The sequence below is a fragment of the Lepisosteus platostomus genome, chromosome 15 (assembly GCF_059453375.1).
Source record: "Lepisosteus platostomus isolate fLepPlt1 chromosome 15, fLepPlt1.hap1, whole genome shotgun sequence".
Taxonomy (NCBI): domain Eukaryota; kingdom Metazoa; phylum Chordata; class Actinopteri; order Semionotiformes; family Lepisosteidae; genus Lepisosteus; species Lepisosteus platostomus.
In genome coordinates, this window is record NC_142625.1 from 2793635 (window position 1) to 2937813 (window position 144179).

At 46.7% G+C, this 144179-nt stretch overlaps 5 non-coding genes and 4 pseudogenes across 5 annotated transcripts; all 9 read left to right on the plus strand.

Annotated features, from left to right (window-relative positions):
- Positions 1–2796: 2796 nt before the first annotated feature.
- On the plus strand, positions 2797–3621 carry LOC148647664 (uncharacterized; annotated as a pseudogene).
- Positions 3622–27884: 24263 nt separating this feature from the next.
- Positions 27885–28067, plus strand: LOC148647665 (U2 spliceosomal RNA). Its single transcript, XR_015926911.1, has one exon. It is a non-coding gene; the product is annotated as a U2 spliceosomal RNA (small nuclear RNA).
- A 6411-nt stretch (positions 28068–34478) lies between these two features.
- Positions 34479–34666, plus strand: LOC148647666 (U2 spliceosomal RNA). The gene has a single exon (XR_015927149.1). It is a non-coding gene; the product is annotated as a U2 spliceosomal RNA (small nuclear RNA).
- A 3585-nt stretch (positions 34667–38251) lies between these two features.
- Positions 38252–38443, plus strand: LOC148647667 (U2 spliceosomal RNA). Its single transcript, XR_015927024.1, has one exon. It is a non-coding gene; the product is annotated as a U2 spliceosomal RNA (small nuclear RNA).
- Positions 38444–53515: 15072 nt separating this feature from the next.
- On the plus strand, positions 53516–53690 carry LOC148647668 (U2 spliceosomal RNA; annotated as a pseudogene).
- Positions 53691–75248: 21558 nt separating this feature from the next.
- trnak-cuu (transfer RNA lysine (anticodon CUU)) lies at positions 75249–75321 on the plus strand. The gene has a single exon. It is a non-coding gene; the product is annotated as a tRNA-Lys (tRNA).
- Positions 75322–82143: 6822 nt separating this feature from the next.
- On the plus strand, positions 82144–82282 carry LOC148647670 (U2 spliceosomal RNA; annotated as a pseudogene).
- An 11662-nt stretch (positions 82283–93944) lies between these two features.
- On the plus strand, positions 93945–94099 carry LOC148647671 (U2 spliceosomal RNA; annotated as a pseudogene).
- A 31155-nt stretch (positions 94100–125254) lies between these two features.
- LOC148647672 (U2 spliceosomal RNA) lies at positions 125255–125439 on the plus strand. The gene has a single exon (XR_015927156.1). It is a non-coding gene; the product is annotated as a U2 spliceosomal RNA (small nuclear RNA).
- Positions 125440–144179: the final 18740 nt, after the last annotated feature.

Genomic DNA, 144179 nt, shown 5'->3' on the forward strand with positions numbered 1-144179 from the left:
GGGATAATTATTCGTCCCACTGGCATCTTTGAGATGGAGTGTCCTGAGGCGGTGTGTGCTCTGTGGGGGTCAGAGCTTCCGCCAGGCATTGCAACCTGCGCGGCGGGGAGAGGCACTTATCGGGAGATGAAGGTCTGTTCGGAGACAGCTGCCCTAGCATTTGACTACCGGAACACACTGTCTCCTTCTTCTGCATCTTCAGGAGTGTCTCTTACCTCCCAATCCTCCCAAGGAATGCGTCGTACTGCTCCCGCTGCTGCTGAAAAGTCTCCATACAGGTGCTGCTTCTACAGGTTGGCACCCTGGCCAGTGGCCAAGAGCAGAGACCCACAGCCTGTAAGAAATAGTCACACAGTAGTATTCATCAGTTGCGGAACAGGCGTCAAAATAAACTTTTCTTTTTATCTGTCTTACCGCTTTCTTTTTTACTGTCCTGGTGGTAGATTTAGAAGATCGTTTCGCCCGTGCAGTGTTTTCCTGAAGAACAGGCTGCGAAGAAATATTTATAATTTAATGTATAATTCAAAACGGCAATGATACCTTGTAACATGCGCTATAATCGCGTATTTCAGATGAAGTCTGCTGTATTTGCTTACCCTTTGCTCTTTGCAAGCTGGGGCGGCAAAAGCATCTCGTCTCTTCCCATAAAAGGTCTTGGTCTCCATACTGTACTGTGGTCGCTGTAGTGCAGGCTCGCAGTTTTTTTTTTTGTGATGGGACCTCACCCATTCCCTTGGTGTATTTATGCTATATTCTCATGTACGGCTAGAATGTGTCCATTGTCTTCCAATGAAAGGCAGGTTCCTTTTGCCGAAGTCGGGAGACATTAGAAGCTTGCCACACCCGGACTGTTAAACCAACGCATTAGCACGTCAAAGCTATCCCATTGAGGAGCCGGGCACAATAATTGTTTTGTTCCTTGATTTTCTGATCTGTATTAATTACATCACCACCACTGGCCGTGGAGTCGTGGGGTGAGACAGGGCTGCAGCCTGAGCCCAACACAGTTTAATTTCTACAGTATATTAACGAATTACCAGGAATGTTGGAACAGTCTGCGGCTCCTGGTCTCACACTACACGACACAGAAATCAAGTTCCTGCTATATGCAGATGACCTGGTCCTGCTGTCGCCCACAGAACAGGGGCTGTGGCAGAACCTGGCACTGCTGGAGCAGCACTGTCAGACCTGGGCGCTGACAGTCAATCTGGACAAGACCAGAGTTATGTTTTTTTCAGAAAAAAAGCCAGACCTCAGGGAAACAGGTAGAAATTCACACTTAACAACAACACATTAACACCTAACAACGGGTCCAGGGCTGAATTAGGCCAGTACCCACTATTGTTAAACATACAGAAAAGAATATAAAAGTATTGGCTTTAATATTAGCCTTACAGAACATTAAAGTGCCCCTTTCCATTCAGCGGGTGTCTGAGCTGCTGTGTCCTATCTTCTGACAGGCACTGTTGTGAATGTCTGTAGAGTGTATCTTATTTTTAGTACTATATTTTTATATTTTATTCCCTATTAATCAAACTCTAAGAGTATGTATCGGCTTGTCCCCCCCTCCTGCCCCTCTCTGTGTACAGTAGAGCCTCCTGTCCTGGATGGTGGAGCCCATACAGCTGTGTCTGGAGAGAATCCAGGGTATCAGCTTCAACCACATGGCCGGGCTGCTTGTTCCCCCCTCCCGCCCCTCTCTGTGTACAGTAGAGCCTCCTGTCCAGCCAGTACAGGAGGCTCTACTGTACACAGAGAGGGGCGGGAGGGGGGAACAAGCTGTCCAGCCGTGTGGAATGCTACAGAACCCTAAACAGACCATACACACTAGCCGAATATTTGACCAAGATATCCAGACACAGCTGGATGAGCTCCACCAGCCAGGACAGACAAATAAGATACACTCCACAGACATTCACAACAGCGACATATCATAAAACATTTGCATATATTGTTAAATTATTACTTGTTTTTCAGGAAGTTAAAAAAAACACTTGAATTACTTATCAAGTCTCTCGAAATAAAATTATTTTTCAAGCAATGTAACTAACGTCGGGCAATGTGCTTTTTTTAAATCTAACATTGACAGCCACATCTTAAATCTTGTCAGTCACATTTCTTTTTCACATTATCTGGCGAGCCTTGTTTTGTCAAAGAACCAGAGATCATCTCGCTTTCAAAGGACAGCACATACTTTGAAGAGACCGGGCAGGAGTGGATCGCAGCAGGCATACTCAGCAAATAAGAAAGCAAAGAACAGGGCAGGTGAGACGAATAACCAGACAGTGAGTGATCAGAAAAAGGAAACAATTGTTACCCCCGTCTTTTCCGTCAATTTTTTTTAACTTGCTAATGCATCAGACACACTTCCTGGCGTATTGTGTTTTAAATAAAATAGGAGTGCTTTTCCCTGGTATTAGCTCATCGGTATGGTGGAAGTTTGATCTGTACCATACTGTATACAGGTACAGACTTCAAGCTGCACCACTGTATCGCTTTGGTAAGGAGACAGACTATGGCCAAAATCACTAAGACATTCTCACACCAAATAATGAAGATGAAAAGAAACGGGAAGTCAACACGAGACATTGTACAGCATTTGGCTTGGATGGACATCTTCGTTTGTGAAAGCACAGTGAGCCGACATTATAAAGGGGAGAGGAGGCAAAGAGAATCTAAACCAAGGACGATTCAAAGGTAAATAACTTTCTAAAAATATTTTTCTTGCATGTAAATACAATTCCGCACATTATTTTTATAACTAACTGTTGATCTCTTTTTTTTCCAAGTCCTATTGTGCGAGCCATCGACAGACTGACAGATGAAAATGATGAGCTACCGGCGATGCAAGTTCAAAGACAGCTGTGGGCTGACCTTGGTGCGAGCGTGAATCCGACATCGATTAGAAGAGTGCGCAGAAGGCTTGGATGGAGATACAAAAAAACCAACACATGCCCCATTATAAGGGTTTAAACAAAGGAAAGACTCAAACAAGTGCTCCAATGGATTGAACAGAGGGAGGCATTTCATGATGTACTTTTCACTGACTAAACTGTGGCTCTGGAACAGTTTTCAACAATGTCATTTTGTAAAAAGGGGTGATGTGTGGACAAGCCAAAGCCCAAACATCCACTGAAGGTTCACGTCTGGGGGGGTATATCTAGAAGAGGCCCGGGACCACTTCTTATTTTCTAAGGAATTAATTATTCGAGGAAATCGTGGTGAAACAGCATGCCGCCCCATATATCAGGGAGCACTTTGGATCAAGGCACGGTCTCTTTCAAGACAACGATCAGAAACACACAGCAGCAAGGGCGAGGCTTGTAGCAGAAGGAGTGAACTGGGTGAAAAGTCCGGCCGAATCCCCAGATTTAAATCTAATAGTGATGGTTTGGCATTCGCTGAAAGACTATGTTCGGAAAACTGCTGAACCCAGCACAAAGTCAGCACAAACTGATCGATGCGATCTATAAATTCTGGGAGGAAGAACTGACCGAACAAAGTTGCAACAATTTTATTAACAGGCTGTTTCGTGTTCTTCCTAGGATTTTTGACTGGAGCGGGGCACATTCAGGAATGTGAGTCTGATAAAGAATGAATAAAAGCATTTAATTAAAAATGCGTTTGCGTTTGTCTGGTTATTTACTTTGTAATTTGTGGTCCCTTTAACTGTTTTTACATCTACTGTATTGCTTTGAGATGCCACTTTTAAAGGTTATATATAAAATAAAGTTTTTTTTTATTGTTATAGAGAAACATGATCAGATTTTCCATGGTTCAGAAAAAAAAGATCTAAAGTATACTAGTTTGTCACTCTTCTCATTCCCTCTTTGTTAAATGGCTTTTCATACTTATCTGATCAATCTAACTGCCTATTTTCTGTGTTTTCTCTATCCTGCTAGATTTGCAATTATTCTGAACATTTTCTTTTTGAAATAACTCATTTCTAAATACCTTTTTTCACTGTTAACATCTTGCAGCAACTCTGCGACAAAATATACACTTAGCTCAACCTGCTACCAATATTGTCCTGCTACCAACATTGAAAAAAAAATCTTAAGATATCTATATTTATGTCTTTATTTAGTGGTTTCATTAGTGACCAAGGCTAAGCTTTCTTGGAAAAATGTATTTTATGTAAACCATGTTTGCTATTAATTCATTTAGGGCTCACTGACAGAATTGCTGTTTTTTATGCATGCCAAAAAAGTTTGGTGCCGTCGTCTCCACTTTAAAGGTACTGGAAGGTACCGTGCTGGAAGAGTTTTACCTCGGAACGTTTGCCCAGCGTACTAATATAGGCACATCCCGGAAGTTAGACTTCATTGTGTAATGAAGAAATGTTAAATACTACTTCTTAGCGTAGATAAAAAAGCTTGGATTCCCATGGACAGTATCTTATACACGTCTTTGTTGATCTCTTGAGGATCCTTGTGATATTTTGAGCTCTCATTGAATGATAAAAGTGTCGCAGTTTAAATTATTGTTAGAAATTATTAAATGCTCTGTTAAAAGCAAGGAAGTTTTTATATCTGTTATAGTAAAAGAAAATGGCAGACGAACTAGGGATTGAACAGTTTTTCAGTGCTTGTACAATCAATGGAAATGTTCAAATAAATGTGACAAAGAAATAAACAAAAAAGTAAGTTATTCCTTTATCCTATTGGCTAGCTAATGTCCCATCCTTGTTAGTTAGATCAACGAAATGCTGTGGTGGGTGTTACCTTTTGTCGAAAAAATAAAGTCTTTTCATTTAAAATGACAGTTGAAATAGTGTGGACCAGCGTAATACTTTTTACAGATACATACAAATACAGAGTTTTACTGGTGGAGTTCATACAGCTGTGTCTGGATATCTTGGTCAAATATTCGGCTAGTGTGTATGGTCTGTTTAGGGTTCTGTAGCATTCCACACGGCTGGGCAGCTTGTTCCTCCCTCACGCTGAAGACTCAACCACTTGAAAATACCTGTGAAACCGGTTTAATTCGTCACAGCCAGCACTCCTGCAGAGAGTGATGAAAACCACATGTAAGACTTTGGTGCTTAAAATGTTTAGGGAGAAATGGAGATTGGAGTTTGACTTGCGGAGTTAAGAGCTGCCTTTATTTTCTTCTCCATTACCACCTGCCAGCAAGCTCTACCGCGCCCATACCAGAGAGAGACACACAACTTGCTAATAAAGCACCTTGAATTGAGAGAGAGAGAGAAACACCCAGGGGTACAGAACCAGGGAACTATTTACATATTAAAACTATTTCCCAAATTTAATATGTGCTTTTCTGTATTTATTGTCCATAATATTGCTATTCTACTTTTTCAAAGAAATGTTTGTTAAAAGAAAAGTCACAGCACCAGTTGAATTTGAACACACAGACACTGGTTTACAAGTCGGGAACATAGACCACAGTACCACCAGCAAGGTCACGTGAAGAGAGGTGAAACAGCCCTACACATACAGAATCAACAGACATTGTACATTGTACTACTGTGTTGCAGTACATGAATATAATTATATCGATATTAATTTCTTTAGATAAGCGATTCCATATTATATTCCCTATTAATCAAATTATTTTTATAACCACTTTTTATACACGCTATTTCACATGATAGTTAAAGACTTTGATGCTTAAACTGTTTAGGGAGAAATGGAATACTGGTGTGTACTTTTTTCTTTAAAGTACCGATTCCTGGAATCGGACTGGCTGACACCCTTCTGAAGTGGTACCATAATCTGTGTTATATGGAAAAGAAAGCGTAGATAAAAAGCTTGGATTCTCATGTATCTGATACAAGCATCTTTTAATACAGTCTCTGTTGTGCTCTTGAGAATCCTTCTGATATGTTGAGCTCTGGTTGAATGATAAGTGTCGCAATTTAAATAATTTCCATTGTTAGAAATTATGAAACGCTCTGTTAAAAGCAAGGGAGTTTTTATGTCCGTCACAGTAAAAGAAAATGCCTGACTAAGTAGGGCTTGGACAGATTCCAAGTGCTTGTACAAATGTGCTTAAGAAATTAGCAAAAAAAGAAATTCCTTTATCGTATTGGCTAGCTAATGTCCTGTCCTCGTTAATTAGATCAACGAAATGCTGTGGTGTTTGTCAAAGAAAAAAAAAGTATTTTAGTTTAAAATGACGGTTAGAAAGAATGTGGACCAGCGTAATACTTGTCCAAAGTCATTCATTATTAATACTATTAGTAATATCTTCGGTAAAAGCTTTGATGCATAAAATATTTATGATAAAGGTAGGTTGTGTACTTTTGCCCAACTGAGCAATCTTGCTTTCATAAAATATACCAACTTTTTAATGACTGATGATTAACATGCTGTAATACACAGTTTAAATAAAGCTCAAATGCTGTACATGAGAGGTTAAGCTTTATTGGCTCCTCCTGGCGGTTTTACAAGATGATTCCGGATACTTTCCGGTATGACGTCAAATGACACGTTACACCGTGTAATACTGTGTTTTGATGCGACACGCGGTATGTGTACCGCGAAATACCCCACGCATTTTGAATGGCTGCATCTGTATGTGTGGACTGTGATGGTCCTCTGGTTCATCTTCCTCATCGGCTCCGGCCTGAAATCAGAGAAGCCAAGGTGCTTACCTTTCTCTCTGATCAGCTTTGTTGCCTTCTCGTATGAGGAGTCTGTGGCCATGTAGGCCTCCATGTATCTCTCTGCCTTGTTGTCTTGAAGGCAGTAGAGATCTCCAGCCACAAATTGCAGGATCCCTCTCAGGAAGGTCACAAAGAAGGTCTTTGCAGTTGGCATCGTCTCTCCTTTTCTGGTCCAGTGGAAACGGATTAGTTTCCTCTTGTCTGCCATCTTCTCTTTTTCCTGGAACAAAGAAAAAAGGAAAAATGGAGAGAAAGAGAGAAAGAAAAGACCCTATGGGGAGGATGATTTAGCTGCTAAAGGAGCAGCAAGGGATCCCTGGCCTTTGTCCTTGTGGGCAAAGCCCAGCTTGGTGCAGGCGCAGGACGAGGCCTTCGCTGGTCTTGAGGAGGGAGACAGGTGCTTGTGGTGAGCCACACGCACTCGGTCCCGGCTGAGAGGCAGGAGAGGCAGAGAGAGAGAAGAAAGCGGAAAGTGCTTCCGGGTCTCGAGGAGAGACTGAGTGCCATGGGCAGGCCACGTACACCCACTCAGCCAAGAGGCCAAGGAGGCAGAGAGAGAGAGAGGGAGCGGACAGCGCTTCCGAGTCTCGAGGAGGAAGCAAGCGCTGCGGGCAGGCCACGGGCACCTACTCCCAGCCAAGAGGCCAAGGAGGCAGAGAGAGAGAGGAGAGGAAAGCACTGGTTCCCACCGAGCTCAGCTGCTGCTTGGCCTTAACCCCCTGGGCTCAACGCAGAGTGATATCAGCTCAAACACTCTTTGGGGTTCTGGAGGGAGAGCAAGAGAAAAGGGGAGGGGAGAGGAGAGGAGAGAGCAGAGAGAGAATGTTGCTGCTGGATCCCACCCAGCTCAGCTGCTGCTTGGCCTTAACCCATGTTAATGATTAACATCACTGAAAGTCTAACGAGTTTATGATTTAAATTCTTAACTGGAAAAAGATTGTCCCTCAGCAGTGATCAGGATTTTTAACCAGGCATTTTCTGGCGACAGCTCAAATGCTGTACATGAGAGGTTAAGCTCCGTTTGCTCCACCTGGCAGTTTTACAAGATGATTCCAGATACTATTATCATAACCCGCATTGTGATGAGCCATGCCTACCACGTTTTAATGCAGCATACTACACATTTTGAATGACTGGATCTGTACTTTAATATTTGTGTGGGGAAATCTCTTGTCAAATATCTACCTTATCTTGAAGGCGTTGGATACACAGCAATCAAATAAACTGAAGAAAGATGTGAAGACGGGGGTTTGAATTTAATCCTTTCTGTAGGGGGTTTAGACTTCTAAGTCACAAGCTGGGGTTTATGGCAGGAAAGGGGGTTAACTGATAAGGATTGCAGATGCAAGCTAGGAACCCCCCTGGGTGTAATGTTAAACTGACCATTTGCCCAGAACATCGTAAACTGGCCAAATACCATGAACCCCCCTCTTTACCATCAGACCGAGTGACGTCAGAAACGGAGAAGAAAACACTATATAACCCAAAAGTTTGTAACAGTACGTTGAACAATACTTCGGTTTTGTTGTTTCTTGCGGGAAACAAGACTTCGGCTTTATTGTTCCTTGCATGCAATAAACTCATCTGTTTTACTTCATCTCGGGATCAAGAACCTTATTTCTTCTGTTACAACAAATTTGGCGTAGTCGGCGGATGCTCCAGAAGGCGCAGAACTTCCCATCGGCAGGAGAGACGGTCAGCGCGCACATAACTAAGAGGTAAGGACTCCTCTTTTATTTAAAAGTCCCGACTCTCTCTGACCGATTGGGAAATCTCTGCTCCCTGCGAGAATCGCCCGAGATGACGGAGTAAACGTGAGTTTCTGAATTCCTCTGGCCCGGGGAAGGCACCGGTGTATGTAATGGGTTGGTTGCTGTAAGCCCAGAATTTAGTCTGGCAGGGGTTCCGCGGTATTGTGTACAGGCGTTCGAAGCTGGTGTATGCCTTAATTGCGCGTGGAGTTTTGAACGGGTTTTGGACCCTTACCGTGAAGTTCAGGACTGGTGTGGGTCTTAATTGCACCCGGAGTTCTGAAGGTCAGAACTGGTTTGGGTCTTAATTGCACCCGGAGTTCTGAGGCTCAGAATCGGTGTGGGCCTTAATTGCGCCCGGGGTTCTAGAGCAAGTGGTGCATTAAATGCACGTAGTTCAGGACTGGTGTGGGTCTTAATTGCACCCGGAGTTCTGTGGCTCGGGATCGGTGTGGGCCTTAATTGCGCCCGGGGTTCTGGAGCTGAGTGGTGCATTAAATGCACGTATAATCCAGGATTGGTGTGGGCTTTAATTACGCCCGGGGTCCTGAGATTAGCTACGCCTTGATCGTGCACAGATTGGAGTGGCGTGGTTTCTGGCGTGGCGTGGTTTTTTTTTTGTTTTAAAGGAAACAGGAGTAGAAGAGATATATGTATGTATGTTTTTGGTGTTTTCCTTGTTTGTGAAATACATATACACACGCACGACACTAACATAAACACACCTCATAATAAAAGAGCAAAGCATTAAGTAGCAGGATTTAAAGGACGTTGAGACCCGAGAATCGCCCTGATTGAGCTCAGTGCGTAAGTCCACCCCGGGGCAAAAGCAGCGATGCTGGCGTTCTGGGGATGGTGAATTACTGATCAAGAAAGGGGGTTTTCGAGGTCTCGTTTCTTACCTGTGAACAGTGCGGTGTAAGTTACCTCACACACGACAAAAGTAAATCTTAAAGAGACCGAACATGTGCGCTAACTGATGGTTTGAGAAAGTGGTGGAAGGGTCCGTTTAAATATCGGAAAAGTGTAAGTAGATCTGGCCCAACACATTTACAATGAGGGACAGAAATATCAGGACTATTATACTGAAAATTGGGGAATTGGATCTTGGGTAAAGTCTGTGTTTGGGGCCTGGGGCGGAACTTTTTTACAGTGTTTATTTGTAGGAATAGTATTGTTTATATGTATAATTGTAATCATCACGTGCACAAAAACATGTATCACATCTTGCCATAACCGTGGAACGTACAATGTCATGGCAATACATACCTGTTCGCCAAGAAAGGAAAGATCTGCCCTGACATTGTATGTATAAAAATAGGCTACACTGACATATGCCATATTTTATAAGGGGGGAATGAAGAAAGATGTGAAGACGGGGGTTTGAATTTAATCCTTTCTGTAGGGGGTTTAGACTTCTAAGTCACAAGCTGGGGTTTATGGCAGGAAAGGGGGTTAACTGATAAGGATTGCAGATGCAAGCTAGGAACCCCCCTGGGTGTAATGTTAAACTGACCATTTGCCCAGAACATCGTAAACTGGCCAAATACCATGAACCCCCCTCTTTACCATCAGACCGAGTGACGTCAGAAACGGAGAAGAAAACACTATATAACCCAAAAGTTTGTAACAGTACGTTGAACAATACTTCGGTTTTGTTGTTTCTTGCGGGAAACAAGACTTCGGCTTTATTGTTCCTTGCATGCAATAAACTCATCTGTTTTACTTCATCTCGGGATCAAGAACCTTATTTCTTCTGTTACAACAAAACCAACACCAGTAGGATATCCACCTTTAATATGAAAACCTTCCCAACATAGGACAAGTGTTTATTCTTCCATAACCATACATTTTCTAATCTCTGTAACCAATTATGTTGAGCTGCTCCTTGTCCCTTAAAAAAACACCCAAAATCCATATTGATCCTTCACAGTTCTCCAGTCTCAATAGTGCATCTGTCCGTCCTCTCCATAACCCAGAGAACTTCACCATACTTATTATACTTACATACTCCCAAAAATAATTATCTTATAATCTGTACAAAGCATTGTCAAAGGTCTCCAGTTTCTCAAATCAGTTGTCTATCCTTTTTTAAATGCAAGGTTAATACACCTTCACACATGGTCCCCCATTTGTCTTTTACGAAGAATATGCCCCCATATTTTGCAACAACATCAGTCCCAATACAACCCAGAAAACCTGAAAACTCTGTAGGCAGCCCATCAATACCCAACACTTTACCTGAATTTATTCCTAATAGAGCCGCTCTCAGCTTCTATAAATGAAAAGGTTTCTCAAGTCTCTTTTGTGCTCCTCTGGGATCTGCGTCTTGTTTTCCAGAAAACTCCCTCAGTTCCTCATCTACTTTTTTGCTAGAAAGAAGGTTCTGGTAGAAAACAGTCTCTGCTTCCAACATTCCTTTGTTCTCCATGACCACAACACCGTCCTTATTCTGAACTCCCTCCATCATCCTTCTCCTTTGTTTTTGCTTTATTTGACTGAAAAGAAGGCGGAGCAAGTTATTGAAATAGCTATTAGAGCTTTTTATTATTTTTCAATACTTTTTACAAAATTTCCAGGTATGTGAGCAATACCATTCCAGGTCCTGTCTTGTTGTTGCATATAAAATGTTGTCTTTTATATATTTGTCTCAATTTTGTATCCAGGCTGGGAGACACACGGGGCAAAATCTACAAGAATTTTCATCTTTTTTGTCAGGACCACAACATGAAAAATTGATCTTTGAAGAAGAAAAAAAAATCTGTTTCTTGTTGTTTTGTCTTTTTCTTCTGCATATTTCTGTCTGGTGAGTGGAAACAGTAAGACATGTTAGAAACGTGGTTTACATTTACTGCCCAAGGGGTTAGCTTCAATTTAAGCCCTAGACTAGATCTCTACTATCTATACTTCCAGCTATATTACAAAATGTTTGATGGAATTCATTACAGATGGAAATTGCCTCTGTGACACTAACAGGTACTAGAAATGCAGTCTGTCAGTTAGTAACAGGTAATGCAGTGAGAGTATTAGTGATGCCATGTTCATTTATATCTTTGGTTTCATTTTCTAGTCTGTAACTTTGCAGCTTTTTTATTAATCCTGGATGTGGGTGTTTAAGAGTCAAGAGACACTTGTCCAGCCTTCCTCTTGCCCCTGCTTCTCATCTTCCTCACTGGCACATCAGCCTATTAGGAAACATTTCTACAGAACTCACACACAATTTTAATGAAACAATTCATTTGCATAAATTAAGGAATGTGAATACAAATGAGCTCTGACTGTTTCACAGTGTTAGAAAGCATAATAAGAAATTTCTATGATGTATGAAATTAAAGTGTGCAGCTGCAATCAAAGAGCTACAGTATTAATAGGGATCAGAGTGGTGCAGCCAACTTTGAGCACTGAAACAGATGTATAAAATGTATCTATGAGGGAAAAACCTTTACACATTAGAATATTTTCTAGAGTTGTGAAAGGTTAGTTCTATTTAATGTTCACATTCCTGTAATTAATTTTAACTTCTCCTCAATGTTAAAGACGTGGCTACATCCTTTTCTAAGAATACATACTAAAAACTTATTTTTGTAAAAAAATGTGTAATACTGATTTGATATCAAATGATAAGGAATATTAACATTGAACCACGCAACTAAAGAATTTTGGCAGTTAAAAATATCAGCAACACTTTATAATAACTTTCATTAATGAGTCAATAACAAACATTATATAATGATTAACAGATCGTTAGTTCATGTACATTCACAATTATAAATGCCATTAAATGATAATTCATGTTTTAGATAATGCATTTTCAAATAATAATAGTTTGTTGTTCATGATTTGTAGTCTGTAAAACTGTCTATTTCATGTTTCTGCCTGCTTTGTAACATGTAAAGTGTAAAAACCTGCGTACATTCTTTCAATCTTTACATATAATGTATTCAAAGTTGTAGATCTTTTGCAGTACCTTAAGTTGAAAAAGATCACTGAATGAGGGACATCATGGATGTAGCTTTCATTTAGGAGAATTTTGCTGGTCTACAGCGATCTGCATGGAGTACTGATATACAGAAGACATGATGGATGGATTAATACCCCCATTCATTTCTTTTCTTTGTATAATTCAATTCAACTTTCAATTCAACTTTATTGTCATTAAACTTACACAGGTGCATAGTATAATGAATGTTTCTCATTAGTCACTCAGGTGCAGTATATAATAGGACAGAAGATAAGACAATAGACAGTAACACAATAGCAATAACAGTAACATGTAATAACATAACATAAATAACATGTAATCAAGTAATCAAAACTGTGCAAAATTCGACAAACAGAGAAAATATAACAGGACAAAAACAGTGCAAGGTAATTCTTGGAACCATGCAAATAGTATGGTTAATTAATAAATATTAATTATTATTACGACCGGTACAGTTTTACTGGGCTATTGAGGGGAAAGTACAATTTCGGCTTACGTGTGTGTAGTGGTGTAGGAGTACAGTCATTGTGGGTACAGGAAGATGTTAGGAGAGATCATAATATGGTGGGAGGGAGTGGGGGCCTCACCAACTTGACAGCTCTGGGGAAGAAGCTATTTTGGAGTCTAGTTGTGTGCGACTGGAGTGACCGGAACCTTCTGCCAGATGGTAGGGGAACAAACAAGTGACTGGGGTGAATGGGGTCAGATATAATTTTGGTGGCTTTTTTCAGACTCCTGGTGTTGTATATTTCCTGGATGGATGGTAAGGCACTGCCGATGATGTGTTGGGAAGTTTTGACCACCCGCTGTAGTGCCTTACGGTCGGATGCGGTGCAGTTGCTGTACCAGACTGTGATGCAGCTGGTCAGTATGCTCTCCACCGTACATCTGTAGAAGTTGGTGAGGATCTGTGGATGTAGGTGTATTTTCTTCAGCCTTCTCAGGAAGTACAGCCGCTGTTGTGCCTTATTGATGAGACTGGAGGTGCTCAGTGTCCATGTAAGGTCCTTAGAGATGTGAAGACCTAGGAATCTGAAGTTATTCACCATCTCCACCGAAGACCCTTCAATGTAGATGGGGGAGTGAACTTTTCCTTGTCTCCTGAAGTCAACGATCCGCTCTTTGGTTTTGCTGATGTTGAGACATAGGTTGTTGGTTCGGCACCAGTCTGCAAGTTGTTTTATCTCCTCCCTGTAGGCAGTCTCATCATTGTCAGTGATCAGGCCCATGACTCTGGTATTGTCAGCATACTTGATGATGGTGTTTGTACTGAACTTGGCAGTACAGTCATGGGTGAACAGGGAGTAAAGCAGTGGGCTGAGCACACAGCCTTGAGGGGCACCAGTGTTAAGGGTGAGTGTGTTGGAGGTGAGGTTGCCAATCCTGACAGGCTGGGGTCTGCTGGTGAGGAAGTCTGGGATCCAGCTGCAGAGGGTTGTATCTAAACCTAGAGCCCTGAGTTTCGTAGAAAGTTTTATGGGTATGATGGTGTTAAATGCTGAGCTAAAGTCAATGAACAGCATTCTTGTATAGGTGTTCCTTTTATCTAGGTGGGTTAGTGTGGTGAGTAAAGCTATAGAGATTGCATCCTCTGTGGAGCGGTTTGTGCGATAGGCAAACTGTGGAGGATCCAGTGTTTTTGGAATGCTGGCTTTAATATGTGGAATAAGTAGTTTTTCAAAGCACTTCATTATGATGGGGGTGAGCGCAATAGGGCGGTAGTCGTTCAGGCATCTGGGGGCTGATTTTTTCGGTACTGGCACGATGGTGGTCATCTTGAAGCAGCTAGGTACAGTGGCCTGAGCCAAGGACAGGTTGAAGATGTCGTGCAGACATCAGCTATCTGCCAGGCACATGTTCTGAGTACCAGGCCAGGGATACCATCAGGTCCAGCAGTTTTAGGTGTGTTCACTCTACTTAGTGATTTCCACACATCTAGCTTGGATAGTGTGGGGGGTGGGGTGGCAGGGGAGTCAGTGGTCCAGGTGGTTGGTTCAGGGTTTTGAGCTTCAAGGCGTGTGTAGAAGGTGTTAAGCTTGTTTGGAAGGGAGGGGTCAGTAGCGCTTACAGGGCTTGTTTTGCTCTTGTAGCTTTTGATTGTATTTACGTCTTGCCACATGTGTCGTGGGTTGCATCTTTGAACACACTCCAGTCTGTGCACTCAAAACAGTCCTGAAGCATTGATTCTGCCTCTTTGGTCCATGTTTTTACAGTTATAACTGGAGCCTTGGTGCGTTTGAGAAGTAGGCTGTAGGCTGGGAGTAGGAACAGGGAGATGTGGTCAGATTGTCCAAGAGGGGGGTGAGGTACTGCTTAGTAAGCACCGTGTACAGTAGTATAAACAAGGTTAAGTGTGTTGTTTGCCCTGGTGGGGCGGTCAATGTGTTGGTTGTAGCTAGGCAGGACTGATTTCAGATTTGTATAATGTTAGTATGCCCAGAGGGGTTGGGCAGCCAGTTGACCTTGGACTCCTAGAGGTTTATTCATCTCCTTACTAAGGAGTTTTTGGTTACTCTCCTCCACTGTCTTCTGGCCTTTCTTTGATTGCATTTTTTTTTGTGTTTTACAGAGTGTGAGTATAACAGTGCTGCTGAAAAATAGATGGAATAAATCTAGGGGGCTGTAGTTTTGGGAAGTGTCCAGCTGACCACCTGGTGTCCGTGCTGGACTGAAATGAAACTTTTCAGGTCTCATCACATCCTGTTCAGCTTCCGTCTTCCACCTGTCCTCTGTCTCTTCAGCTGGGGGTGTTTTACTCTTTCTGCACTGAACAGGTCTTGTGGGCTGGTGTGTGGTGCTTCTGGAAGGAGGTGTGGGAATCTTTCGCCCTCTCTTTGGCTGAGAAACCTCAGCACTTGTTGCAGTGTTGGGTGGTTCTTCAGTGTCCTCACTGAAAAAAAATGGAAACAAATAGTGAAACTAGGAATGAGTTTCATTATTTTATTACTGACCAACAGCCTTTGTTGCTAGGTGACAAAGTTAGGGCAATAGGATCGCACTCCACATGTGTAATGATTGAGCTCCAGACCAAGGCCTTGGAGAATGAGCAAACTTTGCCTGGCTGTAATTGCAGACGAGTCTGTTTATTCACACTTTAGTGCCAGGTGACCAAAAACCTCATAAAAATGCATAGAAATATGAAAAGTCACAAGCAATGGTGATTTCTAAAATCATACATCTAAGACCTTTATGAAGACTGTGAAACGCAAAAAAACAGGAATTTCGGTTGTTTGCAAATAGCCACCAAGGAAACATAAAAGCTTTTAACTCAAAACTATAATAGCCAAACTTTATTCCTGTGGAATTTGACTTATCTCTGAAACTTCAAATAGTATGACTTACAGACCCAATATCATGGTTGGAGGACTGTGGGGTTTCATTTTTATTGGTTAATACTGAACAGGAAAAACTGAATCATATGAATCAGTTTCTGCTTGTATTGTCTTGTATGGGTTTAGGTGGATTTTGTATAGAAGTGGTTGAAATTGTTGTACACGGGTTGAGCAATCATGAGCAAGCTTGGTGTCCTTTGTTGCCTTTATTGTATATTACATGAGGACGGAAGTGATGTATAAGGCTGTTAGGGATGGGGGTAGGGGTGTGCCTGACATTCCCTGAAACTGGATTGCCTGCTCTTTACTGTATTATGTAGGACTTTGGATAGTAGTTGTTGTGTGAGGTTTGTATTTTCTCATTTATAGTTTAGGGCATAGATGAGGGGAGACTGAGTGGTCCAATTTAATGTTGCATGCTGAGAAAGCCCTGGTGCATTATTTTGGGCTTGAACTTGAGGAAGAAGTGTTCGACATGTACGAATAAGGCTGTATGTGGCGATCACAGGGAATTGTATGACTTGTATGTCTTGGCAGAGCATGGTGGCTTGATTGTGGAGGTGGAATATAATGCGGGATTGTGCATATTAAGTTTTTGGATAACAGTTTGAAGGATCTCATTAAGTGGATGGTAGCCTGTGCTGGAGGTTTTATATACAGATGCAGCCATTCAAAATGGGTGAGGTATTTCGCGGCATACCCCGGTGGGCGTGTCGCGGTATCACGCGGTATCACGCGGTATCACGCGTCATTTGACTCTCTGCCGGAAACTATCCGGCGTCACCTTGTAAAACCGCCAGGGGGATTTATAACTAAGTTATAAATGCAGACGCTCCCTCAGTGCGCTGCTCTGGTACGCCGGCTCTTTCACAGTGCCTGTCAGCCGTAAGCGTTACAATATACATACCCAACACTGCTTGTACTTATCTGTCATGCAAATAAAACACCTTGAATTGAATTGAACTGAGGGGAGAGGGGGGGAATACTAAAGCCAATACTGGCTCAATACCCTCAATGGGCTTTGACGTGCTAATGTGTTGGTTTAACAGTCCGGGTGTGGCAAGCTTCCAATGTCAACTCGACTCTATTGGAAGACAATGAACGTATTTTAGCCCTAAATGAATTAATAGCAAACATGGTTTACATAAAATACATTTTTCCAAGAAAGTTTATAATAATACGATCTATAGTTGAAATCTGAGCCTAAATATAAAGGAAAAGCATTTTCAGAGAGCAATCACGCTGTGTTTATGTAGAAAAAGCGATTAGGTTTATGAGCAATCTAATTACCTATTCGCTTAAAACGCTATATAAAATAAAGTTTATTTAGAGATGAATGATCAGTGTCGCAGTTTAAATAATTTTTGTAGGAGGGCTTGGACAGATTCCAAGTGCATTTTTGCAATTTACGTTGCATTGTCCAATGTTCTGTTGTAAAACAGGCTAGAATACAGTTAGTCTAAACTTTATCAGCTTATTTAAAATAAATTTTTTGAATCCCCGGCGGAACACACTCCATAGGAATCAGCGCTCTTATACAGTATATCGCCTTTAAACACATATATTTAAATACGCGTTTACTATTTAAATCAAAACGCGATTCAAATCAATATAAATGTATATTTTGTAACGCATTGGTGACTATTCATTGTTATTAAAAAGACTTAAATTCGATCATGTCGTGATATTTAGAAATATAAATTTGTTTGGTGCGAGTGAGGTTTTATTTAATCTCTGACCAAGGGAAACGTTTCATTTTTTCAAAGAAATGTTTGTTAAAAAATAAAGTCATAGTTCCATGGGATTCAATCACAGACCATGTGACATGAGAGTCACGAAACTAACACACAGCGCCACCGGATTTAATAACGCAATAAAAACGCTATAAAATAATGTGACTAGGCACAGAAAAAGTTTACAGCACAGTACAATAATAAATGCTGACCGTGACTTTAGAAGCATAAATTACCTTACACTCAATTTAAACACAAGCTGTCTTTCTGTATGAACCTCTAAGCTGGTTCATACAGAAAATGTAGAAATGCATTAGCCTGATTATGATTAAAAAACATATAATTAAACACGCGTTTACGATTTAAATCAGAACACGATTTAAATCAATATAAATGTTTATATTGTAACACATACTGTCCAGCCTCCATTTCTCTATAAAAAATTACTCTGTTGCACACACACACACAATAGAAGCAGGAACCGCTGTCAGAAGGGAAGAAGGTGACTATTCATTGTTATCAAAAATGACTTAGAATCGATCATGTTGTGATATTTTGAAATATAAAAGTCAATTGATATTCCATAATATCGCTATTCTATTTTTTCAAAGAAATGTTTGTTAAAAGAAAAGTCCAGCACCAGCTGGATTCGAACACACAACCTGTGCGTTGTTAGTCACACACGTAGACCAGTAGGCTACAAGACAACTCGCATGAACAGGGAGGCGAAACAGCCCTACACAGCCCTGTCACAGTACACTAATATAATCGTACCGTTATTAAATTCTTTAGATCCGCGATTCCATATTATATTCCCTTTTAATCAAATTCTAAAAGTATGCTTGTTGACTCCAGTATCACGTTAGTTAAAGACTTCGAAGCTGTTGTAACAGAAGAAATAAGGTTCTTGATCCCGAGATGAAGTAAAACAGATGAGTTTATTGCATGCAAGGAACAATAAAGCCGAAGTCTTGTTTCCCGCAAGAAACAACAAAACCGAAGTATTGTTCAACGTACTGTTACAAACTTTTGGGTTATATAGTGTTTTCTTCTCCGTTTCTGACGTCACTCGGTCTGATGGTAAAGAGGGGGGTTCATGGTATTTGGCCAGTTTACGAAGTTCTGGGCAAATGGTCAGTTTAACATTACACCCAGGGGGGTTCCTAGCTTGCATCTGCAATCCTTATCAGTTAACCCCCTTTCCTGCCATAAACCCCAGCTTGTGACTTAGAAGTCTAAACCCCCTACAGAAAGGATTAAATTCAAACCCCCGTCTTCACATCTTTCTTCATTCCCCCCTTATAAAATATGGCATACGTCACTGTAGCCTATTTTTATACATACAATGTCAGGGCAGATCTTTCCTTTCTTGGCGAACAGGTATGTATTGCCATGTCATTGTATGTTCCACGGTTATAGCAAGATGTGATACATGTTTTTGTGAATGTGATGATTACAATTATACATATAAACAATACTACTCCTACAGATAAACACTATAAAAAGGTTCCACCCCAGGCCCCAAACACAGACTTTACCCAAGACCCAATTCCCCAATTTTCAGTATAATAGTCCTGATATTTCTGTCCCTCATTGTAAATGTGTTGGGCCAGATCTGAGATGTGCTCAGAATTATCAGGAATATATGTGCAGCATTCAGTGCCAATTACTGCACAAGTTCCTCCTTGGGCCGCCAGTACATAATCTAAAGCTAGTCGGTTCTGCATGGCCACTGTTCTGAGGGCTACCATCTCATCATTAACAGCCTTCAGACTAGATGAGGTAGAATTTGCTAATTCTTCTAAAGTCGAGGCCATTTGAATTAACTCTCGACTCAGAAAGTTCATGCCGGCTTGTGGAAATATTATACCTAAATAATATTCCCAATCAGCCAATATTCTTTGTGGTCTGTGGTTAGGTCCGAAGGGGCTGTGGATTTGAACACGGATATGAGGAACCACATATCCTAAATAACATGAGCCAGACCACTGGGCTGGCAACCATGGGTAGGCTCGTTTTCCACAAATGAAATATGTTCCGTTTGGCGCTCCCCATGCCTCTGAAAATAAGAAACTTATACCGAATTGTGGGGTGTGCCGATCCCATCCTGGAATTTGGAAGGTAGAGGTGGATATATTTGCAGCGATGGTAAGGTTGCAACGACTCCATCCAACCAAGTGCAGACCAATTAGTGTGCTGAAAACATATGTTTCCCTCACGTTCCTTATTGAGAGTCAGGTATGGTGGTGTATGGCTTCTGTTATATTTAGGAGCGTAAGAGCCTGTGAAACTCGTGGGCTCTAAGCCTCGCTCCTGTAGATATGATAATGTTGTGCAGGTTAAAGTCGTGTTATGGCAACCCCCCATAGTTTGTCATATTAAAATCTCCTAAATTATCCCTTCAAATGATCATGCCTATGACTTCCTCGCGACGCCAAGGAATGGCTCCCATAGGAAGTCCTCCCTGTACATATTTGGGTAATGCGGCACACACCCAGCAGGCACTTTGGTTGGTTTTCTTAGCTGTCAGATAGGAGAGGCCTAAAAAGGAATTAATTCCATGTTCTCCTTTGTGGGAGAGATGATCATTAATTCCTGCGGAACATAGTCCTACAGCAACAATTATTGTTATAAACAGAAATGATTTCATTCCGAGTCTGTAAATGGGGATGAGGCTCGTCGGCAGTGTGGCGCGTGGATCCAGCGATCTTTTCCTTCCACTCGAACCGCAGACTCGGTTGTCAACAGGATCTGGTAGGGTCCGTCCCACCTGGGCTGGAGAACCTGTGAAGGAAATTTCCTGATCCACACCCACTCTCCTGGGATGAGGTTGTGCCCTCCTTCAGGTGGTGGTCCCCACGCCTCCAGGACCTGCTCGCGGGCTCCTTGGGTGGCCTCTGTCAGCTACTTGCAATAATACAAAGGAATGGTTGATCCATCTGAGGAAATCCCAGTCTCAGCACCTGTAAGAGAACTTGTTTCAAATTATTAAAGGCGGCTTTTGCTGCGGGAACCAAAGCAATCTTGTCCTTGTACTGCACTCCCCCCTTAAGCAGATCTGTTAAGAGTTGTGCTCACCCTGTAAAAAACATTGCACCCAGGCCCTGTTAAAATTTCACAATGCTAGACACAAAAGGGCCTTATCATAACTGCTTCTATTAGACACTCTAAAGCTGAAGCAACTCAGACTTGTGGGTTTCCTCGTCAGGGGAAGCGCTCAGAATACCTTCAACATACTGAGTGATCACAGCCAGTTGAAGCCACGTGATACCCTGTTCTGCATAGTCATTCTTTGTAATGCATAATATTCCAACCCAATAGATCTGGAATAAAACCACCCATTAAAATCTGGTACTCGGCAAGTAAAACTTGCTGCCCCAATACTCCTGTGGCCTCCTGCCGTCTTCCTATATGCATTACTCTATAGCACACTGTTGAACAGAGGAGTGAAACAAGCATGACAGTAGTGCTCCAGTATCCCCTAACAGAGAAACCACCACTCCATTAACAGTACATTTTTAACCACTGGACTGGGACAGACTTAGGGAGGCTACAAGGGATTTACAGGATCTAATCGTTAGGTAAACAGATTTTCTCACAAGACGTTATTCTCCCCAGTCTCGATTCTAAACCTACAGCGTTTCAGCATGTCTGGTTTCGAGACATTCGAATAAAACCAAATTGTTTCCATTATTGCAACTAATTGTATAAAAATACAAAAACTCTTTAACTACTTTTACGTCCACCTGTACTGTACTTATACGTTTCAGACGCTCTTATATTTTCCAATCTCCTTAAGTTGATTTTCGTCAAGTCTCTTTAGTTACGTCTCTAGCCAGTCCCGCTGGCTAAACACACTCACACCGTCATTTAGTAGACCAAAACTGTATGTGCTGTATTCTTGTTTTACTTCTACATGAATCCTTTTAATTCCTGAAGCGCACTCCAGGTTCGCTGCATTTCTAATTTCGGGTGCGGTACTTTAGCCCACCGGTCAATATCTTACGGTTTTGGATTTGATCGTATGGGGGAAATCAGGGAAGGTAGGTGCGATTGCAGACCTCCTCGACGGGGTGCGAGACAGTGTAAGAGTGGCGCTGTCATCAACGGCGCCAGCCCCTGCTACATCAAGTCCTTTCCCACTTCGAGTGAGAGTACAGATCTGCGGGCACCCTCCCTCTAACAGGGGAGACCCTGATCCGTCTTTATCACACTCATACCAAGTGTTATCCCAATCAGACCCCCCTTCTCCATATGGCCACTGAGGGAATTGATCCCAATTATTTTCGTTTCCTGCCTGTTTGTTCCCCTGTGGGAGAGCAGGATATAACTTAGTCGCTGGCTGCAGCACATTAACCAGTGCAGCGTGACCAGGAGTTAATTCCTTCTTTAGTTTCTCATTCTCCTCATTTTTCTATACTCTTTCGTAGCGAGTAAAGTATCTTTTCTTCCGTTCACATCTTTCTTCAAAGCTTAAAATGTTTAGGGAGAAATGGAATACTGGTGTGTGTTTTTTTCTTTAAAGTACCAAGACCAGCTATATACTGTATGTTTATGTTCCAAAATTAATATCGTTTATGGCCTTCACACGCGTTACAGTATGCTCCTATTCTTTTTATGCTCAGCTACTAAGATTTCCCTTCAGTGGTAAAATTCAATATCTACAACGGGCACAGTAAAGACGTTTACAGTAAGTCTTTCTACGACAGACCAACGGACCACGAGTGCCCCTGTCGGTCAACCAATCACGTACCGTGGTACCCCGCGTCATCTTGCGTCATGATACGCGACACCGCAGCCAATTACCTGCGGTACGTGTCTGTAACGCGCACTTTGAATGGCTGCATCTGTAGGCATAAGTTATCTCAGCCTAGTTTTTGTTAGAGGAAGTCTATGCTGTGGAGACTTTGAGGCATGCATTTTAGGATTGTGTTTTTGTCCATCTGTTGTTTTATGTGAGTTGGTGAGGTGTAGGATTAAGGAGGGGGGTCAGCCAATGTTAATTGAAGCAGGCTTTGTGGGATGCTAGGCCCAATATGGCTTCTTGGCCGTTTGGCCAAGATAAAATTCATGTGGCTTGAACACAATTCTCTTTCCTGAGGTCTGGAATGCGATTGAAGAGTGCCTGAGCTGAGAGTGCCTGAGCTGGTCTCAATTTGGGTTGAGCCCATCAGGTTAAGACCAAGCAGCAGCAGCAGCTGAGCTGGGTGGGAACCAGCAATTTCTTCCTTCGTTGAGGCATGCTTTTAGGGATTTATCTATTGAATTGGTGGGGTGTTTTAGCTTTGTGGGAAGCTAGGATGACTTGGTGAAGCAGTGGGTTGGGTGTAGGGGGAGGTGCAGTGTAGGGTGTAACAGGATGTACATTAGGTTGTAGGGTTGTTTTGTGGTTGGATGGTTTTATTTTTGTTCTGTTAATTGATTGTTTGGAATAAATGTTTTTTTTAATCTGTTCACAGTATTCCTCCTCTGCCTTTTGGCCAAGATCCTGAGAGTACGTAGCTTGACCGCGGCTCGACGGCTTACCTGGGGTCGTGAAAGGCGTGGAGGGAGAGTCGGTGGAAGACTACGGGAGAAGACTTTTGCAACATCGAAGAAGGCACTACCAAGAAGTCGGATTTCTGGACATCGGAGGGAGCAGCGGCAGGAAGAAGACCAGAGCCACTGGAATCTCCCTGGGTTGAGCCCAGGGGGTGAAGGTGGGGCTCCCCGATGACGACGACGAGGGGTGAGATGCCTTCTATTGCGGCGGCCGTGCGCCCGATGTCCCGTGAGGGGCAAATGAGGGAAATGGTGCGCTTTGTTCTTAAAAATCGAGACGAGAGAGGGACGTGGTTGATTCGAGGAAGGTTTGAGAAGGAAATTGTGGACAAGGTTTTGGAAGTTAAGAAGATTGATGTTTTGGCTATTCAGGATTTCCCAGGGAAGTGTATTTTTGATCTGACAGTTACATCAGGGGAAGAATGTACTAGAGTATGGTGTAAGGTGCAACTATTGAAGGAACAGGAGCCATTGTGTCATTTCTACGTGGAACCTTTGTTTGCGCGAGAATTACGACCGTTGGTGGTCCACATGTTCAACCCCCACGTGCCGGAAGCGGACATTGTCACCTTTTTACAAAGGTACATGGATATTCTTGGGGCGGGACAGAAGATTATAGATGAAAAAGGTTATTGGACTTTCAAGCGTCGGTATATGGTGCGTTTCCATGCAAGCGATGTGGAGGTGGGCTGCGTTATGAGCCCCCCGGCTAATTTTAACATTAGGCCAAATAGAGGCTACGTGCTTTACCCCGGGCAGCCAAGAACTTGCCGCAGGTGTGGACAACTAGGGCATATCTCAGTAGACTGCACTTCTGAGATGTGCAGAGGATGTGGGAGAGCAGGGCATGTGGCAGCAGGTTGCAAGAATCCTTTAGTCTGCAATCTGTGTGGAGAACAAGGCCACAGCTACAGAATGTGTCCTAAGAAGGCTAGGAGTTTTGCTTCTGTTGTTTCTGAAAAGGAATTTACGAGTGCAGTTTCAGTACATCAGTAGTCAAGGGAGGTGAGACAGGAATAGGAGACGATACTCACCGGGAGGATCCTCGGAAGGCAACTGACCAAGATCCTGGGGAGGGCCCATCTAAACAGAGGGAAGCGTGAGAACAGCAGGCCCCGGACGGAAGATTGAGCCACGAACATCAAGAACTTTTTACGGCTCTTTTGCCTCCTGTTGCAGCTGTTGCGGATTCGGAAGAGGAGGGACCTTCGACATCCGGATGGACGACCATGGAAAAAAAGAGGAAACGTAAAAGAAAGGGGAGGCATGCACCAGGAGAGGACAGTCCCGGGAATGAGGAGAAGAGGTCTAAGGAAACCTTCTCAATGTCAGGAGAGGAAGGGCAATTATTGTCAGATATGGAGTATGAAGATCCTAAAATATTGAATGTAGAGGAGGTGGAGTCCGGCTCAGAAGAGGCGCCAGATGGAGAGAAGGGCCTGAGGAGGAAAGGGGAAGAGTCTGAGGGGATTGTGGGAACTGAGTTCAGTCAAGAGATGGAAGACTTGCACGCAGGGGTGGCTGTGATTCAGGAAGGAGTTTTAGAGAGGGATGAAGCAGCAGAACCCGATCCTCCACAAGAGGCAGAAGGGAAACCGCCGGATCCATCTTTAGAGGATCATGAAGGAGTACCACCCCAGGAAGAAAGTCAGGGAGACCCTGAAGGACCCAGTGATTCAGACGAGAGTGGGACTCTACCGCTTAGTGGTGTTCCTGGAGAGAGTGACGCCTACCCTCTCAGCCTGGACTTACCCTTGACCCCTGGAGGGTATTTTTCATCTGCCGAAGGGAGTGGGGTGGAGAGTCCAGCCTTTCGGGAGTTCCTAGATGCTGGACTTGATTTCTGATTCTTACAGTTATGAACACTTGTAAGATTGTCACCAGTAATACACAGGGACTGAGAAATGATGTAAAAATACTGGCTGTGTTTACGTATTTATCAGATCTTAACCCTAGCCTTTGCTTTGTACAGGAAGCACACTTGGGGGGTCCCGCTGATGTTCATAAATTTTACCAGGAGTGGAAGAAAGGTCCGTCCTGGTGGAGTGTGGGTGGAGTACACTCATCAGGGTTAGGTATTTTATGCGGGGACCCTAGTTTTCAAGCCACTGAGGTAGCTTCTGTCGTGCCCGGTCGCCTTTTAGTGGTTGATGGGTGCTGGAGGAAAGCCAGGATGAGGGTTGTCGGGGTTTACGCGCCGGCCGAGAGGGCTTTACAGTCCGTCTTTTTGAAAGAACTTGAGCCATGGTTGTATACTAACAGGAGGATTTTATTGGGAGGGGATTTTAATTTAGACATTTCTGACCTACAAGGGGGGGGTGCATGTCGCTTGAGGTAGTGTATACGGCAGTTTAAATTAAAGGATTGTTTTACTGATTTCAAACAGGGTCCTAGTAATTTTACTTCTTGGGAAAACAGCAGGGGCCACAGACGTCGTTTAGACTACATTTTTACCTCTCTGGACTTTAAAATTCGGGACCTGCAAACCACACCAGTATGGTTTTCAGACCATTTGGTTTTAACTGTGTCTTTTGAACCAGTGGGTTTTAATTGCAGGGCCAGTTAAAGGAAATTGAATGTGTCCGTCTTAGACGACGCTGCTTATCGCCTTTTAATTTCAGATTTTATTGACAGTTTTAAGAACAAGGTTTTAGATTATACATCTAAAACCGTTTGGTGGGAAGCGTGTAAGCACATCATGACCCAACTCACGATTGACTTCTGTAGGAGAAAGAGATACGAGGAAGGCAAGGTGCTTGTCACATTGCAAAAAGAACTAGAGGCCCTGTATATTGAATACAACTCCGGAGGCACCTTTCAGGCGGATAAGGCCGCCAGTTTAAAAACAAGGCTAAGAGAGGCTTGGATTAGAAAGGCCAAAGACTTTCTTTTTAGGGTAAAAGGTACATTTCTTGAAACGGATGAGGCATGCACGGCGCAGTTTTTTGGCTCTGTAAGGCAGGAGAAGGTCCTCTTTAGTGAGATCAGGACAGAGGAAGGGTGCCTCACAGATGATATAAAGGAGATAGAGGTTTCTGTCACCAATTATTATAAGAAGTTATTTGGGGAGGAAACAGTAAGTCGAGAGGGGTGGGACGATCTGTTGGATGGTGTTGAGTGTCTGTCGGAGTTATCCAAGCTAGAGGAGAGTCTTACGATTGTTGAATTGAAAGAAGCAATGCACGGCTTAAAAAGGGGTAGTGCCCCTGGGGTTGATGGCTTGCCTATTGAGTTTTACTTTACCTTTTGGGAGCAGTTGGAACCCCTGTTACTGGAAGTTTTCCATGAAATTCTTGCTGGAAACGGGTTGGGTAGCACTATGAAGAGAGGCATCATCACTTTGATTTGCAAAAAAGAGGATAGAAGGGACTTAGACCAATGGCTTTTTGGGGCCCAGCTTCGCGGTCCAGCGCGGAGTGAGGCAGGGTTGCCCCCTGTCTCCTCTGCTATGTCTTATACATTGAGCCACTTCTAAGGAAAATACGGTATGACAGACTGATTGAGGGCGTTCTAGTGCAGGGGAGTAGTGGTTTGGTAGTTAAAGTCGACGCTTATGCAGATGACATATCTTTGTTTTTAAGCTCGGATTTTAGTCTACACAGAGTCTTATCCATTTTCCATGATTTTACGGTGGGGACAGGTGGCTTTTTAAACATCAACAAATGCACCATTAAATATTTTGGGGTATGGAAGGGCCGGAAGGACGGATTTGGTGGGATCCCAGTTGTAGCAGGACCTGTTAAGGTACTGGGGATCCATTTCCAATCGACAAATTCTGCAGCAATAAATTGGGAAATCCGCCTTCGTAAGATGCATCAGAAGCTGGGCCTGTGGAGACAAAGAAGAAGGGGGCAGGGGGGACCCGGATATCCCCCTAAAACTAGACTGCCTTTTTGTTGCCCGATTGGGCATTTTATTGCACACCCCTGTGTCCCACCCTTGTCAGTATTTTGTATTGCTTTGGTTGTCCCAGACTTAGTGCCTTGGTCCAATACAACCCCAAAGGCAGAACAACTGCCTTGGCATTACAAGCACGCTGTGGATTGGATTAAGAAGCATCCGGAGGCCAGAGTTGGGAAAATAGTTCTGGACCATAGGCGTATGTATAGAACATTTAGAAAAGATGAGGGTTATGCCGTGCTGGGTGTAACAACTGAGATATGGATGCGAATTCAATCCAAGGGATAAGACAATCGACACAAGGACTTAAATTGGTTGGGAGTTTGGAGCAGGCTGCCAGTTAGAGAGACTATGTGCAAGCATGGTCTGTCGCAGCAGCCTTTGTGCCCCAGACAAGGCTGTAAGGGGGTTGAATCGATTAAGCACGCCTTTTGGGAGTGCTGGTTTCCAACAGAGGTGTGGTCAGTGCGCCCCCTTGTGTTTTTTGACCACCCAAGAGTTTGTCCTTACCTTTGGTTTAATTTTGAAGGGACTGCCACAAATTAAGAGGTGGAACGCTAACTTCTTGTTTTGGTTTATGATTAGTTTAATTAAGTATCATATTTGGTCATCCAGGGAAGAGGCAGCTAAGCACAGCGTTTTTGTTACAAGTAGGGTGGTGGTAGAGAAGATCAGAGCGGATATACGCAGGCGGCTTAAAATGGATGTGGTTCGCTGGGGTTTTTCGGCAGCGAAAGAACGATGGAAGGGGTTGTTTTCTGTGTATTAAGGGCCTATTGCTGAAGGATTGACCTTGGGATTTGCATTGGTTGGTTTAAAAAAGGAATTCAATATGTTTATATATGTATCCAATCTATATTTTCAATGTCGAATTGTTTGCAGAAGGGTGAACTTGTGATGGGGGCGGGTTATGTTTGCATATGGGGTGGGCTTATGCTAAGAAGGTGACACTGGGATGAGAAAGTGTTGATTAAGCCAAGAAAGAGATTGGTTTTGTTTCTGTTTTTAAATTTGAGAATTTATTTTGCATTTTTGTAATAAAAAAAATCTGTTCTTATCAGTTTAATATCTGATACGTCCCCCATCGGGGGACCACATATTAAACGGATTTTTGGAACAGGGAGCTGGATCAGGAGCTTGCTCCGTCCTCTCCACGCATCGGCCCGGTATTGCAGCGCCTCTGGGAACGGTGCACGGTGTAGCTAGCGAGCAAGCAAGCAAGCGAGGTGGACTGGAGCTCCTTCTTCTCGGGTCTCGTCTCTCGTCCATCTGTGTCTCTGTGTCTCTCTCTCTCTCCCCCTCCCCGTCTCCGTCTCCGTTCCCGTGCTCCCTCTGTGCACTTTCCCGCGTCTCGACTCTCTGGGTAAGCAGGCCGGCCCCCTTTTCGGCTCCCGTGCGTTTTCCCTCCAAAAAACTTAGTTTTTTCATCCTGTTTCCAGGGAGGCGTGCGTGCGTGCGTGCCGGCGTCCATCCTTGCAGACGGGCCCTTTCGACAGCCGGGCATTTTCCCTCCAAAAACCTTAGTATATCAAACTTTTCTTTCTTTTTTTTTGGGAGGAAGGCAGGCAGGCGTGTGTGTGTGTCCCCGTCCCTCCTGAGAGAGAGAGCTGCCCCTTGCCTCTGCCCGCAGGTGCTGGCGGTCCGCTTTCGCTTGCAGCTGGTTGGGCACAGCTGCTGCCGGTGGCAGGGGCCTAAGCTAAGGAGGCTGGGCGGCTGGCGCCCCCTGCGGCTGCGGTCGTTGTCGGGCCGTTGCCAGAAGATCAAAGAGCCCGGCCGGGACTGGCAGGAAGGCAGGAAGGCAGGCAGGCAGGCAAGAGAGAGGGGGAGCAGAGTCCGGCGGCAGGCCTCTGGCTGCAGGGAGGCCGGCAGCTGCGCGGGTCCCGAGCTCCAGAGGAGTCGGCCTGCGCCACTGTGCACCAGCGGAACGCCCGCGCGTCGGTCCACGCCTTTAGGGGGCATCGCTTCTCGGCCTTTTGGCTAAGATCAAGGTTCAAGTGGCAGACCGCAGTTCCGAGATCTTAGTTCAAGGGGTCAGGCTAGTGACGAAGACGACGACCACGAAAAGGAGGAAGAACCGAATACAAAGAAACAGCCACTGGTGGAATCGCTCCAGGTGAAGCCAAGGCTGCCGAGAAGGAAGACGTCGGGCGGTGAGGAGCCTCCTTCGGGAGTGTTTTCCTTATTTTTTTCGGCGTCAGGATGGACTATTTTTGGAGGTTTACTCAGTCGGCCAATTTGACCGGGCTGCCAGATACGATTAGGTTTACGTTGAGGGAGGATTTGAATTTGGAGTTTCCCCGATAGGATTTCTTTCATCGAGTCAGTGTTGTGCAAGGGACTTGATCTTTCAGTTAAGGACTTACTTTGTGTTCAAGGATATACCGCTTCTAAATCGGTGGATGTTACTTTTGCAGAGGAATCCTTTTATTTTTCAGTTTTGCAGCGTTGCAGAGAGAGGGAGAAAGTTGTTCCCCTCATACATTATGACATTGAAGGTATCTTGGCTAAAGCACGTCAGGTGATCACGGTGCATGTTTATAACCCTTTTGTGAGGAATGATGATATTTTTTTGTTTCTGAGCCGCGATGTGGACGTTGTTTCTGACTGCACCAGGGTTGTGGACAGGTTGGGAGTGTTGAAGAAAGATGTGAAGACGGGGGTTTGAATTTAATCCTCTCTGTATGAGGTTTAGACTTCTAAGTCACAAGCTGGGGTTTATGGCAGGAAAGGGGGTTAACTGATAAGGATTGCAGATGCAAGCTAGGAACCCCCCTGGGTGTAATCTTAAACTGACCATTTGGCCAGGACATCGTAAACTGGCCAAATACCATTAACCCCCCTCTTTACCATCAGACCGAGTGACGTCAGAAACGGAGAAGAAGACACTATATAACCTAAAAGTTTGTACCAGCACATCAAACAATACTTCGGTTTTGTTGTTTCTTGCGGGAAACAAGACTTCGGCTTTATTGTTCCTTGCATGCAATAAACTCATCTGTTTTACTTCATCTCGGGATCAAGAACCTTATTCCTTCTGTTACAACAGTGTGGACAGGTCAAAGGCAGTTCGCCATGATTCTTCGGCCTGATCCCACCTCCTTGGATGGCTTCAAGCACCCTCCTGCGTCTTTTGCCCTTGGGTCTGATCGGGGCTACCTCTTTTACGCGGGCCAGCCCAAAACCTGCAGAAGGTGTCTAGAGACTGGCCACACACCAGACACATGTTCGCAGGTAAGATGCCGTAATTGCAATGAACTTGGGCATCTAATGAGAGACTGCAAAAAAGGGGTTATGTGCACTTTTTGTGGCGAAGAGGGCCATGTGTGGAAGAACTGTTACACCCGGACCTTTGACAGAGTCCAGGCAATGAAGACCAACTATGCGAACATAATCATCAACGGGGAGGTGGAAGACAGTTCTGAGGCCGTGGAGGACGCTGTCAAAGAGACGACCGGCATGGCCGATGAAGGGACTTCATTGCAGGAGCTTGGAGGATCTGAGGACGTCAGTCCGGCGCCATCTGGAGGCATGGGAGAGGATCTCCCGGTTGCCTCCGGGCCTGTGGCTGATGGACCTCGGGGCCAAGTGCAAGGTAAGAGGCCGGTTCTCACAGACTCTGCTGCAGACCAGGCTCCCACTGAGGGCAGTGGGGGCGAGCAGCTGGACTCTAGAAAGAGAAAGAAAAAGGAGAAGGAGAAGGAGAGAAGGAGGAGAAAGGGAAGAGGGCAGCAAGAAAAGTCAGGAGCAGGAGGTAATCTTTCGGCGGATGAGGATGAATCTAAGAGAGCTGGTATCGCTCTCGAAATGGAAACTGAGCAGGGAGGGCCTGATGGGTCTGATGCTGACACGCCTCCTGGCACCAGCTACCAGTGGTCAGAGTGCAGTGGAGGCCCGGTGCTGTCTCCAGGACTGCTGCCGGACTCCCTCACCGTTGCAGAGTCCTGACTATTACGGCTCGGACTTCTTAATGGACAAGCTTCAGAATGAGGTGCCTTTTGCAGGATCCCCGGGTGCTGACAACACTAACATGGACACATGACTCTCACCGTCTGCTCGGTGAATGTCAGGGGCTTGAGAAACCGCGTTAAGAGATTGGCAATCTTTCAATCTTTACGCAGCCTTCGGTGTTCTGTTTTTTTCCTACAGGAAGCTCATGTGCGGGACAGTGTGGACTCAAAATAAATTTTCCAATGACTGGCATTGTGGTCAGTCAGTATGGGGAATTGGGAGTGCGCATTCGGCAGGGGTGGGTATCTTACTTAATGACAACAGTCTGTGTGTGGTGAATAGTTTTGTTGGGGTTCCGGGGAGGGTGTTGGTGCTAGATGCTGATAGGTATGACAAGAAATATAGGTTCATATGTATCTATGCTCCCTCGCAGAGAGTAGAGAGGAAAGATTTCCTTGCCTCTCTCGAACCTTTGTGTATTACTAACAGTTTTGTTTTTCTTTGTAGTGATTGTAATGTTGACTTGGACACTGACACTGATTTCGGCACCACCACCTTGCGGGATTTGGTGAAGCACTTTTGTTTGGCAGATGGCTTCAGATCCCGTTTTCCCAGGGTTTCTGGGGCAACATGGAGGAATAGCCGAGGGTGTGCGAGACGGCTGGATTATGTGTTTTTGGAGAGCTCTCTAGATGGTGGTAGATGCAGGTATTGTCCCCTCTTTCCTTACTGATCATGATATGCTTTGGGTAAAGGTAAATGATGGTAACCCTTCCTTCGGGCCTGGGTATTGGAAACTAAACGTGTCCATACTGGGAGATGCTAAGTTTTGCTCTGCAGTAAGAGCCCTGATCCAAAGTTAGTTTGATCTGAAACCATTCTATCCGAGTCTGAGAGCATGGTGGGATGACCTCAAGGTAAAGATCAAGACCTTCACCATAGCTTATTGTAAACATAAAAGCAGTCTGAGGAAGAGAGAGCACCGCAGACTGCAGTGTAATTTAGAAGAGTATTATGTTCAGTTTAACAAGGGGAAGGATTTGATGTAGAGGGTGCGGCTCAGGCAAGAGCCAGGCTGAAAGATTTTTACATTGAAGAAGCAAGGAAGTACCTGATCCGCCTCCAAGATAGGTATAGAGAAAAGGCGGAGACATGTTCTGCTTATTTCTTTAGCCCGGTGAAGCAGCAGCAGAAAAAGAGGGAAATCTCCGAGTTATATGCGCCTGATGGAAAGCTGGTGAGATCACCCCAAGGTTTAATTGACACGGTTGAGTCTTTTTATACTCTGCTGTTTCAGAAGCGTGAGACGAGGTCGGCACCTTCAGCCTTCTGTAGTGGTCTTCCCAAGGTGCCAGAGGCTGGAGACTTGTCCGGTCCAGTCTCTTTATCAGAGATGGAGGTAGCCCTTAAAGGTATGAAAAGTGGGAAAGTGCCAGGGATTGATGGATTGTCTAAAGAATTTTATGTTACCTTTTGGGACCTTTTAGGTCCAGCTTTGTTAGACGTTTATAATGAGGCCTTTTGTTCGGGTGAGCTGAGTGAGTCAATGAGGACGGGAGTGTTAGTGCTCCTGTACAAGAAAGGGGATTTAGCAAATTGGAGACCCCTCACAATGCTTACAGTCGACTATAAGATACTGGCTAAATGCCTAGCTAATAGGGTACAAAAGGTCCTAGCTGACATAGTAGGTCGGGAGCAGGCCTGTAGCATCCCCGGCCGCAGTTGTATGAAAAATTTGCAATTGGTTAGGGATGTAATAGCGTGGTCAGAAGATAGGGGAATCCCCCTGCTGGTCGTAGCGTTAGACCAAGAAAAAGCGTTCGACCGGGTTGACCACCAATTTTTATTTTCTGTGTTATCCAGCTTTGGTTTTGACCCCATGCTCATCTCCCTTATTCGGTTGTTATATTTCAAGGTACAGAGCAGAGCTTGTGTTAATGGGTACTTAGGGAAGGGTGTGAAGCAGGAAGCAGGGGTGCGACAAGGCTGCCCCCTATCTCCTTTACTGTATGTCCTCTACATCGAGCCCCTTGCAGCCGCATTCAGAGGTGACCCAAGGATAGATGGGATTCTCATCCCCGGGAGCGGTGGTAGATATCTGAAAGTCTTGTTATATGCTGATGATATCACCCTTTTTCTTAGCAAAACTTACAGCCTAGCTGCCGCCTTGGAGGTTGTCGATTCTTTCTCCAAGGTTTCTGGGTCTAAGATAAATAAAGAAGTCCTCTGTTAAATTTTTCGGGGAATGGAGGGTGCAGGATAAAACTTCCTGTGGCTTGGTGGTATGTGATGGACCTTTGAAGATCCTAGGTGTCCTATTTGAAGCCAGGATGCCTGCCAGCACGAACTGGGTTAAAAAGCTGAGTTCGGTACGTCAGCAACTGGGCTTATGGAAACTGCGATGACTTTCCTTCATAGGGAAAGTCTTGGTGTTAAAAATAGACATTCTGCCTCGTTTATTGTACCTTGCTTTTGTTTACCCATTACCTGCAAGATTGAGAAGAGATTTTGTAAGGGAGGTTTTTTCCTTCATGTGGGGAGGGAGATATGAATATATAAAATGGCTTGACATGTATCGGGGAGTTGATGCGGGGGGGGAGAGGGGTTCCTCATATTCCCCTCAAGCTCGACTGCCTATTTGTATCTCAACTTGACTTAGCTATTTCCAGTCCCATAGCACATGACAGTCAGTATTTTGTGCGTTTTTGGTTTTCTTTTACAATGAGGCATTTGGTGACCTGGGATAATTCTGTACCACGGGGTGAAAATCTGCCTTGGCATTACAGACACGCAGTACATTGGGTTAAGCTGCATCCTGAAGGTAAGGATGGTGCCGTTGCAATTAGTCACAAGCAGCTGTATAGCACTGTTATTGAAAAAGGTTTCACTAGTCCTGCGGTGTGCAGGGTTAGTGCGGACATCTGGCTGGGCATCCAGCCTAAGGGCCTAGAGAACCGGCTGGCTGACCTGAACTGGTTGTGCGTCTGGGGAAGACTTCCTGTCCGGTCCGTGCTCCACAGTCATCGGTTGGCTCTATCCGCGGTGTGTCCTGTGGCAGATTGTGGGAAAGGAGAAACCATTCGACACACCTTTTGGGACTGTTAACTTGCTAAGTCTGTATGGGTTTTATGTTCATGTTTATTTGACAGAGTCACCTCGGGTTTTGTTCTGGATTGTAATACGGTGCTCCTGGGTTTTAAGTGCAAAAATCTGAAGACTGGTAATCTTTTCCTACTATGGTATATTATCAGTATGTGTAAGTTCTGTTTATGAAATGAGGGAAATGAAATGAGGGAAATGAGGCAAGGACTGTGGCAAGGACTGTGTAAGACTGGTGTGCAGCCTACTGCTAAGGGTGTTTATGGAAGACTAGTTGCCTCATTACGTCAAAAGATGTCAGGTAAGACACAAAGATGGGTTTTACACGCTGCTAGAGAGAAATGGAAAAGTCTTGTTGATCTTTAACTTCTGTTTGACTTTCAGGTTTTTTTGTTGTATGGGCTGCAATATGTTAAAAGAAAAGAGAGTGTTTGGTTGAAACTTTGGTGAGGGTGGGAAGGTCCTATTTTGAATAAGGGGAGGAGTTATGTATTGTATTTTGTACCTGATGAATTACGGGTTATTGATTGTGTTTTTTCAATGTATTTGGAAAGTGTTTGATTTTTGTCTTGTACTGATTTATATTTGTAATAAAAAAATCTGTTCTTATCAGTTTAATATCTGATACGTCCCCCATCGGGGGACCACATATTAAACGGATTTTAGGAACAGGGAGCTGAATCAGGAGCTTGCTCAGTCCTCTCCATGCATCTGCCCGGTATTGCAGCACCTCTGGGAACGGTGCACCACCTTCTCTCAGCGGTGAAAAGACAGACGTAGCTAGCTAGCTAGCTAGCAAGCAAGCGAGGTGGACTGGAGCTCCTTCTTCTCCGGTCTCGTCTCTCATCCATCTGTGTGTTTCTGTGTCTCTCTCTCTCTCTCTCCCCCTCCCCGTCTCCATTCCCGTTCCCGTGTTCCTCTGTGCACTTTCCTGCGTCTCGACTCTCTCGGCAAGCAGGCCGGCCCCCTTTTCGGCTTTGTGTGTGTCCCCATCCTTGCAGGCTGGCCCTTTCGACAGCCGGGCATTTTCCCTCCAAAAAACTTAGTATATCCACCTTTTCTTTCTTTTTTTTCGGCAGGCAGGCAGGCAGGCAGGCAGGCAGGCGTGTGTGCGTGCGCGCGCGTGTCCCTGTCCCTCCCGAGAGAGAGCTGCCCCAGGTGCTGGCAGTCCTTCGTGGTGGAGCGTCGGAGGGGTGAAATCCATCGGCTTTGGCATCCTGTGTGGCTTGCCAGGTGTCGTCGTCCAGTCGGTCAGCTCAGCGATCCCCGGACGTCTGCTGGTGGTGGATGGGATTTGGAAGAAAACCAAGATCAGATTAAACAGCACGTACGCCCCAGCAGACAGACACCAGCAGGGCTCCTTCCTGAAAGACCTGGAGCCCTTGCTGTATACCAACAGGGAGCTGATCGTGGGCGGCGATTTTAACATCGACCTGGGAGATCCACATGGCCAGGGAGTTCATCTTTTGAGGTCCTTGATTGCAGACTTCAGCCTTTGAGACAGGTTTCGGAATGTCGCACACCACACGTGGGACAACGGAAGAGGGATCTTCCGGCGACTTGACTCTTTACTGTGAAGTGGAAAGTCCTGAGCAGGCAAGTGACTTTCACCAGGCTCACCAGGTTCTCGGACCATCGGCTGCTGTCGGTCTCTTTTGGTGTTGACCCGGGCTACCAGGCTGGGTACTGGAAGCTGAACAGGCAAGTCCTGCAGGAGGCGAGATACCGAAAGAAGATCGAGTCAGTGCTGAGGGACTTTGAGAAGAGGAGGGAGCTTTTCAGCTCCTCGGTGCACTGGTGGGAATCGTGCAAGATGACTCTCGTGATGGTCACCAAGCGTTATTGCTGGATCCGGCGGAGTGTGGAGGAACGCCAGTGTACCCGACTTCAAGAAGAACTCAAGGCACTGTACGAGCAGCTGAACCAGGGGGGCGCCTTTGATGGCAAAAGGATCGCAAATGTCAGGAGCCTGCTCAGAGACCAGTGGCTGCAGAGAGCGAAGGACTTCCTTTTCAGGCTGCGGGGGGTGTGGAGAGAAGGGGAAGAATGATGCTCGCCCCAGTTCTTCAGCGCTGTGAGGAGACGGCGAGAGCGGAGTCTCTTCCATCCAGCGTGAAGACGGGACTGCAGCCATGGACATACCCGGGATGTTGGAGTGCGCCACAGGTTTCTACACTACCTTGTTTCAGGAGAAGGAGATCAACTCCAGCATCAGGGAGAAGCTCTTGGAAGGTGTGGAGAGGGTGGTGGATGACACCTCCACCCTGGTCGGGCCAGTGTCAGGGGCAGAACTGAAAAAAGCAATGCTCGGATTGAAGAAGGGCACTGTCCCTGGCATTGATGGACTACCAACGGAGTTTTACTGCACCTTCTGGAGTCAACTGGAGCCCTTCTTGGTGCAGGTCTTGAATGAGGCCCTGAACAGTGATGGTCTGGGCCTCTCCATGAGGACCGGGGTCACAAAGGTGGAGACAAGGCGGACCTGGGCAACTGGAGGCCGATCCAGCTCCTGTGCACTGACTATAGGATCTTGGCCATGGTGCGGGACGGCCGCCTGAGAATGGTGATGCCGGAGCTGGTTGGGGAGGACCAGACATGTGGCGTGGCAGGCCGGAAGATCAGCTGGACCCTGCAGCTGATACGGGACACCATCGCCTGGGTAGAGGATAGAGGCCTGCCGCTCATGCTGGTGAGCCTAGACCAGGCAAAGGCATTCAACCGGGTCCACCACGGGATCCTGTGGGCACTCCTGCGGAGGAAGGGTCTGCCTGACAGCTTTGTCGGGTGGATCAAGGCTCTATACAACGGCGCGAAATCCCGGGTATGTGTTAACGGAGCAGTAGGGAGGAGTATCCCAGTAAGATGTGGTGTGCGACAAGGCTGTCCTCTGACACCCCTGCTGTACGTGACTTACCTCGAACTCCTGCTGGACCAGCTGCGGATGGACCCTGCAGTAACAGGAATACGGTGGAGGTGGGCAGGAGGCCAAGATCGCCGCCTAAGCGGACGACATCACGCTCTTCCTGAGCTCTGAAAGAAGCTTGGGGAGAGTGCTGGAGATCGTGGAGGCATATTCCAGAGGCACCGGCGCCCAACTGAATCGCGCCAAGAGCCTGGTGAAACTGTTTGGAACCTGGCCATACGAGCCGGAGATCGTCGGGGGACTGACAAGGACGACGGACCCGGTGAAAGTCTTGGGAGTCCTTTTTCACACCTCCGACCCCTCGGGCTTGAACTGGGAGGCCAGGTTCCGAAAAGTCTACCAGAAGCTGGGCCTTTGGCAGCGACGATCATTAACATGGATCGGAAAGGCGCTGGTGCTGAAGGTGGAAATCCTGCCCCTTCTGCTCCACCTGGCAGTAGTATACCCCCTACCTGCGAGGAAGAGGAAGGAGCTCACACGAGCTGTTTTCACCTTCGTGTGGGGGCACTCGAATGAGCGCATCAGAAGAAAAGACATGTACAGGCCCGTCGAAGACGGTGGCAGTGGGATTCTGGACCTCCCAACAAAGCTGGACTGCGCCTTCGTGGCAAGTCTGTGCGTCATCTTGCACAGCAACCCGTCTCACCTGTGCAGCCGTTTCGTGAGCCTCTGGCTCTCGGCGCACATGTGACACCTGGCCGTCTGGACAGACACGACCTCGAAGGCCGAGCGACTCCCGGTGCACTACCACCACGCAGTGCAGTGGCTGCGGACACACCCGGAGGTACGGGACGGTACAACATCGCTGAGCCACAGAGAACTGTACAAAACCGTCATGGAGGAGGACAGGCCAGTGATCCTGGGTGTGTCCAGGACACCTGGCAGCAGGCCCAACCTAAGGGGCTGGACAGCAAATTAAAGGACGTGAACTGGCTTGGTATATGGGGTCGGATGGCGGTCAGGGCAGTCATGCATTCGCATGGTCTGTCCAGGCAGAGCCAGTGCCCAAGACAAGGCTGCACAGAGGAAGAAACAGTACATCATGTCTTCTGGGAGTGCGGGTTCACACAGAAGGTGTGGAGGTCCAGCCGACACCTCTTCGCGCAGGTGGGTCTAGAGTTCCCCTTGTCACTAGCACTTGTGATGAAAGGAGTGCCCAGTTCCAGAAGATGGAACACACGCTTCCTCCTGTGGTTGCTAATCAGCCTAATCAAGCTCTGCATGTGGGAAGCATGGACAGAGCTGATTAGGCATAACATCGAAAGACCAGTCCCAGGCAACCTCCAGAAGGTCAAAAGAGACATCGCCAGAAGAATCTGGTGGGACATTACACGCTGGGGATTCGCAGCAGCAGAACGATGGAAGGACTTGATCACGTGGTGTTAAAGGTGGTGGGTAGAATAAAAAATTAAGCACTGTTCTGTACTGTTTTCTAATAAAAACATTAAAAAAATATGTTCTTATCAGTTTAATATCTGATACGTCCCCCATCGGGGGACCACATATTAAACGGATTTTTGGAATAGGGAGCTGGATCAGGAGCTTGCTCCGTCCTCTCCACGCATCGGCCCGGTATTGCAGCGCCTCCGGGAGCGGTGCACCACCTTTTCTCAGCGGTGAAAAGACAGACGTAGCTAGCTAGCTAGCAAGCAAGCAAACGAGGTGGACTGGAGCTCCTTCTTCTCCGGTCTCGTCTCTCATCCATCTGTGTGTTTCTGTGTCTCTCTCTCTCTCTCCCCCTCCCCGTCCGCGCGTCGGTCCACGCCTTTAGGGGCATCGCTTCTCGGCCTTTTGGCTCAGTTCTGAAAGTACGTGGCTTGACCGCAGCTTGAAGACTGGGCTGGGGGACGAGAAGGGCGACAGAGGAGAAGAGGAAGAGGAGAGAAGGCGCGGCGGAACCTACTTTGAAGTTCGAGATACAGGCGAGCCAGGAGGAGGATCGGAATCGTTTCTTTTTGGAGGGATTGGACGTTTCCAAGGACTGGTGAGAGACGATCGTCGCTTTGCAGCGTGGCCTGGGTTCTCCTCAGCTCAGGGGTTAACCTAAGCTGGGGAGCCAGGAGATCTCCCGGGGCTTTGTGACTTTTTTTCTATCGGCGACATGGAGGCTAGGAACTGGAGGGGTCAACCAGCAGCAGGGCCTGGATTGAAGAACACCATCTAGTTCCGGTGGTTGGGAGATGTTGGCTTGATGCCAGGGAAGGGAGGATTTCTCCCGGTATGTGTTGATGCGAGTCTTGAGTGTGGATTTGAAGGATGTGTTTTGCATGCAGAGTTATGTATCTTTGAGATTTTTCAACGTGACTTTTGAATCTGCAACAATGTACTGGAGTGTACTTTGGGTGGCCAGAGAAAATAAGGATGCCGGACAACTGGAGAACTTCGAAGTGGTGGGACTTTGGGCACAAGAGGACAGAGTGGTGACAGTTCACATGCATAACCCTTTTGTGTTGGAAACTAACATTTATGCTTTTCTGTGGAAATTTTGAATGATGGGTGGAGGGTGAGGGATGGTAAGGGTTTGGACAGGTCGTTGGCAGTACAGAGCCTGGTTTGGGCCGGACAGTGCGTCGAAAGATGGCTTCAGGCATCCACCGGCAAATTTCTTCCTGGGATCCAACCAGGGATATTTGTTTTATGCAGGGCAACCGAAACTGTGTCGGAGATGTGGGGGGGAGGGCCACTTGGTGGTGAATTGTATTAAGATGATTTGTCGGAGGTGTGGGAGGGAGGGACACGAGGTAAGGGATTGCGAGGAGAGGCCAAGGTGCTCTTTGTGTAATGAAGTGGGACACCTGTTTAAAGATTGTTTTGAACGGCAACCGGAACGGGCAATAGCTCTTCGCACTGGATTAGCAGAGCTTCAGGAAGATGAAGGGACGAGCGAGGAGGAGGAAGGAGTGCAGGAAGGTGGGGATATGGAAATGGGTGGTGTAGTTGAGGAAGTTAGGAAGGCAGGGGGAGTGGGGGGGGGGTAAGAAAAAGAAAAAGGTTAGGAGGAGGGCGAGGGAAGAGGGGGATGGGTCTAGAAAGGGCAAGGAAGGGGATATAGAAGGGGAGGATAGAGATAAGGGAGCTGGGATACCAGTGGAGGGGGGAGAGAGGAGTGAGGTTGAGAGAGATGTAGCTGTAGATAAGGGGGATGGGGCGGGGGTTAGTGGATTAGTGAGGGATAGGGTAGAGGACACTGAGGAATCTGGTGAAAGGGGAGATTTGGGAGAAGTGGAGGGGGGGAGGAAATGGGGATCAGCAGGATATGAAGATGAGTGATGGTAACAGTACAGCAGAAGAGGAAAGCGGGGGAGATGAGTTTGAAATAGTGGTGGGGGAAAAAGAAAAAAAGGAAGCGGAAACAAAAGGACAAGCCTGGAGGGGAGTCGCTCTCACCTCCCAGGTCAATAACAAGTGACAACAGACATCACTTAACTCTGTTTTTGTTTTGAAGGCAACAACGCCTCAGGACCTCGTGACCTTCAAAAGGGGGGGATATGTAGCGGCAATGCTTGTTAATAAGACAGAATTAAGCGTTGGTATGCTCTCCTAAAGGAGGCTCCATCTCACCCTCCATCTATGTGGTGCAGCCACAGAGAAAGTATTCATGCAGGCTGATTTAAGATGTTTTCTCCTGATAAGGACAGCTCCCAAAGGGGGATGCACTTAGCTAAGCCTGGCTATCATGATCAATGGTCATCCATTGGCGCCTATCTGTCTAGGGAGTGCCAGTTGGACATCTGGATTGCATTCCTAAGTGTCAGGAGTAAGTGACTCATATCTCACCTTGATCAACCAATCAGGGACTGGTAGGGCTGAGTAACCCACGTGGGACTCTGATGCCCATGGAACTTTCAGCCAATCAACGAGCTGAAGTTCCTCCATTTAAAAACAGGCAACACAGAGAGCCTGGAAGATTCAGAGTAAGATCCAGGAGAATTCTGTGAACTTTTCTAAAGGGAATTCAAAGGAGAATTCCAGGGCAGGATGGCCCAGGAGCAGAAGGCTCCCAAGGGCAGGACATTCTCACAGCGCGCCTCCTGACCATCCTGAGACTCAGCCCGGACAACCACGGAACGGCCAGTGTGTCCGAGTGCCAGAACTTTCCTTTGTTCTAAGAGTCTAGAGTGGAGGTTGCCAGAGAGTAACCAGCAGCAGGCCTCGTGAACAGGACAGCTGAATCACTATTCAGAACTAGCTCTTCATCAGGAACGAACCGGTCCTCCTCCTGACTTGCTGGGACCCACAGTCATCTTTTCTCCTGTGCACAAACTTTGCTAGTTAAAGCAAACAGTGAGCATCAGCAGCGCACCGTCGCAAGCCACACAGCACAGCCTGGCACCGAGCCAGAGAGCGCGGATTGGACAGCAACAGCCTGCAACTGTTTCTTTGTGCCCGCAGGAGATCTGAATCCCCAGAAATTGGATGAGTATTCAACTTCAATGCATTACAGCTCGAGAATTCAATTGTTATCCCAACCAGTTGATATCAGTTTAATTCCTAAGAGTTATGTACTTGTTTTGAGTATCTGATGTAGAAGTTATAACCAAGTGCATTTACGAAACGGTCATAATGAATGATATACTGAACGTATGTCCTCTTGATATATGTAACTCTTTGTAACTGACCGAATATACCTTTTGTATTCTGATAACCCTCTCGATAAGATCTGTTAGGTTTACATGCATATTCTATGTATTAATAAATGTATCCTCGTGTATCAGTACCTGTGTGTGTGCGTTGTTTGAGTTATATCGCATGGTTGGATTCTAAAGCCATCAAAAGAATCAACTTTGTGATTTACTGCTACAATTAATAATTGTCTCAGTAAATGCCCAAACCCTACAGAACTGGTGCCTTCAGAGAGCCACTATGATTACATATTTGGCGTCCCTGAGCCGGTTTTCCTACACACATAAGCATAGTCCCACTGTAACACGTCGACAATCCTGCCCACGGTGTGGAGGGTGTTATTTAACACTGCTGCATGAAGGTTTACTGCTAAAATTGTGCCCTGTAAGGTTTTCCCTAGGCTTTCCAGCCGCTGCTGCTGTTGATACAGCCTGCCATAAATTTTTGGCATTTCCTTACGTAACCCAGACACCTGCCTTCTCAGGGTGGTCAGGGTGACAGTGTTAGCAGCAAACAGACCAGCTGAAAATAGCGAACCCACGGCGGAGGCCGCAGCAATCAGACCCCCCAAGAACCTTTTGGGGCGGCTGAGGCCTGTCATCTCCTCCTGGGTGACTGTTGCTTTCCTCAGCTGGCGGAGCATGTGTATAGTGTCTAGCTGGGCATGCCATATAGTATCCCCAGCCCACTGCCTACCATGATAGGACACCCTACTGTTCATGTTGATGTGCTTCCGAAACACATCATGTGGGTCCAGCCGTACATACACTCGCTGAGTATATGTTCTGCAATTTGTTAACAACAATCCGGGAGCATCCTGCAGGACTATGCCGGTAAGAGGACAGTGTTCCACAACTTCAAGGGGCTGTGTCGAGGCGATCCACAGTACTGTCAGGACCAGCCGTGGCAGTTTTAGGATTCCCATTCTGGAACACAGATGAGGCACATGGTACAGTTCCACTATAATTTTGAATATATTTTCCTAGCAGGACCTACATTACAGTACCTAACTACCTGCAGCTACAAAGGGGCACCCCCCTCTTTGATCGGGTTTAGACTTTTAACCCTATTCTGTGTCCTCCGGCGCCATTTGAGGTGGGCGATACAACCAGAGGTGGTTGCGATGCACCCACTTGTAGACCAGAGATTGCCTTCCCTTTTCAATCCGAATTCGATAAGCTACCGGTGATACCTTATCGACAATCTCGTGGGGTCCTGTCCAACTGGGTAAGAACTTCCGGGCCACCCCCGTGGGTTTGGCAAATTGGAAGTACAGGACCTTGTCTCCTACTTGGAGTTCCTGGTTAACTGCCTTTCGGTCATAGTATGCTTTCCTACACTCTGCACTCCTTCCCAGATTGTTCTGGGCAAAAGCAAAGGTTGCCTGCAGATGTGCTCGCAGATCTGACACATACTGATGGGCCGTAGCAGCCCCTGTCGTGCTCAGGTCCTCCACCCCATAAAGACAGTGTAGAGAAAGAGTCATCTTCCGACCTGTCATCATCTCAAAAGGTGGGGCCCCCGTAGAGCAATGGGGCGTAGCTCGGATGGCCATCAGAACCAGGGGCAGCTTAATGTCCCAGTCCCTACTGCTGGTGGAGACAAACTTTTTGAGCATACTAACCACCGTTCGGTTTGCCCTTTCTGCCTGGCCCGAGGATTGAGGGTGGTAGGAGATATGCAACTGGGCCTTGACCCCAAGCATATTCCACAGGGTTGCCATTACTGTAGCTGTGAAATGGGTTCCCCGATCCGAGTCCACGGTCAGGGGGAGTCCCCATCGACTGAACACATGGTTCACCAACAGCACTGCAGTTGTCTCTGCCGTGTCGTTGGGTGCTGGGAGGCACTCAATCCATTTTGTGAATGCACACGTAACAGTGAGGAAATATTTGTTCCCTCTGGATGACCTCACCAGCGGCCCCACCCAATCCATTTGTAGATTGGACCAGGGGAATGTCATGTCCTTTTTCTGGAGTGGTGCGCGGTGCAAGGGCCGTGATGGTTGGAACTGGCTACACGTCAGACACCCCTTTACATACGCGGCGATGTCTCGGCCCATGTGAGGTCAGAATGCCACCTGCTGGATAGTGTCGTACATAGCCTTGATTCCCCGGTGACCCCCACAGGGTTCGTCATGAGCGTGTTGGATCATGACCCCCCGATGACAGCGGGGAACTACCCACTTTGGGACACCTTGTGCAACTGGTACACAAACCAACAACCCCTTTATAATTTTTAGGTTGTCTTTCACCTCTGCCAGCTCCTTCAGCTCCGGAGACTGGCTCAGCACCTGCTCCGAAAGAGGTTGACGCACTGGGTCAGCGATATGCTGATACATTTGCCCAATTGCTGGGTCCTGTTTCTGCATTTCCGCAAGATCGGTGTTAAAACCCTGTGACCCAAGCACTACAGATTGAGGGTCAGCTCCGACATCCTGTCTAGCCCTGCTTCGGGTGACCGCCTTGACCTCAGCCACGAATTCTGGGGGTAGCCATTCCTGCTGGAACTGCCAGGGTTCACCCTCTAAGGCGCCAGATTTGGCCAGCCGGTCGGCCTCATCATTCCCGTCTTTGTCGGGTCCCTTCACCTGGGAGTGTCCCTTCACCTTCCTCCAGTAAACAATCATTCCAGCCTCGGTCGTGAGCTTGTCACTGGCCAGCAACAACTCTTTGTTCTTTACTTCCTTGCCCCGAGCATTTTTCATGCCGTTACCCTTCCAATACGGAAGATGGGACACGAAGCTATGTCGGGCGTAGTTCGAGTCACTACAGATGACAAACTGTTTAAGGCCATGTGTCAGGGCCTGCTGGAGGGTGATCAGCACCCCAGCTACTTCCGCATACTGACTAGTCTTTGGTCCTAGCTTATAGCGGGTCGGCCCACAGGGAGTATTGTCTTGCCAGATTACTCCTACCCCTGCTAGCACCTGCTGTTCGTGGCGAAAAGAGCAACCGTCAACATAGGCCATGGGTAAGCCCTGGCCCACGTTCTCATCGTAGTACCGATGATTGTTCGGTAGCTCAGCAGCGGGAATCATTTCTGGAGCTTCCATGTCAGTGTCACAGCCGTGACACACTTGGCCCAAAGCCAGGCCCTGTCCCAGGTACATTTTCTTGCTCTGTGCATAACGTACCTCTATCTCATGGCCTTGTAGGGCCATCATCCATGCCACAATCCTACTATTTGACACCCTGCCCGCTTTCAGTCTCTGGCTATGCAGGAATGTCACAGGTTGGTGGCAGGTTTCGATGATGATCTTTTGTCCCCCAACATAACTACCGAAGTGTTCTACCGACCAGACCGTAGTCAACAGGGCCTTCTCGCAGTCCAAGAACTTTTGCTCCACTGGGCTCAGGGCTCGACTGGCATACGCCACCACCCTTCGCTCTTGGTCATATTCCTGACTCAGAGCAGCCCCAAGGCAGTGCTCTGAGAACCCTGCTTCAAGGTAGAAGACTTTATTTTTGTCAGGGTAGGCCAAGCATGGCGCACTACCGAGTCTGCGCTTCAGCTCCATCACAGCCTGTTCTGGGGAAGGCCCCCACTCAAAGGGCACGTCTTTCTGCAACAGCTTGTGGAGGGGCCTTGCTATTTCAGCGTAATCCTCAATGAACTGCCGGGAATAATTACATACTCCCAGAAAGCTGCGCAGTTCAGACAGGTTAGTGGGCGACTTCATATTCTGGATAGCTTGGACTCTGCTGGACTGTGGCTGTATGCCTTGGGCTCCAACCAATAGTCCCACGTACTCCACTTGGGTCCTACACCACTGTCCCTTAGCCTCCCTGCACGGGAGACCTGGGTCAACACATACCTGATCTCGGCCATATGTTCTTCCCAGGTCTGACTCCACATCAGAATATCGTCCACATAGACCAGGTTGCCCCTGGCGGCTGCATCACTCATGGCTTTGTGCAGAAATATGTTGAACTCCGCTGGGGTGTTGGAATACCCAAAGGGGCATCGATTCCAGGTGAACTGCCTGTTTCCGAAGGAAAAGGCCTGTTTGTACTGGTCTGTCGGTTCTACCTTAAGGGTCCAGAACCCATTGGCCACATCCACTGTGGTGAAATATTTCGCTGTTGTCACCTTGGCTAACTCCTGATCTAGGTAGATCATTGGCCATCGTGACAAAGGAACCTGTTTATTCAGCTGCCGGTAGTCAATGGTCAGACGCCACTTACCATTGGGTTTCAGCACCGGCCACAGTGAGGAGTTATAAGTGGAGTTACACTCCCTTATGATCTGACGCTCTAGTAGAGCATCCAACGTCTGCTTTATGGATGCCGTGAGGGGAATGCGATACTGCCTGACATAGGTTGGGCGGGTGCCAGGGGCCGTGGGAATGTGCACTGTGTGCAAATCCGTCACCCCGCAGTCATAGGCGTCCCGTGCAAACACTTCCTGGAAATCCTGGAAGATCTGACGCAGCTGCTGACGCTGGCTTTCCGTTTCCAGGGCATCTGCCTTACCAACCTGTTCCTGTACCTGCTCTAGGAACCCCGCTTTTGACAGCATGGCGGTATCCCGAGTCGCACTCTCGGCTGAGTGGTCCGTCGGAACACCTGCGTGTACTGTGTACACAACCATCTCATTCTTATCGCTAAGGTCCACTCTACACACCTCCTGGTTGCAGAATCCCTCTATTGGCATAATTGCAATCATCCGCCGGGGGTAGGTGTAGTACACCTGCTCGGTTCCCCCCTCCCTGGCCAAGGGACCAGGGAGCTGCCCCAGTACTGGGATGGCCAGTTCGAAATCATAGAAACCATTGTCAATTACCAGTCCCATGTCAGTGCGAGCAGGGATTTTGACATTTTGTTTTGCTATGTTCTGCACCAACAGGCAGGTGGCTCGGCCATTCTGTTCCAGTCTGGGGGTACCACAGACTGCTAGGTTCAGTCTGATAAACTGAGATGATGGTTGGAAGAAAACCATCTCAGCGTCCATTCTCTGTCCCTCCTTTAGGACAAGGTGTACCGGAAACCCTTCTGTTGACGCAAGAACGATCAGGTCCGATTCGTTTACTACCTGGCAGGCCTGAGGAATCGTCTGACCTGACCGAATGTTCTCGGGGTCGCCGCTTAGAGAGTGGGCATCTGGGTTCACCCGTGTCCACAGCACACTGTTTACTGTGTCCAGCTGGGCGCCCAGTCGAACCAACAGGTCTGCACCAATACAGACCGAATGGGTCAGCTGAGGTGCTACCTGGAAGTAGTGAGCAAACTTCCTTTTTCCTTTGCTCCAAATGGACCTATGAGGTGGGGGTGCCCACCACAGAACCTGTGACTATGTCACCAGGGTCACCTGACGGCTTCGCGACAGGTCCTCGAACAGACCTTCACTGATTATGGACTTCTCAGAGCTGAGGCTAAGAATTACATCATCAACCTGCACTTCTGCCACCTGGACCCCTCCCACCACCATGGGGTGGTAGTCCTGGTCCCCCTGAGGTACCAGGGTGCACAGAAAGGACTCCCATTCATTACCAGACAGGGAGATCCACTCTTCTTCAGGGATGAAAAAGGGGTGTGCTTTACCTGGCGGGTCAAGCAGCTGCTCGGAGCACTGCTCCTGTAGTTGGGAGACCGTGGGAGTGCTGGCCTGGGCAGGACTTCCCTGTAGTTTTGGAAAGCAAGAAGAGACATTTATTTCTCGTCCAGAGGAACCAGGAGGAACCTCCAACTCAGCTATAGTGTTCAGTGGGCACTGTGTGAGCACAGCATAACCACTGAACCCCCCTTTCTGCTATGTGACAGGCTTAGGGTTTTTGACCTGAGCCCACAATTTTCCACGCTGGCAGTCCATCAGAGGCTCCAGCCTGTCAAGCAGGTCTTGGCCAATGAGTAGTGGCTCCGTTTTAAACCTAGAGATGTAAACAGGATGCACCACGTTCATTGGCCCGAACCTAAGTGCCACCCACACTCAGTGTGTGATCCTGGCATGATCCTGGGTATAGCTGGAAATATCTATCTTACACGGTTCTACCTTAAGTCTGATGCCTTTTCCTTTCGCTACTCGTTTGAGCTCGCTGAGTAGATCGGCTGACATCAAACTAATTTCAGCCCCAGTGTCAATCAGTGCTTCTCTATCTAAGACGCTTTCAAGAGAAACCTTGATATAAATACGCCTTGCTTTGCCTTTCTGATTAGAGATTCCCTAAGAATTGTTGGAAGCCTGCCTTTTCTTTGACTTCAGGGGCGGGGTCAGCGCCCAACTCAGAGTCACAGCCTTCTTCCAGGCAGGAACCCTCCCACCCAATCAGATAGACTGAGGGAGGGGTTTGGGATGGATCCCCACCTCCTCCAGTGAGAAGGGGCGTGGTCCCCCTAAGCTCATTCACGCTTCCGGCATTCGGTGCGGAAGGTTTACCCTGTCCTGATCTCTCAGGCAGGGCTTGTTCAAGCCGGGCCAGGCGGGCTGCAGTCGACTCCCTTCGTCCAGCCTTATGATAGGCTCTGCCTGAGCCCTTGCCTTCCCCGTAGCGCTCACGGCGGCTCTGATGCTTAGTGCGGTCCTGCCTGCCTATTTTGCGCAGGGGCTTAGCAGGCTCAGGAACCTCAGCTCCCTCGAGCTGAGGCGAGTCGTCAACCCTGCTGGCTTTAGTGGCGAACACGGCCGTTTTAGCAGGTTTTCGCTCTGAGGAAGCAGAGACTTCAGCTCCCCAGGCTTTTTGAGCCAACCTTCGAATGTCAGCCATTTTCATCGCTTTTGCATTAGTGTGCATCACAATCATTTTCCTGACTGAGGGATGCAGATTAGCAATGAATAAACCTTTGAAATTCACGTTCTCTTCGCAACCCTCTTCATTCCGCCCTGCAAAATAAGTGCGCCTAAGCCTCTCATAATAGTCGCGAGGGGCTTTAGCTTTTTCGTGCTTAATATGGTGCGCAGCGGCCACGGCAGATATGGGATCGATAAAAGCCGAAAATTCTCTGATCATTGCCTGACACAGCTCCTCAAAGCTATTACAGACCTCCGGTCCTTGTCTAGACATCCACTCGTGGACCGCTCGGCTGGTAGTTTTCCTTACTAACACAGCCTTTTCCTGTTCGGACGCTTCGGGCATAAACTGCAAAGTTTATCTCAGCTCATCGATGTAGGTTTCCACATTATTCCCTGACACTGACGGGTCAAACCTTTCTACATCTTTGGCTAACTGCCTCAGGGAGTGGAGGTTAATTTTTACGGTTTCTCCGCGGGCAGGGAGACGGCCGTGATCAGGAGCAGGGGGTCTATGTCTGAATTGCATCGCCCTTGCGTCTCGCACAGGACTCGGCGATCTCCCCCATGCCGATCTGACCACAGACCCTGGCCGGGAGAAACCTGCTAGGTGGGCTGGCATGCAAGTGGGATCTAGCCTGTTTTGCTTCCAGTATGGCAGCATCTATCTCCTTTTGCCTTTCCTGGCTGAGCTCATTTAAACTCTCAATTTATTTTTCTTTTACTTTCAAGCTCGCTTCCAGGTCTCTCCTAGCTACCTCAGCCGCAGTTTCTCTAGCAGACAAGTCATCTAATTTACCTAAAACTTCCCTGAGTCTGTCTTCACTTTCCTCATTTTTCACTCTCTTTTCTCTGATTATATCCAACAACTCAACTCGCTCCGCCTTACATCTTTCTAGCTTTCCCTGAAGCTTTTGAAACTTTGTCAGCTCGGACAAAGACAGTTCCAGCTGTTTATCTAGATTTAAGGCGAAACTAGATAGGACCTGAACTGCGTTCACGGACCCTCCTGTGTTAAGCTGGTTCGCTACCTTAGCTACTAAATCTACTTGCAGCTTCTCAATATAATCAAAGTTCAACTTTTCGATACCGCTCCAGTAACCAGGATTGTCGTCGCTAGAAATAGTACTTATAAGCGATTCCACTTCAGACATTTTAGCAACCATTGTCATTACATCAGAGAAACTTTAAGAGTATTACTTTTTTTTCTTTTACCAAAATACAGTATGGAATCTAGACACCCGAGCAGATGGATTTCCAATCAGCACACATTACACTAAACGCTAGAAAACAGGGGGATTTCTTTACGCAGTTATCAGCACACCCGGTATTCGCTTATAGAAGCCGCGGTGCTGTGCTGAACTTGAACTCACAGCAATATCAGTTATTCTGTGCGATTGATTCTCATTTCATTCTAAACTCGCCCACCCAGGGACGCCATTAAATGTAGTGGTTTGATGGGTTTACTGAGACAATTATTAATTGTAGCAGTAATCACGAGGTTGTTCGTTGGGGCTTTTCGAAAATCAATCGTCAGAACAACTAACAACGCACACACACGGGTTCAATACACGAGATACATTTATTAATATAAACTGTGCACCAAACATATACTAGTCTGCCTGGATACGAGCGGCAGACCTTACTGTGAGGGTTATCAATATACAAGGTATATAATCTCGAAGAGATGCAAACACAAAGAGATACACAACAGAGAATATATGTCAATATATATCGTTCGGTTACCAAATCGCTAATCAGTGTTATTACCCACTGTTACTCGAAACTCGGAAGTAAATACATTACTCATGAATTAAATTGATAACAACTTGTGTTGAGGTACAATTGAATTCTCAAGACGCAATGTAGAACATGGGGTTTACTTATCCACTGTGTATGGATTTGGAATTTCCCCTGGCACGAACACCAAACCAGCTGACAGCCTCTGTTCCAGCGGTTGTCCAATGGGCATTGTCCCGGCGTCTGGCTACCGGCCAACCAGTCAAGGTGCAGCTCGGAGTAGGATGGGCGGAGGAATCTAACTGCAGCGCGCAGGGCAGTCGTTGCTCCGAGGGGATCTACCAGCAGTCCGGCTGGCTAGTAGAAAGTCTCTATACACAGAGTGTGACCGCAAGTCCTCACAAGTCACTCTTTTGCCTGGGAAGAAACTGGTTCGTTCCCGGTCCAGCGCTGCTTCTGAATAAGCTATTCAGGTTGTCGACGAGGGTCCAACTGGCTGCCGTTGATCAAGCGGAGCATTCACGTTGGTAGAATTCTGAGTACGTACGGGATCCTCGGCCTCGCCCTTAGAACAAAGTCCAAGTCCTTTTGCAGACAACAGCAGTTGTCACGTGATTGTCTCTGAGGATGCGCGAAAATGGCCAAGGAGAGCCCCGATCTGAGCTTGCGCTCCCTTTTTGACCAAGACCCAGATGTGTGCTGATTGGTTGAGAGTTTGGCGGGCATTGGAGACCCACGTGGTATTACCACGCCCTGCCAGTCCCTGATTGGTTGGTCAAGGTGAGATATAAGTCACTTACTCTTGACACTTAGGAATGCAGTCCAGATGTCCATTCGGCACTCCCTAGACTGATAGGCGCCAATGGATGACCATTGATCATGATAGCCAGGCTTAGCTAAGTGCATCCCCGTCTGGGAGCTTGTTTCTTATCAAAAGAAAACATCTTAAATCAGCCTGCATGAATACTTTCTCTGTGGCTGCACCACAGAGATGGAGGGTGAAATGGGGCCTCCTTTAGGAGAGCATACCAACGCTTAATTCTGTCTTATTAACATGCATTGCCGCTACAGTGGGAATGTGTTAAGAAAAAGATTAGGGTGTTTGTTAGGGATTTTTGTGTTAGGAGGAAGGACATGAAAGAGGTGGTGGAAGCTATGAGGAGGATTGAGATGTTGTATGCTAGGGAGAACGCAGGGCAAGCCATGGATCACGGTTCATTGACGGCCCTGAAAGTCCGTTTAAGATCCCTTTTTGAAGATAAAGCTCGGCGATTCTTGTTGCGTAGGTGTCAGAATTATATCGATCAGAATGAGACGTGTTCCGCCTTTTTCTTTCAGCAAGTAAGGGCGAGACAGAGGGGGACAGTGATCAGAGCATTACGCAATAGGGATGGCGGTATTGTGCAGACGAACACAGAGATGGTGGAGTGCGCAACAGAATTTTATTCCAAATTGTTTGAGGAGAAAGTGGTTGACGAAGGGCTGGGGAGCTATTTCTTGAGTTTTTTGAAAAACCAAGGTCTCCTTCACACTGCTAGACAACCGGAGAAGCCCCTCACTCTAGAGGAACTGGAAAGTGCCCTAAAGTCTCTCAAGGATGGGAAGGTCCCAGGGGTGGATGGGCTCCCTAGGGAGTTCTATGCCACCTTTTGTGATCTGCTGGGGCCAGTGCTCCTTGCTGTCCTGAACGAGATCTAAAAGGATGGCAAGTTGAGTAGGACTATGAGAGATGGTTTGATAGTGCTTCTGTTTAAAAAGGGGGATATGACGGATTTAAAGAATTGGACCAAACCTGCGGAGTCCCGAGGCGATCGATTTTTTGGAATTTAGTTTTGGTCAGGGACGTGATTGCATGGGTGGAAGCTCAGAGAATTCCATTGTTGCTGGTGAATGAAGATCAGGAGAAGGCGTTTGATAGGGTTCATCACGGGTTTTTGTTTAGGACTTTGGTACATTTACGTTTTGGGAATTTTTTCTTGCGTTGGTTAAGGATTTTGTACACAGAGGTAGGTAGCAGGGTGGTGGTCAATGGGCATATGGGGGAGTGGTTTTTGCAGTCTTATGGGGTAAAGCAAGGGTGTCCCCTGTCCCCTTTGTTGTATGTGTTGTTTGTAGAGGCCTTGGCATGCTGCTTGAGGGCAGATCCGGCGGTACATGGGTTGTGGTTGCCAGGGAGTGGAGGAGAGGTACTTAAAATTTTGCGATATGCAGACGACACCACGCTGTTTTTGACATCTGAGAGTGGTGTGAGGCAGGCTCTGCACAGGTTTGGGCAGTTCGCAGCTGCCTCTGGGTCTAAGCTTAATGTGCAGAAGTCGGTGGCGATGGGGTGTGGTGGGTGGAGTACAGTGTGGTCGGTGCCTGGCGGGTTACAGGAAGCTGAGAACGGGGTAAAGATTTTAGGGGTAGTTTTTCACAAAAAAGGGAACGAGATGATTATTTGGAATTTGGTATTTGCGCGAGTGAGGGTTAAGTTCGGGTTATGGAAGTCACAGCAGTTGTCTTTTTTGGGGAAAGTGATTGTTCTGAAAGCTGACATATTGCCAGCTTTGATGTACTTGGCTTATGTATATCCAATGCCAAAGACATTTAGGAGACTGTTGACACGGATGGTTTTCGAGTTCATGTGGGGAGGGAAATATGAATATGTCAAGAGGGACATCATGTATATGGAGGTTAGTGAAGGTGGGAGGGGGGTCCCCAACTTGCCCCTCAAATTAGACTGTGTGTTTTTTTTTCAGGGTTGTGTAGGGTTCTTGGTGGAGGTGGTGGAGGTGCTGGGGGACGGTGCCAGAGTTTTGTGTGTCTGTGGTTTGAAGAGTGTGTGAAGGTGGACGAATGTGAGGCCGCACGCAGTGTCTGCTCCTACTCATTATAGGAGAGCACAAGAATTGAGGAAAGTGTTTTCCTTTGGGGACAAGGATGTCTGTCAGAGTCATAGGCAGCTGTACACATTAGTGATGGAAACTCGAAAAGTCAATCCAACAGTATTAGGTATACAGCAGGAGGTGTGGGCCCGTGTTCAACCTAAGGGTTTAGACCACGGACTGATAGATTTGAATTGAAGGATTGTCCACAGGATTGACAGGTTGCAAGTAAGGCAGGTGCTGTATAGACATAAGCTGTCTAAGATTAGAACTTGTCCAAGGGAGGGGTGTTCTGCAGAGGAAACAGTGAGACACACTTTTTGGGAATGTGATTTTGCTCGGGGAATATGGGGGGAATGTCAAAATGTATTGTTACATTTATGTCCTTTTTTTGTTTTGTCATTTGATGTCGTACGATGGGGCTTTGTGTGTACCAACGTTTCATCGACAACGGGATTTTTGGGTTGGCTGCTCGTCAGCTTAGTTAAACAGGTGGTTTGGGACTCACGTGAAGACACAGTTAGACGGAATGTCGAGTGGTCGGTGGGGCGGGCAGTAGGGAGGGTAAAGGGGTTGGTGCGAGGGAGGGTTTTGAGGGATGTACAGAAGTACGGCTATTTCGCTGCAAGAGAGAAATGGAAAAGCCTTTTTGAATTCTGATAGGTGAATCTTTGTTTCTGTATAGTGCTGTACTGCTGATGTGTTGATTTGCTGTGTGTGAAATAAATTTTGATTTAAAAAAAATCTGTTCTTATCAGTTTAATATCTGATACGTCCCCCATCGGGGGACCACATATTAAATGGATTTTTGGAACAGGGAGCTGGATCAGGAGCTTGCTCTGTCCTCTCCACGCATCGGCCCGGTATTGCAGCGCCTCCGGGAGCGGTGCACCACCTTCTCTCAGCGGTGAAAAGACAGACGTAGCTAGAGAGTAAGCAAGGAAGCGAGGTGGACTGGAGCTCCTTCTTCTCGGGTCTCGTCCCTCGTCCCTCGTCCATCTGTGTGTCTCTGTGTTCTGTCTCTCTCTCGCCCTCTCGGTTCCCGTGCTCCCTCTGTGCACTTTCCCGCGTCTCGAATCTCTCGACAAGCAGGCCGGCCCCCTTTTCAGCTCCCGTGCGTTTTCCCTCCAAAAAACTTTTTCATCCTTTTTCCAGGGAGGCAGGAGTGGTGTGTGTGTGTGCGTGCGTGTGCGTGTGCGTGTGCGTCCGGCCCCTTTCGACAGCATTTTCCCTCCAAAAAACTTAGTATATCCACCTTTTCTTTCTTTTTTTTCCCGGCAGGCAGGCAGGCAAGCGTGTGTGCGTGCGTGCGTGTGTCCCCGCCCCTCCCGAGAGAGAGAGAGAGAGCTGCCCCTTGCCTCTTGCAGGTGCTGGCGGTCCCGCTTTCGCTTGCAGCTAGTTGGGCACAGCTGCTGCCGGAGGGAGGGGCCTAAGCTAAGGAGGCTGGGCGGCTTGCATCCCCCGCGGCTGCGGTCGTTGTCGGGCCGTTGACAGAAGACCAAAGAGCAGGGCCCCCGCCCGGGACTGGCAGGCAGGCAGGCAGGCAGGCAGGCAGGCAGGCAGGCAGGCAAGAGAGAGGGGGAGCAGAGTCCGGCGGCAGGCCTCTGGCTGCAGGGAGGCTGGCAGCTGCGCCGGTCCCGGTCCCGGGTTCCAGAGGAGTCGGCCTGCGCCACTGTACGCCAGCGGAACGCCCGCGCAAACTTTGAAGATTAGCCCGGTGGATGTTCAATGTGTACAGGGTAATAGAGCACAAGGATATTTTGATGTTTCGTTGAGGAATGAAAACCTTCATAAGATGGTTATGGATAGATGTCGTGCTGCGGAGAAGGAGGAATGGATGGCGGATTATGAATGTACTGGATTAGTGGAACATGATGAACGGAGAGTAATTTTACATATGTATGACCCATTTATTTCGGATGCTGATGTAACTACTTTCTTGAGGCGCTATGCGGATGTATGCGAGGGACCCCGGAAGTTGATTGATCGTCGTGGGTATTGGGCTGGGAAGAGACAATATAGAATACGTCTACATATAGATTTAAGATCTGCAGACGGGTTTCAACATCCTCCAGCAACCTTTGCGATAGGGTCAGGAAGGGGTTATCTTTTTTTATCGGGATCAACCTGACTTTTGCCGGAAGTCTCGTGGTTTTGGTCATACGGAGGCAGGGTACTCAGAGACCGAGTGTTTGAAATGTCGTAGTAGAAACCATACTACCCAGGATTGTACCATTAAGGAGTGTTCTTTGTGTGGAGTTGAGGGGCATTTCTACAGACAATGTAATCGGAAGGACGAATACTATAATCGAGCGCTCCAAGGGGGGATTAGACTGGCTGGGGAAGACAGTTGTAGCGGCGAAGCTTATTAATAAGAAAGAATTAAGTGTTCTGAGCTTTCCCAAATGAGGCCCCATCTCTGTTCATCTCTGTGGTGCAGCCAAAGAGAAACTATTCATGCAGGCTGATTTAAGGTTTCCTTTGATAAGGGACAGCTCCCAAAGGGGGATGCACTTAGCTAAGCCTGGCTATCATGATCAATGGTCATCCATTGGCGCCTATCTGTCTAGGGAGTGCCAGATGGACATCTGGACTGCATTCCTAAGTGTCAGGAGTAAGTGACTCATATCTCACCTTGATCAACCAATCAGGGACTGGTAGGGCCGAGTAACCCACGTGGGACTCTGATGCCCATGGAACTTTCAGCCAATCAATGAGCTAAAGTTCCTCCAGGTAAAAACAGGCAACACAGAGAGCCTGAGAGGATTCGACTATTCTGTGGACTTTTCTAAAGGGAATTCAAAGGAGAATTCCAGGGCAGGATGGCCCAGGAGCAGAAGGCTCCCAAGGGCAGGACATTCTCGCAGCGCGCCTCCTGACCATCCTGAGACTCAGCCCGGTAAACCACGGCACGGCCAGTGTGTCCCAGTGCCAGAACTTTCCTTTGTTCTAGAGTCTAGAGCGGAGGTTGCCAGAGAGTAACCAGAGGATCCACCCGAGGTTAGCACCAGCAGCAGGCCTCGTGAACAGGTCAGAACTGTGGAAAGCTGAATCACTATTCAGAACTAGCTCTTCATCAGGAACGAACCGGTCTTCTTCCTGACTTGCTGGGACCCACAGTCATCTTTTCTCCTGTGCACAAACTGTGCTAGTTAAAGCCAACACTAACTAGCCGGTCAGTGAGCATCAGCAGCACACCGTCGCAAGCCGCACAGCACAGCCTGGCACCGAGCCAGAGAGTGCGGATTGGACAGCAATAGCCTGCAACTGTTTCTTTGAGTCCGCAGGAGATCTGAATCCCCAGAGATTGGATGAGTATTCAACTTCACTGCATTACTGCTCAAGAATTCAATTGTTATCCCAACCAGTTGATATCAATTTAATTCCTAAGAGTTATGTACTTGTTTTGAGTATCTAATGTAGAAGTTATAACCAAGTTCATTTACGAAACGGTCTAAATGAATGATATACTGAACGTATGTCCTCTTGATATATGTAACTCTTTGTAACTGACTGAATATATACCTTTTGTATTCTGATAACCCTCTCAATAAGATCTGTTAGGTTTATATGCATATTCTATGTATTAATAAATGTATCCTCGTGTATTAATACCTGTGTGTGTGCGTCGTTTGAGCTATATCACATGGTTGGATTCTAAAGCCATCAAAATAATCATTTTGTGATTTACTGCTACAATTAATAATTGTCCCAGTAAATGCCCAAACCCTACAGAACTGGTGCCTTCAGAGAGCACACTACACAGTGATGGGGAAGGCAGTGATGTGGAGACAGCGAAGGAGGATAGGGAGACCCCTGTGGCAAAAGAGACGGAAGGTATTGGGAAGGAGGTACAAGAGCCGCACGTAGAAGAGGAAGGCCATGATGACATAGAGGCGGTTTTCAAGACAACAAGTGCTCAGGAAGAACGGAGCGGTTCCTGAGCAGAACGGGTGGGAGGAAGATCAGATGAGACCGGGGAAGGGTCGTTTTCAAGATCAGAGACGATGGAGGTGCAGGGAAGTGATGGTTTTCAAAAGGTGTGGAAGTCAAAATGATTACGAGCAGGCGATGAAAGGAAAGGTTCAATAGAGAAGAAGAAAAAGACGGAAGTGGATGATCAGCAGGGTGGAGTATCGGCTGTAGAAGTCATGGAGGAGTCCGTCAACACCGATTCGGGTGCAGACGACCAGGAGGCAGAAGATTCTGAAGGCACATTACCACCTGGGCAAAAGGAGAGATCAGTAGGAGTACATTTCTCAGTAATACCGACTGTGTCGGAGGCGGACAGTCCCGTAGCATCGTGCGTCATAGAAACACCTGAACGGATGGAAGACAATGATCAGGGTCCATTGGGACTAGACGAAGGCCAGGGATATTATGGGGATAGAGTTCTAGACAGTATTTTAGGACATATAAGCCCATCTGTATCTAGTTCGGAGGAGAACATGGGAAGTGATAGCCCTCCGTGACCTTTTCCATTGCTACAGTCAATGTGAGGGGTCTACGGAAGCGGAACAAAAGAATAGCCGTTTTTAAGGAGCTGGCACGACGACGGTTTAATATATGTTTTTTGCAGGAAGTTCATTTGAAGGATTCCACCGATGTGGGAACTTTTAAGAGAGAATGGTCCTTCGGACATTCTTGGTGGAGTGTTGGAGGTGTTAACTCTTCAGGGGTGGGGATTTTATGTAGTGGTTATGATTTTGTTTTTCAAACTACCAATTCTGTTGTGCCGGGAAGATTGATAATAGATGGGGTGCGTAGGGGTGTTAAGCTAAGGATAATCGGAGTTTACGCACCAGCAGACAGACGACAGCAGGGCTCCTTTTTAAGAGATTTAGAACCTCTCTTATTTACAAATAGAGATTTGATCATTGGTGGTGATTTTAATATAGACTTGGGTGACACGCAGGGTGAAGGGGTGCACATTCTTAAGGCAATGGTTTCGAATTTTAAATTGTTGGACAGGTTTCGCCAGCTAAACCATTATACGTGGAGTAATGGAAGGGGACTTTTTAGATGGCTGGACTATGTTTTCACCTCTTTAAAGGTGGCAGTTCTCTGCAGGGATGCGACTCCTACATGGTTTTCGGACCATCAGTTGCTATCTGTCGTTTTGAGCAACGAAGAACCTCGTTTTTCAGTTAGTTATTGGAAGCTGAACAGGAAGGTATTGTGCGAAAGAGAATATATACGGCAGATAAAAGGAGTGCTGATGGACTACAGATGCAGCCATTCAAAGTGAGCGGTACAGACACGTACCGCAGGTAAGATGACACGCGATACCGCGGTGCGTGATTGGTTGACAGACAGGGGCACTCGTGGTCCGTTGGTCTGTCGTAGAAAGACTTACTGTAAACGTCTTTACTGTGCCCGTTGTAGATATTGAATTTTACCACTGAAGGGAAATCTTAGTAGCTGAGCATAAAAAGAATAGGAGCATACTGTAACGTGTGTGAAGGCCATAAACGATATTAATTTTGGAACGTAAACATACAGTATATAGCTGGTCTTGGTACTTTAAAGAAAAAAATACACACCAGTATTCCATTTCTCCCTAAACATTGTAAGCTTCGAAGTCTTTAACTAACGTGATACCGGAGTCAACAAGCATACTTTTAGAATTTGATTAAAAGGGAATATAATATGGAATCGCGTATCTAAAGAATTTAATAACGGTATGATTATATCCGTGTACTGCGGCAGAGCTATGTAGGGCTGTTTCGCCTACCTGATCATGTGAGCTGTCTTGTAGCCTACTGGTCTAGGTGCGTGACTACCAACTGGCAGGTTGTGTGTTTGAATCCAGCTGGTGCTGGACTTTTCATTTTTATTTATTTATTTTTTAATCGCGTAACATAAACATATTACCGTATGCAAACTGTACTGTATACAGTATGTATATGTATATTTAATGTCTTAACTGTGCCCGTTTAATTGAATTAAAAAAAAAATATTTAACACGAACATTAAGCTGTTTACATCTTCCGCCTGAGAACAGTCACCCGTTGCTACCCAACGCAGAATGGTGATTGGCTGACACCATCTGACACCCCTCTGATTGGAGAAAAAAGACGTGCTGGTGTGCTATACCAGGAAGAGGATTTCTTTCTATTCAAAACGTGTATTTTAAAAGTTTAAGAAGTAAAAACCTTACAGCGTACACAGATTTCTAAACTGATCAGGATCGTTATCTTTGTCTTATGCATAATAATGTTCACCGCTCTGTCCAGCAAATTAATAATAAACTTTATTTTATATAGCTTTTTAAACGAATAAGTAATTAGATTGCTCATAAACCTAATCACTTGCTTTTTCTTTTTATTTAGGCTCAGATTTCAACTATAGATCGTATTATTAATAACCATAATAACAACCAACCAACAAAAACAACCATATAAACATAATAGCAACCAAAAACATAGATAACAACCACAATACAAAATCAAATAATCAAACCATTTTACACTCGCAAAGTCCTCCAATTATCATAATCCCGCCCCTTATGCAAAACCAAACCTTCCTCCCATCCCAGTTTATCCTGTTTATCATAAATAAAATCCACCTCAATTTTCAACATAAAGCATTACACAAAATCAATACCTCAACACTCCATACTCAACAACGATAATTCACAAACAGCCAGAACATGTAACTACACATTCCCAAACATACCTACTTTCCATAGCCCCGCCCCTTATGCAAAACCAACATCCCTCCCCTGGCGGTTGTAATTGTTTTTATTTTCAAATAAATTTTAGCAAAGTCATGTATTTTAAAAATCTTAAGATTATATGTCTTTATTTAGTGGTTTCATTAGTGACAAAGGCTAAACTTTCTTGGAAAAATGTCTTTTATGTAAACCATGTTTGCTATTAATTCATTCAGGGCTAAAATATGTTCATTGTCTTCTAATGAAAGAAGGGTTCCTTTCGCCGTAGTCGGGAGCCTAGCCTTTAACTAGTAAGTACTGTATTTACTGGGTTTTTGAGGGGGGGGGGTGTCTTTCGCTGGAAATCTCGCCTCCTACTTTGAAAATACCCGTGAAACCGGTTCAATTCGTCACAGCCAGCACTCCTGCAGAGAGTTGGGTTGTACTTGCAGTGTATACAGTACACGCGTTATGCTCTTCGTTAATGTCTGTGAAGTTTTATTTAATCTCTGAGCCATACTGATTCTTCTGGAAGCCAGTTTCCGCCAGGGAGTAAAAAAAAAAACACACTATGGTATTCTCTCCAATGCAGTGCAGTTAAAAACATACCTCTGATGCTGCTCCTAAATGAATATCGTTTATGACCATCAGAAGCTTTATGCTCCTTTTCTTTTTTCCAGTGGATTGAACAGGGAGAGGCATTTCATGATGTACTTTTCACTGATGAAACAACAGTGGCTCTGGAACAGTTTTCAACCAAGTCGTTTTATAAAAAGGGGAGATATGTACACGTTACTGAAGCTAAAAGTTTAGCCTTTGTCACTAATGTAAACACTAAATAAAGACATATAGAAATCCCTACGTTACAGACTGTATATGGCTGGTATTGGTAGTTTAAAGAAAAAATACACACCAGTATTCCACTTTCTCCCTAAACATTGTAAGCTTCGAAGTCTTTAACTAACGTGATAGGATCAGAGTCTTACATGTGGTTATTTCGAAAACGTTTGTACGTGCTCCTTCTTACCATGTTACTGTTTACCGTTACTGACCATATTAAGTTTAAGTGCCTGTGGGCACTTTTCCTGTCCGTGGGGGGTGGACCGTCTTTCATTAGAAGGTTAGTCTGTTCTACTCTGAGAATGTAGAGGGGGTGGGAAGTGCCCGCGGTCATTTAATTAGTATTAAAATCTTAGTTATCTTTCTAGTTCACAGGTTTGCATGCATAATTTAATTTTGAAAGCCACTGAGACATCAGGCACTACTGTTGTATTTATGAAAAAGAAACAAAACAAAAAACATACTAACAACTGTGCCATCCTACTCCTTAGTTAATACATTTTATTATTCATAAACAGTTAACATTGTTAGCAAAATATTTTGAATTATATTTAACCCTATTTTTTCTTTAGTTTTGTATTTAACTTATTATATGATAGTCAGACTTAATGTATATTTGAACAATGAAAATATATTTTTACAAGATTTTACATTAAGCACTTAAAATTAATATGGTTAATAATAGTAAACTGTAACATGCTGTAACAAGATCGGTTAAACTTCGAAGAAAATCCTTTCAGAGAAAATGTTTCAGGTGTGAAGAACAAACCTGTTCCCACACACCCTGCCCCTACTACCATTAGAATATACACAAACATTTTAGCGTTTCATTCTGAGCAGAAGACCCTCACACCTGAAGAGTGCTGGCTGTGACGAATTAAACCGGTTTTACAGGTTTCAATCACAGATTGGGACTCAGTAAAGTAACACACAGCGCCACTGGATTTGATAATACTGTACCTAACCAAAATCTGCAATATGGAAACAGAACCTGTGTAATTGTTGATAGATGATGTACTTGTAACATTTTTTCAAGACGAACTACAACATTTAAAAAATGACTTGTATGTACTTGATATCTCTAATCAATCCACGTGTTCCAGCACAAAACGAAACTAAAACGCATACCGTTTAGCGCTTCTTATTAGTTGCTCAAAAGTAATTTGACCGTATGAAATGCATAATATAAACCTAGAAACATATACGTGAGCAGTACTTAAGCTCTGTAGTATCGGTGTTAAGACATACCTCTCAAATACTGTAAATCAAGTTAAAAATATCTCAAGACCGATTCTGGTCGTAATGAAACCATGTTTCGTGTATGTTTTCTTTTTCATCTTGAAATAACTCATTTCTAAATACCTTTTTCACTTTTAACATCTTGTAGCAACTTTGCGACAAAATATACACTCTGACAGTTCATCCTGCTACCAACATTAAATAAAACAAATCTTAAGATTTCTATATTTATGTCTTTATTTAGTGGTTTCATTCGAAGCTTACAATGTTTAGGGAGAAATGGAATACTGGTGTGTATTTTTTTCTTTAAAGTACCGAGACCAGCCATATACTGTATGTTTATGTTAAGATTTCCCTTCAGTGGTAAAATTAAATATGAATATTCAATACTTAAACGGGCACAGTTAAGACATTAAATATACATATACATATTGTATACAGTACAGTTTGCATACGGTAATATGTTTATGTTACGCGATTAAAAAATAAATAAATAAAACTGGAAGGTCCAGCACCACCATTATGTTTATATGGTTGTTTTTGTTGGTTGGTTGTTATTATGGTTATTAATAATACGATCTATAGTTGAAATCTGAGCCTAAATAAAAAGAAAAAGCAAGTGATTAGGTTTATGAGCAATCTTATTACTTATTCGTTTAAAACGCTATATAAAATAAAGTTTATTATTAATTTGCTGGACAGAGCGGTGAACATTATTATGCATAAGACAAAGATAACGATCCTGATCAGTTTAGAAATCTGTGTACGCTGTAAGGTTTTTACTTCTTAAACTTTTAAAATACACGTTTTGAATAGAAAGAAATCCTCTTCCTGGTACAGTATGTATAGCACACCAGCACGTCTTTTTTCTCCAATCAGAGGGGTGTCAGATGGTGTCAGCCAATCACCATTCTGCGTTGGGTAGCAACGGGTGACTGTTCTCAGGCGGAAGATGTAAACAGCTTAATGTTCGTGTTAAATATTTTTTTTTAATTCAATTAAACGGGCACAGTTAAGACATTAAATATACATATACATACTGTATACAGTACAGTTTGCATACGGTAATATGTTTATGTTACGCGATTAAAAAATAAATAAATAAAAATGAAAAGTCCAGCACCAGCTGGATTCGAACACACAACCTGCCAGTTGGTAGTCACGCACCTAGACCAGTAGGCTACAAGACGGCTCGCATGATCAGGTAGGCAAAACAGCCCTACACAGTTCTGCCGCAGTACACGGATATAATCATACCGTTATTAAATTCTTGAGATACGCGATTCCATATTATATTCCCTTTTAATCAAATTCTAAAAGTATGCTTGTTGACGTATCCGGTATCACGTTAGTTAAAGACTTCGAAGCTTACAATGTTTAGGGAGAAATGGAATACCGGTGTGTATTTTTCCTTGTGATATTTTAAGCTCTAGTTGAATGATAGGTGTCGCATTTTAAATCATTCTCGTAGCTAGAAATTATGAAACGCCCTGTTAAAAACAAGGAAGTTTTTATGCCCCGTTGAAGTAAAACAAAATGCCTGACAAAGTATGGCTTGGACAGATTCCAAGTGCTTGTACAAATGTGCTAAAGAAATTATACTTTGAGTATACAGCTTGTCCAAAGTCATCCATTATTAATACTATTAGTAATATCTTCAGTAAAGGCTTTGATGCATAAATATTTCTGATAAAGGTAGGTTGTGTACTTTTGTCCAACTGAGCAATCTTGCTTTCATAAAATATACCAACATTTGAATGACTGATGATTAACATGCTGTAATACACAGTTCAAAATTAAAGGCTCGAATGCTGTACATGAGAGGTTAAGCTCCCCCTGGCGGTTTTACAAGGCGACGCCGGATAGCTAGTCACGTGACACACGTGATACCGCGTGATACCCCGGTGGGCGTGTCGCGGTATGCCGTGAAATACCTCACCCATTTTGAATGGCTGCATCTGTATGTGAAGAGGAGGAAGTATTTTACTTCGGCTGTTAGTTGGTGGGAATCCTTTAAGCGCACAATTGCGGTGGTTTCTAAGAATTATTGCAGGATTAAGAGACAGATTTTAAAGAATGTGCAAGGTTGCAGAAAGAGCTCGAGGACTTGTACACCATTTTCAATCAAGGAGGTCCCTTTGATGAGATCAGAGTGGCTCAAATTAAAGCTCAACTGAAAGATAAATGGTTACACTGGGCAAAGGATTATTTGTTCAGATTGAGAGGTACTTGGTTGGAGCATGATGAGCGCTGTACGGCCCAGTTTTTTAGCTCTGTTAGGTGTCAACAAGAGAAGTGCCTCTTCTCTGGGATTAGGAAGAGCGAGTGGTTGTAAAGGATCCCGCAAAGATGATTGAGGGCGCCACAGAATTTAAAAAAAAAACTGAACACCAGTATACAAGAAAGGTTGTTGTCGAGTGTTCACATAGTGTCTATTAGTCACGTTGATTTGGAGAGGAATGTGTCGGCGGCAGAACTGAGATCTGCAGTTTTTGGCTTGAGGAAACGTACAGTCCCTGCTATTGATGGGTTGCCTACTGAATTTTTCAAAACGTTTTGGGATGAGTTGGAGCCAATCCTGTTGCAGGTTTTCATGGAGGTTTTGGACCGGGGAGAACTTGGACCCACTATGAAGATTGGTGTCACAACATTGATATTCAAAAAAGGATCTTAGTAATTGGCGGCCTATCCAGCTCCTGTGCACTGATTATAAGATCTTGGCCAGGGTGCTGGGTAGGCGGTTGAAGGAAGTGATGCCATTATTGATAAAAGCTGACCAGACGTGTTGGGTGGCAGGTCGAAGTATTAGTTGGAATCAGCATTTGATTCAGGATGTTATTTCCTGGGTGGAGGACCGGAGGCTACCACTGATGCTGGTCAGCCTAGACCAAAATAAGGCCTTTGACCGGGTGCACCACGGTGTCTTGTGGCGACTTCTAGAACTGAAGGGCCTTGGTAAGGTTTTTGTGGAGTGGATCCGTACATTATATAGGAATATCGAAACCCGGGTGTGTGTGAACGGGTCATTGAGTGTGGGCGTTCCAATACAGTGTGGAGTACGACAGGGCTGCCCTCTGTCTCCATTGTTGTACATAATCTACCTGGAACTGCTTTTAGACCAAGAGAAGACCCAGCGGTGAAAGGGATAATGGTCCCTGGTAGCGGTGGAAAAGAGGCTAAAGTAGCTGCCTATGCCGATGATGTTTCGTTATTTCTTAACTTGGAGGAAAGCCTGGAAAGAGCTCTGGACATTGTGGGAGAATTTTCGGAGGGGACTGGAGCCTCATTAAATAAATCCAAAAGTACGGTGAAATTTTTCGGTGAATGGAAGACCAGGGTAAGATCGACAGGCAGACTGTCTGTGGTGTCTGGACCAGTGTAGGTCCTGGGAATTCTTTTTCACACCCAGAATTCGGCGGGACTAAACTGGGAGGAAGGGTTGTCGAAAGTCAATCGGAAGATTGGTCTGTGGCAGCATCGTACGCTTACCTACACCTGGGAAGGTTCTAGTTTTGAAAGCTGATGTTTTGCCCCTATTGCTGTACTTGGCAACGGTTTTTCCACTTCCCATGAGGAGGCGAAGAGAAGTGACAAGGATGGTGTTTCGGTTCATCTGGGGAACAGGATACGAGAGGATTGCAAGGACAGACATGTGTAGACCAATCGCTGAGGGAGGTAGAGATGTTCCTGATGTCCCAGTTAAATTGGATTGTATTTTTGTTTCAAGTCTCTGCGTCATATTGTCCAGTAGTCCCCAGAGCAGTGGCTTAGGTCACATCCGGATGTGTGAAAGGGTATAATGTCGTTAAATCACAGGGCTTTGTACAAGAAAGTGATGAGCGTGGAACGAGCAGCTATTTTGGGTGTTCCTAATGAAGTCTGGCTACAGGTCCAACCTAGGTTGCTTGATAATAGGTTGAAAGATTTAAACTGGTTGTGTGTATGGGAAAGGTTGTCTGTAATGTATACTAGAGGGTTAGCAAAACAAAATCAGTGCCCAAGAATGGAATGTACCCAGGAAGAGACGGTTCACCATGTTTTTTGGGAATGCTGATTTGTTCAGAGGGTATGGAACAAGATTAAAAGTACAGTTGGGCACATAGGACTAGATGTGGACCTTTCGTTACATTTCTTAATGGAAGGTATGCCAAAAGTGAGGGGATGGGATAATGAGTTCCTCATCTGGCTTGTGGTGAGTTCGGTAAAATTTTATGTGTGGGAAGCCCAAACCGACTTGATTAGGCACGGGGTGGAGGGTACGGCTATGAGTATTTTTTCTAAGGTTAAGTCAGATATAGTGAGAAGGGTTAGGTGGGATGTGGAAAGATGGGGTTTTGCTGCCGCAAGAGAACATTGGAAAGGCTCCATGTTATGGTGTTGATGGGTTAGTGATGTAGGTGAGGTTTGCGTGTGTTGAAGGGTTGGTTATGGCTCGTGGTTGGTCAGGGGTTGTTTTTGGTAGTTTTTGTGGTTGGATTTTTATTATAAAAAATAAAAAGATCAAGGTTCAAGTGGCATGAGTGCAGTTCCGAGATCTTAGTTCAGGGGGTCGGGCTAGTGACGAAGACGACGACCAAGAAGAGGAGGGCGGACCGAAGACAAAGAAACAGCCACTGGTGGAATCGCTGCAGGTGAAGCCTGGGTGGTAAAGCCAGGGCTGCCGAGAAGGAAGACCAGACGTCGGGCGGTGAGGAGCCTCCTTCGGGAGTGTTTTCCTTATTTTTTTCGGCGTCAGGATGGACTATTTTTGGAGGTCTACTCAGTCGGCCAATTTGACCGGGCTGTCAGATACGATTAGGTGTACGTTGAGGGAGGATTTGAATTTGGAGTTTCCCCGATAGGATTTCTTTCATCGAGTCAGTGTTGTGCAAGGGACTTGATCTTTCATTTAAGGACTTACTTTGTGTTCAAGGATATACTGCTTCTAAATCGGTGGATGTTACTTTTGCAGAGGAATCCTTTTATTTTTATGTTTTGCGGCGTTGCAGAGAGAGGGAGAAAGTTGTTCCCCTCATACATTATGACATTGAAGGTATCTGGGCTAAAGCATGTCAGGTGATCACGGTGCACGTTTATATCCCTTTTGTGAGGAATGATGATATTTCTGAGCCGCTATGTGGACGTTGTTTCTGACTGCACCAGGGTTGTGGACAGGTTGGGAGTGTGGACAGGTCGAAGGCAGTTCGCTGTGATTCTTCGGCCTGATCCCACCTCCTTGGATGGCTTCAAGCACCCTCCTGCATCTTTTGCCCTTGGGTCTGATCGGGGCTCTTTTATGCGGGCCAGCCCAGCAGAAGGTGTCAAGAGACTGGCCACACGGCAGACATGTTCGCAGGTAAGATGCCGTAATTGCAATGAACTTGGGCATCTAAAGAGAGACTGCAAAAAAGGGGTTATGTGCACTTTTTGTGGCGAAGAGGGCCACGTGTGGAAGAACTGTTACACCCGGACCTTTGACAGAGTCCAGGCAACGAAGACCAACTATGCGAACATAATTGTCGACGGGGAGGTGGAAGAATCTTCTGAGGCCGTGGAGGACTCTGTCAAAGAGACGACCAGCACGGCAGATGAAGGGACTTCACTGCAGGAGCCTGGAGGATCTGAGGACGTCAGTCCAACGCCATCTGGAGGCATGGGAGAGGATCTCCCGGTTGCCTCCGGGCCTGTGGCTGATGGACCTCGGGGCCAAGTGCAAGGTAAGAGGCCGGTTCCCACAGACCCTGCTGCAGACCAAGCTCCTGCTGAGGGCAGTGGGGGCGAGCACCTGGAGTCTAGAAAGAGAAAGAAAAAGGAAAAGGAGAAGGAGGAGAAAAGGAAGAGGGCAGCAAGAAGAGTCAGGAGCAGGAGACAATCTTTTGACGGATGATGATGAATCTAAGAGAGCTGGCACCGCTCTCGAGATGGAAACTGAGCAGGGAGGGCCTGATGGGTCTGATGTTGACACTCCTCCTGGCACCAGCTACCAGTGGTCAGAGTGCAGTGGAGGCCCGGTGATGTCTCCAGGACTGCTGCCAGACTCCCTCACCGTTGCAGAGTCCTGACTATTACGGCTCGGACTTCTTAATGGACAAGCTGCAGAATGAGGTGCCTTTTGCAGGATCCCCGGGTGTTGACAACACTAACATGTACACATGACTCACCGTCTGCTCGGTGAATGTCAGGGGCTTGAGAAACCGCGTTAAGAGATTGGCAATCTTTCAATCTTTACGCAGCCTTCGGTGTTCTGTTTTTTTCCTACAGGAAGCTCATGTGCGGGACAGTGTGGACTCTAAAAATTTTTTCCAATGACTGGCATTGTGGTCAGTCAGTATGGGGAATTGGGAGTGCGCATTCGGCAGGGGTGGGTATCTTACTTAATGACAATAGCCTTTGTGTGGTGAATAATTTTGTTGGGGTTCCGGGGAGGGTGTTGGTGCTAGATGCTGATAGGTATGACAAGAAATATAGGTTCATATGTATTTATGCTCCCTCGCAGAGATTAGAGAGGAAAGATTTCTTTGCCTCTCTCGAACCTTTGTGTATTACTAACTGTTTTGTTTTTCTTTGTGGTGATTGTAATGTTGACTTGGACACTGACACTGATTTCGGCACCACCGCCTTGTGGGATTTGGTGAAGCACTTTTGTTTGGCAGATGGCTTCAGATCCCTTTTTCCCAGGGTTTCTGGGGCAACATGGAGGAATAGCCGAGGGTGTGCGAGACAGCTGGATTATGTGTTTTTGGAGAGCTCTCTAGCCGTGGTAGATGCAGGTATTGTCCCCTCTTTCCTTACTGATCATGACATGCTTTGGGTAAAGGTAAATGATGGTAACCCTTCCTTCGGGCCTGGGTATTGGAAACTAAACGTGTCCATACTGGGAGATGCTAAGTTTTGCTCTGCAGTAAGAGCCCTGATCCAAAGTTTGTTTGATCTGAAACCACTCTATCCAAGTCTGAGAGCATGGTGGGATGACCTCAAGGTAAAGATCAAGACCTTCACCATAGCTTATTGTAAACATAAAAGCAGTCTGAGGAAGAGAGAGCACCGCAGACTGCAGTGTAATTTAGAAGAGTATTATGTTCAGTTTAACAAGGGGAAGGATTTGATGTAGAGGGTGCGGCTCAGGCAAGAGCCAGGCTGAAAGATTTTTACATTGAAGAAGCAAGGAAGTACCTGATCCGCCTCCAAGATAGGTATACAGAAGAGACGGAGACATGTTCTGCTTACTTCTTTAGCCAGGTGAAGCAGCAGCAGAAAAAGAGGGCAATCTCCGAGTTATATGCGGCCGATGGAAAGCTGGTGAGATCACCCAAAGGTTTAATTGACACGGTTGAGTCTTTTTATACTCTGCTGTTTCAGAAGCGTGAGACGAGGTCGGCACCTTCAGCCTTCTGTAGTGGTCTTCCCAAGGTGCCAGAGGCTGGAGACTTGTCCGGTCTAGTCTCTTTATCAGAGATGGAGGTAGCCCTTAAAGGTATGAAAAGTGGGAAAGTGCCAGGGATTGATGGATTGTCTAAAGAATTGCGCTACTCCCGAGAGACAGAGAGCTGCCCCTTGCCACTGCCTGCAGGTGCTGGCGGTCCGCTTTCACTTTTAGCTGGTTGGGCACAGCTGCTGCCGGTGGGATGGGCCTAAGCTAAGGAGGCCAGGCGGCAGGCGCCCCCCGCGGCTGCGATCATTGTTGGGCCGTTGACAGAAGATCAAAGAGCAGGGCCCCCGCCCGGGACTGGCAGGAAGGCAGGAAGGCAGGCAGGCAAGAGAGAGGGGGAGCACAGTCCGGCAGCAGGCCTCTGGCTGCAGGGAGGCCAGCAGCTGCGCAGGTCCCGGGCTCCAGAGGAGTCGGCCTGCACCACTGTGCGCCAGCAGAACGCCCACGCGTCGGTCCGCGCCTTTAGGGGCATCGCTTCTCGGCCTTTTGGCCAAGATCCTGAGATACGTGGCTTGACCGCAGTCAAAGGACTTTTGCTGGGGGTCGAGAGGAGCGACGGAGGAGAGTAGGTGGAAGGAGCGACGACAGCGGAGAAAAGGAGCGGCGAAGGCGAGTGGACTTACTGCAGTGCTGGGGACAACTTCGTGACGAGGAGGATCCGGATCATTGTAGAGGTACCGAGCATTGGTGGAGAAGGACTTGCGAAGGCGGCGGGCCTCAGCCGTCTTCAGGATGGGGGAGGCTCGGGTCCCTGCTGGAAGGCAGAGGAGAGGCCCGAGCATTAAATGGACTATTCGTTTTAGATGGACAGAGGATTCAGAAATGTTTGAGAGAGATGAGTTCATTGAGAAAATTTTGTTTAAGTCTTTGGGAATTGCTGCTAGCGACACTAAACGTCTGCAGGGCAATAGTGTTGAAAAATACATGGATGTTACCTTTAATGATGACAACCTGCATCGGAAAATCTCCAAGTGGTGTGAATCAGAGCGGAACGGTGAATGGATGAGGCTTTTTGAGTGTGAGGGATTCGTAAAAGATAATCTTAGGTGGATAGTGGTGCATATGTATGACCCCTTTGTAGAAGATCGGGAATTGACAGCTTTCCTGAGTAGACATGTGGATGTGGTTGAGGCTCCCAAGAGCATCATTGACAGGAAAGGATTCTGGACTGGGAAAAGACACTACTATGTACAGTTAAGAGAAGATAAAAAGTTGAAGGAGGTTATGTGCACCCTCCGGCTTACTTTGCTTTAGGAGCAAGTAGAGGTTACCTCTATTACAGGGATCAACCTCTTTTTGTCGCTCCTGTTACGGGTTTGGTCATTTAGAGAAGGATTGTGGAGATAAAGAATGTACAAGGTGCAGCAGCAAGGACCATGCAAGGAAGTACTGTAGAGCCAAGTACTGTTCTGTGTGTGGGGAGGAAGACCATCTATATAAGATTTGTCGATGGCTGAATCCAGAATTCGTGGCAGCTCAGGTTTTGCAGAGGCTGTTGAGGCAGAGGATGAGGGCGAGGAAGACGAGGAGGCGGGATCAGAGGAGGACCGGGAACAACGCACCACAGAAGAAGGTAAGGGAAGGAGAACAGGGAGGAAAAAGAAAGGCAAGAGAAGAGTGTGGGAGGAGGAAGAGGTGAAGGGAATGGAATCGAGGGGTGTACTGCCAGAAGAATGGGTAGAGCGTGAAGAGATGGTAGAGGAAGGGCCCCGTGAGATGAACCAGGAAGTTCCGATGGAGGAGACGTGTGGTAAAGGAAATTCCAACAAAGACAGAGGGAAGTCTCTTCCCAAGAGGCATAGGTCAGTTACTGAAGAGAAGTCTATAGCTGAGGGGAAGAAACTCAAGGCTAGAGATGGAACACCAGTGACCCGGGACGAAGAAGAAAATGTAGAAGAGGGACGAGATAGACCAGGTGAAACAGGAATGAGTTTGGTGGAAGAAGGGGTAGAGGAGGGGGAAGATATGGAAGGATCCTTACCTCCAGGGCAGCGGGAGATGGCTCTCAACCTCTGTTCACGCCTCTCGGTGTTGAGTCCTGAGGCTGGCGAGGGGAGTTCCTCTGTCACCTGTCTGGTAGGGTCGTATAGACAGTTCGGCATAATGGAGCTGGATCCAATCGGTAAGGAGCAATTACTGGGTCAGGAGTCGTCGGAGGACGGCAGTCCCCGTAGTGAGTTTGAGACTGTCAGCTCTGTGACCCCTGGCTCTAATGATGAAATGGAGAGTGAAAGCTCTAATGATCCAACATGACGCTTACAGTAGCCACTGCTAATGTAAGAGGTCTAAAGAATAAAGGAAAAAGACGAGCGGTGTTTGAAGATTTGACCTGGCGCCGTATTGACCTGTGTATACTGCATCTAGAAGGACCGGAGGAGGCTGTACAGTTTAGTAAAGAATGGCAGAAAGGAAACTCTTGGTGGAGCGCTGGAGGCGTGCATTCTTCCGGGATCAGTATTTTGTGCGGGGCCAAGGAGTTTGTAGCCCAGGAGGTGAAGACAGTGGTTCCAGGTAGACTCTTAGTGGTGTATGGAAGAAATCTAGACTGAGGATTATTGGAGTCTATGTTCCAGCAGACAGGCACCTACATACGTCCTTCTTGAAGGACTTGGAAGCAGTTTTGTATACTAACAGAAGTGTTGATTGGTGGAGACTTTAATATTGATTAGGATTACACTCAAGGTGGTGGGGTGGAAGCACTGCGGAATATCGTTAGCAGTTTTAGGTTGCACAATGGTTTTAAAAAATATCAAGCATTACACGTGGGAAAACAGTAGAGGGGCGCGAAGGCGATTGGACTATATTTTTCACACTTTGAGGATGAGTACAATAGACAGGAAAGTGTTACCCATTTGGTTTTTCGATCATCTAATGCTAACTGTTACCTTCAAATCAGATAAGACAGGACTGCAAGCTAGTTACTGGAAACTGAACCGGTTGGTATTGGAGGAGGTGGAGCATCAGAAGAGGATTATGTCCTTGTTAGGCCATCTTAACAAGAGGCGGAAGGAATTCAACTCTGTGATTGAATGGTGAGAGGTCTGTAAACGGATCATCACCCGTGTCTCTATTATGTACTGTTCAGAGAGAAGACAGAGGGAAAGGGAAGAAATGACTAAACGGCAGAGAGAATTAGAGAGATTGTATGAGGTGGCTAACAGAGGTGGCGTCCTTGACTGGAAAGCTGTGGTCCGAGTAAGATCTACGCTGAGAATTAAATGGCTTCAGTGGGCAAAGGAGTACTTATTTAGAGTGAGGGGCATCCAATTAGAGGGTGATGAGCAGTGCTCCCCGCAGTTCTTTAGCTCAGTAAGAATTCAGCAAGAGTCCTGTATAATGGAAGGTTTTATGAGTAAGGGCAGTGAGTTGGTGGAAGATGAGACGGGAATGTTGGACTGTGCAACTGAATATTACAAGGAGCTATTCTCAGCGAAAGGAGTGGATGTAAGTGTGCGGTATAAGTTGTTAGACTGCGTGAGTGAGAAGAACAATTGTGAAGCCGAGCTGGACGGTCCTTTAACTGCGGCAGAAATAAAAGAGGCGATGCTTGGTCTTCATAGAGGCACAGTCCCTGGTGTGGACGGATTGCCTACTGATTTTTATAGAACGAGCATTTTAACTTTGATTTATAAGAAGAAAGGCGATAACACTAACCTGGATAACTGGAGGCCCTTGCAGCTTTTGTGTTCCGATTACAAAATCTTGGCAAGGCTGCTTGGGCAGAGGCTGCGTAAGATCATGATGCACTTGGTGGATCAGGACCAGACTTGTGGTGTTTCCGGTAGAAAGATAAGATGGAATCTTCAGCTGATACGGGACATTCTGGCATGGGTAGAAGACAGAAGTTTGCCCTTGATGTTAGTAAGCCTCGATCAAAATAAGGCATTCGATAGGGTTAACCATGATGCATTGTGGATTATTTTGAAAAAGATGGGGTTAAAGGAAAAATTAATCTCCTGGATACAAATCTTGTATGCGAAGGTAGAAACAAGAGTTTGTGTCAACGGAATATTAGGCGGAGGCATACCGATTAAATGTGGGGTACGTCAGGGGTGCCCGTTGTCTCCGTTACTATATGTGTTGTATATCGAACCATTTCTGGAGAGGATACGAAGGGACCCGGACATCAGTGGAGTGGTGGTTCCTGGGAGCAAGGGACTACAGGCCAAGATAGCGGCGTACGCCGAGGATATTACATTGTTCCTTAGCACCGACAAGAGTTTACGCAAGGTGCTGGAGATAGTATATGACTTTGCTGCAGGAATGGGGTCAATGTTGAACCAAAGTAAGAGCATGATTAAATACTTTGGGACTTGGAAGAACAGATCAGATGCGGTGGGTGGGCTGACAGCTACAGCAGGTCCGGTGAAGGTCCTCAGGATCCAGTTCCACGGGGAGAATACAGCAAGGTTGAACTGGGAGGAGCGCTTGGTGAAGGTCAAGCAGAAGTTAGGACTGTGGCAGAAGAGATCTTTAACCCTTTTGGGGAAGACCTTAGTGATCAAAGTTGACGTGATGCCATTACTTTTCCACCTTGCGGTAGTATGTCCCATGCCAGCTCGCATGAGGAAAGAGACGACCAGAACTGTATTTTCCTTTATATGGGGTCAAAAGTATGAGTATATCAGGAGAAAAGACATGTACCGGCTGATTGAAGAAGGGGGAAGGGAAGTCCCTGATATTCCTTTAAAACTGGATTGTGTGGTTGTTTCTAGTATATGCTCTGTGTTATATGAGAACCCATTACACATGTGCAGTTTTTTTGTTCACTTGTGGTTCGCTGCTGCGATGAAACATTTGGTGGTGTGGACCACTACCCCCAAAGCAGAACGTCCGCCTTGGCATTACAGACACGCAGAATGTTGGTTACGTTCCCATCAAGCGGTCAGAGGAGGGCTAATTACGTTAAGCCACAGGCAGATGTACAAATTGGAAAAGACAGAGAATGCTCCTGCTGTGGTTGGAATTACGAAGGAAGTATGGACAAGAATCCAACCGGTGGGGCTAGATAACCATCTATGAGATTTAAACTGGTTGTGTGTATGGGGGAGGTTGAAGGTTAGAGCCATGTTGTATAGGCATGGTCTGTCGCGCCAGAATCTGTGCCCGCAGCCGCTATGTGATAAGGAGGAGACAATAGAACATGTTTTCTGGCAATGTGACTTTGCCCAGAGAGTATGGAAGGATTGTACGAATGTCTTTTCATCGGTACTCACGGTGGAGACATTATCATGTAAAACTGTGCTTAAAGGTGTGTCCAAGACGAAGAAATGGAATGAGAGGTTTTTGTTTTGGTTGGTAGTGAGTTTAGTTAAATCATTTGTGTGGCAAGCTAGGAATGACTTGGTGAAACATGGGGTGAATAGTACAGTAAGAGATATTGTGTGGAAGATTAGGAGTGATATAACAAGACGGATCAAGTGGGATGTGTTGAGGTGGGGTTTTGCTGCTGCAAGGGAGAGGTGGAAAGGTTTGTTTATGTTAAGTTAGTGGTGTGAAAGAATGGGTAAGGGGTATTATTGAGGTAAATAAGTATAGTTTATTTTTAAGCTAGAAAAGTGGAGAAAAAGAAGAAGAGGGGACGAGAGAGGGTGTGGTTTTTTTCTAATGTGTTTGTGTAATTGTTTTGCTGAAAGTGGGAATTTGTGACAGAATAATGATGTTATTGTATAGTTAGGTTTATAGGGTTTTGTTTGTTGGTTTGATGTGTATGTGGAAAGAAGCAGTGATGGGGGCGGGTTTAAGTTTGAATAAGGGGCGGGGTTATGTTAAAAAGGTGAAACTGGGAGAAGAAACGGTTGATTTAGCTGTGTAATGGTTTTGTTGATGTATTGTTAAGTTTGGGTAGTTGAGGGTTTGAGTTTTTGGATATTGTAATTTAACAATATTTGCAAATGAATGGGACAAAGGTCCTTCTAGATGGAGTGTGGACGGGGTCCACTCATCAGGGGTCGAGGTCTTATTTGGGATTTATAATTTGGTGGTGGAAGGATGTGAGGTGGGCGTGGCTGGTAGGCTAATGAGTGTTGATGTGAATTTAGGTGAGTGTAGTTTCCGGTTTCTAGGCGTGTATACTCCGGCTGTAGCTTCTCAAAGAACTACCTTTTATGAGAACTTGGTTCCTTTTTGTCTTACCAACAGGAAGGTGATTATAGGTGGGGATTTTAATCTCGATCTTGCGGATAAGGATAGCCCTGATGTAAGGTACGTGCACAGAATGTTAGGGCAGTATGGGTTGGTGCATTGTGTTGCTAGAGCTACAAAAGGGAATGCAGGGCTTGAAATAACTGGTTTAGGCTCCAGTTATTGGAGCGCCCGGCTAGCTCAGTCGGTAGAGCATGAGACTCTTAATCTCAGGGTCGTGGGTTCGAGCCCCACGTTGGGCGTATTAGCTTTTCATCCGTCCCGCATCGTGTTGAAGTACAGTGCAAATAAGACAGATGTCGTACCTCGACCTTTGAGCCGTTCTGTAATTTAGTATTTAGTTTAGGCTCCAATTTTGGTAAGGGATGTTGGAAGCTAAACATTGAGATATTAGAAGATGCGGCTTACAGGAATTTAATAAAATGGAACTGGAGAGGTTATGGGCAGAAAGAGGTGAGCAGTCTTCCTCTTTAAGGTGGTGGGATTTGGTTAAACGACAGATCCAGAGAGTCACAAGGGAATATTGTATGGAGAGGCAGGTGCAGGAAAAACAGGAAGGAAGATTACTGCAGGAGCGTTTGAATCTGTTATATGAGAACTGCAACAAGGGTATGGCTGTGGATTTCACACAGAAGAGCGACTGAGGAATGTGTTGTACCTTCAAATAAGGAAAAATTGGCGAATTATGAATGTACCGGATTGGAGAGGGATAATCGTCGGGTGACTGTTGTGCATATGTTTGATCCCTTCGTCCTGGACAGGGATGTAAGCACCTTTTTGGCACAATATGTCACGGTGATAGGAGAGCCCGTGAAGATCAGGGACACCAAGAATGTTTGGGTTGGGAAGCACCGATATCTTAGAGTCACCACGGTATGAAGATGGATTTGTGCATCCTCTGGGGACCTTTCAAATTGGTACAGGTAGGGGGTATCTGTATTATCGGGACCAACCGGCTTTTTGTCGCAAGTGTCGTCAGAATGGGCATGAAGCACATGAATGTAAAACTCAAGAGTGCACAAGATGTCGGTCTCGGGATCACCCCACCCGGCAGTGCCCCGTAAAGGAGTGCTCTCTGTGTGGGATGGTAGGCCATCTATATCGGGCCTGTGTCCGCAGGAAACCAGAGTTTTACAAGGCTTTTTTATGGTTGTAAGAAACTAGCAGGTGAGGAACCGGAAGAAGACAGTGGAGAAGAGGAGGGGCCGCAACGCCACGCATGGTCTGGAGAGGGAGCCACCCGTGGGAAAAGGTATGAGAAGGTCTTGGCGCAGGTCAGGGAGGCTGGTCAGGAGCTTGACTCTACAGGAAGGGCGGTAGGAGCGGGGGACGGTCAAACACGGAGTTATGCTAGTGTCGTGAGAGATGGGCAGCCAGGGCTGCTGGGTGCAGGGAAAGGACTGCCGCTGGTTTTGGCACGGAAGGACGGAACAGAGGAGGGAAGCATGACGCCTCTTCCACGGAAGACGCTCCAGAAACGGCAGAGGGTAGGAGAAGGAGAACAGGGTTCAATGGCGGGGAAGAAGAAGCCGAAGGCGGGGAAACATCGGAGGAAGAAAATACCGGAAGTGAAGGGGTCTGGCGTGGAGTCCGGCGAAGAGTCGAGTAAGGAGCTGGACAAGGAGCCAGGTAAGGAGTCTATGGAGTTGTTCAACGAGGAGTCGGACAGAGAGCCGGATAAAGAGCCAGACGAGGAGATGGTGGAGGCTACAGAGGTTACTGAACATACAGGACTGGGTAAAGGCGATGACGAACTGGAGGTGGAGGGATCGGGAACATCTCTGCCCCCTGGACAGGGGGACAGACCACCTTTGTCTGTGCTTCAAGACCAGTCAGTGGAGGGCAGCCCTATGACATTTTATCAACCAGGAACATCAGCCCAGGTGGCTATGGAGTTGAGTCCGATGAGTATGATGGAGGCCTACGAATCCTTCAAATCCCCTGGGGATGGAAGTACTCCAGGCCAGGTGGCGATCATGAGCTCTTCGGAGCTCAGTAGCGGAGAGGATACGGAAGGAAACCCACTAGAACCCAGATTTTATCGCCCAGGTGGTCAGCCCTGTGATTCCAGGGTGCCTGCTGGTGGTGGATGGAGTACGTAGAGGGATTAAACAGATTTATTGGCATCTACGCACCAGCAGACAGGCGTCTGCAAGGCTCCTTCCTACGGGATTTGGAGCCCTTGATGTACACCAACAGGGAGCTGATCATCGGAGGTGACTTTAATATCGATTTGGGGGACACACAGGGTGAAGGGGTGCACCTGCTCCAGACCCTGATTGCGGATTTTAAACTGACGGATGGTTTTCCATGTCGCACACCACACCTGGAGTAACGGGAGAGGCCTTCTGCGGCGCTTGGACTACATCTTTACCACCATGAAAGGGACAACTCTGAGCAGGCAGGTGATCCCCACCTGGTTTACAGATCCCCTTGTGTTAGTGGCTGCCTTTGGTGTTGATGAACCTCGGCATCGTGCCAGTTATTGGAAACTGGCTCGGAAGTCCTTCAGGAGGCGAAATACCAGAGGCAGATTAAAGCAGTGCTTGAAGATTATGGAAGGAGAAGGAAATTTTTCAGGTCGGCCGTGCACTGGTGGGAATCCTGCAAGCGTGCGTTTGTCGTGACATCGAAGAAATACTGTAAGATCCGGCGCAGCTTGGAGGAGCACCAGTGTGCGAGGCTCCAGAGGGAGCTGGAAGCGCTGCACACAAGGTTTAACCGGGGGGGTACCTTTGACGAGGTAAGAGCGCGTCAGATTCGGGACCTGCTCAGAGACAAGTGGCTACAGTGGGCCAAAGGCTTCCTTTTTTGACTGAGGGGTATCTGGAGGGAGGGGGCAGAGCGCTGCTCACCTCAGTTTTTCAGCTCCGTTAAGTGCCAACAGGAGAAGAACCTTTTTGTCAGAATTAGGAGGGAGGATGGCACTGTAGTCACAGACACAGCCGGGATGCTGGAGCGTGCCACAGGATTCTACGCATCATTGTTCTCGGAGAAGCCGGAGAAGAACAGACTTTTGTCTGGTGTGGAGAAGGTGGTAGGTAACACCGCCGCCCTGGAGGGGGCAGTGTCCGGAGCAGAGCTTAAGGCAGCAGTATTCAGATTGAAGAAGGGCACTGTTCCCGGGATTGACGGCCTACCGACAGAATTTTACAGGACCTTTTGGGGGCAGCTGGAATCCATCCTCGAGCAAGTCCTCAATGAGGTCCTGGATCATGGTGAATTGGGATATACCATGAAGATTGGTGTAGTGATGCTCATCTTCAAGAAGGGGGACAAGACAGACTTGAAGATTATGGAAGAGGGAGCGCTGCCCCTTGCCTCTGCCCGCAGGTGCCGACGGTCCGCTTTCTCTTGCAGCTCGCTCGGCACAGCTGCTGCCGGTGGTAGGGGCCTAAGCTAAGGAGGCTGGGCGGCTGGCGCCCCCCGCGGCTGCGGTCGTTGTCGGGCCGTTGACAGGAGACCAAAGAGCAGGGCCCCTACCCGGGACTGGCGGGCAGGCAGGCGAGCAAGCAGGCAGGCAAGAGAGGGGGAGAGCGGAGTCCGGGCAGCCGGCAGCTACGTGCAGACCGGGCTCCAGAGGCATCGGCCTGCGCCGCTGCGCGCCAGCCGGACGCCCGCGCGCCCGCCCAAGGCCGGCGTCGGGCATCGCTTCCCGGCCTTTTGGCCAAGATCCTGAGAGTACGTGGCTTGACCGCGGCTCGACGGCTTGCCTGGGGTCGTGAAAGGCGTGGATGGAGAGTCTGTGGAAGACTATGGGAGAAGACTTTTGCAACATCGAAGAAGGCACTACCAAGAAGTCGGATTTCTGGACATCGGAGGGAGCAGCGGCAGGAAGAAGACCAGAGCCACTGGAATCTCCCTGGGTTGAGCCCAGGGGGTGAAGGTGGGGCTCCCCGATAACGACGACGAGGGGTGAGATGCCTTCTATTGCGGCGGCCGTGCGCCCGATGTCCAGTGAGGGGCAAATGAGGGACACGGTGCGCTTTGTTCTCAAAAATCGAAACGAGAGAGGGGAGTGGATGATTCGAGGACGGTTTGAGAAGGAAATTGTGAACAAGGTTTTGGAAGTTAAAAGATAGATGTTTTGACTATTCAGGATTTCCCTGGAAAGTGCATTTTTGATCTGACTGTTACATCAGGGGAAGAATGTACTAGAGTATGGTGTAAGGCGCAACTATTGAAGGAGCGGGAGCCATTGTGCCATTTCTATGTGGAACCTTTGTTTGCGCGAGAATTACGTTGGTAGTCCATATGTTCAACCCTCATGTGCCGGAAGCGGACATTGTCACCTTCTTACAAAGGTACATGGATATTCATGGGGAGGGACAGAAGATTATAGATGAAGAAGGTTATTGGACTTGCAAGCGTCGGTATATGGTGCGTTTCCATGCAAGCGATGTGGAGGTGGGCAGCGTTATGACCCCCCCGGCTAATTTTAACATTGGGCCAAATAGAGGCTACGTGCTTTACCCCGGGCAGCCGAGAACTTGCTGCAGGTGTGGACAACTAGGGCATATCTCAGTAGACTGCACTACTGAGATGTGCAGAAGATGTGGGAGAGCAGGGCATGTGGCAGCAGTTTGCAAGAATCCTTTAGTCTGCAATCTGTGTGGAGAACAAGGCCACAGCTACAGAATGTGTCCTAAGAAGGCTAGGAGTTTTGCTTCTGTTGTTTCTGAAAAGGAATTTACGAGTGCAGTTTCCGCGACATCAGTAGTCAAGGGAGGCGAGACAGGAATAGGAGACGATACTCACCGGGAGGATCCTCGGAAGGCGACAGACCAAGATCCTGGGGAGGGCCCATCTACACGGAGGGAAGCGTGAGAACAGCAGGCCCCGGACGGAAGATTGAGCCACGAACATCAAGAACTTTTTACGGCTCTTTTGCCTCCTGTTTCAGCTGTTGCGGATTTGGAAGAGGAGGGACTTTCGACATCCGGATGGACGACCGTGGAAAAAAAGAGGAAACGTAAAAGAAAGGGGAGGCATGCACCAGGAGAGGACAGTCCCGGGAATGAGGAGAAGAGGTCTAAGGAAAACCTTCTCAGCATCAGGGGAAGAAGGGCCATTATCGTTAGATATGGAGTATGAAGATCCTAAAATATTGAATGTAGAGGAGGTGGAGTGGCTCAGAAGAGGCACCAGATGGAGAGAAGGGCCTGAGGAGGGAAGGGGAGGAGTCTGAGGGGATTGTGGGAACTGAGTTCAGTCAAGAGATGGAAGACTTGTACGCAGGGGTGGCTGTGATTCAGGAAGCAGCAGAACCCAATCCTCCACAAGAGGCAGAAGGGAAACTGCCGGATCCATCTTTAGAGGATCATGAAGGAGTACCACCCCAGGAAGAAAGTCAGGCAGACTCTGAAGGACCCAGTGATCCGGACGAGAGTGGGATTCTACCGCTTAGTGGTGTTCCTGGAGTGAGGCCTCCCCTCTCGGCCTAGACTTACCCTTGACCCCTGGAGGGTATTTTTCATCAGCCGAAGGGAGTGGGGTGGAGAGTCCAGCCTTGCAGGAGTTCCTAGATGCTGGACTTGATTTCTGATTCTTACAATTATGAACACTTGTAAGATTGTGTCCAGTAATACACAGGGACTGAGAAATGATGTAAAAATACTGGCTGTGTTTACGTATTTATCAGATCTTAACCCTAGCCTTTTGTTTTGTACAGGAAGCACACTTGGGGGGTCCTGCTGATGTGCATAAATTTTCCCAGGAGTGGAAGAAAGGTCCGTCCTGGTGGAGTGTGGGTGGAGTACACTCATCAGGGTTAGGTATTTTATACGGGGACCCTAGTTTTCAAGCGACTGAGGTAACGTCCGTCGTGTCCGGTCGCCTTTTAGTTTTAACATTGCCTCCAGCATTTCGGAAGGAGGTGGTGAGGGATATATTTGTTTTCATTTGGAACAAAAAGTATGAATATATTAGTAGAAAAGACATGTACAGGGCATTAGAAGAGGGAGGAAGGGGTGTTCCAAACATCCCCCTCAAACTTGATGTTATTTTTGTGTCCAGTCTATGCAATGCTTTACATTCTGAAGTCTTTCATAAGTACCAATATTTTGTAAGGTTATGGTTCACCTGGGCAATGCCACACCTCAGATATTTTGACAATTTGGGGCCTAAGGCTGAAGTGCTCCTGTGGCACTATGTACATGCCAAGAAGTGGTTCAAAGCTCATCCTGAAGGGATTGTTTGAATCATAAGATATTGTATAAATTAATTAATGAAAGATCTGACAGCGCAATGGTTGAGAAAAAGAAAGAACATTGGGTCAGGATCCAACCTAAGGGCTTGGACAGTCAATTTAAACACCTTAATTGGTTGGGATTGTGGAAGAGACTCCCTGTTAGGGAAGTAATGTATTCTCATAAACTTACAAAGGCTAAGCAGTGTCCTTATGAGGGTTGCGAAAGAGTTGAAACATTGAGACATGTTTTTTGGGAGTGCAAAACAGCCAAGCGTGTGTGGGTCGATTGTAATGTAATGTTTAAAAAAGCGTGTCCAAGTTTTAATCTGACTTACGAGAAAGTAATGTCAGCATGGAGAGGAACGGAAAAAAGATCAACGGTGGATTGGGTTTTATGGTTATTGATAAGCATTGTAAAATATTGTTATTGTCGACTAGATGTGATCAAATTAAAGACTGTACAAAAAGAAGAGAAAGAAGCGCATGGTGCGCTTCGTCTTGAGGAATCAGGAAGATGCAGCGCAGTGGATGGTCAGGCGGACCTTCGAGAGGAGAATCGTGTTTGATTTTCTAGGAGTAAGAAAGGAAGATATCTTGTGTATCCAAGATTTCCAGAACAGGAATCTTTATGACCTAACGGTAACCTCGGAACGCGAAGTGATCAGGGTATGGAACAAGGTGGAGCTATTGAGGAACACGGAACGCCTGATAAAATTTGATCGAACCCCTGTGATCGAACCCCTGTTTGCCCGTGAGCTTTGGCCGATTACTGTTCACATGTTTAATGGCCACGTACCAGAGTCTGATGTTTTCATTTTCTTGAAGAGATTTGTGGATCTTCAGGGCGAGGGGAAAAAGGTCATTGATGAGGAGAACGTCTGGACGGCCAAATGGCGGTACATGGCACACATATTAAACGGATTTTTGGAACAGGGAGCTGGATCAGGAGCTTGCTCCGTCCTCTCCACGCATTGGCCTGGTATTGCAGCACCTCCGGGAGCGGTGCACCACTTTCTCTCAGCGGTGAAAAGACGGACATAGCTAGCAAGCAAGCAAGCGAGGTGAACTGGAGCTCCTTCTTCTCCGGTCTCGTCTCTCGTCCATCTGTGCGACTCTGTGTCTCTCTCCCCCTCCCCGTCTCCGTTCCCGTGCTCCCTCTATGCACTTTCCCGGGTCTCGACTCTCTCGGCAAGCAGGCCGGCCCCCTTTTCGGCCCCCATGCGTTTTACCACCAAAAAACTTAGGTTTTTCATCCTTTTTCCAGGCAGGCAGGCCCCTTTCGACAGCTGGGCGTTTTCCCTCCAAAAAACGTACTCTATCCACCTTTCTTTCTTTTTTTTCGGCAGGCAGGCGTGTGTGCGTGCGCGTGCGTGCGTGTCCCCGTCCCTCCCGAGAGACAGAGAGCTGCCCCTTGCCTCTGCCTGCAGGTGCTGGCGGTCCGCTTTCACTTGCAGCTGGTTGGGCACAGCTGCTGCCAGTGGGAGGGGACTAAGCTAAGGAGGCTGGGCGGCTGGCGCCCCCCGCGGCTGCGATCATTGTTGGGCCGTTGACAGAAGATCAAAGAGCAGGGCCCCCGCCCAGGACTGGCAGGAAGGCAGGCAGGCAAGAGAGAGGGGGAGCACAGTCCGGTGGCAGGCCTCTGGCTGCAGGGAGGCCAGCAGCTGCGCGGGTCCCGGGCTCCAGAGGAGTCGGCCTGCGCCACTGTGCGCCAGCAGAACGCCTGCGCGTCGGTCCGCGCCTTTAGGGGCATCGCTTCTCGGCCTTTTGGCCAAGATCAGGGGAGAGATCGGTGGACTGCTATCCGTGCCTGCTGACGTTTGGATCCAAATGGAAGGTTCGTACTGCTGATTCTTGTTTTTGAATTGTTTTTTGCATTTAGGTTACGTTGAAGATCTGTGACAAGAGCGGTGGAAGACCGCACTTCCCACAATGGCTGAGGGCTCGGCCCCCACCAGGTGGGCCAGCCAGGCTCCTCGGCTGAAATGGACCTTACGTTTTAAATGGATGAGAGAGAAGAAAATGATGGGCAGATAGGAGTTTGAATGTAAGATTTTATTTGGAATTTTGAAAGCGATACCAAGTGAAGTGAAATGTCTACAAGGAAACAGGCCTTTTTGCTTTTTTGATGTTATCTTTAATAATGATCAGATTTACAAAAGAGTCTCTGGGATGTGTGTGGAGATGAAGGATAATGAGTGGTTACAGGACTTTGAGATTTTGGGTCTGGCTCAGGACGATGTGCGATTTATAATTGTTAACATGCATGACCCTTTCATTGATGATGACATTATTACGGCTTACCTGTGGAGGCACGTGGATGTCCTGACAGGTCCCCAAATAATTGGGTGACAGATTTCGGGTCTGGACTGGGAGGCGCAGATATCATGTCCAACTCAGGTGGAATGTTAGGAACGAGGACAGGTTTTCGCACCCCCTGTCGACCTTTTCCATGGGTCAAAGCAAGGGCTACATATATTACTAGAATCAGCCGTGTTACTGCAGAAAATGTTGTTCCTTCGGCCACATGGATAAAGACTGTACTGTCACCTGTTGCTCGAGGTGTGGAACACAGGACCACACTAAGGGGAGATGTCATCAGAAAACTTGCTTTCCATATAGAGACTGCTTATGGAAAGACCCTGAGATGGCTAGGGAACAAGAGAGAGGCTTCCCAGAAGCCATAGAGGAGGTAACTAACTCGAAGCAAGAAGGAGATGAGGAAGCTGAAGAAGGAAAGGAAGGCGAAGGAATTGAGAAGACAGAGGGAGACAAGGGTGAAAAGGTTGAAACAGGTGACGGCAAAGAAGGTGAGAGTGAGGAGACAGCAGAGGTGGATGTGAGCGGAGCATCGGACAATGGTTTGGACACTAGCGGTAGCTTACCTGCGGGCCAGGTGGCTAGAGCCTTGGACTTGTTCGCGCCCCTGCCACTAGAAGGCCTGGCGATGGACTTGGGTGATTCCGACACGGATGGGAATGGGGCAGTCCAGAAAAGGCCAAGGGAGGATTCCGAAGAAGAGTTGCCCGTGGGGCCAAGGAGGATGTTCATACAGAGGAGGGCGTGGAAGAAGGCATGGTAATGGAACCCTCCCCAGAGTGGGAGGATGGTGCAGCTTCGGATCGGGGTCAGAAGGAGTACCTGCAAAAAGGGATGTTAATGGAGTCGACTTACCTGCGCTGCGTCTCGGTGGCTCCGAATGTGGTGCAGTCCAATTCAGAGGAGGAGAGTCCAAACCCCTATAGGACTAGTGATACAAGTTCCTTGGAGATAGACAGTTCTGCAGAACCGGATGTAGATCCCGGGGAAGGAGACTGTGGGGGGTCAATATGACCTTCAAAATCCTAACTGTAAATGTTAGAGGATTGAAAAATAGGCCTAAAAGGATTGCCGTGTATAAAATTTTGCGTGAAAATAAGTTTGATATATGTTTTTTACAGGAAGTGCATTTGGGTGGAGATATAGATGTGAAGTGGTTTTCTAAAGATTGCGATTTGGGGAAGTCTTTTTGGTGTGTGGAAGGAGTACATTCTTCTGGGGTAGGTATATTAATTGGGAATAATCACATTGTTATTAGAGAAACTTATATGGTGCGGTCAGGGAGATTTTTTGTGGTGGATGGGGTATATTTAAACACAAAAGTGAGATTTGATGTTGTCTACGCACCGGCGGACAGAACGACAAGGGGGAGATTTTTTTCTGACCTAGTCCCCTGGTGTGTGACTAACAGAAAATTAGTGATTGCCGGTGACTTTAATGAAGATCTAAATAAAAGAACAGCAGGGTCCCTAGAAATTAACAAACTGCTGAGGGATTTTGATTTGATAGTTTTTGTTTTAAGGGGCCTTCAACAGGTGGGATGATTCCCCCAGTTACTTGGAGGAATACAGCAGGGGTCGCCAAAAGACTGGATTTTGTGTTTTTGTCTCGAGGTTTGGTGATTGCTAAAGCCTTAGTTGTACCTTTTTACTTCTCTGATCATGAATTGGTGGTGGTTGAGGTGGAAGGTGTGGGGGTCAAGTATGGTCCAGGATACTGGAAATTAAACACAGCGGTGTTGTGTGAGGACAGTTACAAAGAGCTAATTAGAGACAAATGTTTTTTTGGGTTAGGACAGAAACAAGATTGGCCGTCGTTAATTGAATGGTGGGAGTATGTCAAGTGGCAGGTTAAGGTAATCTCAATGCGGTATTGCAAGTGTCGAAATCTTAGAAGGAATTTTGAAGTGAGAAGGTTTCAAAAAGATTTGGAAAGTATGTATGAGGTGACAAACAAGGGTGCAGACTTTAATTTCTCGAAAGCCCAGGAGTTGAAGGCGCGACTTAGAGAACTTTACCTTAGACAGTCCAGAGAGTTTTTAACCAGAGCTGGTATCGGCTTCCTGGACGGACAAGAGGAGGTCTCAGGTTTGCTTTTTAAATCAGTTAAAGCCAAGCGGGTCAAAAGAGCTTTAGGGAGCTTTTTTACAGCGAAGGGAGATGTGGTAAGTACTCCACAGGAAATGTTGGAGGAAGCTATAAAGTATTTTACCACGTACTTTAGTAAGAGGGAGGGAGAGTAAGTAAAGGGGGTCGGTGGGTTGGAGCATATCGAGAAGAAGGTCAGTGCTGAGGAAAATAGGGCCCTAGTAACACGCATTGAACTAGCTGAAGTTGAGGGGGCTACACAGAGAATGAAAAAAGGGAGGTTCCGGGGGTTGATGGTATCCCGGTGGAATTTTACCTTACTTTCTGGGATCTGATAGGTCCATCGATGCTTGAAGTCTTTCAAGCAATTTTAGATGGTGGAACTTTGGGAGATACAATGCCACAGGGAGTTTTGTCTCTGTTTTTAGAAAAGGTGATCCTAAGAGGTTAGAAAATTGGAGGCCAATCCAGTTATTGTGTGTCGAATACAAAATCTTGGCAAAAATATTGTGTGATAGGATAATGAAAGTCTTGCCATCTGTAATACAGCCGGATCAGACCTGTGGCGTGGCAGGTAGGTCCCAACACTGGAACCTTGGCCTGCTCAGAGATACTATTGCTTGGGCAGAAGACAGACAACAGTGCCTGTTGATAGCTAATCTAGACCAAGAGAAAGCATTTGACAGGGTGGATCATCAGTGTTTATGGGATGTGTTGTTAGTATATCCACCTTTTCTTTCTTTTTTTCGGCAGGCAGGCGTGTGTGCGTGCGCGCGCATGTCCCCGTCCCTCCTGAGAGAGAGAGCTGCCCCTTGCCTCTGCCCGCAGGTGCTGGCGGTCCGCTTTTGCTTGCAGCTGGTTGGGCACAGCTGCTGCCAGTGGGAGGGGCCCAAGCTAAGGAGGCTGGGTGGCTTGCACCCCCCGCGGCTGCGGTCCTTGTCGGGCCGTTGACAGAAGATCAAAGAGCAGGGCCCCCGCCCGGGACTGGCAGGCAGGCAGGCAGGCAGGCAGGCAAGAGAGAGGGGGAGCAGAGTCCGGTGGCAGGCCTCTGGCTGCAGGGAGGCCGGCAGCTGCGGGGGTCCCGGGCTCCAGAGGAGTCGGCCTGCGCCACTGTGCGCCAGCGGCACGCCCGCGCGTCAGTCCGCGCCTTTAGGGGCATCGCTTCTCGGCCTTTTGGCTGCGATCTCAGTGCGTGGCGTGACCGCGGCTGAAGGAACAGTAAGGAGGAGGGAAGGTGGGTTTTTTTTTTCCTGAGCCTGCCTATAGGCAAGGTAGGAGCCTTTTTTCTTTGTGGCGGAGACGGATCCGGCCATAATAAGAGGGATGGAGAGAAGACAGAACACCAGGGAGGCGAAGCTACAGAATACCATCCGGTTTATTCTGAAGGAGGAATGCGGAACCCAGGACTTCATCTACCGAGATGTTTTTGAAGACGTGGTCCTCGAAAAGGCTTTCGGAGTGCGATGGGAAGACACTTACTGCCTGCAGAATTTCCCAGGAAAAAAGGTATTTAGCCTTTCTCTAATTTCCGACGTTCGGTGCACGGAAGTATGGGGAGCTGTAAATGCACATCGGAATGAGGAGCCTTTAAAAGACTTTTACATAGAGCCGTTGTTTGCAGGGGAATTGCGGTTGCTGACAGTTCATATGTTTAATCCCTATGTTGCGGAGGAAGACATTTTGAACTTTCTTAAACGTTTCGTAGATGTGCAAGATGAAGGGGTTAAGTTATTGGACAAAAGAAAATACTGGACTGGGAACAGGAGATATCGAGTGAGATTTAGGTTCAGCGCGCAGGCAGCGGACGGTTTGGTGCATCTGCCGGTGACATTTACAAATCGGCTCAAATAGGGGTTACCTGTTTTACCCGGGTCAACCCCTTACTTGTAGGCATTGTGGGCAGGAGGGACATATGGCCCTCAATTATGATGAAATTGGCCATGTGCACGGAGGAAATTAAATGCAACCTTTGTGGAAAACAAGGCCATGTTTATAGAGAATTTCCCAAGAAGGCTGGCAGTTACTCGGCGGCCATTAGTAAGTCCTTGGGGGTTGGAAAAGGGGGTCGTGAAGGAGAAAGGAGTGGGGTAGGAGATGGAGGCAGGGTGGTGGTCTTGGTTGTAAAACCGCCATCGGAGCAAGAAGCAGCTGAAGAAGGGGTTTCCGGGGTCAATGATGTGCAGGTGCTGAATGAAGAGATGGAGGCAAGTCAATTAGGTGATGAAGGCAGTGCCGAAATGTCTGGGCTGGCTTTTTTAAAATTAGTGGCGGAAGAGGTGGCGCACTTGGACCCGCAGGCTTGAAGGAAGAGCTGGGAAGAACGGATGGAGGAGGAGGAAGAAGAGGGTGCATCCATGGCTAGGAAGACTGTTAAGAGGAAATCTGTGGAACCAGAAGAGCTCTCCACAATGAAAGTGGGCAGAGAACTGGAGGAATCAACGTGAAGTGACAGGCCTGAGTCCGCGACCCGAGGAGTCTACTCACCTTCAGTCGAGGGGGAAGAAGAAGGGGAGGTTCGGGAGGAAGAGGCGGAGGAGCTCCTTGGTAGTGCTTCCTCAGAATTTGTTGAGACGCCATATGTTCCTGAAACTGCAGACACCCACGAAAGCAGAGATCCAATACTCACCCAGGTTTTGGAGTCCGGTATAGATCCACGGCAAGGAGAAGAGGAAGGCCTCTGGCTGGATTCTGATCTACCTCGGGACTTTGTGGAAATCTGCAGATGGGATGAGAGGAATAATAAGGTCCAGTGGCCTGCCGGTTTTGAGGAGCAGGAGATTCTAAAAAAAGAGATTAAGTATAAGTGTGTACTTGTAGGGAGGGATATTCAACGGTTTCAGTTGTTTGGGAAAACGCATCCAGAAATAGGTTCCAAGAAAATTCTCTTCTCCGATATTGAGAAACGGTGGAGAAGCAATGCGGGTATGGCCAAGGAGGCTTTCGGGTAATTAGAACAGAGGGCAAAATAATGAAGAAGTTAGAAGCGCCTGCTAGTTTTCTCAAGAGATGTGAATGGATGAATGAAAATGTACGGTTCCTGACTCGTGTGGGAGGGCTTAAAGGTAGTTTTAGAGCCTTTCCGGGAGTAAAATTAGAAAGTGATATCACTAAGTTATACATGTACGGGCCTAAGGAGACTGAGGTTAGAGATGCATATATTGCGGCGATGAATATCATTAGCAAGTGGGAGGAGAGAAACTGATTAACATTCAATGAAGATTGTTACACTTAACTCAAGAGGGCTTAGAGATAGAGTTAAGAGAACTGCTGTCTTTCAGTCCCTAAAAGACCTGAATTTTGAGGTGTGCTTTTTACAGAAGGTGCACTTGAAGAATAAGAAGGATGCTGTTCTTTTTTCGCGTGAATGGGATAAGGGAGGATCCAAGATGAGTGTGGGTGGGGTCCACTCGTCGGGTGTGGGCATTCTGTTTGGTAGCTGTGGAATGATTGTGGAGAATTGCAATGTAATAGTGCCGGGAAGAGCCCTGAGTGTGGATGTATGCTATGGGAATAATAATTTTAGATTTGTATGTGTGTATGCGCCCGCAATAAGCTCTCTGAGAGCAGATTTTTATAAGGAGCTCTACCCGATATGTGCTACTAATAGGATGCTTGTCATCGGTGGTGATTTTAACATTGATCTTGGCAAACAGGAAGATGTTGGGGCTAAACAGTTACGTGTGCTTCTAACCCGTTTCAATCTAGTGGATTGTGCGTTACGAATCACGGCAGGTGCCGTGGCGCCCACCTGGAGGAATGCAGCGGGAGTTGCGAGACGTCTCGATTATATTTTTGCTTCCAGAGAGGTGAGAGTGGAGAGAACTGCTGCACAGCCGATGTGGTACTCCGATCACACGTTAGTGGAGGTTGAGCTGAGTCTGCCACAGAGGTTGTATGGTCGAGGTATCTGGAGAATGAATGTTGAGCTCTTGAAGGAGGAAAAGTATGTTGAACGTATGACGTTAAAATTGAATGAGTGGTGGAGTGCGAAAAAGGACTATATTCCAGCCCTGGATTGGTGGGAGATGATGAAAAAGAAAATTAGAAAAGAGACTAGAGAATAACCGTAGGAGAAAGGAGGCCAAGGAAGGGAGATTATTGCAAGAAGAATTGAATAATCTCTACATGCAACTCAATGAGGGGAAGGTAGTAGATTCGGATGAGGTGGCAGCATCTAGAGCTAGACTGCAGGCTTATTACAAACAGAGGGCTAAGAGTTTTTTGTTCAAGGCCCGAATAGATCTTTTGTAACAACAGCAGACGTGTGCTTCTTTTCTATTCAGGCAAGTGAGACGACAGCAAGGAAGAAGAGGAATGGACGGGGTTCGGGTAGATCAAGACAAGATTGTGGTGCAATCCGATGAGATGTTAGAAGCAGTCTATTCCTTTTACAAGGACCTCTTTTCAGCAGGAGCCTTAGAAGGAGTTCTAGAATCTGCCGCGCTTGGATGCATCTCCTCACGGGTGCCCGAGAGTAGCAGGCGTCTTTTAGAGAAGCCTATCACTATGGATGAATTTAAGGAAGCCCTGATAGGGCTTAGGGATAGAGATGGTCTCCCTGCAAAATTTTACAAAGTCTTTTGGGATTTAATAGGGCCCATAATGTTAGAAACAACACATGAGGTTTTCAACAAGAAAATGTTAGGAGACTCGGGAAGGGGTGTTGACTTTGTTGTTTAAAAAAGGACAGGCAACTGATCTAGGCAATTGGAGGCCGCTTACGATGTTATGTACAGATTATAAGATAATCGCTAAGGTTTTGGTTAACCACATGAAAGAGGTGATGGGGACAGTAGTAGGGAAAGACCAGACTTGTGGCGTGTGGGGAAGGAGGATTGACTGGTCTCTCCAACTAGTCAGAGACGCAATAGCGTGGTCCTAACAACGGAATATTCCGTTAGTATTGGCTAATTTAGATTTAGAAAAAGCCTTTGACAAAGTGTCGCACAATTTCTTGTGGTGTGTGTTGGAAAGGATGGGTTTTGGGCTGACTTATTGGATGGCTGAAGACCTTATATACACAGGTGGGTAGTAGAGTGGTGGTTAATGGTTTTGTCAGCAAACTGGTGAAACAGCATTCTGGTGTAAGACAAGGTTGCCCACTGTCCCCTTTGTTGTTTGTCCTTTATATGGAACCATTTGCAAGGATGGTAAACGGGGACCCAGGTACAGATGGATTATTGTTGCCTGGGAGTGGCGGAGAGCAAGTTAAGATGACTTTGTATGCAGATGACATTACCTTGGTGCTGACCTCCGATCACAGCTTGCAAAAATCTTTGGCCATCTTCGAAGACTTTGCTAGAGTATCAGGGGCCAGATTAATAGACGAAAAAGTAAAGTTAAGTTTTTTGGGTTATGGAGAGATAGAGAGGAGGGCATATATGGCCTGGATTTTTGTAGAGGCCCTTTAAAGATTTTGGGTATCTCATTCCAAAATCAGGGAACGGTGCACTACAATTGGCTTCAGGTTTTAGAGGCAATAAGGGTGAGGTTAAGATGGGGTGATAAACGTTTAACATTTGTAGAAAAAGTAATAGTTTTAAAAACTGACATTCTACCAGCCTTGATTTACTTGGCGAATATATATCCGATGCCTGCGAGATATAATAGGTATCTTACTAGAGAAACTTTTGGTTTTCTTTGGAACAGAAGATATGAGTATATTAAGCGCCTAGATATGTACCGGTCGATTGAAATGGGAGGTAGAGGAGTACCACATATTCCAATCAAGTTGAACTGTATACAGTGCCTTGCGAAAGTATTCGGCCCCCTTGAACTTTTCAACCTTTTGCCACATTTCAGGCTTCAAACATAAAGATATAAATTTTTTATTTTATGTGAAGAATCACCAACAAGTGGGACACAATTGTGAAGTGGAACGAAATCTATTGGATTTTTGAAACTTTAACTAATAAAAAAATGAAAAGTGGGGCGTGCAAAATTATTCGGCCCCCTTGCGTTAATACTTTGTAGAGCCACCTTTTGCTGCGATTACAGCTGCAAGTCGCTTGGGGTATGTCTCTATCAGTTTTGCACATCGAGAGACTGAAATTCTTGCCCATTCTTCCTTGCAAAACAGCTCGAGCTCAGTGAGGTTGGATGGAGAGCGTTTGTGAACAGCAGTTTTCAGCTCTTTCCACAGATTCTCGATTGGATTCAGGTCTGGACTTTGACTTGGCCATTCAAACACCTGGATACGTTTATTTGTGAACCATTCCTTTGTAGATTTTGCTGTATGTTTGGGATCATTGTCTTGTTGGAAGATAAATCTCCGTCCCAGTTTCAGGTCTTTTGCAGACTCCAACAGGTTTTCATCCAGAATGGTCCTGTATTTGGCTGCATCCATCTTCCCCTCAATTTTAACCATCTTCCCTGTCCCTGCTGAAGAAAAGCAGGCCCAAACCATGATGCTGCCACCACCATGTTTGACAGTGGGGATGGTGTGTTGAGGGTGATGAGCTGTGTTGCTTTTACGCCAAACATATCGTTTTGCATTGTGGCCAAAAAGTTCGATTTTGGTTTCATCTGACCAGAGCACCTTCTTCCACATGTTTGGGGTGTCTCCCAGGTGGCTTGTGGCAAACTTTAGACGAGACTTTTTATGGATATCTTTGAGAAATGGCTTTCTTCTTGCCACTCTTCCATAAAGGCCAGATTTGTGCAGTGTAAGACTGATTGTTGTCCTATGGACAGACTCTCCCACCTCAGCTGTAGTTCTCTGCAGTTCATCCAGAGTGATCATGGGCCTCTTGGCTGCATCTCTGATCAGTCTTCTCCTTGTCTGAGCTGAAAGTTTAGAGGGACGGCCAGGTCTTGGTAGATTTGCAGTGGTCTGATACTCCTTCCATTTCAAGATGATCGCTTGCACAGTGCTCCTTGGGATGTTTGAAGCTTGGGAAATCTTTTTGTATCCAAATCCGGCTTTAAACTTCTCCACAACAGTATTACGGACCTGCCTGGTGTGTTCCTTGGTCTTCATGATGCTCTCTGCGCTTTCAACAGAACCTTGAGACTATCACAGAGCAGGTGCATTTATACAGAGACTTGATTACACACAGGTGGATTCTATTTATCACCATCAGTCATTTAGGACAACATTGGATCATTCAGAGATCCTCGCTGAACTTCTGGAGTGAGTTTGCTGCACTGAAAGTAAAGGGGCCGAATAATTTTGCACGCCCCACTTTTCATTTTTTTATTAGTTAAAAAAGTTTCAAAAATCCAATAGATTTCGTTCCACTTCACAATTGTGTCCCACTTGTTGGTGATTCTTCACATAAAATAAAAAATTTATATCTTTATGTTTGAAGCCTGAAATGTGGCAAAAGGTTGAAAAGTTCAAGGGGGCCGAATACTTTCGCAAGGCACTGTATATGTGTCGGGGTTATGTGTTGCTTTGAGCCAATCAGTATTGCATAATTATCAGTTTTTTGTAAAGTTTTGGCTTGCCAACAGCTTGCGGCATCTCACCTGTTGGAGGAACGACATCCCGCATGGGGAGGATTTACTGTGGCACTATAGACATGTAGTGTCCTGGGTCCGGAAACATCTAGTGGCAGAGGATGTGCTGACTCTGAGAAACCACAGGGCACTGTACAGAGCTATAATGAGACAAGGAGAGGACAGAATTGTCGGGAACGTGGCTGCCGAGACCTGGAGGAGGGTTCAACCCAAAGGTTTGCGGCCAGACATGATGGATCTGAACTGGCAGCTGGTTTGGAAGAGACTTCCCGTGCGAGACGTTTTGCACAGGCATAACTATCTAGACAAACTGAATGTCCGCGAGCAGACTGACGGTCTATTGAGACAATTGAGCATGTTTTTTGGTTTTGTGCTTTTGCCCAACAAGTGTGGAATAAATGTGCACCTTTATTGAAATCCATAGAGGCTGGGTTTAAGACAAATCTGGCTACTATAATGTTTGGGGTTAGAGGACGTGTGAGAATGAAAGGGATGGTTTTTGTAATATGGTTTTTTATGAGTTGTGTTAAATTGCATTTGTGGGCCGCTAGGAATGCTTTGGTCAAAAAAGGGGTGTCATGGAGTGTGGGTGGGGTTTACAACAAAATAGTGGGGGACATTAAGTGTATGGTGGCGGTAGATAAAGAAAAGTTGCGGTATCGTGCTGTAAAAGAAAAGTGGAAATCTTTAGCGGATATTTAGAAAAGGAATGGTTGATCGACACCCAGTGTTTATTTGTTTTTAAGTATCTTTTTTTTTGTTTGTTTTTCGGGTGTGTTTTTTGAAAATGACAGTATAATTGTGATTTAGTTTTCCTTTGCTATTTTTGATAATAAAAAACAAACAAAAAAAATCTGACCACATATTAAACGGATTTTTGGAACAGGGAGCTGGATCAGGAGCTTGTTCTGTCCTCTCCATGCATTGGCCCGGTATTACAGCGCCTCCGGGAGTGGTGCACCACCTTCTCTCAGCGGTGAAAAGACCGACGTAGCTAGCGAGCAAGCAAGCGAGGTGGACTGGAGCTCCTTCTTCTCGGGTTTCGTCTCTCATCCATCTGCGTGTCTCTTTGCTCTCTCTCTCTCCCCCTCCCTGTCTCCGTCTCCGTTCCCGTGCTCCCTCTGTGCACTTTCCCGCGTCTCGTCACTCTCGGCAAGCAGGCCGCCCCCCTTTTCAGCTCCCGTGCGTTTTCCCTACAAAAAACTTAGGTTTTTCCTTTTTCCAGGGAGGTGTGTGTGTGTGTCCGTGTGTGTGTCCGTCCCCATCCTTGCAGGCTTTTCGAACGCCGGGCGTTTTCCCTCCAAAAAACTTAGTATATCCACCTTTGCTTTCTTTTTTTTCAGCAGGCAGGCGTGTATGCGTGCGCGCGCGTGTCCCCGTCCCTCCCTCCCGAGAGAGAGCTGCCCCTTGCCTCTGCCGGTAGGTGCTGGCGCTCGGCTTTCGCTTGCAGCTGGTTGGGCACAGCTGCTGCCGGTGGGAGGGGCCTAAGCTAAGGAGGCTGGGCGGCTGGCACCCCCCGCGGCTGCAGTCTTTGTCGGGCCGTTGACAGGAGATCCAAGAGCAGGGCCCCCGCCCGGGACTGGCAGGAAGGCAAGCGGGCAGGCAAGAGAGAGGGGGAGCAGAGTCCGGCGGCAGGCCTCCGGCTGCAGGGAGGCCGGCAGCTGCGCGGGTCCCGGGTTCCAGAGGAGTCGGCCTGCGCCACTGTGCGCTAGTGGAACGCCGCGCGTCGGTCCGCGCCTTTAGGGGCATCGCTTCTCGGCCTTTTGGCCAAGCTCAGACGGTACATGGCATCACCGCAGCCTGACGACTGCCAAAAGGTGAAGATGACGAAGGCAAGGAGGAGAAGAGGACGATGGCGGACAACGGAACCAGATGGGTGGAATCTTAACTGGAGAAGACCAAAGCAGACATCACCATGGGTAGTGGCTCTGGGTTAAGCCCAGGGGGTGAAGTGGGGCCTCCAGATGACGGCTGTGGAAAGTGGTGAGTGGGCCCGCGGTCCGGCGGCTGTGCACCCTCTGTCCCGTGAGGGGCTGATGCGGTGCACAGTGTGCTTTGTGGTGAAAGAGGCAGAGAAGAAACAGGAGTGGATGAATCGTGAACGCTTCCCGAGAGAGTTGTTCTGATGAAGGCCCTTGGGATAAAATTGAAGGACATTACTTGTTTACAGGATTTTCCAGTTAGAGGGATATATGACCTATCACTCGAGACGGACGGACTTTGTGAGAAGGCCTGGGAAAGAGTGTGTGAGGGAAGAGACAAGTCTCCGCTTAATGAGTTTCTAATAGAGCCGCTGTTTGCTAGGGAACTCAGGACATTGACGATTCATTTGTTTAACCACCGTGTCCCGGAGAGATATAATTACATATTTATCCAGATTTGTGGATGTACAGGGGGAAGGTAAAAAAAGATCTGGATGTACTCAGAGTGTGGACTGGCAAAAGGAGGTATTTGATGCGGCTAACACCTAAACCGTCTGAGGGCGAGGGTGTGGTACACCCCCCGGATTACTTCTCTATTGGGCCTAATAGGGGTTACCTTTTCTACCCAGGCCAACCTGTAACTTGCAAAAAGTGCTTCCAGAGAGGGCATGTAGCTACAAACTGTCCTGGTGGTGTGTGCCGAAAGTGCAAAGCCACAAACCACGACACTAAGGACTGTACTAAGGTCTTGACTTGCGATCTGTGTGGGGCAGAAGGCCATGTTTATAGGGTCTGCCCGAAGAAGAGTCGTAGTTTTGCAGATGTGGTGCGGACTTCGGCGGAGGGCCCGAGGGGAGAAGAGGCCAGACCACCGCAGAAGGCTGCGACCACCTAGGGGACTCGTGCAGACGCAAGAGAGGAAGGAGGCGACCGACCAGAGGAGACTGCAAAGACGACTAAGGTACCTGACAAGACGCGTCCGGGGACCTCATCGTGGGCTGAGTTGGTGGAGGAGGCAGAGTCAGGATCACAGGAGTGGTCAATACAGCCCAGTAGCTGCAGAGAAGAGAAGAATGAGGTGTAGCGGCGAGGCTTATTAAGCAGAATTAAGCGTTGCTGTGCTTTCCCAAATGAAGCCCCATCTCCCTCTTCATCTCTGTGGTACAGCCACAGAGAAACTATTTGTGCAGGCTGATTTAAAGATGTTTTCTTTTGATAAGGGACAGCTCCCAAATGGGGATGCACTTAGCTAAGCCTGGCTATCATGATCAATGGTCATCCATTGGCACCTATCTGTCTAGGGAGTGTCAGATGGACATCTGGACTGCATTCCTAGGTGTCAGGAGTAAGTGACTCATATCTCACCTTGATCAACCAATCAGGGACTGGTAGGTCCGAGTAACACACGTGGGACTCCGATGCCCATGGAACTTTCAGCCAATGAATGAGCTGAAGTTCCTCCAGGTAAAAACAGGCAACACAGAGATCCTGTAGTGGACTTTTCTGAAAAAGAGAATTCTAAGGAGAATTCCAGGGCAGGACGGCCCAGGACCAAAAAGGCTCTCAAGGGCAGGACATTCTCGCAGCGTGCCTCCTGACCATCCTGAGACTCAGCCCGGACAACCACGGAACGGCCAGTGTGTCCGAGTGCCAGAACTTTCCTTTGTTCTAAGAGTCTAGAGCGGAGGTTGCCAGAGAGTAACCAGAGGATCCACCCGAGGTTAGCATCAGCAACAAGCCTCATGAACACGTCGGAACTGTGGACAGCTGAATCACTATTCAGAACTAGCGCTTCATCAGGAACGAACCAGTCTTCTTCCTGACCTGCTGGGACCCACAGTCATCTTTTCTCCTGTGCACAAATTCTTGCTAGTTTCAGCCGAAACTAACTAGCCGGTCAGTGAGCATCAGCAGCGCACCGTCGCAAGCCACACAGCACAGCCTGGCACCTAGCCAGACAGCGTGGATTGGACGGCAACAAGCCTGCAACTGTTTCTTTGTGCCCGCAGGAGATCTGAATCCCCAGAGATTGGATGAGTATTCAACTTCAATGCATTACAGCTCGAGAATTCAATTGTTATCCCAACCAGTTGATATCAATTTAATTCCTAAGAGTTATGTACTTGTTTTGAGTATCCAATGTAGAAGTTGTAACCAAGTTCAATTACGAAACGATTCTAAAGCCATTAAAAGAATCGTTTTGTGACTTATGGCTACAATTAATAATTGTCCCCGTAAATGCCCAAACCCTACAGAACTGATGCCTCGTGAGAGCACACTACAGAGGTCTGACGATTGCTTCTTTGAGACTATGACTAATCGCTTCCAGGTCCTAGTTTCTGAGGAGGACTCGGAAAACAGCGACGTTGAGTCTGACAAGGTAGAGAACGGAGGGAGTGGACGGAGACTGACGAGGTGAAGAAAGGCAATTGCTGTGAAGAGGGGGAAGGGGGAGAGTAAGAAAGGGGGTAAAAAGAAGGAAGGGGTGGAGGAGGGTGTAGAGGGGGAAGGGGAACAGAGGGAGAGGGGTGAAGAGCAGGGAGAGGAGGCTGACCTCTTGGAAGCCTCAGCGGAGGTTAGTACTCTCGATGACCCCATACCCCCAGGGCGACAGGGTGACAGTGGTGGAACAGGAAGGTTTTGTTTCAGAGACCTCAGAACAGTCCGGTAAAGATGGCGGTACCCACCTCCTTACCTCTGATGATCCTGGGGTAAGTCCACCATCCCTGGGGGAGGGGTCCCCGCAGGTTCCGGGAGGGGTGGAAAATGTTCTTAGCCCTATAGGAATACAAAGCGACTTTAGTCTGGGAGATGGGTTACAGTTGCGGACTCCTTACGATCCAACATGAGCCGCACTGTAGTTTCTGTAAATGCCAGAGGGCTTAAAAACCATTTTAAGCGAATTGGCATCTTTAAATATTTAGAAGAGCGCCAATTTGGCTTTTGTTTCCTGCAGGAGGTCCATTTAGGCACAAGGGATGATATTGCCACTTTTAAGAAAGATTGGGTTAAAGGGGAGTCTTGGTGGAGCATAGGGGGAGTGCACTCGTCTGGAATCGGGATCCTTTGTGGAACCCCTAATTTCACGGCGAGTGATGTCAACATCATAGTTCCGTGCGGCTGAAAGCTGTCTACGGGCCTGCCGAAAGGCGGCTCCAGGTGGCGTTTTTGAGAGATCTCGAGCCACATCTGTTTACTAATAGGGTAGTGGTGATGGGAGGTGATTTTAATATTGATGTGTGTGATGCGAGTATGGGTGGTATTAAATCCTTAAAATCACGGTTTAAAGACGGTCATAAAGATCTTAGTCAGGCACAGAAAATGTATACATGGAGCAATGGAAGGGGTGTTTTTAGGAGACTTGACTACATCTTCACCACCCTGCTTGGGTTGACACAGGCTGCTCAGGTTACTCCGGTATGGTTTTCAGATCATCTGTTGCTGTCAGTTGATTTGATACCAGACAGTATGGACCCAAAATCAAATTACTGGAAGCTGAACACGAAAGTATTATTGGAAGCAGACTATCAGAACTTGATAGTTGCGCTTTTGGAACGTTTCCACAAAGGTGGAGGTACCCTACAGCGGTACTTTGGTGGGAAGCATGTAAAAGGGCTATCTCTAAAGCCTCTATTTCCTACTGTTGCTAAAAGAAAGTAGCAGAGAGAAGAGAGCTCGAGAGATTACAGCAGGAACTTGAAGATCTGTATGTGGTTTCCAACCAGGGCGGTTCCTTTGATATGGCAAAAGTTTCAGAGCTCAAGCTCAGGCTGAAAGAACTGGTTAGAGCGAGCTAAGAATTTTTTGTTCAGGCTGAAGGGTAACTTGATAGAAGGGGAGGAGAGGTGGACAATGCAGTTCTTTGGCTCGGTCCGAGCCAGACAGAAGAAGACTCTCTTTGAGGGCCTGAGGAGAGAAGATGGGTCCATCGTCAAAGACATAGAAGGCATGGTGAGGTGTGCAACTAACTTTTACAGACTTATTTTCAGAGAAACCTGTCGATGCGAGTTTGTGGGATGAGTGGTTGGTGGGTTTTGACAGGAAGACTGATGGCGTTAAAGGAGTGAGTGAGGAGTTAACAATAACAGAGATAGGAGTGCCATTGGTGGCCTGCGAAGAGGTACCACCCCTGGGATCGACGGGCTACCTACAGATTTTTATGTAACTTTTCGGGAAAGGCTACTACCGGTACTGTTGGAGGTCTATAATGAAATTCTGAGGGTGAGCTAGGGAGAACAATGAGGACAGGTATCATGTCTCTGGTTTACAAGAAAGGGTTCTGGAGAACTGGAGGCCGATCCAATTACTCTGTACCGACTATAAGATCTTGGCCAGGGTATTGGGTAGACGGCTGAGGAAGGTGATGCCGGATCTGGAATGTAGGGATCAAACCTGCAGTGTGGAGGGCAGAAATGTAAAGTGGAATCTACAGTTGATCAGAGACGTGATAGAATGGGTGGAAGACAGGAACCTAGAGATGTTAGTGAGCCTAGATCAGAATAAGGCATTCGATTGGGTACATCACACTTTCCTTTGGGAGGTGATGAAAAGAGTGGGGCTGGACGAGGGTTTCATTAGATGGATTAAGGTTTTGAACAATAATGTCATCACAAGGGTTTGTATTAACGGTAAGTTAGGTATGGGCATCCCAGTCACGTGTGGGGTGAGGCAGGGATGCCCTCTGTCTCCCTTATTGTATGTGCTTTATATTGAACCCTTTCTCCATTTGATTCGTGGTGATCCTTGGGTTGAAGGGGTGGTGGTTCAAAAGTTTGACTTATGGTTGAAGTTAAAATCAAAAGTTTGACTTATGGTTGAACAGGTCTTTGACGTATACCTGGAAGGTGTTAGTTGTAAAGGTGGATGTACTGCCACTGCTCCTTCACTTGGCCTGCGTGTTCCCCCTGCCCGCCAGGTTGCATCGCAACCTGGTGAGGGCTGTCTTCCACGTCGTCTGGAGTGGAGGACATGAGTATATTAGGAGAGCAGACATATACAGGCCAGTGGAGGAGGGTGGTAGGGCAGTTCCAGATTTCCTGTTAAAATTAGATACACTGTTCGTTGCCAATTTGTGTAAAACGTTATATGAAGACCCTGATCATCTCTGTGCTTGCTTCATTCGTCTGTGGTTTGCGGCTATGATGAAACACTTGGTAGTTTGGACCAACAACTCCAAAGGCGCAAAAACTGCCTTTGCATTACAGGCACGCAGTGGTTTGGCTACAGAAACACCCAGAATTTAGGAAGGGTTTGGGTTCTATGGACCATAAGCTAATGTATAGGACCATTATGGAGAAAGGGGAACCTGCAGTTGTGGGGGTGTCGGAGGATGAATGGTGGCAGATCCAGCCAGCGGGTCTGGAAAATAGACTCAAGGATTTAAACTGGCGGACGCTTTGGAATAGGTTGCCTGTGAGGGACACTCTTCATAGACACGGCCTGTCCAGACAGGACAAGTGCCCGCATCCCGACTGTTCTGAGGTAGAGACAGTACTTCATGTTTTCTGGGGTTGCGTGTTTGCCCAAAGTGTGTGGGGTCACTGTGAGGTGTTTTTACAAAAAGTTTCTCTAGACTTTGTTTTAACTGGTCGGGTGGTGATCGTTAGAAGGAGGCACCACTGGGAGAGGAGGAGACCAGTCGACTGGGAGGCAGCGAGAGCACAGCTAAGAGCCACCACTGGAATCGCTCTGGGTGAAGCCCAGGGGGTGAAGGTCGGGCTCCCAGATGACATCGTTTGGTGGTGAATTGTCTTCGGCAGCAGCAACCGGGCGCCCTCTGTCCCGTGATGGGCTACTGAGAGGCATGGTGCGCTTTGTACTGAAGATTGTGGAAGAACAGGCGGATGGTTAGAGGAAGATTCGAAAGGGAGGTTCTATTTAAGACGCTTGGCATTGAGAGATGGGACATTTTGTGTTTGGAAGATTTTCAAGGCAAATGTACTTATGATTTGACGTTATATCGGATGTGGAATGTGCCAGGGTATGGAGCAGAGCCCAATTATTGAAGGAAGAGGAACCGCTATGCAGATTTCATATCAAGCCTCTTTTCGCAAGGGATTTAAAGACCTTGACAGTACATATGTTTAGTCCGCGGGTGCCTGAGTCCGACATACTTACCTTTCTGCAAAAATTTGTTGACGTACAAGGAGAGGGGCGAAGAGTGATAGACAATGAGAGGGTTTGGACTGGAAAAAGGGTATACTCGGTGAGGTTCCGCCCGAATGATAAGGTAGAGGGGGGTCTGATAAGCCCACCGGCCAATTTTAGTATTGGCCCGTACAGAGGATACTTGCTCTACCCCAGCCAACCTAAAACGTGCCGGAGGTGTGGGCATTTTTTTGTGGACTGTGTCACTGACATCTGCAGAAGATGTGGTGAGCTTGGACACGTGGCCGCTGCTTGCCATAACGCCTTGGTTTCCAACTTGTGTGGGGTTTCTGACCATTCTTATAGGTCGTGCCCCAAAAAGGAGCGTAGTTTTGCAGCTGTTGCCGCCGAAGGAAGGGATAAGAAAATGGGATATCCGACAATACCAACAGCTGGACAAGAGAAAACCGTAGAGGGTAGTATCCTTGAGACAGATAACCGGAGGATCCAGGAGTCACATCTTGATGAAGGGGCAGCGGAACACCGGACAGAGCCTGCAGACGGTTCCGGAAGATCTAAAGAAGATGGAACTTACCTGGTGGAGGCTGGTTGTCGGAGAGAGGAGGATCCGGGGGAGGGAACGTCTGCACTGGGACAGAGGCAAGTACCGCAGAGGTCTGGAAGGAAAGAGAAGACGGGTCCTCCCTGGAAGCCCTAACGGTTGCCGAGACGCCCATGAGTCCAGAAGGAGAGAATCTCCTGGGACAGGAATGGGTGCCAGTTACAAGGAGAAGGAGAAAAAAGAAAAGAGATCGGGAGGCTTGCGACGAGGACAGCGCTGGGTGCGAAGAAAAGAGGTCAAAAGAAGCATCCCCATCCTCAGAGGAGGGTGATTACTCTGAGAAGGGTGGGGATTTGACAGAACCCGATAGTTCGGAAGAGGAGAATGATGTTCCCATGACTGGTGAGAGGGAGGAGGTGGACTGTGATTACGACATGGACAATGAGGGTGAAAAGAATGAAGAAAGGGGAGACTACCGTGAGGACACAGAAGACCCACAGCCCAAGGAGCCTGAGGGGGAGAAGTAGGATCCAGACGGTGACTAGAGGGAGGAGACTGAGGCGGAGCATGAGAAGGAAAGAGTACCCCCTGACCCGCCTGATGCCGGGGAAGTGGAGGACGGTCAGGATGAGAGAACTTTGATTGACTCTGGTGCGGATACTTCAGAGACTGGCGGGACGCTAGCCCCTAGTGGGGTTACAGACCCTGAGGGATTTGGCGGCTTTGACGCCATCTCCCCTATGACACCCATGTCATTTCAGACACTTAGTGAGGGAAGCGGGGGAGGGAGTCCCGCTTATGACACGTTGTCATAGATTAATGGCATAAATGAAACTTAAAAAGATCTGTTCATGTAATTTTCGGGGGCTTAGGAGTGATGTGAAAAGACATGCAGTGTTTAGCTACTTGAGCAATTTAAATCCAGCCCTCTGCTTTTTGCAGGAGGTACATTTGGAAGGTCCAAGTGATGTGGAGAAATTTACAGATGAGTGGAAGAAGGGCGCTTCGTGGTGGTGTGTGGGTGGTGTCCACTTGTCTGGCGTTGGTATTTTGTGTGGAGACCAGGGGTTCCAGGCTACTGAAATAACCTCAGTTGTGCCCAGGTGCCTCCTGGTGGTAGATGGAAGTTGGTGGTCAGTTAGGGTGCATTTAATTGGTGTCTATGCCCCTGCTGAGAGGGCCCTTCAAGCTGCCTTTATAGAAGATCTGGAGCCTTGGCTCTTCACGAATAGAGAGATTGTGATGGGGGGGTATTTTAACATTGATTTATCGGACCAGCAAGGTGGGGGAGTGCGAAGTCTCAAGGATTTGGTGGATAAATTTCATCTCATGGATGTTTTTAAGGATTTTAATAGAGGTTTTAGGAATTTTACCTGGCAAAACAGTAGGGGACACTGTGGGAGACTGGATTATGTTTTCTCTTCTCTTAAAACCAAACAAGTTAAATTAGCAGTTTTTCCCGTATGGTTTTCTGATCACTTGGTGCTGGCGGCATCCTTTGAATTAGGTGATTATGGCTTTCAGTCAAATTACTGGAAACTCAATGTGTCAGTTTTGGACGAGATAGGGTACCATCTTTTAATTTCAGATTGCATAGAAAGTTTTAAGAATAAATTCTATTCCTGTTTCTAAAACGGAGACGTGGGAGAATTTTAAACAGTCGGTGGCGCATTTATCCATTGAATATTGTAAGAGAAGGCGCTGGGAGGAAAGGAAGGTTTTGATCGCTCTGCAGAATGAGCTAGAGATGGTCTGTCGATTTTAATCGTGGGGGTCTCTTTTGTGCGGAAAAAGCGGCAGAATTGAGATCAAGATTAAGGAAGGCTTGGCAAAAAAGAGCCAAGAGCTTTCTCTTTTGTCTAATAGGGGTTATTCTAGAAAACGAGGAGAAGTGTTCGGCTCAGTTAGGACAAGGCAGGAGAAGGTCCATTTCTCAGAGCTCAAAGTAGATGATGGAGTCATTACGTGTGATGTAAAGGAGATGTTGGCCTACGCCTCAATTTTATAAAGGTCTCTTTTCGGAAAAGGAGGTGAGTCAGAAGGAAAAAAATTACTTTTTAGACAGCCTTGAGGCTCTGTCAGAGACCACTGAGCTGGAAAAGGACATAAATGCCTCGGAGTTGCGAGAAGCAATGTTGGGGCTAAAGAGAGGCGCGGTTCCCGGGATTGATGGGTTGCCGATTGAATTTTACAGAGTCTTTTGGGTTTTGTTAGAGCCACTTCTACTGGAAGTTTTTAAAGAGGCACTCAGTGGGAACGGTTTGGGTTGGTCTATGAAGACAGGTATTATTACCCTAATATACAGATGCAGCCATTCAAAATGGGTGAGGTATTTCGCGGCATACCCCGGTGGGTGTGTCGCGGTGTCACGCGGTTAATCGCGCGTCATTTGACGCTCTGCCGGAAACTATCCGGCGTCACCTTGTAAAACCACCAGGGGGAGCTTAACCTCTCATGTACAGCATTTGAGCCTTTAATTTTGAACTGTGTATTACAGCATGTCAATCATCAGTCATTAAAATGTTGGTATATCTTATGAAAGCAAGATTGCTCAGTTGGACAAAAGTACACAACCTACCTTTATCAGAAATATTTATGCATCAAAGCCTTTACTGAAGATATTACTAATAGTATTAATAATGGATGACTTTGGACAAGCTGTATACTCAAAGTATAATTTCTTTAGCACATTTGTACAAGCACTTGGAATCTGTCCAAGCCATACTTTGTCAGGCATTTTGTTTTACTTCAACGGGCATAAAAACTTCCTTGCTTTTAACAGGGCGTTTCATAATTTCTAACTACGAAAATGATTTAAAATGCGACACTTATCATTCAACTAGAGCTCAAAATATCACAAGGATCCTCAAGAGCACAGCAAAGAGTGTATTAAAAGACACTTGTATTTATCAACGCTTTCTTTTCCGTATACCAGATTTTATGGAACCACTTCAGAAGGGTGTCAGCCAGTCAGATTCCAGGAATCGGTACTTTAAAGGAAAAATACACACCGGTATTCCATTTCTCCCTACCGATTTTAAGCATCGAAGTATTTAACTAGCATGTGAAATAGCGTGTGAAAAAGTGGTAGTTTTAAGCTTTTCTGCTAATATAATATGGAATCGCGTATCTAAAGAATTTAATAACAGTATGATTATATTTGTGTACTGCGACAGGGCTGTGTAGGGCTGTTTCGCCTCCCTGTTCATGTGAGTTGTCTTGTAGCCTACTGGTCTACGTGCCTGACTAACAACTCGCAGGTTGTGTGTTCAAATCCAGCTGGTGCTGGACTTTTCTTTTAACAAACATTTCTTCGAAAAAATAGAATAGCGATATTATGGACAATCAATTGACTTTTTTATTTCAAAATATCGCAACATGATCGATTCTAAGTCATTTTTGATAACAATGAATAGTTACCTTCTTCCCTTCTGACAGCGGTTCCTGCTTCTGCTTCCTGCTTCTATTGTGTGTGTGCAACAGAGTAAATTTTTTATTTTCTTGGGATTTTGGGATCAAACGTGGAAGGATTAGATTGTAATCGTTTTTATTTGTCAAATACGTGATTGTATTTCTGAATGTTATGCGACACCTACAGTAGTTCACTGCTTTAAATACATCGAATTAAGAAAGTTATGTGTAGCACTTTAGATCTTTTTTTCTGAACCAGGGAAAATCTGATCATGTTTCTCTATAACAATAATAAAAAACTTTATTTTACATATCACCTTTAAAAGTGGTAGTACCTTTTTTAGTTCTATATTTTTGTATTATATTCCCTATTAATCAAACTCTAAGAGTATGTATCGGCTTGTCAGTCAGGTTTTTTTTCTCTATTTCAATTGTCGTTTACACCTCGCACGACTTTAAAAGCTAGCAAGACAGGTTTCAATTCACATTAGCTGGCGAGCCTTGTTAACAAAAAAACTAATAATAATGTAACATGCCACTGTTTGTTCATGAACAAAGTTATACCGATATTTCCTTAGATATGCGATTAAAAAATAAATAAATAAAAATTTGAATCCCCGCCGGAACACATTCCATAAGAATCAGCGGTTTTACAGTATATATCGCCTTTAAAGGTGGCTTCTCAAAACGCTTTACAGGATAAAAACAACCAGAACAGCAACAACAACAATATTGTATTTCATTGCACTTTGAAAACCAAGTAATAACTTAACTATACGTGCAAACATTTCATATGTTGCTGTAGTGAATGCCTGTGTACCCATAAGTATCTTATTTGCCTTGAGTCCTGGCTATCTCTCTCCCCCTCCCCCCCTCTCTCCCTCAATTCAATTCAATTCAAGGTTTTATTTGAATGACAGATGGGTACAGTTAGTGTTGGGAATGTATATTTTGATATTTACACCCGGCGCGGCACCGAGGGAGCGTCTGCATTTATAACTTAGTTTTTAAAATTAGTCAAGCAATATGAAGCATCTCCTTTTACTTTTAAGTCCCTTAAATACATTGAGCACAGCTTTCTTGGGTCGAATTGGGTCGAAAACCTGGGTGTAACACCATTTCCTTTTTCTGATCACTCGCTTTCTGGATACACATCTCACCTGTCCTGTTCTTTGTTTTCCTGGTTTGCTGATTATGCCTGCTGCGGTCCACTCCTACCCTCACACCTAAAGAATACTATTTTAAATTTCTTGGCGCAGTTCATTAACCCTTGTATGTGCTGTCCGCGCCCAAAATGCAATTTAAAAAAAGTCAAAAACCGCGCTCAAAATGCAATTTAGAGCTTAATAAGATACACTCCACAGGCATTCACAACAGCAACATATGAAACGTTTATTTTTTAATCGCGTATCTAAGGAAATCTCAGTATAACTTTGTTCATGAACAAACAGTGGCATGTTACATTATTAGTTTTTTTGTTAACAAGGCTCGCCAGCTAATGTGAATTGAAACCTGTCTTGCTAGCTTTTAAAGTCGTGCGAGGTGTAAACAACAATTGAAATAGAGAAAAAAAGACCTGACTGACAAGCCGATACATACTCTTAGAGTTTGATTAATAGGGAATATAATACAAAAATATAGTACTAAAAAAAGGTACTACCACTTTTAAAGGTGATATGTAAAAAAGTTTTTTCTTATTGTTATAGAGACATGATCAGATTTTCCCTGGTTCAGAAAAAAAGATCTAAAGTGCTACACAACTTTCTTAATTCAATGTATTTAAAGCAGTGAACTACTGTAGGTGTCACATAACATTCAGAAATACAATCACTTATTTGACAAATAAAAACGGTTACAATCTAATCCTTCCACGTTTGATCCCAAAATCCCAAGAAATATAAATCTTAACGGGTAGAAAGCTATGCTGAAAGTTTAAGATACTTAGAAGACAAAGATACTGTATCAATTTATGTTGCATTAGCCTGATTATGATTAAAAAACACATATAATTAAACATACGTTTGCGATTTAAATCAGAACACGATTTAAATCAATATAAATGTTTATATTGTAACGCATACTGTCCAGCTTCCATTTCTCTATAAAAATTTACTCTGTTGCACACACACAATAGAAGCAGGAAGCAGAAGCAGGGACCGTTGTCAGAAGGGAAGAAGGTGACTATTCATCGTTATCAAAAATGACTTAGAATCGATCATGTTGCGATATTTTGAAATATAAAAGTCAATTGATTGTCCATAATATCGCTATTCTATTTTTTCGAATAAATGTTTGTTAAAAGAAAAGTCCAGCACCAGCTGGATTTGAACACACAACCTGCAAGTTGTTAGACAGGCACTAGACCAGTAGGCTACAAGACAACTCGCATGAACAGGGAGGCGAAACAGCCCTACACAGCCCTGTCGCAGTACACGAATATAATCATACCGTTATTAAATTCTTTAGATACGCGATTCCATATTATATTAGCAGAAAAGCTTAAAACTACCACTTTTTCACACGCTATTTCACATGCTAGTTAAATTTAATTTATTTATATATTATATATTTATATCTCTGACCAAGGGAAACGTCTCATTTTTTCAAAGAAATGTTTGTTTGTTGATTATCAAAAATGACTTAGAATCGATCATGTTGTGATATTTTGAAATTTAAAAGTCAATTGATTGTCCATAATATCGCTATTCTATTTTTTCGAAGAAATGTTTGTTAAAAGAAAAGTTATAAGTATAGAGTTGTTAATCAGGCACGTAGACCAGTAGGCTACAGGACAACTCGCATGAACAGGGAGGCGAAACAGCCCTACACAGCCCTGTCGCAGTACACGAATATATTCATACCGTTATTAAATACTTTAGATACGCGATTCCATATTATATTCCCTATTAATCAAATTCTAAAAGTATGCTTGTTGACTCCGGTATCACGTTAGTTAAAGACTTCGAAGCTTAAAATGTTTAGGGAGAAATGGAATACTGGTGTGTATTTTTTTCTTTAAAGTACCAAGACCAGCTATATACTGTATGTTTATGTTCCAAAATTAATATCGTTTATGGCCTTCACACGCGTTACAGTATGCTCCTATTCTTTTTATGCTCAGCTACTAAGATTTCCCTTCAGTGGTAAAATTCAATATCTACAACGGGCACAGTAAAGACGTTTACAGTAAGTCTTTCTACGACAGACCAACGGACCACGAGTGCCCCTGTCGGTCAACCAATCACGTACCGCGGTACCCCGCGTCATGATACGCGACACCGCAGCCAATTACCTGCGGTACGTGTCTGTACCGCTCACTTTGAATGGCTGCATCTGTATAAGAAGGGTGATAGAAAGGATCTTGAAAACTGGAGACCAATCCAATTATTATGCGCAGACTATAAGATATTAGCTCGGGTTTTGAGTAGACGACTGCGATCAGTTATGGGGACCCTTGTGGGGGTAGATCAGACATGTGGGGTAGAAGGCCGGAAAATCGGATGGAATCTGTCGTTAATCAGAGATGTGGTGGAGTGGGTGCAGGACAGAGGCCTCTCCCTTATGTTAGTTAATCTTGACCAAAACAAGGCCTTCGATAGGGTCCATCACGGGTTTCTATGGGAAGTGTTGAGTAGGATGGGCTGTGGAAAGATCTTTGCGAGTTGGTTGCAGGCGCTCTATGAGGGAGCAACTTCCCGGGTTTGTATCAATGGCAGACTGGGGGAGAACCTGGTGGTCCAGTGTGGGGTGAGACAGGGCTGCCCTGTCCCCTTTGTTATACGTTTTATTTATTGAACAAAGATACGCAGTGACCCAGCAATTGAGGGGATCTTGGTACCAGGGGGACAGCTTGGCGGTGTGTGAAACCTTGTGCAGGCATGGCCCCTCGAGGCAGCCCCTATGTCCCAGGTTTAATTGCTCAGAGGAGGAATCTATAAGGCACGCTCTGTGGGATTGTTCTTTTTCCAAGGAAGTATGGACTAAGAGTGCTTCTTTGTGCTTTTTAATTACAACTGAATTTGTCCTGTCCTGTAAGTTGGTTATGAGGAGGGTTTCCGGGGTGAAGAAATGGAACATGAATTTTCTTTTTTGGCTGTTGATCAGTGTGATTAAGTTTCAGATTTGGTCTTCTAGAGATGAAATAGTTAAACGTGGGGTGTTTACCTCCAGCGGGGAGGTGGTGGGGAGGATTAGGTCCGATATTGGAGGGAGGGTTAAACGGGATGTATTGCACTGGGGTTTCTCAGCTGCAAAAGAAAGGTGGAAGGGTTTGATTGCTTTATCGCTGTAAATTGGTGCACTAGGGTGACGGATTTGTGTTGTATTTTTGTACTTTGCAATAAAAAACAAAAAAAAATCCTTTTCGGCCTTTTGGCTACGATCAAAGTTCAAGCGGCGTGACCGCAGTTCTGAGATCTTAGTCAGGAGGTCGGGAGGGCGCCGGAGGAGAAGAGGGACTGTGGAGGAGTTTTTGCTGCTGAGGAGACTGAGCAGAGGACGCCGAAAGTGGAGCAGAAGGAGCTGGAAAGAGTGAAGGGGAACATCGAGGAGCTTCCTTTTTCGAAGACTGGAGAGTGGAGTAACCTGATGGTGGCCGAGGACCCTCTGTTCCGAGAGGGGCAACTGTGGGACTCGGTGCAGTTTGTTCTGAAGAGCCAAGAGGTAGGAAGAGAGTTTTTGAATAGAGGCTGTTTTGAGAAGAGGATTGTTGAGGAGGTTTTTTCATTACGGATTGAAGATGTATTATGTCTTCAGGATTTTCCTAATAAGGGGATCTTTGGTTTGACTTTAACGTTGACTGATGTATGTAGTAGAGTGTGGGCCAAAGCTGAGATCAGTAAAGACATCGCTCCCCTTTCGGCGTTTAGGGTAGAGCCAATTTTCGCCAGGGAACAAAGAGCTTCATATGTTCACATGTACAATCCTTTTCTGCCAGTGGAGGAAATTGTTTTCCTTTTGAGACGATATGTGAATGTACAGGAAGGTGGTCAAAAGGTCTTGGACACTAGGGGTTATTGGACATGCGACAGGAAGTTCCTGATGCTCCTCCGTCCTTGTGCAATGGTTGCAGGCGGTGTGGTGCATCCCCCTCCTGTTTTTTACATCGGGGCGAACCGGGGATACCTGCGCTACTTTGGTCAACCAAGGAACTATTATAAGTGTGGTCATGAGGGGCATTTAGCTGCAAATTGTGCCAGTAAAAGATGTGGAAGGTGCGGTGACAGGGGACATGTTGTTACGGATTGTCGAACACATATCTTGTAATCTGTGTGGAGACCCGGGGCACTTGTACAGCAAGTGCCCCAGGAGGACCAGATCTTATGCAAAGGTTACCGGGGCAAGACTGCCGTTGGATGATGCAGCGCAGAGTGCTAGCAAGACTGGGAAGACGGTGGGTCCGGTCGGCGATATGAAGAGCACGGAGGAGCGGCACCCGGAGACACGGAGGGTTCCCGGCCCAGAGGTTGTCTCAGGGAGTGTGGCACCCCCAAAGGTCACCGAAGTGGCGCAGGATGACAGTTTGGAAAAGACGGTTGAAATGGTAAAAGGGTTTAGCTGAGAGTTCGGGAGGGAGACCACTGGATGATCCCATGGACAAGGAAGAGACTGGAAGTGATTGGTCTTTGGCTTCAGCAAGAGAGAGGAAGTGGAAATCAGACAAAGGTGCCATTGTGGCTAGGCAGAAAGTTAAAGGGGGACGGAAGGAGGTGGGGAGTAGTACTCCCCTTGGTATTCTGGTTTCTGAGGGTTCTGATAGAAGTTCTGAGGTTTCGCGAGAAGAAAGGGTTAGTGAGACGGAGGTAACAGTGAGGTCTGGGTCTGAAGAGGATGCAAGGTTCACAGTGCATTTGCCGCCGGAGTTTATTAAGTTTGGTCGGGTTTCGACACAGAATAAGTTTTTGTTTCCGCATGACTGTGTACGTCCGGTGTGTCCATATCGGACTGTATGGGAGGGAGGGGTTGTTGATCGTATAATACTTACGGATGATACGGAAGAGCGCTTACTGGAAATCACTGAGTTGATACGTAATCATGTACGGCGCTATGTGCAGGAGAAACAAGAGGGAAGAAGGGGAAAATTTCCTTGACATTGTGACAGGATACTGCATTTGGAAGGAGGGTGTAATTTGATTTAAGGGTGGTTGTTTGGTGAAGGTATATATATGATCCGAGTTATTATTTTGTTTAGTGAATTGTTGTTTGAGGGGAGTATTTGTGATGTGGGTGGGTTTGTGTTTGCATATGGGGTGGGATTATGTTAATGAAGAGGATTTGTGTAGAGGGAGTGTTGAATTTGCTGAGTAATGTTTTTGGGTTTTTTTCTTTTTGGATTTTGCTTTATGATTTAAGGTTTGTGAATTGTGGATTTTTATATTCTTGTAATAAAAAAAAAACCTTCTCGGCCTTTTGGCTCAGATCTGATAGTACGTGGCTTGACCGCGGCTAGAGGACTAGGTCAAGGGAAGAGAAGACGACGGCGGTGACGGCGAGGAAGGAGAAGGAGAGCCAGCCGGAAGAAGGAGGAACAACCCACCGGAGGAGGAGGGAGGCCGAGGATCCTAAGCTACCATGGGTAGTCGCTCTGGGTTGAGCCCAGGGGGCGAAGTGGGGCTTCCTGATGGCGGCGGCGGTGGCGACGGGTGAGTGGACCCGCGACCCGGCGGCTGTGCGCCCTCTGTCCCGTGAGGGACAGATGAGGTACACAGTGCGCTTTGTAGTGAAGACTGTGAAAGACAAAGCCAGTTGGAAGAACAGGGATAAGTTTGAAAAGGATGTGTTGTTTCACACCATGGGAATCCGTGTGAAAGACATTACTAGTCTGCAAGATTTTCCGGCTAAGGGAATTTTTGATTTGACAATGGAGTCAGACAAACTGTGCCAGACTGTGGAAGAAGGTCCAGTTTGGGAAAAATTATACCCCGCTGAACTGTTTCTTTACAGAGCCCCTCTTTGTGAGAGAACTGTGGTCCCTCACCATTCACCTGTTTAACACTTTGCTGCCGGAACGTGATATTGTGATGTTCTTATCAAGGTTTGTGGACATACAAGGGGCCGGAAGTAAAGAGGTAGATCCGGTGGGAGTCTCGACTGGGAGGAGGTATACGGTCAGGCTCCGACCTAAGCCGTCCGGGGATGAGGGCGTACTGCACACTCCAGCCTACTTTACAATTGGACCTAACAGGGGTTACTTGTTTTACCCAGGTCAACCCCTGACCTGTAAGAAGTGTCTACAGTTGGGGCACATTGCGGCGAACTGTCCAGGGGGTGTCTGCAGGAGGTGCGGTGTGGTACTAAGGCCTGTGGACAGATCCTGACCTGCGATTTGTAGACCATGTGTACTGCTCGTGCCCCAGAAAGAAGAATTTTGCAGCAATCGCGAAGGGCTCTTCTGAGGATCCGAGACTGGACGTACCGGGCCCATCTGGAGGTCCAGTAATGGTTTTTGGGACTATGGGGAAATCTAAGAAGGATGACAAGGGTGGGCCAGAGCAAGAAGGAGAGGGGACGGGCGGGACGGTTACTGACCAACCTGAATCCAGGTCCTGGGCTGATATGGTCCCGGAGGGGGGTCCGGAGTCCACAAGCTGGTCCCCTGTACTGAGTAGGTCTGCGAAGAGGGAGGGAGGGGGTCGAAGAGTCCTACGTTGCACCGTGCTAGGTTAAGCACGCTAAACCGGTTTCAGGGGCTGCCTATAGAAACCTTAGGCAGTGATTCAGAGGGGGTGGAGGAAGAGGGTAGCAAAGGGGTGGTGGCAACTGATGAATCCCTTGTGTCAGCAGGTGCACGAGAGGAAGGTGCCGGAAGGCTGGCTGGGAGGAAAAGCAAAAAGGCAGTTGGGAGGTTAAAAGCTAGAGGGAGGGGGTACCGAAGGTGGGGAGCTGTGAACCACCTGCAATGACAGTCTCTCCTGAGGGACCGGAGGAGGTGGTGGTCAGCGGGGAACCCATTCCCCCAGGGCAAGGTGAGCCGGCAGTTGCCAGCGAGGAAAGTGAAGCTGAGCCAGGGGGTACAACAGAGACAGGTAAATCTGCAAGTCTCCAAGGATCCCGTGAGCGAGTTATCTTCCTTGGGGGAGGGGAGCCTGCAGCAGTCTGGCGAGGAAGAGAGTGACTCGACATCGGGGGAACTGGAAAAAATGTGAGTCAGGAAGTTGAGGTAAGGGTACAAACTCATGACCCGACATGAACTGTATCATTTGTTTGGTTAACGTCCGGGGGGTTGAGGAGCCCCGTGAAGCGGACTGGTGTCTTCGAAGACCAGTTCGGCTTTTGTTTCTTTCAAGAGGTCCACTTAGGATCTCAGGAGGATATTACTGAGAATATGGCGGAAAGGTCAGTCTTGGTGGAGCATAGGGGGAGTGCACTCATCGGGTGTGGGGATTTTGTGTGGGATGTCAAATTTTGTGTGTGGTGAGGTTTTATCGGTTGTTCGGGGGCGATTATTAATGGTTGACGGGGTGTGGGGTTTTTTAAAGGTGCGTCTGATTGCGGTGTACGGCCCGGCTGAAAGACGCCGACAAGCAGATTTTGTAAAGCAAATAGAGCCACTCCTCTTCACAAACAGAGTAGTGATAATGGGCGGGGATTTTAATATTGATATCAGTGACACGAGTCCTGAGGGAATTGGTGGGCCATTTCAAGTTGCAGGATGGTTTTAGCAACTCTGGCCCAACCTCCAAAAATGACACCTGGAGCAACAGCAAGGATCGCTTTAGGAGGCTGGATTACATCTTCAACACCCAGAGAGGATCGTCACAGGCTGGACAGGTAACTCCGGTGTGGTTTTCCTACCATATGATGCTGTCTGTCTGCATGACCTCCGATAACTCCGGGCCCAGATCTGGTTTCTGGAGACTAAATACCAAAGTTGTCGGAGGCCGACTACAGAAGTCGGATCACGGTTTTACTAGAGAATTTCCTCAACAAAAGGTGGAGGTTTTCATCTGCAGTAGACTGGTGGTAGGCATGTAAAAGAGCCGTGTCTAAAGAATCAATAAAATATTGTCGCGACAAGAAAGATCGAGAAAGGAGAGAGGTGGAGCAGCTGCAAAGTGAACTGCAGTCTCTATGAAGCCTTCAATCGGGGTAGGTCTTTCGATGCAGTGAAAGCTGCAGAACTTAAACTCAGAATGAAGGAGGTCTGGCAAGCAAAGGCTAGAGACTTTCTTTTCAGAGTTAAGGGTGATCTGCAGGAAAAGAATGAAAAGTGCTCTGCACTTTTCTTCAGTTCGCTCTAGACAAGCTCGGACCCTTATAGAAGGTCTAAGGCAGAAAGTTGGCTCTAATATTACTGAAAAACTTCTTGAAGTTTTTAACGAGATCCTGGAGTCAGGGGAGCTTGCAGGGACTATGAAGACTGGGATCCTGACTCTGGTCTACAAGAAAGGGAATAAAGAAGACCTGGAGAACTGGAGGCCGATACAATTGCTCTGCACCGAATAAAAGATCTTGGCCAGGGTGCTGAGCAGGCAGCTGAGGAAGGTGATGCCAGGCATAGTCTGTAGGGAGCAGACATGTAGTGTTGAGGGGAGGAAACTAGCCTGGAATCTCCAGTTAGTAGGGGACACTATTCAATGGGTAGAGGAGAGGGGTCTGGAGCTGATGCTTGTCAATTTAGATCAAAGCAAAGCTTTTGACAGAGTCCATCACTCCTTCTTGTGGGAGGTCCTAAAAAGGTTAGGACTTAGCGGGACTTTTATTTGATGGAAATAAAATCCTATATAACGGGGTCGTTTCCAGGGTCTGTGTAAATGGAAGGACGGGGACGAGGTTCGTGGTTAGTTGTGGTGTTAAGCAGGGGTGCCCCCCGTCCTCTTTACTCTATGTTCTATACTTGGAGCCTTTTCTGCACCAGATCCGGCGCGACCCCTGGGTGGAAGGCATGGAAGTTCCAGGCAGTGGCGGGGCACAAGCAAAAATTGCTTCCTACACAGATGTAACGTTGCTACTCACTTCAGACAGGAGTCTTCTCCAGGTTTTGTGGATAGCGGACAAAATGGCGGCGGGAACAGTTGCACTACTTAATAAAAGTAAGTGCAATGTCAAATATTTTGGCAGATGGAAAGACAGACGGGATGTGGTCGGAGGCCTCACTTTGGAATCAGGCCCCATTAAGATTCTGGGTGTTAATTTCCTGTCCAGTGGCTCTGCCGCAATTAACTGGGAAACCAAGATAGCAAAAGTTAAACAAAAACTGGGATTGTAGCAGAGCAGATCCTTGATGGGAAAGTTCTGGTGGTGAAAGTTGATGTCTTGCCGTTGCTCCACCACCTGGCCTCGGTGTTTCCGCTTCCTCCTAGATTTCGTAAAGATCTAGTGAGGACAATCTTCCGTTTCATTTGAGGCGGAGGATATGAATACATTCGGAGAGTGGATATGCACAGGCCGGTGGAAGAGGGCGGCCGGGCGGGGCCTGATCTGCCTGCAAAATTGGACTCCCTCTTTGTCTCAGGGTTGTGCAGGCTTCTGCACGAGAGTCCGGACCACCTGTGCGTTCACTTTGCACACCTGTGGTTTTCAACTGTAGTGAAGCACTTGGTGGTCTGGACAAACGTGATGTCGAAAGCCGAGAAACTGCCGTGGTGCTATAGGCATGCAATGCAGTGGTTAAAGAAGCACCCCGGTGCTAGAGAAGGGTTTGTGTCCCTGAACCACAAAGCTTTGTATCAACTAGCAACAGCTAGAGAGGAACTAGCTGTAGTGGGCATTATGGAGGAGGTGTGGAGACAGAACCAACCTGTAGCTTTGGAAAATAAATTTAAAGATCTGAATTGGTTAATTTTGTGGAAGAGGCCCCCGATCAGGGAGACGTTACACCGCCATAGTTTATCAAGACAGGATAAATGTTCTCGTTCTGAATGTGGGGAGGTTGAAACTATTCAACATGTTTTGGAATTGTTGGTTTGCATGGAGGGTCTGGGATCTGTGTGGGGGGGGTCTTAACACGGGTGAAACCTGATTTTACTGTAACAAGCCAAGTGATACTGCGTGGAATCCCAAAGCCACGAAGATTGGGACAGTTTTCTGTTATGGTTTTTGATCAGCTTGGTAAAATATCATCTTTGGGCCTCCCGCAAGGACCTCACGGAACACGGAGTAAGCGGAGCACCATCTACTGTCGTATATAAAGTAAAACATGATGTAACCTGCAGAGTAAAATGGGACATCCTGAGGTGGGGTTTCGCTGCGGCTAAAGAGGTGGAAGGGGTTATTTTCGCTGGCATGATACTGTATTGGTGTTGATGATTGCTGTTTGTGTTTTGTAAATTTATAATAAAAAAAATTCCTTCTCGGCCTTTTGGCCAAAATCCAGAAAGCATGGGGCCTGACCGCTGCTTGACGGACTGCTCAAGAGGACGAGTGGCGGATGGCTTGCTAGAGGGAAGACCTGCAGAGAAGGAGACGTTACTGGCTAAGGAGGAGTCCAGGCACCTGGAGGAACAACTGGTGGAAACACTGTCAAGCCACCACTGGAATCGCCCTGGTTTGAGCCCAGGGGGTGAAGGTGGGTCTCCCAGATGACTTCAGAAGACGGTAAGAGGACATCGGGGATGGCGGCCGGACCTTCTTTGTCCTGTGAGGGACAAATGAAGGATACGGGGCGTTTTGTTTTGAAGAGAGACGGATAGAGAAGGATGGATGGATAGGAGTCTTTTCGAGAAAGCTATTCTGTACAAAATCTTGGGTACTAAAAAGGAAAATGTTTGCTGCTTCCAAGATTTTTATTGGAAGGGCACATATGATATTACTCTGAAGTCTGGTAACCTTTGTGATGAATTCTGGACCAAGGCTCAAAGTCTGAAAGAGCAGGTGCCTCTTGATAAGTTTTTCATCAAACCCCTGTTTGTCAGAGAATTGCACACTTTGACTGTGCATATGTACAACCCTCACATACTGGAGGAGGACATTATTACTTTTCTGAAGCAGTTTGTTGATATACAAGGGGCAGGAAGGAAGATCTTTGATGCCGAAGGATTCTGGACGGGAAAAAGATCCTATGCGGTCCGTTTGTGGTCAAGGCCTGGGGTAGAAGGGGAACTGTTACATCCGCCCACCTTTTTTTTCCCCATCGGGGCAAACTGCGGTTATATGCATTACCCCGGACAACCGTTACCATGCCGGAATTGTGGGGGTTTTGGACATGTTCAGTCAGAATGTAAGGAAGTAGCCTGTAGGAGGTGCGGGAAGCTTGGCCATCTAGCTAAGGATTGCAGTAGTGCCCTCTTTGTGGGGCTACAGGGCATGTATATAAGGACTGCGAAAAAAGAGCTAGGAGTTTTACGGACATTAAGGAAAAAAACATACCTGGTAAGGATGCAAGTGACATGGAGGCGAACGTCTGGAGGTGGCCCATGGTATCCCAGGAGACGGAAGAACCTGCGGGATGAGATTAAGCGATTAGATTCTTTGAAGACACGACAACTGGAGAGAGACAGACAGTCTCACCATCAGATGCAGCACCTGGACTTCTGAAAGTGGTCGACAGTGGGGACTTGGAGAAAGCAGGGGGGGGGGTTCCAGAAAAGGTCCAGGGAGGAGAGAGTTTTCCTCTGATGAGGAGGAGGGACCCAGTACAACTATAGGGAAGGGGTTAGAAGAATCTGTTCTCTCAAGTAAAGAAATTGAAGGTGAGGATGTGTTGAATGATAGGGGGAATGAATGTGAGGGTGTTTGTGGTGAGGGGGACGTTGGGTGATGTAGCAGGGCCCAGTAAGATGGCGAGAGGTTGTGCAAAGCTTACAGAGCTTAGAAGGAAGAAAAAGAACAAGGCACAAAGGGCGAGCTTCTATGAATCAGTCAGGGAAGCTGCAAAACGGGTGAGAGATGGTTCTAGTGATGAATTTGACTCCCATTAGGAGAAAAGGAGTAAGGAAGGAATATCTACATTGTTTGAGCTGGGATCATCCCTTCAGAGTTTCAATGAACATGAGATCCTGGCTGTAACTCAGTTGATGGAGAAGGAGAAGGTGTTAGGTAAAGAGCAGGAGGGGATAGGGGAGGGGGGAGGGGGAAGGCGAAGAGAGGGGGAAAGAGGAGAGGCTGGAAGATTTTTCCCACCAGATACTTGAGGAAACAAGGAGGACACGCTTTCCTGAGATTTTGTCCATTCCTTCCTTTATGAATGTAAGCCCGGTCAGCTCTGTAGAGTGTTTAACTCCAGAGCCCTTTGTGGGTGCAGAGGGGAATAGCGATTTAGACAATCTACTCAGTCCTAATGGATAGTTTGTCCATTTGTACTATTAATGTAAGGGATCTTAGGAAGTGTAGCAAAAGAATTGCAGTTTTTGATTTTTTGAAGGGTTTGAGGGCAGATTTTTACTTTTTACAGGCAAGTCCACGTCAATGGCAAGGGGGATAGTAGACGTCTTTCCAAAATGTGGGGAGAGAGTGCTTCAAGATGGAGCTCTGGCGGAGTTCGTTCAGCCAGACTGGGTATTCTCATTGGGAATGAATGTTTTAATTTGATGATTTCCTTTGTTGTCATTCCAGTAAGAGTGTTAGTGGTTGATGGACAGATAGGGAGGGAGAACCTTAGGTTAATTAATGTGTACGCTCCTGCACAAAGAAGGCTAAGGAAGGACTTCTTCACAGCACTATAGCCACTATTAATAACCAATAAGATGATCATTTTGGGTGGAGATCTCTCTTTGGTTCTGGGTTTTGGAAATTAAACAATAGGATCTTAATAGAGGAAGAGTATAAAAACTTGATTGCCTCCTGTTGGAAAAAGTGGGAAGCGAGGAGGGCCTTATATGATAACACTGTAGATTGGTTGGAGGATGTTAAGCGGCAGGTAAAAAGGGAAACGATTAGGTACTGCAGGTGTAGGAAAAGGAAAGGAGATGGAAGGAATCTCCAATTTACAACGTAAATTGGAAGACTTGTATGAACAGAGGAGTAGTGGGACGAGGATAGATAGGGAGGAAATCCGTAAACTTAAGAGTGAGTTAAAAACCTTATATATGGAGAGAGCCAGAAGTTAAGGAATTTCTCCTTAGAGTATAGTGAGGGAAACCTGTCTTGCCTTTTCAAAATGGTATTCGACGAAGGGTGGAACTGTGGAAGTCAGGGAAATGGTGAAGGTAGCCACTAAATTTTACGAAGATTTCTTTAAGGAAGAAGTAGCCTCGGAAAACAGATGAGGATCTGAATGTGTTACAAGTTAAGATCTCAGAAGGGAGTAGGATAAGATTAGAGGAGGACTTAGTTTAGGGAGGAAGAAAGTTCCCGGAATAGATGGACTCCCAGTTGAATTTTATGAAACTTTCTGGCCCTTAATTAAGAATGCATTGTGGGCAGTTTATAAGGACTTATTGGGAGGGGAAGGCTTAGGACCAACAATGAAGACTGGCGTGTTGTCTTTGCTGTACAAGAAGGGAGATAAAACTTATTTAGGGAACTGGAGACCTATTCAGTTGTTGACTACCGACTATAAGATTCTGGCAAAAAAATATTTTTGTTTAAGACTACGTGAGGTTCTGGCTGAAATCATCGAAAATGATCAAATGTGTGGTGTGAAGGGTCGGTCTCTGCTTTGGAACCTACACTTAATAAAAGACACGATTAGCTGGGTCGAGGACCCACTTGCCCTTGATTTTAGTAAGTCTCGACCAGGAGAAGGCTTTTGACCGGGTAAGCCATGAGTTCTTATGGAAAGTCCTGGAGAGGTTTGGTTTTGGAAGAAAGTTTATTGGTTGGTTGCGGCAGCTGTATTCCAATGTCGGTACCCGTGTCAACATCAATGGCTTCTTGGGGGATTTTATTGACATAAGGAAAGGGGCAAGACAAGGATGTCCTTTGTCCCCCTTATTGTACGTAATCTATTTGGAGCCCCTGTTAGAACTGATCCGTCCACACAAGGAGATATCGGGCATAGTAATCCCAGGAAGTAGGGGTCAGCAAGCAAAGCTAGCTGCTTACGTGGATGACATAGCTCTGCTGCTGGATTCAGACAGGGGACTTTTGAGAGCGATTGAGGTTTGTCATTTCTTTGGGCAGGTGACAGGGGCTAAAATTAGCACTGTCAAAAGTCAGATGAAATATTTTGGCATTTGGAAGACCCGGAAAGAGGCAACAGGAGGATTGACCCTTGTGTCTGGGCCAATTAAGATATTGGGGGGTGAACTTTGCCACATGTGGGTCAGCTCGCTTAAACTGGGTGGAGAAATTGAATCTTTTAAAGGTGAAATACACAGGAAAGGTAATAGTGGTGAAGTCAGACGTTTTATTGTCTTATCTTTCTAGCATATGTCTTTCCGTTACCCCCGTTGCTTAGAAAGGGGGTGACAAGATCGGTCTTCAATTTCATTTGGAGTAATAAATGAGTATATTCGAAGGATGGAGATGTACAGGAAGATAGAGGAGGGAGGGAGGGATGTACCCAACATTCCCCTTAAATTAGATGCCATCTTTGTTTCCTGTTTATGCAAAGCCTTACAAGCGGAAGTGACGCATAAGAGCCAATATTTTGTCAGGCTATGGTTTAACTGGACCATGCCACAGCTGAGACTGATGCAACTCAGGTCCTAAAGTGGATGTAATCCCTTGGCATTACTAGCATGCCAGGAAGTGGTTGAAAAAACACACAGAGGGGAAGAAGGAGACCATATGTGTGCAGCAAAAGGCCCTTTATGACCTGGTCAGTGCATGATCAGACACTGTCTTAATAGGAAAGATAAAAGAGCATTGGCTGAGGGTTCAACCAAAAGACCTGGATGGTTGCTACAAAGAAAGGGAGGTGATGTATCGACAAACTTACTAAAACCAAATGCTGTTCTTATTCAAACTGCAAGAAAACTGAAATATTAAGACATGTGTTTTGGTTAGGGTTAGGGTAAAAGTGAAACGTGTGTGGGGTAAATTTATTTTTTATGTGCATTTATTAATTCTAGAAAAAAAAGCCTTTCTTGATTTCTCTCATTCCGAGTTTCTCTAGTTCCCTTTAAAATAATTTATTATTCCACAATGCAGAGTATTACATGGCCAGTATTTACATATGATATTTGTGATTTAAAGAAATGAACACAAGCAGCTTTTGGAGATTTAAGTGTTGGCTGAGTTATTGCAGGATAAAAGACTAGAGATGTTGGTAAGAAAAAGAATTTTGGGAAAGTTGAGGAATACACTGATAACGAGAACACTTCCTAAGGGGGTTAGGCATACTTTTGATGAAGATGAAGTTAACAGACTGTATGTTTACATACATACTGAAAGGAGGATTGTATTTTAGATTTTGTGTAGTTGCTAGCATTGAACTGTGTATTGGATGCACGTGAATTGAAGGAATGGGGCCATTTCATAGTGGGTTTCTTACACTGTGTATAGTTCCATCCACACAGTGCCTTTACTTCCATCCATTTTCTAATCTCTTTATCCAGTACAGAGGATTTGGAGCCTATCCCAGTAAGCAACGGACACAAGGCAGAATACACCCTGGACATAGCGCCAGTCCATCACAGGACAGACAGACACAAACACACACACACCAGGGCCAGTTTTCCCCATAAACCAATTAACTTACCAGTATGTTTTGGAGTACGAGTGGGAGTCATATCACACACATGGTGAAACGCCCATGTAACCCAGAGAGAACATGCAAACCCCACAAACACAGGATGGCAGGAATTGAACCTAGGACCCCAGTGCTGCAAGATAGCAATGCTAACCACTTCGCCACCATTTGAAATGGATGGATATCTTAGTTATCTTTCTAGTTCACAGGTTTGCATGCATAATTTAATTTTGAAAGCCACTGAGACATCAGGTTCTACTGTTGTATTTATGAAAAAGAAACAAAATGAAGCATACTAACAACTGTGCCATCCAACTCCTTGGTTAATACATTTTATTTATAAACAGTTAACATTGTTAGAAAAATATTTTGAATTATATTTTACCCTATTTTTTCTTTAGTTTTGTATTTAACTTATTATATGATAATAATAATTGCTTACACTTATATAGCGCTTTTCTGGACACTCCACTCAAAGCGCTTTACAGGTAATGGGGACTCCCCTCCACCACCACCAATGTGCAGCATCCACCTGGATGATGCGACGGCAGCCATAGTGCGCCAGAACGCTCACCACACATCAGCTATCAGTGGGGAGGAGAGCAGAGTAATGTAGCCAATTCATAGAGGGGGATTATTAGGAGGCCATGATTGGTAAGGGCCAATTGGAAATTTGGCCAGGACACCGGGGTTACATCCCTACTCTTTTCGAGAAGCGCCCTGGGATTTTTAATGACCACAAAGAGTCAGGACCTCGGTTTTACGTCTCATCCGAAGGACGGCGCCTGTTTACAGTATAGTGTCCCCATCACTAAACTGGGGTATTAGGACCCACATAGACCGCAGGGTGAGCGCCTCCTGCTGGCCCCACTAACACCTCCTCCAGCAGCAACCTTAGTTTTTCCCAGGAGGTCTCCCATCCAGGTAATGACCAGGCTCACACCTGCTTAGCTTCAATGGGCTGCCAGTTGTGAGTTGCAGGGTGATATGGCTACTTTAACCAGGCCAATGGTGGCCGTATGTGTTACAATACATATATTTATAAAATGAGGGGGACCGCAATGGCGGACATTTGGACCCAGAGGCACCGGACCACTTGGGAAGGCGGGACATCACAACTCATAACGACACACCATTGGCTCAGGACTGGGCGGGACATCTCACACATAACAGTTGGAAAAGGGTAAAAGTTTGATGGAAGGTGTCGCTTTTCACTGCTCGCAGGGGTAGCAGGCCATGAGGTGGCCAGTGCGGCCGTCCTTAGTTTTTTTTCCCCAGGAGGTCTCCCATCCAGGTACTGAAGAGGCTCAGACCTGCTTAGCTTCAGTGGGTTGCCAGTTGCAGGGTGATATGGCTGCTGGCTGCTGATAGTCAGATTTAATGTATATTTGAACAATGAAAACATTTTTACAAGATGCGGGGGAAAGTGCAACAACTTATTACAGTGCTAAATTTAATATTATTGATTACTAATAGTTTATGCCTACACCTAACTTTCTTAATTAGATGTATTTAAAACCGTGAACTAAGTGTAACCTAACATTCAGAAATACAATCGAGAATAGTTTTGTGGTGTTTGTATAGAAAGATTTCTAAAATGTATAAGGTAACAAAATTAAAGACGATTCAAATCTGTAATCTTTCCACTTGTAATGTCATTAGAAAGAACAACAAGTTTCTGCTTTGTCTAAGGATGGTATCAAAAAGTAGTCTAAGTGGTGAGAAAGCTGTGCTTAATGATAATTAAGGGACTTAAAAGTAAAAAGAGATGCTTCGTATTGCTTGACTAATTTTAAAAAATAAGTTATAAATGTAGACTCGATTGGTGCATTAAGCGCTCCAGGAAGCAGAACATTCGTTCTGTACTGCTGAGCTCCACGCCTCCTCCCTCTCTCGGTGCCGCGCCGGGTCTAAATATTTGTATCTATATAGCAGGTAGTGCACAGCTTTTTAGTATAGATTACACTTTTCTAAAATGAATTTAAAAAATAAAAACGATTACAATCTAATCTTTCCACGTTTGATCCCAAAATCCCAAGAAAAATAAATCTAAACGGGGAGAAAGCTATGCTGAAAGTTAATTAAGATAGTTAGAAGACAAAGATAACAATTTATGTTGCATTTGTCTGATTATGAATTAAAAAATACATATAATTAAACACGCATTTGCGATTTAAATCAAAAAGCAATTTAAATCAATATAAATGTTTATATTGTAACGCATACTGTACAGCCTCCATTTCTCTATAAAAATTTAAAAGATCATTTGCACAGCCTAAGGAGGGGGGGGTCTGCTCTCAGTGACAGCTGACAATCCTCCATACACCCATGTGAAAAATTAATAACGCCAATGTAAACGTCATATTTACAATTTGTTGATAATAGAAAAGTTAAGTTCTCTAAAGCTTTGTGATAGTTAACCCAGGCAGCAAAAGATCAGCTACACTGGGAAGATGTGACACTGAAGATATGATTAATAACCTTTTAGATCTGAAGGGATCCCCCCCCACACACACACACACGATAGAAGCAGGAAGCAGAAGCAGGGACAGTTGTCAGAAAGAAAGAAGGTGACTATTCATTGTTATTAAAAATTGAATTTAAGTCCATCATGATGTGATATTTAGAAATATAAAAAGTCAATTAATTGTCCATCATATTGCTATTCTATTTTTTCAAAGAAATGTTTGTTAAAAGAAAAGTCACGGCGCCGGCTGGATTTGAACAAACAACCTGTGGGTTACTAATCCGGCACATACACCACCAGGCTTACTGTGTTGCAGTACACGAATATAATAATATCGTTATTAGTTTCTTTAGATACGCGATTCCATATTATATTAGCAGAAAAGTTTAAAACTACCACTTTTTATACACGCTATTTCACATGTTAGTTAAAGACTTCAGTGCTTAAAATGTTTAGGGAGAAATGGAATACTGGTGTGTATTTTTTCTTTTAAGTACCGAGACCAGCCATATACTTTATGTTTATGTTCCAAAATTAATATCGTTTATGACCTTCACACACGTTACAGTATGCTCCTATTCTATTTAAGATTTCCCTTCAGTGGTAAAATTCCATATAAATATTCAATACTAAAACAGGCACAGTAAAGACATTAAATTTACATATACATACTGTATACTGTACAGTTTGCATACAGTAATATGTTTATGTTCATATCAAATCAATATCTTTTATGAGCGTGTGAAAGGCATGGTGAAATCGGAGATTCTCAAAAATTACTTTACTTTGCATGATTGGAAACAAATGTGTGATTCCGAAATGCTGTGGTATTACTTTTACAAAGACGAACAATGGAAAAAAGAATGTGGACCAGGGCAATACTTTGAGTTTACACTTACAGCTAGTCCAAGGTCATTCATTACTAATACTATTAGTAATATCTTCGGTAAAGACTTTGATGGCGACAGCTCAAACATGAGGGTTGAGCTTTATTAGCTCTACCTTGCAGAAATTCCGGATAATATTATTTTACTTGCGGTACCACATGGTATCATGCGGCACTATTCGAGAGTTTACAGGATTAATACGGTAAGTTGCGGTAAACTGCGTCAAGTGCACCGCTTGTTTTGAATGGCTGCATCTGAATATTAATTCCCATATAGTTTGTTTTGTATTTTCATAATAAAAAAAAATTGTTCTTATCAGTTTAATATCTGATACGTCCCCATCGGGGGACCACATATTAAACTGATTTTTGGAACAGGGAGCTAGATCAGGAGCTTGCTCCGTCCTCTCCACGCATCGGCCCGGTATTGCAGCGCCCCCGGGAGCGGTGCACCACCTTCTCTCAGCGGTGAAAAGACAGACGTAGCTAGCAAGCGAGGTGGACTGGAGCTCCTTCTTCTGCTGTCCATCTCCGTCTCCGTTCTCCCTCTGTGCACTCTCCCGCGTCTCGGCTCTCTGGGCAAGCAGGCCGGCCCCCTTTTCGGCTCCCGTGCGTTTTCCCTCCAAAAAACTTAGTTTTTTCATCCTTTTCCCAGGGAGGCAGGCGTGGCTTTTGTGTGTGTGTGTGTGTGTCCGTCCTTGCAGGCGGGCCCCTTTCGACAGCCGGGCGTTTTCCCTCCAAAAAACTTAGTATATACACCTTTTCTTCCTTTTTTTTCGGCAGGCAGGCACGCGCGTGCGCGTGTGTGTGTCCCCGTCCCTCCCGAGAGAGCGCTGCCCCTTGCCTCTGCCCGCAGGTGCCGACGGTCCGCTTTCGCTTGCAGCTCGCTCGGCACAGCTGCTACTTGTGGGAGGGGCCTAAGCTAAGGAGGCCGGCCCTGCGGCTGCGGTCGTTGTCGGGCCGTTGACAGAAGATCAAAGAGCAGGGCCCCTGACTGGGACTAACAGGAAGGAAGGCAGGCAGGCAGGCAAGAGAGAGGAGGAGCAGAGTCTGGCGGCAGGCCTCTGGCTCAGGGAGGCCGTCAGCTGCGCGAGTCCCGGGCTCCAGCGGAGTTGGCCTGCGCCAGTGGGAGGCCCGCGCGTCAGTTCGCGCCTTTAGGGGCATCGCTTCTCAGCCTTTTGGCCGCGTTCTGAAAGTATGTGGCTTGACCGCAGCTTGACGGCTTAGTCAGGAGAACGAGAAGGGTGACGGAGAGGAGGTGGCGGACGCTTTGCAAGTAGCAACCACAGAGAAGGAGACGTCAGCAGTTGGAGAGAAGACCCTGTCATCTGGAGGAGAAACAGCGGAGGAAGAAGACGTCAAGCCACCACTGGAATCGCCCTGGGTTGAGCCCAGGGGATGAAGGTGGGGCTCCCAGATGACAGCTAACGCTGGTAAGAGGATGTCGGGGATGGCGGCCGGGCACTCATTGTCTCAAGAGGGACAAATGAAGGACACGGTGCGCTCCGTCTTGAAATCAGAAGCAGACAGAGAAGGATGGATGGCCAGAAGTACCTTTGAAAAAGCTGTTTTATATAAGATCTTTGAAGTTAAGAAGGAGAACATATGGAAAGGCACATATGTTACTCTGAAATCAAACAGTCTTTGTGATGAATTTTGGTCTAAGGACAGAAAGATCAGGGTCCTCTGGATAAATTTTTCATTGAACCTTTGTTCGTGAGAGAATCATGCACCTTGACGGTTCATATGTATAACCCCCACATGTTAGAGGAGGACATTATTACATTCCTGAAACGGTTTGTTGACGTGCAAGGGGTAGGAAGGAAAATTTTTGATGCAGTAGGATTTTGAACGGGGAAAAGATCCTACACAGTTCAATTGTGGTCAAGCCCTGGGGTAGAAGGAGGACTGTTACACACGCCCACTTTCTTTTCCATAGGGACAAATCATGGTTATATGTCTTACCCCAGACAGCCGTTAATATGCCAGAATTGTGGGGGGGGTTGGACATATACAGTCAGAATGCAAGGAAGTGGCCTGTAGGAGGTGTGGCAAACTGGGCCACCTTGCTAAAGAATGCAGCAATGAACTGCTATGTAACCTTTGTGGGGACTCGGGGCGTATATAAAGACTGTGGGGAAAAAAAGGCAAGAACCTTTGCAAATATAGTAAAGAGTAAGAACCCACCTGGAGTAAACGTAGATGACGGCACGGCTGGAGTCTGGCGGCAGCCTGAGGCGGGAGGACCTACGGAAGAAGAAGAGACAGTGAGAACCATTAGAAGAACAGCAAGGGACGAGGAACCTTCAACCTCATTTGTCTCAACGAAACAGATATAGTGCATTAGCGGATCCTGATGATGGGGAGGGGTGTAGTACTTTTCTGGGAAAGTCCACGGAAGGGGTTCAGGATCAAGAGGAGGGAGAAGAAGGAATGGTTATTGTGAGTGAGTGTGGAATAAAGAGTGTGACTAGAAGAGTGGCTGAGCAGGAACATATAGAGGGGACAAAAGTTAAACAGGATAAAGGCAAAGGGAAGAAGAAAAAAACGAGGTCCCAGAGACCAGGTACTTCTGAAACCATAGGGGACCCTCAAAAGCGAGGGAGGCCAGTTTCCAGTGACAAGAGTGATTCCTATGAGGGGAAAATGAGCAAAGAGGAGGAGATAGCCTGGTTTTCCGAGTTAGGCTCATCCCTCCAAAATGTTGATGAGGAGGCAGTAGGTAAATTGGCAGAAAATGTAGGAAAAGGGGAGGAGAAGAAATTAGAATGGGGTAAGGAGAATGAGGGGGAGGGGGAGGATTTTCCAGTTAGAGGGATATATGACCTATCACTCGAGACGGACGGACTTTGCGAGAAGGCCTGGGAAAGAGTGTGTGAGGGAAGAGACAAGTCTCCGCTTAATGAGTTTCTAATAGAGCCGCTGTTTGCTAGGGAACTCAGGACATTGACGATTCATTTGTTTAACCACTGTGTCCCGGAGAGAGATATAATTACATATTTATCCAGATTTGTGGCTGTACAGGGGGAAGGTAAAAAAGATCTGGATGTACTCAGAGTGTGGACTGGCAAAAGGAGGTATACGATGCGGCTAACACCTAAACCTTCTGAGGGCGAGGGTGTGGTACACCCCCCGGATTACTTCTCTATTGGGCCTAATAGGGGTTACCTTTTCTGCCCAGGCCAACCTGTGACTTGCAAAAAGTGCTTCCAGAGAGGGCATGTAGCTACAAACTGTCCTGGTGGCGTGTGCCGAAAGTGCAAAGCCACAAACCATGACACTAAGGACTGTACTAAGGTCTTGACTTGCGATCTGTGTGGGGCAGAAGGCCATGTTTATAGGGTCTGCCCGAAGAAGAGTCGGAGTTTTGCAGATGTGGTGCGGACTTCGGCGGAGGGCCCGAGGGGAGAAGAGGCCAGACCACCGCAGAAGGCTGCGACCACCCAGAGGCCTCGTGCAGACGCAAGAGAGGAAGGAGGCAACAGACCAGAGGAGACAGCAAAGACTACTAAGGTACCTGAAGAGGCGCGTCCGGGAACCTCATCATGGGCCGAGTTGGTGGAGGAGGCAGAGTCGGGATCACCGGAGTGGTCTATACAGCCCAGCAGGGCTACGAAGAGGAAGTTGGCTGCAGAGAAGAGAAGAATGAGGTCTGACGATTGCTTCTTTGAGACTATGGCTAATCGCTTCCAGGTCCTAGTTTCTGAGGAGGACTCAGAAAACAGCGACATCGAGGCTGAGAAGGTAGAGAACGGAGGGAGTGGACAGAGACAGCCGAGGCGAAGAAAGGCAATTGCTGTGAAGAGGGCGAGGGGGGAGAGTAAGAAAGGGGGTAAAAAGAAGGAAGGGGTGGAGGAGGGTGTAGAGGGGGAAGGGGAACAGAGGGAGGGGAGTGAAGAGCAGGGAGAGGAGGCTGACCTCTTGGAAGCCTCAGCGGAGGTTAGTACTCTCGATGACCCCATACCCCCGGGCCAGGGCGATATAGTGGTGGAACAGGAAGGTTTTGTTTCAGAGACCTCAGAACAGTCCGGGAAAGACGGCGGTACCCACCTCCTTACCTCTGATGATCCTGGGGTAAGTCCATCATCCCTGGGGGAGGGGTCCCCGCAGGTTCCAGGTGGGGTGGAAAATGTTCTTAGCCCTATAGGAATACAAAGCGACTTTAGTATGGGAGATGGGTTACAGCTGCGGACTCCTTACAATCCAACATGAGCCGCACTGTAGTTTCTGTAAATGCCAGAGGGCTTAAAAACCATTTTAAGCGAATTGGCATCTTTAAATATTTAGAAGAGCGCCAATTTGGCTTTTGTTTCCTGCAGGAGGTCCATTTAGGCACAAGAGATGATATTGCCACTTTTAAGAAAGATTGGGTTAAAGGGGAGTCTTGGTGGACATAGGGGGAGTGCACTCGTCTGGAATCGGGATCCTTTGTGGAACCCATAATTTCACGGCGAGTGATGTCAACATCATAGTTCCGGGAAGGCTTATGGTAGTAGACGGTGTATGGGATGGAATGCAGGTGTGGCTGATAGCTGTCTACGGGCCTGCCGAAAGGCGGCTCCAGGCGGCGTTTTTGAGAGATCTTGAGCCACATCTGTTTACTAATAGGGTCGTGGTGATGGGAGGTGATTTTATTATTGATGTGTGTGATGCAAGTGGTGCGAGTGTGTGTGGTTTTAAGGATTTAATAACACGGTTTAACTTAAAGGACGGTCATAAAGATCTTAGTCAGGCACAGAGAATGTATACATGGAGCAATGGAAAGGGTGTTTTTAGGAGACTTGACTACATCTTTACCACCCTGCGTGGGTTGACACAGGCGGCACAGGTTACTCCGGTATGGTTTTCAGATCATCTGTTGCTGTCGATTGATTTGATATCAGACGGTATGGACCCAAAATCAAATTACTGGAAGCTGAACACGAAAGTGTTATTGGAAGCAGACTATCAGAACTTGATAGTTGCGCTTTTGGAACGTTTCCAGTTACAAAGGGGGAGGTTCCCTACAGCAGTACTTTGGTGGAAAGCCTGTAAAAGGGCTATCTCTAAAGCTTCTATTTCCTACTGTTGCCAAAAGAAAGTAGCAAAGAGAAGAGAGCTTGAGAGATTACAGCAGGAGCTTGAAGATCTGTCTGTGGTTTCCAATCAGGGCGTTTTTTTTATATGACAAAAGTTTCAGAGCTCAAGCTCAGGCTGAAAGAACTTTGGTTAGAGCGAGCTATGAATTTTTTGTTCAGGCTGAAGGGTAACTTGATAGAGGGGGAGGAGAGGTGCACAGCACAGTTCTTTGGCTCGGTCCGAGCCAGACAGAAGAAGACTCTCTTTGAGGGCCTGAGGAGAGAAGACGGGTCCATCATCAAAGACATAGAAGGCATGGTGAGGAGTGCAACTAACTTTTACAGATTTTTATTTTCAGAGAAACCCGTTGATGCGAGTTTGTGGGACGAGTGGTTGGTGGGTTTTGACAGGAAGACTGTTGGTGTTGAAGGAGTGAGGAGTTAACAATAACAGAGATAGGAGAAGCCATTGGTGGTCTGCGAAGAGGTACCACCCCTGGGATTGACGGGCTACCTACAGATTTTTATGTAACTTTTCGGGAAAGGCTACTACCGGTACTGTTGGAGGTCTATAATGAAATTCTGAGGGTGAGCTAGGGAGAACAATGAGGACAGGTATCATGTCTCTGGTTTACAAGAAAGGGGACAAAGAAGATCTGGAGAACTGGAGGCCGATCCAATTACTCTGTACCGACTATAAGATCTTGGCCAGGGTATTGGGTAGACGGCTGAGGAAGGTGATGCCGGATCTGGTAAGTAGGGATCAAACCTGCAGTGTGGAGGGCAGAAATGTAAAATGGAATCTACAGCTGATCAGAGACGTGATAGAATGGGTGGAAGACAGGAACCTAGAGATGATGTTAGTGAGCCTAGATCAGAATAAGGCATTCGATCGGGTACATCACACTTTCCTTTGGGAGGTGATGAAAAGAGTGGGGCTGGACGAGGGTTTTATTAGATGGATTAAGGTTTTGAACAATAATGTCATCACAAGGGTATGTATTAATGGTAAGCTAGGCATGGGCATCCCGGTCAAGTGCTGGGTGAGGTGATGCCCTCTGTCTCCCTTATTGTATGTGCTTTATATAGAACCCTTTCTCCATCTGATTCGTGGTGATCCTTGGGTGGAAGGGGTGGTGGTCCCGGGGAGTGGGGGAGCTCAGGCAAAAATAGCAGCCTATGCGGATATTTCGCTTTTTCTCACTACTGACAGAGCCCTTCTACAAGTACTACAGATAGTAGACAGTCTGACAAAAGGGATAGGTGCATTCTTGAACAAATCAAAATGTACAGTTAAGTACTTTGGCAAGTGGAAAGATAGACAAGACGTGGCGGGTGGTCTTACCTTGATGATGCCCGCTAGGCTTCGTCGAAATCTGGTGAGGGCTGTCTTCCACTTCGTCTGGAGTGGAGGACATGAGTATATTGGGAGAGGGGACATGTACAGGCCAGTGGAGGAGAGTGGTAGGGCAGTGCCAGATCTCCCGTTGAAATTAGATACACTGTTTGTCGCGAACTTGTGTAAAACGTTATATATGAAGACCCTGATCATCTCTGTGCTCGCTTCATTCGTCTGTGGTTTGCGAATGGTTTGCGAATGAAACACTTGGTAGTTTGGACCAAGACAACTCCGAAAGCACAAAAACTGCCTTTGCATTACAGGCATGCGGTGGTATGGCTACAGAAACACCCAGAATTTAGGAAGGGTTTGGGTTCTATGGACCATAAACTAATGTATAGGACTATTATGGAGAAGGGGGAACCTGCAGTTGTGGGGGTGTCGGAGGATGAATGGCGGCAGATCCAGCCAGCGGGTCTGGAAAATAGACTCAAGGATTTAAACTGGCGGACGCTTTGGAATAGGTTGCCTGTGAGGGATACGCTTCATAGACATGGCCTGTCCAGACAGGACAAGTGCCCGCATCCCGACTGTTCTGAGGTAGAGACAGTACTTCATGTTTTCTGGGGTTGTGTTTTTGCCCAAAGGGTGTGGGGTCACTGTGAGGAGTTATTACAAAAAGTCTCTCTTGACTTTGTTTTAACGAGTCGGGTGGTGATCCGCGGAGTCATGAGGTCGAGAAAATGGAACAGAGAATTTTTGTTATGGTTAATAATTAGTTTGACAAAGTTTTATATGTGGGCAGCCAGAGAGAGGTGGTTGAGCACGGCAGCAGTGGCTCAGCCTTATCAGTTTTTAGTAAAGTTAAACATGATGTCATCAGACGAGTTCGGTGGGACATCCTGCGTTGGGGTTTTGCTGCGGCTAAGGAAAGGTTGAAGGGGTAAATTTCCTTGGGGCAGTAATTTTGTTTTCTGTGTATGATGCTGCTTATTATAGATTTTTTGATATAATCATAATAAAGGAATAATGTTGGGGAGGGAGGAGGGATTACTTTTGCATAAAGGGCGGGATTACGGAAATGTAAAGATAGTGTAAATGGTTTTGGTGAATGTGTTCTTGGGGTTTTGAAGAATTTATACAAATATTGACTCATTGAAAATTCATCTAATTATTAATTTGTTGTTTTGACTGTTGATTGAAATATTATATGGGTTGTTGCTATAGTTACAAGGTGGGGGCTGATTGTTATTATGAGTTGTTATCTTTATTTGGAGTAGGGATGAATTACAGGAAAATGTTGTTGTTATCTTACCTTTGTTAGTTGCAGTTTATTTTTGCAATAAAAACATGTTAAAGGTATTGCTTCTCGGCCTTTTGGCTAAGATCAAGTTCAAGTGGCATGCCCGCAGTTCTTGTCTTTCCAAAGGTCTAGAAGGCGATAGAAGATCCTGAAGAGTGCTTGAGCTGGTATCGCTCTAGGTTGAGCCTAGGGGGTTAAGGCCAAGCAGCAGCTGAGCTGGGTGGGATCCGGCAGCAACGTTCTCTCTGCTCTCTCCTCTCCTCCTTTCTCTTGCTCTGCCTACTTGGCCTCTTGGCTGGAAGTGGGTACACGTGGCCTGCCCGCGGTGCTTGCTTTCTTCCTCGAGACTCGGAAGCGCTATCCGCTCCCTCTCTCTCTCTGCCTCCTTGGCCTCTTGGCTGGGAGCAGGTACACGTGGCCTGCCCCCGGTGCTTGCTTTCTTCCTCGAGACCCGGAAGCGCTATCCACTCTCTCTCTCTCTCTCCTCCTGCGCCTGCACCTAGCTGGGCTTTGCCCACAAGGACAAAGGCCAGGGGTCCCTCGCTGCTCCTTTAGCTCCTTTTGCTCTCTCTCTTTCCCTCCTTTTTCTCCCTCAGAGATGGCAGACAAGAGGACACTGATCCGGTTCCACTGGACCAAGCAAACGGAGACGATGCCGACTGCGAAGTCCTTCTTTATGACCTTCCTGCGAGGGATCTTACAGTTGGTGGCTGGAGATCTCTACTGCCTCCAGGACAACAAGGCAGAGAGATACATGGAGGCCTACATGGCCACGGACGCCTCATACGAAAAGGCAACGAGACTGATCAGGGAAAAAGGTAAGCACCCCGGTTTCTCTGATTTCAGGCCGGAGCCTATGAGGAAGACGAATCAGAGGACCATCACGGTTTGCACATACAATCCCTACGTACCAACGGAACGGGTAACAGCGTACCTAGGGAGGTATGTAACCGTGGTGGGCAAACCGACAGAGGTCAGGGACGAAGGCGTCTGGTACGGCAAACGCCAGTACCGAGTCCTCCTGAAAGAGGACCCAGAGGGCGTCGACGGTTTCCAGCACCCCCCGGCTCGCTTCAACATCGGAGCCGACAGGGGGTACTTCTACTACCCCAGGATGCCGGATTTCTGCAAGAACTGCAGACAGTCTGGCCACAAGGCAAACGCATGTGACATCGTCAGATGTCACAACTGCAACGAGGACGGGCACCTGGCAAAAACCTGCCGGGCAGCCAAAAAGTGCGACGGATGCGGCGCCGAGGGACAACTCCTTCCCCAATGCAAGGTAAGCAAACCTTCATTTGCGCAGGTGGTGGAAGCCGGCAGGCAGAAACCGGTCTCCAGACAAAGGGAGAGGGGTGAGAACAAAGAACCCGCACCTCCCCCGCTGAGAACCGGAACTGCCGAGGCCACACCCCCAGCCGCATCGGTGCCACAAGATGGCCGTCATGAAGATGGACAAAATGGCCGACCGGAGGAAGGGCCCTGGATAACTCCCAGCAAAAAGGGAAAGCGAAAGTGGGAGAAGAGACCCAGGGCGGATCCACCTTCGGAAGGACCGAAAAAAAGAGTGGTAAGGGAAAACCGTTTCCTTGTCCTAGAGGAAACGGAACTTTCTTCCCTCGAGGCCCAGGAACAACCGGAGGAGGCGCCCCAGGAAATGGAAACCCTCCCCCCCGAGGCCCAGGAAACGGAAACCCCCTCCCCCGAGTCCCACGGACAAAAGGAGGAGGCAGCCCAGGAAGAGGTAACCCCCTCCCCCGAGGCCCAGGGACGACAGGAAGAGGAAGCACAGGAAATCGGAACCCCCTCCCCCGAGGCCCAGGAACAACAGGAAGAGGCAGCCCAGGAATTGGAGCCCCCCTCCCCCGAGGCCCAGGAGCAACTGGAGGTCCCCGAAACTCCCAGAGAAAGGGAAGAAAGGAGTCTTCCCGAAGTGGTGGTGGAGAGTATCCTCGAGGAAGACGAGGATTGTTTCGAAGCCGCCCTGGAGCCCGGACTGATGGTAGGGCTGGACCTGTCCAGCATGTTTACATTTCAGTCCCCAGCGAGACCTGGAGGGAGCCTAGCATATTCCCCCCAGGACCCGAACGAGAGGAGTTAAATCTAGGCTAAACAGTGCCCAGATGTAGACTCCCAAGTTTCTACTGTAAGTACAGAGAGGAGGTTTAACTTTCACTAGTTTAACCATGACTGTGAAACTAACCTTCTTAACAACTAACGTGAGAGGGCTGAGAGACCCGGTGAAAAGACGGGGAGTCTTTCATGATCTGGCCTCAAAGTCTCTCAGTTTGTTTCTTACAGGAGGTCCACCTGAAGGATGAAAGCGACAAGCTGACATTCACCAGGGAATGGACGAAGGGAGAATCATGCTGGAGCGTAGGAGGGGTCCACTCTTCCGGAGTGGGAATCCTCCTCGGAAACACAGAGATGACGCTGGTTTCCTCCTTCTCGGTGGTGCAGGGCCGATCCTGGTCGCAGACATCGACTGGAGGGGGCAGAAGTTGAGAGCGATTAACGTCTATGCTCCGACGGAACCCTCTATCCGGAAGGAAGTGTTTGCTGACCTGGCCAGCTGCTGCACCACCAACAGACAGGTGGTGCTTGGCGGGGACTTCAACGTCGACCGGGAGAAGGGGAGCGACGCTAGCTCGGCAGAGCTGGAGTCGCTACTCAAGCAGTTCTCCCTAGTAGACGGCTTCAGACGGTGCCGCCCTAACGATGCCGGAACAACTTGGATAAACTCCCGGGGAGTGTGCAGCCGCCTGGACTACATCTTCCTGCACACGACCTGCTCCCTGGAGTTGGCGACGGTGTCCCCGGCGTGGTATTCCGACCACGAGCGCTTGACTGTGGTGGCTAACACCAGCCTGCCGGCATTCGGTCGTGGGTATTGGAAGCTGAACCGGGAGATACTGGAGGAAGACTACTTCAGGGAACTGTTCCGGAAAGACTACGCGAGCTGGGGAGACCTGAGAGACGGCTACAGCTCCGTGGTGGAATGGTGGGAGTCGGTGATGGACAGGACCCGAACCCTGGCGCAGACATACTGCAGACGGAAGGTGGCCAGGGAGAGGAAGGAAGCTGCACGACTCCAGAGGCAACTCGAGGAGGAGTACAGCTCGGCTAACGGGGGAGGAGCCTTCAATTCAGCCCGGGCACGGGACCTGAAGGAGAGGCTCCGCAAACTGCACACCGAGAAAGCCAAGGCTTTCAATTTCATTCCCCAGGAATTTGGAGTACGACAGGGCTGCCCCCTTTCACCCCTTCTCTATGTTCTCTTCACAGAGCCCTTAGCAGAGTCGGTGAGACGGGACCCTGTCATCGACGGCCTGGAGATACCGGGAGGCGAGGGGGAAACCCTGAAGATGTCCCAGTACGCCGACGACACGACGCTGTTCCTGAGGTCGGACAGGGGGTTGAGGAGGGCCCTGCAGGTCATGGAGCAATACTCCAGAGCCTCGGGGTCGAAGCTCAACCACCGAAAGAGCAAACTGAAGTTCTTCGGGCCCTGGAAGCACAGGACGATGTCTCGAGCTCTGCACTGAGCCTCTCAAAATACTGGGGGTTTCCTTCCAGAGCCAGGACAACGAGACCAACAACTGGACCGAGAGGATCGCCAAGGTGAACACGAAGTTGGGTCTGTGGAAAACGTGGTCGCTGTCCTACACAGGGAAAGTAATGGTGTTGAAAGAAGACATCTTGCCAGGTTTGGGTTTACCTGGCGGTGGTGTACCCACCGCCGGCCAGACTCAGACGAGCACTGCAAGGGATGATATTCGGCTTCGTCTGGGGCGGCAGGTACGAGTGCATCTCGAGGAACCGGATGTGTCAGCCGGTCAAGGAAGGGGGTCGAGATGTCCCACATTTCCCCCTGAAACTCGACTGCATCTTTTTCTGCAACCTCTGTCGGGCTGTGGCTCTCCATCCCAATGAGTCACCTGGTCAAGTGGTCAAACACTGGGCCCAAGGCAGAGAGGCGACCGGAGTTCTACACCCAAGCTGTCAAGTGGAGCAGGAGGTATGAGGCCACGAGACAGCCAGAGCTCTGCACCAACCGCAGAGCTCTGTACAAAGAAGTGAGGGGATATCTGGTCGCCAACGAAAGGCTGCAAGTTCCCAGACTGATATCAATTTAATTCCTAAGAGTTATGTACTTGTTTTGAGTATCTAATGTAGAAGTTGTGACCAAGTTCATTTACGAAACGGTCTAAATGAATGATACCAAACGTATGTCCTCTTGATATGTGTAACTCTTCGTGACTGAATCTCTCTCTAAGATCTGTTAGGTTTATATGCATATTTTATGTATTAATAAATGTATTCTTGTGTTTTAGTTTCTGAAAACTGAGTCGTTGGAAACTTTTTCCCAGTACTGCCTGTAGGCCAGACAGGAGCCTTTTTTAAATTTTTCTCTCTACGTGGCAGAGAAGGATTCGGCCATTTTTGGGAAGATGGAGAGAGGACCCACAACCAGGGAGTTGAAGCTGAGGAACACCATCCGTTTCGTTCTACGGGAAGAAGATGGGACCCAGGACTTCATACAGAGAGATGCCTTTGAAGCCAAGATCTTGGAGACTGTTTTGGGAGTACGACCGGAGGACACTTATTGTCTGCAAGACTTCCCGGGGAAAAAGGTATTTGACCTTTCATTAATATCAAATGTTCAGTGTTCGAAAATATGGTCAATTGTTAATGGACATCGGAACGAGGAGCCATTGAGGAATTTTTACATAGAACCTTTGTTTGCAAGAGAACTGCGACCCCTCACTGTTCATAGGCTTAACCCGTATACTGTGGAGGAGGACATTTTGAGTTTTCTCAGGCGTTTCTTGGATGTGCAGGATGAAGTGGTCAAACTTCTAGACAAAAGGAAGTACTGGACTGGCAAGCGGAGATATCGGGCGCGCTTTAGGATTAGTGCGCAGGCAGCTGATGGTTTGCTACACCCTCCGCCGTCTTTTACAATCGGCTCGAATAAGGGATATTTGTTCTACCTTACCTGTAGACGTTGTGGGCAAGAAGGACACATGGCCCTTAATTGTGTTGTACAGATCTGTAGGAGGTGTGATGGAATTGGTCACATTATGTCGGCATGTAAGGAGGTAATTAAGTGTAACTTATGTGAAAATCAGGGCCATGTCTATAAAGATTGTCCAAAAAGGGCTGGAAGTTATTCTATGGCTATAAGTAAACCGCAGAGAGTTGAAGAGGCCGCGCCCGCTGATTTAGTGGAATTACGGAGAGGAGGGGAAGATGGGAACAAGACGGAGAATTTAGTTACAGGCCCTTAAGACGCAGCCAGAGAAAGAGTTCAAGTGGCCAATAGTGTGCAAGGGCCCATTGAAGTGATGAAGTCAAGCCGATCAGGAGATGAGGGTCACGTCGAAACACCTGGGTTGGACTATTTAAAATTGGCAGCGGAAAAGGTGGAGCATGCAGCTCCACAAACCCAAAGAGCAAACTGGGCAGGTAGTCTGAGACTCGTGATTCCCATCTGCCTCTAGTTGAGGGAGAAGAAGGGGAGGCAAGGGAAGAGGAGTCAGAGGAACTTCACAGTAGCGGTCCTTCTGCATTTAGTGTATCATCAAATGTCTCGGAGACAGAGGACACTCAGGAGGGGAGGGGAGCGGCTTTTGCAAATGATTCAGAAACAGGTGTAGGTCTAAGGCAAGGAGGAGAGGAGGGTCTTTGGCTGGACTCGGACCTTCCACGGGATTTCGTGGAGGTCTGTAAATGGGACGAAAAAAGGTAATAAGGTTCTGTGGCCTGCTGGCTTCGAAGAACAAGAGGTGCAAAAAAAGGGCATCCAGTATAAATGTGTGCATGATGGGAGAAAAATCTTGCAGTTTCAATTGTATGGGAAATAGGCACCAAGAAGATACTCTTTTCAGAAAGAGAAAAGATGGAGAAAATGCAGACATGGCAAAGGAGGCTTTTGCGGCAGGGGTATCCAGGAAAGAGGGTAGAATGATGATGAAGTTGGATGCATTGTCCAGCTTCTTAAAGAGATGTGAATGGATGAACGGAAATGAAGTTTCCAAGCCGGGCGGGAGGGCTCAAAAGTATCTTAAGGGCATTTCCTGGGGTGAAATTAGACAGTGAAGGGACCTCAAGGAAAGTCACTTAGTTATATGTGTACGGACTAAACGAGTCTGAGGTTAGGGAGGTGTACATAGCTGCGATGGGTATTATAAGTGGGAGGAGAAACCCTAAATAACCTTTTGGAATGAAGATTGGCACTGTAAATGTCAGAGGACTAAGAGACAAGGTTAAGAGAACGGCAGTTTTTCCAATCTTTGAAAAACTTAACATTTGAGGTATGTTTTCTACAAGAGGTGCATTTAAAGAATGAGGAAGGCATTAAAATATGACAAAGGTGGATCTAGGCGGAGTGTGGGCGGGGGTCCATTCATCAGGTGTTGGTGTTTTATTTGGTAATTACGGAATGATAGTGGAGGAATGCAACGTGATAGTGCCTGGAAGAGCTTTAAGTATGGATGTGTGTTATGGCTGTAATCATATTAGACTTATATGCGTATATGCCCCTGCAATAAGTTCTCCGAGGGCTGATTTTTTTTAAAGACCTGTACTCATTGTGCGCAACCAATAGATTGCTAGTTATTGGTGGCGATTTTAATGTAGACCTTAACCGTGACAATGCAGGTCCGAAGCAGCTGCGTGAACTTCTAACTTGCTTTATTTTGGTCGATTGTGTCTCACGAGTCACGGCAGGTGCAGTGGCATGCACTTGGAAGAATACAGCGGGAGTGGCAAGGCAACTGGATTATGTCTTCGCTTCAAGGGAGGTGACATTGGAGAAGGCTGTTGATCTGCCTGAGTGGTATTCGGACCACACTATTGTTAAGGTCGATTTATGTTTGCAGCAAGAGATGTATGGTAGAGGCATATGGTGAAAGAATGTTGAAGTTTTAAAGGAGAAGAACTATACTGAATATATGAGGTCTAGTCTGAATGAGTAGTGGGGGGCAAAAAGGGAATATCTCAGCTCTGGATTGGTGGGAAACCATGAAAAGAAGAAGACGAGGGAGTATTGTCTCAAACAATGTAGGAATGAGACAAAGGAAGGGAGGATATTACAAAAGGAACTGAATAGCCTTTATGTACAACTCAATGAGGGAAAGGCTATAAATATGGATGAGGTGGCTGCGTTGAAGGCTAGGTTGAGAAACTATTATAAACAGAGGGCTAGGAGCTTCCTGTTTAAGGCTCGTGTAGATACATTATTGCAGCAACAGGTGTGTGCTTCCTTTTTATTCAGACAGGTGAGGAGGAGGCAGGGTAGGAGAAGGATGAATGGAGTCAGAGTGAGTTAGGGTAAAATAGTAGTGGACAATGATGGTATGTTAGAAGCAGTTCACGCCTTTTATCAAGATCTTTTTTCAAAGGAAATCTTAGGAGAGGCATCAGGGTCTGCTGTATTTGACTGTATCTCTTTACAAGTGCCAGAAAAGAGTAGGCGTCATTTGGAGAAGCTCTTTAATTTAAATGAACATAAAGAGGCTTTGGCTGGGATGAGAAACGGGAAGGCGCCTGGCATAGATGGGCTGCCCACGGAATTCTACAAAGCATTTTGGGATGTAGGGATATCAGTTAAGTGTGGAGTGCGTCAAGGTTGCCCGGTGTCACCTTTGCTGTATGTTATTTATGTGGAGCCTTTCTTGGAGCGGATTCGAACAAATGCCAGTGTGGGCGGTCTTGTGGTACCTGGGAGCGGTGGACAGGAAGTCAAAGTGGTGGCCTATGCAGACGATATTGCCGTTGCCTCTACCCGCAGGTGCTGACGGTCCGCTCTTGCTTGCAGCTCGCTCGGCATGGCTGCTGCTGGTGGGAGGGGCCTAAGCTAAGGAGGCTGGCCGGCACCCCCTGCAGCTGCAGTCGTTGTCAGAAGATCAAAGAGCCGGGCCCCCGCCCAGGACTGGCAGGAAGGCATGCAGGCAGTAGAAAGGGGGAGTGAGCGGAGCCCGGCCGTCCGGCAGCCGCGTGTGTACCGGGCTCCAGAGGCATCAGCCTGCGCAGCTGTGCCGTGTCGGGCATCGCTTCTCGGTCTTCTGGCTGAAGATTAATCAGTATGTGGCCTGACCACGGCTGTGCAATTCACCAGAAGACAGGGAGAGAAGGGATCGAGAGGGACACCACCCGAACCGGTCTATGCTCATTTGGATTACCTGGATTTGGGACATCAGATTGATCTATGATGGCCATGGATCCTGGGTAGGCGAGGAAGGCTGGAAAGGATCCCAGCGCAAGATGGTCCTTCCGCTTTTGCTGGACGATACTGTCACCAGACGATACTGCTGGATCTGGGGGAGTTTGGAAGAATGCCAGTGTGCCCAACTCCAGAAATAAATAGAGACACTGTATGAGCAGCTGAACCAGGGGGGCACCTTTAATGGCAAAAGGATCACGCACATCAGAAGCCAGCTTAGAGACAAGTGGCTGCAGCAAGCTAAGGACTTCCTCTTTAGGCTGTGGGGGGTTTGGAGGGAGGGAGGGAGGGAGGGAGGGAGGGAGAAGAACGATGCCCGCCCCAGTTCTTCAGCACCGTGAGAAGAAGGCGAAGTTTATTTGAGAGCATCCGGCACGAAGACGGGACTGCAGCCACAAACATACCCGGGATGCTGGAGTGTGCCACAGGGTTCTGTTTAAAGAGAAGGAGATCAACTCCAGCATCAAGGAAAGGCTCCTGGAGGGTGTGGAGAGGGTGGTGGGATCCCACCACACTTTCGAGCCAGTATCAGGGGCGGAACTGAAAACAGCGATGCTTGGCTTGAAGAAGGGCACTGTCCCTGGCGTCGACAGCCTACCAACCGAATAATACCGCACCTTTTGGGATCAACTGGAACCTTTCCTAGTGCGGGTCTTCAATGAGGCATTGACAACGGTGGACTAGGCCTCTTCATGAAGACTGGTGTTGTCTCCTTGATCTTCAAGGGAGGAGACAAGGTGGACCCGGGCAACTGGAGGCCGATCCAGTTCTTGTGCACCGACTATGATCTTGGCCAGGGTGCTGGGCGGCCGCTTGAGAACGGTGATGCCAGCACTGGTCGGGGCAGACCAGACGTGGCGTGGCAGGACGGAAGATCAGCTGGAATCTGCAGCTCATCCAGGACGTCAGGGACCTGCCGCTCATGCTGGTGAGCCTGGATCAGGTGAAGACATTCAACCGGGTCCATCATGGGATCCTGTGGAAACTCCTGCGGAAGAAAGGCCTGCCTGATAGCTTTGTCAGGTGGCTCGAAATACTACACAGCAGTGCTAAATCCCGGGTATGTGTTAATGGAACAGTAGGAAGGAGGTCTGCTTTTGCGTTAGAGGCTAATTTAAACCATGGAATGTGTGGTTAAATATTTTGGAACGTGGAAAGACAGAAGAGATGTACAAGGGGGTTTAGGTTACTGTGAGTGTCCTATAAGTTTTAGGTTTGCTTTTTGCAGAAGAAACAATTCAATGCAATCAGGAGATCAGATTAGTAAAGATAAGACAAAGAATAGGAATGTGGAAAAGTATAAAAGTTTCTAACATTGGGAAAGTGTTGGTCTTAGAAGTGGATACATTGCCAATTTTGTTTCTTGGTTTATGTTTACCCTACACTTGCCATGTTTAGAAGGAATTTAACATGGGATATTTAAGTTTTTATGGGGTGGACATTATGAAGGTCAAAGAAGTGAATATGTACAGGTCAGTTAATAAAGGTTGAAGAGGAGTTCCAGATTTTCCAGTGAAGCTGGAATGTACATTTCTCCTTTATGTGTAGCTTTGAATTTACTTATTGAACATGTGCAACAGATTTTTGTGAGGTTTTGGTTTGCTGCAAAAAGTAGACCTCATACTGCTTGGAATAGATGTCCGCACAGGGAGGAACTACCCTGGCACTACAAGTTTGCTGTTAAATGGATTACAAAACATCCAGAATTAAAGTGTACCTTAGTTTTGAAACAGAGGATTATATGATACAGATTTAAAGGATAATGTGACTAAACTACCTTGTGGAGTTGGTAAGAATGTGTGGGCGCAAGAACAAGCTAAGGGGCTACCGAGCGACCTGAAAGATCTGAATTGATTAATGGTCTGGAATAAACTATCTGTAAGAGAAGTCATGTCTGATCATAAATTAACAAAACGACTACCCAAGACAAGGATGCAAAACAATCCGTCGTGCATCTTTTTTGGGAATGTGGATATACAAAGGAGGTATGGAAGAGTTGTGAAAACTTGTTTGGAATGATTGACCCCAATTGTTGTGACCTGGGCTGTGGTATTGAATGGGATTAATAAGGGGAAGAGGTCAGTAAGAAATAAACCTTTATTGATGAGTGTTTGTGGAATTCAAGAAATGTTTTTAAGGGAGTGGAATGGATGGTCAAATGGGGTATATGAGAAAGTGGTTGGAAGAATTAAAATGGAAGTTGCTATGGACATATCACCCTGCAACTCACAACTGGCAACCCACTGAAGCTAAGCAGGTGTGAGCCTGGTCAGTACCTGGATGGGAGACCTCCTGGGAAAAACCAAGGTTGCTGCTGGAAGAGGTGTTAGTGGGGCCAACAGGGGGCACTCACCCTGTGGTCTGTATGGGTCCTAATCCCCCAGTATAGTGATGGGGACACTATACTGTAAACAGGCACCGTCCTTCAAATGAGACGTAAAACCGAGGTCCTGACTCTGGTCATTAAAAATCCCAGGGCGCTTCTCAAAGAGTAGGGGTGTTACCCCGGCATCCTGGCCAAATTTCCCATTGGCCCTTACCAATCATGGCCTCCTAATAATTCCCATCTATGAATTGGCTACATTACTCTGCTTTCCTCTCCCACTGATGTGTGGTGAGCGTTCTGGCGCACTATGGCTGCCGTCGCATCATCCAGGTGGATGCTGCACATTGGTTGGTGGTGGAGGGGAGTCCCCATTACCTGTAAAGCGCTTTGAGTGGAGTGTCCAGAAAAATGCAATATAAGCGTAAGCAATTATAATTAAGAAGTGGGGTTACCATGCTGCCAAGGGGAGATGGAAGAGCTTGATGGATGTTGTGAAAATCTGACTGGGTACAATATGAAAGATTGGAAAGGACAAATGGACTGATAAATGTGTATGGTTTTGTTTTTATCTAGCAAAAAAATCCTCAAACGTCACTTCTAGGCCTTTTGGTTGGAAGAGGTTATGTGTCCGCAGTAATTCTGAAAAGCTAAAAGGTTTAGAAAGCATCAGAGGAGACAACGGAGATGGCAAGGAATTAAAAGGCGGAGGAGAAACAGTAGAGGGTGATCCTGAGGAAGGTACTTTTGGACAGTTGAGAAGTGAGGACGTTTTTGGAGAACGGATATGGATGTTCAAGACGAGATGTTTACAGTGAGTTTTTGCAATTGGTTTAAGGAATTTTTAGGGTTAAAATTTTTAGGGAAGAAATGGCTAGAGGGACAGAAAATTAGAGTTTTAATGAGACAGCTAGAACATCTGTATGAAGAGGGGAACAGTAAACAGGTT